At 46.3% G+C, this 138,652-nt stretch overlaps 1 protein-coding gene across 2 annotated transcripts; it reads right to left on the reverse strand.

Annotated features, from left to right (window-relative positions):
* Positions 1-6,110: 6,110 nt before the first annotated feature.
* LOC119450244 (cytoskeleton-associated protein 5-like) lies at positions 6,111-107,424 on the reverse strand. Of its 2 annotated transcripts, none has more exons than XM_049665730.1 (32): positions 107,199-107,424; positions 103,717-103,792; positions 101,099-102,514; positions 99,295-99,585; positions 95,727-95,954; positions 94,581-94,766; positions 93,408-93,499; positions 91,987-92,044; positions 90,103-90,228; positions 88,377-88,522; positions 84,423-84,597; positions 83,223-83,336; positions 80,856-80,984; positions 73,133-73,375; positions 71,143-71,352; positions 69,364-69,486; positions 64,504-64,656; positions 62,826-63,035; positions 56,114-56,249; positions 52,836-53,029; positions 49,210-49,400; positions 44,550-44,729; positions 43,925-44,054; positions 41,786-41,962; positions 40,922-41,109; positions 36,685-36,766; positions 31,344-31,532; positions 20,320-20,460; positions 19,551-19,637; positions 10,479-10,674; positions 8,340-8,497; positions 6,111-6,451 (listed from the first exon to the last, which is right to left on the reverse strand). In XM_049665730.1, the coding sequence occupies exons 2-32, from the start codon at positions 103,771-103,773 to the stop codon at positions 6,311-6,313; spliced, it is 6,147 nt and encodes a 2,048-aa protein (XP_049521687.1). In that variant the 5' UTR covers positions 103,774-103,792; positions 107,199-107,424; the 3' UTR covers positions 6,111-6,310. The 2 variants fall into 2 exon arrangements, with proteins under 2 accessions (XP_049521687.1, XP_037569559.1); XM_037713631.2 differs by having other exon boundaries at positions 107,158-107,424.
* Positions 107,425-138,652: the final 31,228 nt, after the last annotated feature.

Here is a 138,652-nt window from a genome sequence, read left to right on the forward strand (position 1 = left end):
AAGGCAATACAGTTAATACAGTCAAACCGCCTTAATAACAAAATGCTCGGGACCTCCAATGATATATCCTTCGTACGTTATTCGGGTCACTTCGTTGTGAAGGTCGCGCAACAAAAGAAAACGTTTATTTAACATGAATTCAAAAGAGACTTTGTGAAATACGCGGTGCTAGTATTTTTGTGCACACTTTCACTGTCCGACAGAATGTGCGAACATTGCATGCACCGATCCATGCTCCGCGGCGAAACGCAGAAACTACGCAACGTAAAGCTCAGGTGAATGGCGCTGCCACCTCCCTAGCCGCCAAAATTCTTTGTTCGTTTACAGCAGTAGCGCACCCAGAATCTCTGAGGGGGAGGGGGGGCAAGCACTTTGCATAATATGCAATTCCTTGCTTTAGCCAGAGGAATATATCCAAGAGCAAATAAAATGCCTAATTATTATATCAATATTATGACACCAAGGATTATGACGATATTGACTGAATAAATACAAGACAGTGATAGAGTGTGTTTGTTAATCAGGAACATTCGACCTCCCTCAAGCCACCTCCTCGATTGGAATGACAATGTGAACAGAGCACTGAAGGTACACGTTGGACTGGTGGGGCTGGACGCGTGGGGGGGGGGGGGGGGGGGTTACAGCACCCCCCCCCCCCCCCGTCGGTGCGCCACTTGTTTACAGGATCTTCATCACTGCTGCCTTCGTTGACATTTGCGTTCATTCCGCCCTAGATGGCTTTGAAGACGTCGTCGGTCGTCATCGATGTATATTCGTCAGCCATCGCACCCGCTGATGTGTTCCGTACGAGTTGAGCGATTCTTGGAGCAGCTATAGTGCCAGTGGCGCAACGGCGGGGGGAGGGGGGGGGGGTTCTGACCCCTCCTCCCCTGAGGCCGAGTTAACTCCTCACACCCAGGCAGAGATCCTGGGTGCGCTATTGAGCAGTGCAGCTGCAACTTCCGACATCGGCATCCTCGTCGAGTGCGTCGCTATAGCGCTGCCGTTAGCATAGTTTCTCACTATAACACGACACTGTAAACACGAGGGCAGAGCGCACTTCGGTGACGCTTGCGGAGGGCAGTGGCGGCACCGCTACGCGGCGTTAATTCTTGGTAATGCAACAATTAAATCAGCCGTCGGGGCGCCTAGATTCCTTCGTTGTACCGGCAAATTAATTGTAAAGGCGCTCGCAATACGTACTATGAACGAGGAATTCTGTCGGGACGTAACCAACATTTTAAGCAAAGCTTTACAGGCTCACAAGTGTCGACGAGGTAGTGGTGGTGTCACGCTAAAAAGTGGGCCGATCCTGGTGATAGTGCAGAAAGGGTCCAAACTCAATGGCACATACGGTGACATACCCCTGCGGGCTCAGGGACCTGTAATTCAGCTGCGTTCAATTGGACAGAGAGGTTCAGCTTGTCCGGTAATCGAGCGTTGGGGTAGCCACGTCGTAGTTGGGGTACAGCTTGGCTGTAGTTGGGGCATTGGGGACGGAGGCGTAAACGTGAGGGGCCTGTATGATGCTGCCACCCCGTGGCGCAGACATCAAACAGACAAAAACAGCTAATATTGCAGTAACCAAGTGTATTCTTCGCTGCTGGTATAAATAAATATTCGGCAGCAACACGATAACGCCACTGCCGGAAATTTACACGAGCGCATGCGCATAGATACACTACAGAAAGTCATGCTGTAGCCACGCGCTCCCGTGTTCACGCTCAAAAAGGTCGCGACTGTACATGGTCGGCATCCGCTCCACTTGCTAGTGAGCCTTAACCCTTTAAGGACGCACGCCCACATGGGCGTGCGTATGAATTTTCTTTAGCAGCTGCAGGAGCATAGTGCTTCGGATACTGGACATTGTCCATGTACGGTGTACTCCAGGTACACCATCCACCATTCTATGCTGGGCTTAATGTCTTGATATACAAGCACAACAAAAACAGGAGTGAACTGAGCGCTGAACTACCAAAAACTTACAACAATTTAGAGCTTCCAACTTTAAGCCATGTTCTACCAACAAGCTTGAAACGAGGACTTGCGATTGTGTCGCAAGTTTCTGTGGCAATGAAGGAAAAGCTACGGGCGCGTGGCTGCTGCACATGTGTTACCACGCCAAGTAGTCCGGCAGCGTTTGACAGTGCTTTTGGTTGCTCGGAGCAGACGCTGAATCGACGCAGCTTTCACGTGCGACGGTTTCGCGTTTGCCCAGAAGCGGAAGGGAAAAGCTGCAAAATAAGTAAACTTTTACACTCGGTGGTGCATTCTGTCATATTTAATTGTTGCTAATAAGGTGTTTATGCTTTCTCTTCCCCAGCCTAAACTAACGTAGATTAAAATGCGGGACTCTCTTCAGAAGCGCTCTCACTTGGGCGCGATTTGGTTTTGGCTCCGTAGCTTTCCCTTCATTGCCACAGAAAGTTGTCCGCGAGTATAGTCCTCGTTTAAGTGATGCGCAAATAACATTTATCATAAATATTTTGATTTTGCGCACAATTGTGATTCAGTATGATCCATGGTAGTGCGCTGGTAAATGCACCTACGTTTAAAAAAGAAAGAGAAAAAAAAAGAATAAAAATAATCAGAGCCCATCCTAATTGTCGAGAAAATAGGGGTAAGCGATAGCTTGTGGCAAGACAACGCTGTCGCAGGCGTACCGCTTCGTTTGCCCTAAACTCAGGGTCGGCGGCTCTTCGCTGACGTTTGGCCTGAACATCGTGCTCCCGCAACTCGGAGTCAGCGACTCTTCGCTGACGTTTCGCCTGGGCTTCAAGTTTCGCTTACCCCCATTTTCTCGACAGGAGAAAGGCTGGTGATTTTATCTTTTAACAGCAGAGCTGTCTAAGCCGGCCGTAATGTGTGCCGCCTGCCATTGCGTTGCCTAGCAACCACCTCGTGGAGCGCCGCGCGCTATGCTCGAGAGAGAGAAAGAGAAAATGAGCGAGAGAAACAAATTGTAGCAGCACCAACGAGGCTACGCGCAGAGGTGCTGCCGACGCCATCCGCGCTTCTCCGTTTCCCCGCATTAGCGCCGAATGCTCGCGGTGTCCGTGACTAGGGTTCGGCGGCGCTGGGCATCGAGGCACCCTAGCCGTGACTGCAGCAGGAGCGCCTCTGGCGGCGGCTCGGCCGAGCTCCCGCCAGCTGCGCGCTATTGCGCATGCGCCGTGACTCCATCCCGAAGTGTCGTCTGCTGCGCGCCGCCCGTACACTGTGCATAGCTTTCGCCCCACTTCTCCTACGTGTGCTCGGATTGCAAGAGGTTCGCGAGGCGTTCCCCGATGCCACGGACCATGAGGAAATGCTTATACACTTCATATAACTTAACATCACATGGCATTACTTCGTGTAAGTTAGCATCACTTCGTATAGCCAGGACCAGCTAGGAACTGATCAGCTCCACTGTGTCTTTAGCCCTGCGCCACTAGTGCAAGCTACCCTGATTTTTAGATGCGAAGCAGCTTATGGTCGGGGGCACGGAGTTATTCTTTCTCCGTGGTCGGGGGCTATGTCACTCCCTCCCTCCGCCGTGCGGCGTCTACACCCCTACTGCACATGCGCATCTTCCTCCCCCTCCTCTCCTTGTCTCATCTCCTCTCCTCTCCGGATTGCGCAACGAATGGCAACACCTGCGGCTCCGCGTTCGATAATGCGAAGCAGCTTAGGTTAGAGGCGCGACGGTAGGCGCTGCATACTCCGCTGGGGGGCGCCACAACGCGCAGAACTGTTGTCGACGCCGTCGGCGTTTTATCCGCGTTCGCACCGAACGCGCGTGGCGTTGGTGACTGTTGCCGGTGCCTCTAGGGGCGGCTCGGAGGTTTTCGACGAGATCAGCCATTACTCGTCGAGCAGCGTCAGAAATCTTACCTACGCAACGCCGCGATGAGTGCCACGGACAGCGCCAGCGTCAGCGCCGTGGTCGACCCCATGGCTGCTTCGCATACTACTCAGGTTTCTCCTACGGGAAGATGGTAATTTTTTTTATTCAATTATATGGACACTCCAAAGCAGATTTCTGCTGTCGGCGTCGCCGTGAGGTTCCGTATGACGTCAACGGCGATGAAATCGTCGCCGCGCTCCGGACGCTGTATGTGCGAGTGAAAGGGCGCGAGGGACGCGCGCTTTCACGGGGAGCGAATGCACATCGGAGAGAAAACGCGCGTTCTGCGCCGTGGTCCCTGAAGGGCTGCCGAATTAAGCGTCTCGTTCTTCATTTCCATATATAGAGAGCAAACGCAACTTTTTCCGTCGCGCGAAGGGCTGTGGGAGGACGGGAGGGAGGGAGGGGAGGCGACGTTTGGCTGCGGCACCAAATATGTATTTATATAAAAACGCCGCTCGCGTTCGGTGCGAACGCGGGCGAAACGCCGAGGGCGTCGACAACAGTTCTGCGCGTTGCTGGTGCTGCTGCATGTCCAAGTTTATATGTATACAGCTGATAAAACTACTATCCTTACTCCGTATAGCTCTCTACTAATTTGCTATCGCAATTGGTGCTTCGCCGTTCGGGTGAAACTGCGACAATTTTTTTTGTTTATTAGTCGATTATGCATTTCAATTCGCGCTGCCGTGTTCACGCTCAAAAAGATCGCGACGGTACTTTGGGCATGCCCTAGTACAAAGCCGGTCTGTGAAAGTGAGCTGCGTGAGGAAGTGATCAACCTGAAGACAAGCGATGCAGAAAACATTTCATAACACTTAGCTGCTGCAGCAGCTGCATGCATGAAATGGGCCTCCATGCTTGCATATAATTTCATTTCCGTGTTATGCCACATGGCAACCAGTGCAAGCAACCGTCGTGCATATGGAAGCTGCACTACGCTGCACACGCTAGCACAACGCGAAAGACGAAGCACGTAACTGACACACTAATACAACGCGCAAGACAAAGCACGTAACTGAATCGTCACCGAGTCAAATCAGCCCGTACAGCGCGTCGTAATTGCAGCCTCCGCGATCAACTTCAGAAACATTTTCAGAGCTAATTGCGGAGGCCACGCTCCGCTGTGCTGAGTACGGTGAACGCCACCTGGCGTTGGTAGTGCTTCTTGATGCCAGCGTCCCTTCGAATGCTGGCATCGAGGCGTCGTAGTGCTCAGACCACCGAAGCGTTCACTGTCGGTGCGCGTTAGTGTCATAATGCAGTACTTCTCTTTTCTGCTCGTAGGCGGCGGCACCGCCAAGAGCAAGAGCGCGGGTACACGGAGGAGTGTTAGATATATAAGGCGCGTCTGTGTAGCTCTCTGCAAATGTGTTTGTGGCGCAATGGGTTAAACGCTCGGCGATCTATCGTCGAAAAAAAAAGGGAGGGGGGGGGGGGACTGGAATATGCACATGGTGTGGCCACTTCTGTGGGGATGACTGCGGAATTAAATGTCTCCATTTCCACAAGTACATGTGCAGTGTGCACTTCTGAAGCATATACCATGTGGACAACTGGCAGATCCAGAGCTCTGGTGGCCTTGTAGGCGCAGCCGGCCACCAATCTACGGATGTGCGCTGTGCACAAGTGTTTACATAAGCTGGCGTCTGAAAAGCTCAACGCAAACACTGCATGCATTTAACCGCAAAGGCACGCATGCCATATTCATCGGTGACGTAGCGAGATATTTTTTTCAGGGGGACTCGCACTTGATCGTGGGAGGGGGGCAGGTGGGTGTTGTCCCAAGTCGTTTCATGGCAGGTATCATGTGGTACAAATAAAGTTTGGAGAGGGGCACATGCCTGCTGTGTCCCTCTGCACTCTCCTCCCGACTACGCCCCTGATATAACAGTGCTTTGTTCTTTACTTGACAGGTGACACCCTGCGTGAATGCATGGCTTCTCTACAACTAGAGGCCTTGTGGGGTGAAGACTCCTGTGCCCCACAAATCCTAGCTTTTTCAGCATCAGTGGGAACTTGCTCTCACATCAGCACAAAGCTCGATGTGCACCAGACACTCAAGCTGCAGGAGAGCGAAGCTCCTGCTAATGTCCCCTGTGCCATGAAAAGGTTTCAAGATGGCGGACTGAAAAAAAAAAAAAAAGGGTGGGGGGTGGGCACGCCAATAGCCACATCCTATTTAATACTCTTAAAAGAAAAAAAAACAAACAAGAAAGAGCCCTTTCTTGGTGGAATAATTTATTCGCATCAATAAAAGCACATTTAAAAGCAGATAAACTAAAAGCACATTCATGAAGCCTAAGGGGTGCTACTAATCACATTAATTTCCACATTTATTTACACGGGATGCAATTCGTCAAATGCATGGTGCAAGCCAATGGCTCGCCGTTTGCTAAACAAACATCCAAACTGCCCTGCTGCTCAGCAGTGAGAGTCCTCCCGACTTCTACCACGATTCCTGAAGTCGGCGATGATCTGCTGTGCCGTTTTTGCCAGGTCTTCCGACCGCTGCACCATTTGCTGATATCTTGCCTCGTGAACATGCAGGGGTTCACTGAATATCTGCAAGAGGACCAAATAACTTTTATGTTTCAGCAACAAAGGATAAAGAACAGGGCAGGTGCAGACTGCTAAAGGAGTACTGACATGCTGTCGAAGTTGAAGAGACGCTAGCACACATTCCTTGCACATAAAAAGATGCCACTTTGCAAGTATACTAAAGTTGGTCTCAAAATGCTGCACATGGCATCATTAACGTAATCGTGAGATCATGACACAAAAATTTGGTTGACATTGCATAGCATTAAGGCTAAGTATGATGACATGACCAATAAAAAAAATAAATAAAAATAAATAAACAGGAGTGCTGTGCAAATTTCTTCTGGCTGATCTCAGACTGTGGCAGTCAGAGCAATTGCAGAAATGGAGCGACCCATTGTGTGATGAAGTCTTAAATGATGATGCATCCACCTCGTGGACACGGAGGCTGCTTAGCAAGAAAAGTATAAAAAATTATTTAGGGTGCTTTGGCGATTGTATTTTTTCTAGGGTTTAGAGGGTTCAACCTTTATTTAATGAAAAGACAGAAAATGTCATGTGATGATGATTTATTGGCATCTCCTTTGAAATGGAGCACTGACAAATAGTCACATAGCCTGCTTCAGTTAATCAGGTATGCTGCACATGTTTTTCATTTTGTATACATCTTGTGGGAATTATGGAAACCGACAATTCCGCATGTCCAGAGGCGTGCCACGAGACGCCCGTAGAGCAGACGCTCTGTGCACGGTTCTCCCGCGCGGGAAGGCCAGGCGGCTTCCCAGTGGCGACCCCAACCCCTCCCTTCGAACCGGTCACATACATAGACCGTCACATGGCCGCGGAGCCCCGCGCCCATTGGACCGAGCCAAGAACAAGGCGGGGCGGTCGAGATCGGCGTGGCTGGCGAACGCTGGTAACGAGAGAAGACTGCGAGCCACGACAAAGGACGCTACAGGTAAACATCTCGTTCCCATCCTTTGTCGTGCCCTGCTATTGTTCGACCACTATCGACCCCGGCAAACGTCGCGGTCGAACCTAGCCTGCTTCCACGCGAATCCCCTGGAGCAATAAACATTGTTGTGCTTGTTATTCTATCGTGTGTTGTTGTGTTTCTGCTTGTCCTGGTACTGCCGAAGCCCGGCCGTACAAGGCAAGCAAAAGGGAGTTGGCCGTCAAGCCTAAGCCTTACACATAAAGGCGGCTTGAGAGAACCCGGAGACTACAATCTCCTTAATCTTTCTTCTCCTCCTCAAAAGTTCTCCCTCCATCTAGTATCTTGTACCGCGCTACCTATGCCTGTAATAGATCCGGTCGTATCAATCTCTTCCCTTCTTTTTTTTTCCCCCAATACCCTAAATGTCTTTCTTATCTCAACTGCTGACCGGTTTATGTTTCCGTCCACTTTAAATCCAAGTGATTCTGGTAGGTGTACGTTACGCATGGGTTTCACTGGGAGAATCCCTTTGCATTCCATTAGGATGTGCCAAGTAGTATCCGGAGTTTTGCTGCCGCATACATACATTCGGACCTAGCTGTTACAGTAATGGTTATTGTCTTTATAGTTAGGCAAACATAAAATAACAAGTGTTTATTTAATGACTGTCCAATTAGTGAAATTCACACATTCCTAATTTTTATTAAGTTTTCTTTAACAGCAGCTCTGGCACAAATATTGCAACTGCAGAATTGAAGCTGTCAGTGATTGAGGCATGCCCACTTAGCAGGAAACAAGAGACCAACACAGAGAGAATGCTCTTATTTTCTAAACAATGGCAGAGAGCACTTGCTGAAACATTCGGTATGCCAAAATACTATTGACATGACCATGGCCTCTAAATACTGTTGTAAAAGAACATTTGCAACACGCGTACGCGCAGTGTTATTACTAGTAGAGGAAGAAGTGACTAACGTCGGGGATGTCTTCTGCTGACGGATAGTCATCGTTACTGAAGTGTCCCTTGACATTCAGCTGATCCAAGACTGCATTAAGACGAGTTGCCCACTGTTTTCGATTCCAGTGGATGTAGTCTTTGGGCAGCTTCGACAAGTCTCCTTTCCGAGGACTACCTGGGAAAAAAAGTGCAGAAAACATTGCATGATTAACGAAAACTGCAGCATGACAACTTGTCTACTCACAAACAGCAAACGACATAGTATAAGAAATTAAAAACTGCACACAAAACTGTTTGCCAGCCATGTGCACATTGAAATCAAAATCAAGACGGACACTATCTTGAATACGAGTCCAAGCTGATTGAATTCGCAAGAGCTTTTCATAGCTACCAGTACATTTTAACATGTAGCATTGTGAGAGAGAGAGGAATAATGAAATACAAAGAGGACAGTGGCAGGAATGCCTTTCAGCATCTTGGAGCAGCCAATGAAGCAGGCAAAATCTACTTTTGGAGCACCTACTCCTGTGTTTGTGTGGTCTTTCATGGAAACCTTGCACCTGCTCACGAGAAACAAAATTTAGTGTTCTTAGTTTACATAATTATTTCCTAACACGAACTAGGAAAAAAATAAGTGATTCACTATTGCAGGCGACTATGGCAGTGGTGAGCTTACACTAAACTACATGTTCCCGGCTATGCTGCTAAAAAACGCGCAATTTAACGAACAATAAAGGGAGGCTAATGAAAGCCATTACATCATTTTCATGTGATAAAGTCTTTCAAAAGATATTATTGCTTTCTAGCAAGAGCTAAGGGTGTGCGTGTCCCAATAGAGGCGCTTGCTCCTGTTGATGTTAGACATACAGGTACATTTACATTGCGCACCCATTTTGTAACACTTTTTTATGCACGTTGCATGCATAGATCATTCACATGAAATTATAGCTCTGACAAACTTGAAATGCAAAAAACAAAACAAAAAACACTTACGTCACCTAATTTAGTTATTTCTATCAGGGTTATAAGTTCAGGGAGCATATTTAATTACAGGAAATGTCATAATTTAGCAGAAAAGCTTTTACATAATGCTTTAATTGAGGTGCATAAAAAATGAATTTCCTCCTCAAGAATATTTAATAACTGGGGTATTTATCTTCTGATATCTAATCAGTTTTGGTCTTGACGTCCATAATTTATTCAGGTGAATGGTGTTTTAGGTAGTTTGGTCTCAAGGCATGAACGAATGCAGTCAATAAATACAGTGGCGCTACACTTTGTATAGTATAGCGTGGTAGCTCCCCAACTTTCGCACCATTGAAAGTATGTCATGGAGCAGCAATGGTGCGATTTAGATAGAAAAGGCTTTTTTTTGGAGCAGTATGGGGCAACCAATTTCAGTTGGTGTTGATTGGCGCAGAATTCCCACCACTAAGACAGCACACACCTTCAGACCTAGCCAGCACTAAATTATTTAAGCACTGCTACTGTGCTACACAAAAATGTGCTGCAATATCATTACGCATGATGGCTTTGCCAGTGCAAAGCTTATGTAGGGCTTCGTTGAAGTGCAACTTAATATAGATATGTTGCATCACTTCAACACTGTCTCACAATGCCATGTGCTTGGAGCTACAATGTCACACATGTAGGCCAACAGCCCGTGCAACTGAAGAGACAACATACAATGAAGTGGCAATCACATAAAGTGCATTTCAGCTGATTCTGGCTTGGACTTAATGCATTTATTATGGTACCTTAAGCAACAATGAGGAATGGATTTCAAAGGCAATTTCAGCAAGGACATTTTTGCATCTTAAAGGTGATTATGATTCTTGAACGCCATGCACAATTTACAAATGTGTGGTGTCAGTTCACACTGCTGCAGCTCAATGCTCATGGCAGTCATGGTCTCGCTCCCATGTACAGTTTGCCATGGCCTACTACTAGCTACTACTAGCCTACTAGGGTAGTGCTGTGGCTTAAATGCAAGCACATGAATGAGATGTACCATCTGCTTTCAGATCACAACAAACAAAGGTGCTTGCAACATTGGCTGCATGGAAAGGAAGGTCTTTAAAGCTGCTACAGTATGCATTAGCAGCAGCTGCACATTGGCTGCAAGCAGGTACAAAAGAACTGAACATTTTGCTTACTAGAGTAGCTGTGGCGATTGGTATCGTTCATGCGAAGAGGAAGAACATGAGCTACATTGGAGCCTGGAGGTTGCTTTTCAAGTTCGTTTAGCCGTGTTCGCACTAGCTCGCGGAGGTGGGGTGGTAAGCCGCGGAAAAGCTGGTCCACATTGAAGCCTGGATTCTTCTTACACAGCCGGTGCAGTACCTGAATGTGCTGGAAAAGGAGAGCAAATAAAACTCTGGCAGAGAAGTCATGAAACATTCCAACAGTGCTGCCAATGCAAAGTGAGACATATCTTCAAGTTCTCGTTTTTATGAATGTTGCTCACCATAATTAGTGTCACATGTACTCACATTTTGCCGGCAACCACTTTTCATCAGATTAATCACTGTTAGAAAGTTATTGCTCGACACATGATGCGCCCTGCTGTATCCCAAATTTCATGTTGCCTATTCTATGGCATAGAGTCTTTTCTAATCAGATTGTGTGCTCAACACAAATAGTTTTGTACATTCTTGAATGTATGCGAGCACCAGAGATCACTCTGAAATGCACAGCGATCTGTGAATAAATAGTGGATCAATTTAAGCATCAGTTCAGATTTGACAACCGATGATTGTGCTTGCTGTAGCCACAATTTTTAACATTTGCTCGCTTTTCTGGGCACAAGCTCGCCAAATAAGGAGTTAGATTTCTAACTTTCACTCTAGGCAGTGTGTCGTTCTTCACTGTCACCATAACGTGACAGTATGCCTTGTTGGCCAGGTCATTGCCTGGTGAATGCAGAGCAAGATACGAGAAAGCCAAGACAGCTAGCAGGGATCAATTGACACATTCGGATGCAACAGCTATTAAAAGAATTGAGGTAAACCCCCAAATTATAGGGTCTACCATCCCAAAGCAACGCATGAGGTACTAGAGATGCCATAGCGGAGAACTCCGAATTTAACTCCATGAGGTTCTTAAAACGTGCTCCTAAACTGAGCATTCCTGCATCTTGCTCCCACCAGAAAGTGGACTTACGCATTGGAATCGATACCGTGACTTCGTGCTCGGCAGCAGAATGCTGCAGCCACCTAGTGGCCACATTGGGTCCCTGCTCTCGCAAGTACTTTTGCATTTCCGATGACAGTAGCATACAGGACAAACATTCTCCTGGGCTCTGCTAGGTTATGCATTGAATATCGCACTTGGAGAGTGGCTGACAGCATAAGAATTGCTTGAAGCCATTTAAGCAGCCTTGATGAGGATATGTGTTTGCCAAGACCATTTAAAATAATGCAAACTGAAATGGACATCTAGGGAGATCTTTACCGTGAAGACTTACTAGAGGAACAACATCTGGCAGTACAGGTGTCCATACTATCCATACTATCAGAGAGCTACAGTAGAAATCAAATTTGGGAACACTAGCTGACATTTATAGCCCATTGCTTCAGCGATTATAACCTAGCTACCATAAGCTACGTATGCTCAGAAGGGTCACTGAAAAGGCACTGACAAGCCTGCAGCATTTATCCAGTGGATAAACGCCACAGCAGACAATGGACCTGATAACTATTCAAGGTTGTATGTCTACTATGGCTACTGCCCTTGTATCGCACAACTGTGTGTCCATTTTACATGCCAAGCAAATGTGCCTGAAAAGAAAAAAAAGAAAGGAAGCATTCCACCCCAATGTACTCAAATTATGCCACATTATAACCCCAGACCACTGCAATCCTCTTTTCAACAACCAAACTTCAGCAGTTGAGAAGATCAGGCATCACTAGCGTGCAGGTTAATTTCACCAGTGTTTCAATGCTAATGAAAACAAACGTGAAACAAGTTTTTCAAACTGCAACTGAAGTCGACACATAACCGATACAAGTAATCGCCATGCAAAATGAATTTCGCTGGTCTCTGAACAGGTCACATGTATTGCAGGAACCAATGTAAATGGAGACGCTTGATCTGATTTTAAGAACATGAATTGTCCTTTATGCACCAAAACAAAAAAAAAAGGTTGCACAGATGCAGCATCTTTGACAGGAGAGCAAGTAGCACTTCACAAATATTTTCAAACGAGGTGCAAGGTCATACTTTTGCAGTAATCTTATCTCGAGCACCAACTGGGTGTTCCCTTTTATAATGGTGCATCCTGTAGAACAGCGAATGTAAAACCACCTAGATAAGCACTAGTTGTACCGTGGAGGACCACAACTTGTCAGATAGACTTCTCTATACTTGTACTTAGGCCTCCACAATAAATATGTGTAGAGAAACGCTGCCTTGTCAAACCAAGGAAATGACTGCAATGATATTGGACAAAGCAGGCTACATGAATCGCTGGATCCATATGGCTGCACGAATGCATATTGGCAAATGTAGCTGGACTGCCACATTGGCAACATGAGCTATGCACCCGGTCATAGTGAAGAAAGCAAGCACTCCGGAGCAAGCACCTCGCAAAGGTTCACGGCTGGTGATGGTGCAAGTGTTTGACAAATCGTCGGCGGTTTACCACGGGCAAGTTGGTTGGCATATCATAGCATAGCCTGGGAAATAGCTAGCAATAGAATCATAATGACTGCATGACATGTTGCGTGTCAAGACAAACATTCTGGTCCAGTGCTGTAAACAAGGCACTCTTTAAGAGGAATCTTCTCTACTTTAACTCATGAAGTGCTCTCCTAAGGAAACCACTGAATGACGTTTGTTTAAATTTAAAAGTCATATTATTGTTATTGTTGGAAGCAAGTTTCTTGTTTAGGTGTCCAAATTTGTTACAAAAATTGAGAGAGAGAGGCCTAGAGTAAAGCCCATAACCTTACAACAAAAGCAGATATGGCAATTCTACAAGCAGCCCCGGTTGGATCACCTGAAGCAGACGAATATACACTTTAAGTGACCCTGAAGCTGCCACTAGTGTTTCAGTGAAACTTGCTAAAACTTCTGTATCTGTAGCATTTCATGCAAAATGCAAATCAATTAGCCACCAAGCCAGAGAATCTGTGTACAAGTTTATTATTCACAAGCACAGAATGTACACACGAGTTGTTACCGCTACAGCGAATGCGAATTAGGGTGAACACCTTGCAAAGGCTCATGCATGCATGGCAACATTCAGCAGCAAATGCAAGGCAGACAAACAAAACAGTCTGGCTACTAATGACGTTGAAAGTCGCAACCTCAAGAGGCATGCAATAAATAATAAAAAAATATATATAGCTGCATTATTGCACACTTGTATGTCAGCAAATCTAGCTTGCCTGCCACCTTAGCAAGATGTGTCACTCACAAGACAGGAGTCCTACAGTCAAGTCTCTTACAATAATAGCTTTAGGCAGCAGAAAAACAAGAACTGACAATCATAGAGACAAGTGTCTACTGATGCAGTGTACAAATTCACAGTAAGGCCACAAACCTACATTTTTTGCTTGAGAATGTCTACAAAAGAAAAGAAAAAAAAAAGAAATCAGTTTGCGAGGAGAATAAGTTACTCGTAATTAAATTGAACGACAAAAGACAACATGACAGGTTAAAAAGGCTTAAAATGATAAAAGCAATAAAAACTAACAGAAAGAAAGCTGACATGTCCGTGCCCTCCTCTATGGCATTTTGCATGCGCCCGAGCGATGTCAATATTTTGCAGAAAGCAGCAACGAAAGAGGCAATGATGGGAAGAGTAAAACTGTATCTTAAGTTGTGCTTTGTGCCATCAGTTTCTCCAGATTGTCTATATAATAAATTTGTTGCATTTTGTTATAAGCTGTTATTTTCACTGATCATATGCTCATTTTATTGCCCCCATTTTTCCTGAGGGGTGTAATCAGAAGCGTGAATCATATGCAGGGGTGAAATCCAATAAAGATTTTCCATTCAGCCGACAAATTAACTCGCAAGTAATATTAGTCAAAGCACATGCTTCTGTAAATCAAAGTGTGGGTCTCTTCTTACTCAACAAAATACATCCACATGCTATATTTGAGAAACACAAAATGGGGCAGCATTCACACAGGTTTACCTTGGCTTAATCATATACAAAACACTTCAGACATGCACCAGACGATTCCATGGCAGAAACACAACCTTTTACAGAGGAATTAACTGTCCTAGAACTGCACAGTGGGCTATGAGGGATGCTGTACTGGAGAGCTCAGGATTATTTTTAACACCTGTGGTTGGCTTGGATGACCGTTTTGTGTACAATACGTTGTTAGAGGCCCGACAACCCACCTCACAAATAGAAAAGAGAAAGCACAAGCAAACAGATGAAGGAGGTATTCTGTACTCGTACGTGTGTATATTTGAAATGTGTAAAAAATGTCAGGGGTTCTTGGGGGCTCTTTAAGTAGAAAGCCAGGAGAGGTGTCAACAGCAGCACAGATAGCATCATCAGATATTACCAGATGCTGCTCGATTCAAACTAAAATGCAAAGGAACGTTTTAGTTTTCTATTGTGCGACACTGCTTGATGGAGGAACACATAGAAACTTCGCATCGTGGTGCTACAACCTTCCTGCCAGCGGAAAAGAGGACACAGCCACAGAATGAAATAACGAGGTTTGTTGGTTTAGTTGAGCACAGAGTCACAAGAATATTGCCAACAGCTCAGCTGTTTGTGGCGCCATCCCGTACTCTGCTAAAATGTTTAAGCTAAAAATGTATGTATTGGCTATGAAAGAGCTGACCATAAAAACCAGACAGCAAGTTTGTAAATGCAACCTTTAAATACAAAAAAGAGTAATGCGCGCAACTTTCTACAACAAGAGCTTTCAGGATCTAGAACATGAACACACAATTGCGGGGAAGAAGGTTAACTATTCCGAAACCCTAGCCTAGGTGCAGTATGTGATGCATTAAAGTTCAGAGCTAGGGGGAAAGAAAAAAGGAAGAAAAAAGGTCTATCTTAACTATTCTGAACCTTCAAAGATGCACTGAAGATAAGATTTAAAGGGGCCCCAAAACAGCTTTTGGCAGTGTATCAAAATGAAGCAAAGCAAAGTATAGAACACTTCACGAGTTTGCTCCCATGATAATATTTCTGCATTAAACACGTTCTTACTATGCATAAGATCCACTACATTATTCCTGTTACTGGAAGCTACAAGCCTTTACAGGCCTAAGGTAATGCTCCAAACAGCGAGACATGCGAACAGTTTCGGCCCGGACATTTAACACATCGCATGTTTGATATGTCTACATGTTTGATATGTCTACGCCTGATTTAAAGTGTGTGAGCTACTGTGCTTACTGTGTTGGCTTTCCACTGGATGCAGTTACAGTAATAAATCGGTCCATGAGGTTGCTTTAATAACAGAAACAATGTTCATTGGCTATTAACAAAACGAACATTTAAAATTCACCAAAATCAAAAACGATAATGCAGGCTTGCTCAGAAAATTTTTCCCCATGACCAATTTAAAATGAGCGAAGTGACAGTAAGTGCGATCGATGAATTTTGCATGTGCTTTCAGTTGGCCTACCTCAAGCTGCAGCAAATGAATGCAGTTGCAGAACTGGCAAAACAAGCTTTTGAAGCTTGTAGGTCTCGCAAACCAAAGCAACAGTGTGGCAAAAGAATGCTATGCTTAGAGATAGGAATACTAATTCAAAAAGTAATTCCTTTGAATACATAAAGAAACTTCCAGCATAGTGAACTCAAATAGATAATTTGAGTGTGTTGGGAGACAGGGAACATTCATATCGATTTTTTAAATGGAGAATTCTTTACATACATTAAAAACCTATCCGCTGCACTTTTTTTTTTTTTTTCAATTTTGTTCTATACGATGAGGACGCACAGCATGCCAGAGGCATAATGATGGGCAACACGGTTTATTGCCGCTGGCACATCGCCTCCACTTCCTACTTTGTTCATTTCATTGTGACCACTGTCGCCTACATTCTAGTGTGTGTGTGCGCTGGTGCGTTTGAAGCATGTGTGTGCATGTATGTTTTTGTCTTTTATTCTCGTCTATTACACCTGGAGCAACATGCCAAGTCTTGGAGACTAACCTCTCCAGTTACCATTAAGGTTTCTCTCTTGCAGACTGGCTCACATATACCATTTCCTTGTGATCCAATACTGGAATATACAAGACAAAGGGTAGGTTACTTGTAGCGAGCAACGTAGCAGTGATGTTCACGAGACTTGTCTAAAGTTAGAGGTCTAATGGCACTAGTGGCTTTCCTAGCAGTTAAGCTTAACAAAAAAAAAAAAAAAGAAATGTAATATTTCCCTGCAATCACCATGTCCTGCACTCTCCGAGTGCTTCAATCTTCTTAGTGCTCTACCTTTCTACCACGGTTGCAGAATTTCTTCAAGAAGTTAGACTAACTATGGCCAAGCCAGTGTTTCTCTTTAACTAAGGCGTACAATGGCATTTCAGACTATGTGGATTCTGTTAAAATGAAGCTTGCTCATTTTGTACTACTACAGCCCTTAGAGAGAGCCTGCATTTCCACAAGAGTTGGATAAAATTGTGCTTGTATACCACTGAACTTGCAATATTCCCCCAAATATTGTGTGTAAGTATACTGAGTACCTAATCAAACTTCCGTGCGCTCGTGCATTCGCTGCTACAGTGGTGAACATATCAAAAGAAGTGATGTCCCTTTGCCCCACACAATGAATGTTCGCTGTTGCGTAGTTGTAGCATTGCTCCTACCCAGCGAAAGCATGTCTCACGGTTAAGATTAGGGCTGGGTGATCGATAGATTAACTTTCCGATTAATCAATAACCATATAGGCTCGTATAAGGGCCACACTCGCGTAAGGGCAACACCCCCAACTTGGCAACCGAAAATTTTGGAAAAAAAAAAAAAAGCATTCCAATCGAGACGAAAACGCATTCCATGCCCTGATGCCGCAAGCGTGCATCAGTGAATTTTTGCACGCTGTGTATGTTCCGTGTGTTGCTACTAGATGGTGAGAGCTCAGCGTTGACCTCTTATGCAATGGTACATCCGGGGTGTGCATAAGTCAAGGCTGCGCTGGCACTATTTTGACCAAAAGATTTGGTCCCATGCAAGGGCTGCACTTCATCGAAATTGTGAAAAAGGCGTGGCCCTTACACGAGTCTATACGGTAACGCTCTAGTCACTACATTTTTTTTTTAATATTGTGATTAATCGTTTAAGCTCACATGACCAAAACCAGGCAAGCGCCGGCATTGACGCCACCGCTTCTCTTGCTGAACAATAAGGAAGAGAACGAGTTCCAACTGTGGCCAAATATGCGTGCGGCACATGTGACAAAATCTTGAAATGTTCAGTGTTTCTATTCCTCTTTGTCTGCTCTAACATACGTGCACACAACATTTTTTTTTTAGCGAGAAAAAAGGGGAGAACTAGAGGCATCTTACTTTCCTTTGGTGCTTGAGTGCGAGGAGGTGTGGCACAGAATGAAAACAGACACTGCCTCCTTTGACTTTTTGACAAAAGGAGTTGACGAATTGACGCATTAAAGGGGCCCTGTAACGCTTTTCCGACTTATCACAGAATGACGTTACTATTAAATTATGTCACCTCATGAATCCCCTGCCGCAATGTTTCAAATCCTTCAAGCACAAGCGAAGTTAGAGGTAGTTAGACCGATCAGTGGCTTTCTGTCGCTTTTCATTTCCATCTGCGCGCTGTAAGCTACACAGGGGAGACGGCAAGGGGGCGCAAGGGAGCAATGCTGTGCTGGCCACGCCCAAAGGTTGAACGCGAGATGGCTCGTGGCGCTATGCTTTTCTACTTTGAGGCCATGTGCAGCAGGCGCAGCAATGTGCAGCTGACGTGTTTAGACAGGCACAGTGCAGATATGCAATGGTTTTTCTGTCTTTTTGAGATTGCAGGTGTATGTGTTTTTCCTTTGTCTAACGCAAATGAGCAATAACTATTATTGAGAATGCCCTCGCGATCACGATACCAGCCAATAGCTGTTGTGGGTCCAGCTGCTTGTGATGACGCAGCATGATGACACCGAGGAAGCAAGAGCAAGCAATCTTTCACTGCTTTTGACACGACATTGTAAATTCCCTGCTGCATGCAGTGCAGTAACATTTGGCTCACATATTTACTGGAGCCTCGTAAGCAGAGTGGTTCAAAAAGTGTTTCCAGGCCCCGTTATAGGCGCCAGCAAAAGCCTGAACTCTGTGCGGTACTTGCAAAATTGAAGAGTCTTTATTATTACCTGAGAGACACTCAACATAAATTTACTTTAGTATGTATTGTAACAAATCACTGGGTTTCCTTTCCCTGCTTACGAACATAAATGCACAAATCCGGTTAATCCATTCATTAATCGATTAAAAGCTATTGATGAATCAGGTTAAAACTTTCCGTTGATGCCCAGTCGTAGTTTAGACATGACGTATGGGCCGAAAATTACGACCATACCTATATTTCAACTTGCACCTTATTTTCTAGAAATAGAAGAGAAAAAGACTGAAGCGCGCATTCCAATGAAAATGAGGCCCCAGATGCCACAATGAATTTGATATAATGTCATTTACTAAAAACATAAAAGTTAAAATAGGACCTTAACCCACGTTCATGTGGAGCTACAATAATGAGGTTCTAATACATATTTATACTTCGTGGGGCACTGCAGCAATTACAGGTGCCTCAAAGGATGTGACTGAGGGTGAATGAACATTCAAGCGTGGTGCAAACACAAGTGAGCGGGGAGAAATATTTGGCTCATATAAGAAACTGCAAGATCTGTTGATCGGCAGCTTATCTGCCATTTTGAAAAGTTGTTCTTGGGCCCCCTTAAAAAGAAATACTGAGCAGGTGTGGTACGACTACACCATGTGGCACATCAACTCTGCCCTTGCATACCCTTCACAACAAACAATGGGTCGAGCGTTATTGTCACATGCTTTCTGTTCCACACGGGAGACAGGTTGCGCAGCAATCCACAAGTAAAAAAAAAAAAATGCAGGCATGCTATCTTACAACACTTACTATCACAGTAGGCACCATTTGGCAAGGCACAGTCTTTCATCAAGTGTCCGTAGTACAGAAAGAAAAAAACAAATGGAATGCCAAAGAGTTCTTGGGAGTTTGGCCACAGTCAATGTTTTCTAAGACGGCGATAAGGCGGTGAAGCCTACCTCGTCAAAGTCGTCTTCACTGCTCAACTTGTGCATCACATTCTTGAACTGCTGGTGAACACTCTTCTGCTCGGATTCATCGTTGCTCTGGTAGAACAAATTGGCGAGTGGGAGAAAAAAAAAAAAAAGTTCATGCGAGCCTCTAGCTGCACCAAGTAAGACAACTATTAAACAAAAACTAAAATCAGGCTAGATTTACTGATGGAGTCCGATGGCCCAAATCAACCACACAGAGATCAAAGCAAACCCATGGAGGTTAGGAGGAACACTACAGTGGTAAGCTCCAGGTTAGTTTTGACTACTTGGGGTCCTTTAACATGCAGCTGAAGCTCAGTGTAAAATCAGTGGTCGCATTCCAACCCTCCCACAACCCCGTGTTCTAAAGGAAGTTTCTAGGTTCCCTGAAGCGCAGAGTACTGCTTGGATAAAATAAGCACAATCCCATGGTTCACACAGCATAGATCTCAAGACGTATTCTCGAAAGATTACTTTCGGCGATATCACTTTCAGTTTGCTTATTGGTTGGTTCAAAATCGGATGAGCTGATTGGTTAATTGAGCACTATGTCACATGAAAGCAATAGTATCGCCTAAAGTGATTGTCTGAGATTACGTCCCCTGTTAACAATATCCAAGTTTGTGTACCCTCAGAGCTAAGCAAAAACTCTCTGCTGGACCAACCACACAGTCAGAAGCAAAAGCGGAGAGGAGCATGCTGCATTAGAAGTGTACATAAACAAACATCAGCAGTTTGCCCTTAGCAACTATACCTTGTTCTGAGAGTCGTCGGAAAAACCCCTGTTGGCAGAGATCTCCGCACTTTTTCGAGCGTGCATCTTCAGCATCTTGGTGATCGTATTCACAAGGGAAGACTCCTCTTGGCCTGGCACCATTTCTGCGTATGTCAGCAGCTGCATAGTGAAACGAATGGTTGCCATTATTTTGAACTGCCCACTTCAGTTGCTTTAAATCGGAGATTCACTAGATGGATTCCACAGACAGCTTTTACGGTTTCCGAGACAACACTAACTGATGCATGCACACTTTTTCCTGTTCATCACTATCAGATTTTGGCCACTGCAGGATGAAGGCCTTGGCCTCACCCAGCAATCTCCAATTATCCCTATCTTTTTCTTATTACCTTCTCTTTATTACTGCAATGATGCTTACTAGCCTGCCTGTGCTTAACACAAACTTGGGCACAGTTTTAGTCTTTACAGTAATGCTGTACAACAAACACTTTGAGGGGGTTACTACAATGCAATGCTGGGAGGCAGTGATGCAGATGTTAAGTCCAAGCACAGTTTAGGAACTTCAAAATTGTGGTGTAAAAGAAGTTTTTTTCACACCATGTTAATAAAACACTGGTGACAGCAAGTTGAAAATGTGATGCATGGCTTGAATTACAGTAATCCTTAATGTAACCAACCTCAATTTAACGAAATGCAGAATATAATTTTTCTCATTTCCTAATCTTAGTTTTATCGAACACTACGCATATTCCCCAGCAATTTAGTGAACCACAATTGTTCTGCAGTTTCCAATGAACAAACTCCATGCGCATCGCACTAACGTATCTGGGGCCTTCGTGACAAGCAAATGTTGCCGAACAATGGATTTATCATTTTCACATGCTCTTTTGGATGCAAAATATGCCGGCTCGCGGGAAAACACCGACAGTCAAGCAGAGCACGCAATGCACTGCTTCACCATCTGTCATGCCAGTACAGTAAAACCTCGTTAATTTGGATTTCACGGGACCGAACAATAAAATGTCCGAATTAATCGAATGTCGAATTATCGAGGGTATCAAGTAGGGATGGGCAAATAGTGAATTTGAGGTTCGAAGCGAATAGTGATTTGGTCGAATAATTTCGAATCGGTCGAATACAGTTAAACCTGGATATAACGAAATTGACAAATTCCCCAAAAACTTCGTTATAAAGAGGATTTTGTTATACGCAGGTCTTGCACGAAAATTCGAAAAAGAAACGCTTACCATATTTACTCGATTCTAACGCGCCCTCAATTGTAACGCGCACCTGTTTTCCGTTTTCGTCGAAGCACTCATCCTTGGAATGTCACACCAGGTACCGGATGCGTGGACGCATGCCGTTTTGTACAAGCGCGAGGCATCGGAAACGAAGAGCGAGCGTCACGATGGCGTCGTAGCGTCGTATAGTGTTACAGTAGAACCCCGCTGTTACGTTCCCAGGGGCTGCGTTTTCCCGGCTGTTACGTTGTTTTCGGCCGGTCCCGGCACAACTCCCATAGAACCCAATGCATTGGTAACCCCGCTGTTGCGTCGCAACTGTGGGACCGTTTCCGCATCATACGTTGCGAACTGCCACCCCTCGCCGGCCCTAGCGGCCATTTTGACTTCATGTCGCTTGGCTTGGTGGCTTGACGATGGCATTGGCCGCCCAAAGTGCCGGGGGCGACAACTATGACGTATTTTCGGTTTCCGCCAGCAAAAGTATGACCCTTGAGATCTGTATTTGCTATATAAAGATGGTGTCTATGATCCGTTGTGGCCCTAAAATTGGTTTTGGCTCATAGATATTCCGTATAAAGTCCAAGGGCAATAACGCAGTCGCCGCGCGCCGTACGTGCGAGTAAAAACATGCGAAGGGAGCCAACGACCGCATCTAAATCTCTCGCGCGCAAGAAAAGCAGGGAGGAAGCACGCCTTCCGTTGTGCTCGAGGCACCGGCGAGGAAGCGAGGGGAGAGGGATAGCGGGGCGGCGTTGTACTGTACTCTGGCATCAACTGCGTGCTGCGTGGTGGCGCGGGCCGTATCTTGAAAGCGATCTGCGTTGGCAGCTCGTAGCTTTGTGCGTGCTGTGTGTTCTCGACGCTGAGTTTGCGTTGAAGTGATAGAGACGAGCAAGAAGGTCACTTCGCTCGCTTCTCCAGCGGCGCTTCCACATGCCGCCAGCGTTTGACAGCGCGTGTCCGCGCTCGAGTGTGATCTGTCACAACTTGTACCAGCGCGTCCGTCGGCAACATCAACTGGAAAAGGAGAGAGTGCCAGCTAGGCCAACTGCAGCAAGCGGCAGGATCAGGTTTGAATGAAGCGAGGGGGAAGGTCACGCCCGCGGCGACAAGATCGCCGGGTCGAGGGATGCAGGCCGCCTCTCGCACACGCATGCAGGCACACGTGCGCTCGCTTCGCATTCCGTCGCGGCGGAGAAGGTGCTTCCGGTTGCTGCTCGCGCAAAAATGACAAAATTTGGGGCGAAATCTCTAGGTTGTCGGAGGGGAAAGTTCGTTATATCAAGGGGGTCTCCCGCTGCCACCTCGTTACGTAGAGGTCTCAAATACATGTGCTTCTATGGAGTAACGGTGGGGAATAGAAAAACTTCGTTATATCCAGGAATTCGTTATATGGAGGTTCGTTATAAGCAGGTTTAACTGTAGTATATATCACATATTACAGTAAAACCTAGTTAATTTGAATTTCACGGGACCGAAAAAAAAAAAAATGTCCGAATTAACCGAATGCCGAATTATCAGGGTATCCAGAAAACAATAAGCAAATGCTTACTACGTCAGCATGATTGTATTAGTGTGATGGTTGAGCAAATCCTTTTGCTATTTTGCACAAAAGTAGTGCGGAAGCTGCAATTCTCGTCATCTCGTAACCGATTGGCTCTGGCAGCGGCGATCAAAGCCGCACGACTTCCTTCATAGCACGGCCGCGGTGCGCGCCATCATTTGTGACACGCTTAGCACTACCACGCACACATCCCGATAATTTTTTCGCCAGTAAACTGACCCCCAACAGATCGCACGTCCATCGCGATGTAGCTGGTGCTCTTCATCCTCGACAGCTTTGCACCGAGTCAAACCGAAACAACCGTTTGTCGCAACCGCGGCCACTATCGATGCGATTATGAACGGCGACATTGCGGTGCTTAAGGCACGCGGCCGACGCACGCACCAAGTCAGAACGAAACTACCGGTCGCTGCAACAACTGCAGACAAAATCGCGGTCGCTATCTATGCGATCATGGATGGCCACTACGCAGCATTTTAGGCACGCGACTGACGTGTGTATTGAGTCAAAATGGAACTACTTTTTGCCGCAACCGCTGCGGAAGAAACTGTGGCAGCTATTGACGCAATCATGGATGGTGACTATGAAATCCCGTGGCCAACGCGTTGTTATGCGCGGCGGTAAACGCAATAAAGGCACAAATAGGCACGATGCGTTCCGTCGTTGCTGTCATTCACGTACGATTTCCACTGATGACTATGGCGATGCGGACTCCGCCGCTTCGTTTCGGTTGTGCGCTAGCGTCGTTTCTGCTCTTTTGCGTCGCATAATTCTGGCTCTTTAATGCAAAAACGTATAGCCTTCGAGATTTATGGTTGATGTATGGCAGCCATGATGTGAAGCATAGCCTCCTAGATGTGTTCCGGCCGTCCGTGGCTTCTGGCTGCCTATGCGGGAGCGCCGAATCATTTCAAAATATCGAATACCTGAATTCGAATCGAAGCGAATAACGAATATAGAATTATTCGATCGAATATTCGACAATACCAAATATTTGCCCATCCCTAGTAGGCTTGTGCAAATACAGTAAAAGCTCGATGATACGATCACGGCTAATACGAATTTCCGGATGATACGAATTTTTCTGTGGTCCCGGCCGAGCCCGATTACTTTGCAACGTGCTAGAGAACGGTTGTTACGAATCGATTTTCAGCCTGCGTCGGTTGATACGAATAAACGCCGCCCCGCCAACGGCCGCGAAAGAGAACAGCGTGCAGTCACGCGCTTTCTCTCCTTCTCTTTTGGTGCGGAGGCGCAGCGCCGGACAGCGCGGACTCCGCGACTGGGGGCGAAGAGTTTGAAGCGGTGGCGCTTTTGTACTTCTCCTTTTCTGCGAGCCGTCAGATGGAGTGGCTGCTGCGCTTCGGGCCGCGTTCTTCGTGTTTGCGCCATTTTGCCTAGTCGCAGCGAGCTATGTCTCGCAAGCGGAAAGCACTCTCCTTTAAAGAGAAATTAGACATTCTTCGAAAGGTCGATGAGGATCCCAAGAGGAAGCGGACGGAGTTGGCTAAGGAGCTAGGCCTCGCAACGTCAACACTGAGCACAATTGTTGCACAGCGAGACTATCATGAAAAACGTGCTTTCGTTCAACGTCAACGCGAAGCAAGCGAATTCGAACGTGATTATTTCGAACATACCGCGCACCGACAATGCTCTTAGCAGCGCGCCAAATCACGCGGCGGCGCCTCCGACCGGCATTGCTCCGACACCGCAGGAGAGACCCCTCAATGCCGCGCGCGAAGGAACGGAAAAAAAAAACCCGCGGCGGAAATTTCACTCTCTCTCAAATTGCAAGGTCGCCGTTTCTGCATCGCGCCGGAACAAGCGTGTACGTGCCGACTAGAGTGTTCTAGACAACCGTATTCTAGCACACAATAGTGCCGACGTCTCAGCCACGTGGATGAAATGGCAGTGAACCCTTCTCTATTTTCTAGTCACATGTTGACCTTGCACGCTGCGGCAGCAGCGCAGAGAAAAGCAGCGGCGGAGGCACAGTCGGGCCAACGAAACTGCCACGCCCGCAAACGCTCGCTTCTCGATAACGGCAGAAAACGAAACTTCAGGGGGCGGCTAAAATAAGCTGGCGCCAGCACGGCGGCGGGCGCGCACGGAGTCGAAGATGAGAGAGCTACGAGGGAGTTGAATAGGGAGGGCAAGGGGAGCCACCGAAGAGGCGGAGTTGACGCGGCCAAATCGGCTTCCCTGCCGCCCTCCTCCCTCACCTTCGACGGTCTCCGCGCGCACCCGTGTGCAGGCGCCGCCCGCTCGCTCCCTGAAGCTTTGTTTTCTTCATTATCGGGAAGCGACCGTTAGCCGGCCTGGGCAGTTTCATGGCCTGCGCTTGCTATGCGCTTGCGCGCCGCGATATTTCACGACTCGCACCGTTCGTGCATCGTGCTATGGTGCACGAATACTTCAAAATTACGTCCTTTTAATTCGAACAAATTTTCGGGCCCCTTCGAGTTCGAATTATCGAGATTCGACAGTAGTTTTAATTGTGTTTCGATGATACGAATTTCGGCTAATACGAATATTTTTCGTGACCCCGTGAGATTCGTATCATCGAGCTTTTACTGTAGTGCTTTTTTTGGTTCAAAGCGAATAGTAGCAAGAAAAAACGGTGGAGGGCTAAGGTCTGGGATTTATTCAAGGAAAGTAAACAACTTGATTATTTACGAAAATCTACAAATTTTCGTGCAAAAACACTAGCTGTTCCACATGCTCGGGTTTGAGGTGCTCCCTTGTGCAGCTTACAATGGCTTCTGCAGTGGAAAAAAGCCTTTCACTTCTTGTCTGGGTGGCTGGTATCGAAAGATACCTACGGGCAGCAGCAACCAGGGTTGGGTAAAGGTGGCTGCCCTTGCTTTTCCACCACACAAGGGGGTCTTCGGACCGGGAAAGAAGGGGGGCCTTCAAGTACCCAGCAACCTCATCCGAGATTGTACGGCTCGACTGATGATGTGCACGCGAACTGAAGTGTGTAAAAGCACTTCACACATAGTCCCCCGATGGGTCTGTAGAGCAGGTGCTGTTCTCACTTGTTGCTGTACCATGTTGATTGACTGGCAGTCTCTTCTGCTGTCGTTGTGAGTAGAGTGAACGGCCATTGCTTTGCGGGTCGTTCAGCATAACAGACATCTTTGTATCTAGGATCGACAAACATTGCCAATGTAGGAAGGCATGACATCTTGATATCAGGGAAATTCGTCTCAATGCTACGCAAAAGGTTTGAGGCAAGCAATGCTGCCTCACCACCTTCGGAAACATGTTCAGCTAGAACCACCTCGGTACACTGCAACAGTGGAATGACTTGTGACAGCATGGGATATCTGTCCCCAGACAGTTCAGTTGTGGCATGGTCAAGTGCCTTCAAGACTTGCACTGCTGCATTCATAAGCTTCCACTCACTTGTGTTAAAGTTTGGAACTGCGTCAGATTCTGAAAGCTTACAGTGGTGACTGTACGGAGCTTCACGAGCCTGGCCATCATGGCATGCTCACTGTTCCATCGCATCGGGACGTCTTGTATAACCTCGATGAGGGTCCAGCTGCATGTTTCTCCGAATTTCCTGAAACCGTCCTCGGGCCTTGGCACTCTGTATCTAGCCACAATCGCTCTGGCTTTAGCAAAGAGCTGCAAAAACCCTGACACTTCTCTTGTGGCATCAGTGACACAACTGAAGGGTGTGTCCTAAACACTGCACACCATTCCAGTATGACCGTGCAACTGCAGAAGTAAAGTTCCTTCCATTATCTGTAATGACGAAGATCGGCACAGTATTGTGGGCTGGAAGTTCCCACTCATTGATGACACCTGCGATAAATAGCTCCAGGTTTGCTGCAGTGCGAGAGCGTCATCTCCGTGCAAGCCAATGCATGCACGTGTTGCAGGAAGTCACTGTCCAGAATGTGACAAGTTACACAAACGTAGCTGTCATTTGCCCGCGATGTCCAACTGATGGTTGGACATCGCGACTCCAAAGGGACTCCACTCCGCTTGCAAAAATGTCCCCAAGCTTCTTTTTCACCTTCTCTTTGCTTGATGCGTAGAGGTCTGGAATAATGGCTCTCGAGAACGTTGTCAGAGACGGCACAGCATAATCCGGCATAGCAAACTTCATGTTGAGGAAACCCGTTTCTTCGACAATGTTGTAGGGGTGCATACCACGAGCTATGAAGCGAGCTATCATTTTTGTCATCTGTTGGGCTTTTGGGGCCGATGCTTTCATTTTCGGCTTGAAACTCTTGGCTATGGATGGTTTTTGACCACTTGCCTTGCTTGCCCCCTTGAGCTTGGATGGCCTTTCGCGTGTGTCCCGCTTCTCTTGGTAGTCCTTGTGCAAGTCCGGGTGTCTCCTTAAATGCGCTGCTAGGGTTGCTGTCGTACTTGTCGGGGTGTTCAGGACGGCCTTGCATTTAAAACATCGAGCTTCGGTTCCCGGTGGAATCTTAACAAAAAAAGTTCCAAATCGGATTGCTGGCCGCATGCAAGTCCCCCATGGTGCTCTCTAGAGTGGTCCAAGGCAGCTGAGATTGATCAAATGCCGCCGTGGCAGAGACAGAGTCGCCCACTAAACGCAATCGACCACACCGCCACGCCGACAAGATGTGTTTTTGTACGCCTTTGTTCCGAGTATAGTTCTGTTTTCCTGGCTTGGCTTGGATTGGGAAAGGTATTACTGAATCCAAAACCGAAACTTCCGAGAACGCCTTCTCCCTGCTGTGTGTGGCTATGCGTTCGAGCCGAATACAGTGCAGTCCACTTATAACGATATCGAGAAAAACGAGAAATCCGATCGTTATAACCGATCATCGCTATATCTGGACTGCCGAAAAAAAAAAAAATCCCGAATATACCTTTGCAGTCCCGAAACCGAAACTGCCACTTGCGATAAAAAAGTCGACGTCGTAGAAAGTAGGCCGTGAAAAATAAAACTTTTATTTATACCTCTAAATAGCGTCTCAATCGTTAGGCACGCTGAAATAGAAATCTGCACTTGCTTTCGCGGAAGTTTCGGATTCACAACCGCCGTGTGCATCGCGTCCATCTGCTGCGCGAACACTGGCGGCTATAATTTGGCGTGCATGAATTCAATGAGCTACTCGATCGACGACGTTGCACTTTCGTTGAACCTCGGGGTCGGTGTCAAACACTGGCCATTGTCAATCTCGTCGTCACTGCTGCTGTTGTCGCCTCCGTCGCCCAACGCCGCCGTCCGTCGCGACAACGATCGCCCCGTCGGAGTTCTCTTCGCAGAACGAGACAGCACTATTTGCACTCAGAAGCTCCTCCGTCGAAGCAACACCTATTTCGTCGTCAGTAGCGATGTGCTCGCAGAGTTCGGACACCACCGTGTTGGTTTCGCCCATGGGGGTTTCGTCGTGGCGCACGAAGCCCGCCTTTTCCGTTGATCGGCATGGACACTGCTTCTAGCCTTCATGATCGTGGCGCTCCCGGTTTTCATAATCGTCGATATCATCCACTGCGCGAGCTCGTACTTCGAGTCTTGCAAAATTTGCAGCTTCGTCTCGAGAGACGCAGCTTTGCGCTTTGTCGGCGCACCTCCCGCTTCTGCCGCGGTGCATTGCCTCGCTCGCTGAGAGGGAGATTGTAAAGGAAGCGTAGGTCGCGCGGGCGCCGCTTGCTTATCGCTTTCTCCCCCCCCTTGCCCCTTGCAAAATCAGTTCCGTCTCAAGGGGCGCACCTGCCGCTGCTTCCGTTGAGAGAGCGCGCGGCAGGGAGCGCAGGCGCCCCTCGCCAGAGGAAGCGTTGCCTTCGCTTATCGCCTTTCTTCCGCCCTCTCCTCGCGCGACCGCCGGTGACGCAGGGGCGAAGCAGCTGGCGCCATCTTGTGCACGCTGCACCAATTTGCGATGCTCTCCGTGGCTTTCGCAGTCGGCGCGCGGGCGGGATGCGCTGTGCGGTAATGGCGGCAGATACGAACTCGCGTAGGCAAACTTTTCGCCCCGTCTCGGTTAAGGGCAACGTAGGAACGCAATTTTCACGATTATTCTGCATGAAAAACACCGCCCAGAAGCAAAATTTCAATCGTTATATCTGATAAGCGGTGAATAATATATCGTTATATATGGTTTTTTTTCTCATAGCCCCAATGCATAAGTTGATACTCTTAGCTCTACTCATCGTTATAACCGATATATCGTTATATGTGGTATCGTTATATGTGGACTGCACTGTACTTCCAAATTTCCGAATAACAAAATTCGAATCGAAGCAAATATCGAATAGCGCATTATTTGTTCAACTATTCGAAAATATCAAATATTCGCACAAGCCTAGGCCAACGCGGTGCTATACGCACCGGCAAACGCAAGAATAAAAGCTTTAAAGGCTCAAATAGGCACGAAGCGTTCTGGCGTTCCTGTCATTCCCGTACGATTTCCACTGATGGCTATGGCGATGCGAACTCCGTCGCTTCGTTTCGATGGACGCTAACATCACTATGGCTCGTTTGCGTCGCACATTTGCGGCGCTCCGCGCTCGCCGAGCTACGAGAGTTGTCCGAATTAACTGATGTGTGGCCAAATACGTCTGAACTAACGAGAGTTTCAATGCATTAAATAACGCATATGCCTGCCGAGACCAAAGGACGTGCCAGAATGAACCGATTTTCCGAATTAACGAGGTTTTACTATACAGAAATAAATCTCTGGCAGCAAATGGGCCAGTCAAAATCGACAGGTTTCTGCAGTACCATTGCCACAAGCATGACATCTGGCCACAGTGGTTACTGCCACTTGCAAAGTTTTTCATTGATAGATTTGTGCAGTTTAATGAACCAATACAAAACACCAGCTAGCTACGAGAGATGCCCTAGTGAGGGGCTCCGGATTAATTTTGACCAGCTGGGAGTGTTGAAAGTGCACCTAAATTTAAGTACACAAGCATTTTAGTGTTCTACTGACATTGAAATGTGGCTACTGCAGCCTGGAATAGAACCTGTGACTTCGTTCTTAGCATCACCACACCATAAAGAACTACAAAAAAATGACAAATTTTGGTAAAGTTGAATACAGTCGCTATTTGTTTAAGTATCATAATCCAACAATAAATAAACAGGACAATGAATTGTGACTACAGCCAAATGAATGCATTCTCAGCATTCAACAGCAGCAAAATAGCCCAATTTTGCAGTTACAACGTATTGAAAATTGCAAGATAGGTTTTTTGTACTTGGAACAAAACAAATGATTGAGTTTCTGGGACTACTATAAATGCTTACAGCAATGCGCGAATGCAGTGGGAGAGTGCCTATATGATCTATCGCTGTAAAAATGAAATACCCTGTCAGCTCAACTGTGAAGTCCAAATTGACAGCTGCTGCATAATACCAGCATGAAGTGCAGACTACTTTTAATTAAGGGCCATTGGTTACAAGAAGATTATTATACAGCAAAGCTTGAATGACAAAGCAGTTTTCATGCAGCAGTGTGGTTGGCAGTAAATGTTGGCGAGAGAACATCCCGCAATACAGCCCCCAAAGCCGCGTTGGATACCAGCACTGAATACAGCTGCATCTGTTGGTTTTTCAGGACGATTTTTCGGATGACACGCTTTATTTTCCGGTTCCTGTGAAGTTCGCATCAACGAGATTCCACTGTATAGAAGTACTAAGCTCGAATATAGTGAAGCAATTGAAAAGACTTAGTTAATAGCGAAAGAATTGCACCGGATATAGTAAAAAAAATTCTGGCATTTTGAGGTGCACACAGGGGCAACACTAAATTCATTTTAGCCACCTGGGATTTATAATGTGCATCTAATTTCAAGTACACGAAAGTTTTGCATTTTGCTCTCATCGAAATGCGACTGTCATAGCCAGGGTCAAACCTGCGACCTCGACCTCAGCAGCATAGCACCATAGCCACTAAGCTACTGTGGCAGGTACCAAATACAGTGAACCATCTGCAATGTCTTGGGTAGATGTCGGGCAGTGGTTAACCTGACTCCTAGGACTTCCGAAAGGCGTGAGAACTTGTTTACACAGCTTAACTGTACGAGTTGCTCGGATTGGCATACATCTGTAAAGATTTCAGAACTCCCATACGTTAGCAGTTAGCATTAGAAAAAAGCAAGCTACCTTTAAATAAGAAAATGCAAACATAAACATGCATTTTGGGGCATTTTAGCCGAGACAGACTTGTGATGTGCTAGTGTGCACCAATGCAGTCACAAGTTTGTTCCAACCCTGGGGTTCAATAAATGTTGCCCACCTTGTGACCTTTGAGCCCGACCAGCTTGTAGATGATAGTGCGCACTGTGCGCAACGGTGTGTCTGAAGGCCGACCCTCCCAGAAGGAACCCCGGTACGCCTTCAGAAACAGATGCAGGTCCAACAGGACCATATCCAGGCTCAGCTCGTCCACAATGTTCTCGAGCGAGGACATCATCTTCCACAAGCACTGCAAACATAAGGGGAGGGAACACATGGCAATCAAACACCAAACATAGAAGATGAATCTGGGCAAGTTACTGATAGTTCATTCTTGGGGATGTCAGCTGAGATGGATGAAAGACAGAAGAATTGCAAATTTCACTGACCTATACCCTGTGTCATACTTAGCAGGTAATGCTATAAAGTCTAGAGGGGCCTGCTCTCATGCTCGTATTTGACATCGAGTTTCCACGGTCATCGAGAGAGATGTGTTCATGCTTACCTGTGCACACTTTACACAGTGCTTGTTAACACTTTCGTGACTGCGCCTATTCCTGTCGACAGTATCTTCGATGATACAAGTTCGCTCGAATTTTGGCGCTTCTCCGAGCGCTTCAGACAGCTAGTAGCCATCAAGCGGGTTAAAGAGACTATTTTATCAGTTTCGGATTTGTTTCTCTTTTCCACCGCACGGGGATTTTTAAAGCGCCTGCATAGCCAGAGTGACGAGCGCTCGTCGTTTGGCATCTACGTCGTGCGCGTCCGCTCCACGGAAACGGCGAGTTTCGACGGATTCCGACGCATCTGGGCTCGAATTTGCAGATGATCATAGCAGAACAGACTCGGAAGACGACTCCGATTCATCGGACTTCAGTACGAACGATGAAAGTGCGGCAAACCGCCCTAGAACATCGACAGGTATCCGCCGTTGAGTTTTGCTTTTTTCACGGACCGTGTTATCGCTGCCGCGCATCGACGCAAGGATTTCCGGCGTGTTCCAAAGGTCACAGTTCTTATCTGCAGGGTGTAAACGTCGTTCGGACGTGATCATTTGCCGGCGGCCGCGCAGAGAGTAGAGTTTTGTCCACGAAGACTGCCGGGAGTGCACCTTGGAATTGCGCTCCGGAGTGCTGCGTGTACCCGTGTGCCTCAAGAACTTTTGTAGATACACAGCTTATATTTCCAGGCCGATTTCATATATCCCTTTTGTTAAAAATGTATATTTCGACTAAAAAAAAAATTTTTTTTTTGTGCAAAGTAGCATTGATGTTTTATCGATCTTACTCGTTCTTGTTGCAATTTTTTTGTTTTGATAATTTTTTTCGTACTATTTTTAATAAATATGTTGTTTGAAATTAATACCGTTGGAAAGATAGTTTTTTTTCTTCTACAATTTGATACCATACACTTCAACATGAATCATTGCCTGTGGCAGGAAAAAAATAATTGCCAGACTAGCTGAAAACTACCGATTTTCCCGCGGTCATGAAAGTGTTAATTTAGTTAGGAAGCGAATGTTTACCACATTATCCTACCGATAAAACTATTATCCTTTGTTTGTATAGTTGTCTACAATTTGCAAGCGCTATCAATGCTTCGCCGATAGGATGAAACTGCAACATTTTTTTTTCGTCATTCCACCAGTGTGCTTGTGGTTGTGGTGTTGTCGTAGTGTTCTGTTCGAAGGTGCTGTCATCGCGGCAAGCGAAAATTTAAAAATTTTCTGCTGCCTACCCGCAAATAAAGCCTGTCTGAGAGAGTGTGTGAGAGGATTGTGATGTAGTTCTTTTCTGCCCGGTAAGTAGCCGCTAAACTGGCATTGGTGGGTAATCTGTACATCGTTTAGTGCGTACCTAAATGTCATTCCCGGCTGACTACGTATTAACGAGTTTTGACTGTATGCGCCACCAATGTTCACCGGCAAATAAAATGGCACCCGACAGCCGGCGCTGTTGCTTTTTGCATAAAATGCAAGAGCACGGCTAAAAGCAGAGCGAAGATACAACCGACAGGATTTTAGGACATCACATGGAAGCAGCATTTTCTGCTTGCAGAAATTTTGCTTCTTGCCTGGTGGCCTGCCTGTTACCATGCGATTGCGTAACATGAAAGCAACCAGTGTGCCCACTTAAATCCGAATTAGCTTTTGCTGCTTGCTCTCCTTCATGACAGCAAGAAATAAATGGTAAAATGAGCCTTTGCTTTGTCTCATCTAGCGGAAGACGTTTCAGAACTAAACTTATTTACGAGCGAGTGAGTCGAGTGACACATTTCTGGTAGTGCGAGCGCACTTGCAGCAACTGCAGCGTCAAAGTGGATTGCGCGTCGCACGTAACAAAAAAAAAAAAAAAAAAGAACAAAGAAAAAAAAAAGCCCGAGTTTGTTTATTGTGGTTAATACGCTCTTAGTTATCGTAGTAAAGTGCAGAGAATACGCAAGGCGTTCTTACAGCCATATCTTGTCAAAAACTGCTTGCGACGCTGCTCTATAGTGAGCCGTCCTTCCTTCGCTCTTCAAGTGAGCCGTCCTTCGGGCCTCGGCGCACGTTAGTAGCATACTATTTATACGACTTTCAGACAAGTTTTCCCCAAGTTCTTTTGCACCAGATGAGCGTTGTGGCCGACGTGAATATTTATACCCAGAAACCTTTGCACTTTCTACCACGTCCGTGTGCCTTGGCGACCAGGAAAAATAGAAACAAATATTTGAGGACCTATAGAAAAAGCGCCGCATGCCTTGAATAAGCAATATGCGAGCAAATATTTTATTGCAAACGCTTTGTTGAACGATGCATGCAGCTCAGACATACAAAATCCCGAGATGCAAACAGTTCAGACATACAAAATCCCGAGGGCGCTTCTGTCACTATATATGCGTTGCTCGAAGTTACATATGTATCCACGTGAATAAGTTCACGGTGCTTTACCCGCACATGATGTCTGTGAAAGAGCGTGGCCTCTTCGAAGGTTTTTCTTTTTTTTTCTTTTTTTTTTAAATAACGTGATCGCACGTCAAAAGCATCTAGCAATCCCGGTCGCTCAGCGTTAAGCTCAGGTCCACGATCACCCAAGAAGGTTTAAAATGCGTGGACCGCACCAACGTTGCGAGGTTTGACCATACTGCACTAAAAAACCGACAAAAACAATGCACCCGACTTGCGATCCCAGCGGAGGTAACGGAGAGACGGAGACGCGGGCACACGGCAGGAGCCATGAGCTAGTCAACGTCAGTGGCGGCATCTCTCGGTGGAAACGACCAATAGAGAGAGGGGAGAGCGACGGCCGATCGAGCGCCGTTTGACAGGCACAGAGTTATCGAGGAGGCTATGCTTTGTCTCATCTAGCGGAAGACGTTTCAGAACTAAACTTATTTACGAGCGAGTGAGTCGAGTGACACATTTCTGGTACCAGCAGCCACAGCGCACTGTTTGAGATTGTGACCAAATTGTAGGACGTCCGATACTGGAAGCACAAACGTGCACAAATAACGGGTAATCTGATATAACCTTACGTCCACAGCTGAGGTTTATGATGTGGTTATTCAGTAGAAACCATCGCAGACGAATAACAACCGCACCGCAAACCGCGCAGAGTGAAACTTCTAGATCACACTGCTTGTGTAGCTGAAGCATTGCCTGCCAAGTATGAAACAGCACGAAAGCGTCCGCGTGTTTTCTGTGTCTGTAGTTTAAACTCTACCTTCATGATAAACCAAAGCAAGAAAGTATTAATAGGTGCCTGCTTGAATAGATGCCTGTTGACTCTTTATAGAACAAACTTCAATCACCTGAGTGAGCTGCAGGTAATCTACTGTTAATTGCATTTTGATTACGAGTCCCATCAGTGCCAAGTTTTACACAATGATGATGAAGCAACAGCACTGATCACAGTTGGCGGTCATGTGTGCTTGCAAACCGATGAGAAGAGTTTGCATCATAAGCGTTCTAGCCTACAATTTCAGAAGCCCTTGCAGAATGCAACTTATTTTTGTGCTTATGTTGCATCAATGTCTATATCACAAAGCCCTGCAGTTGAACACTTCAACAAATCAAACCATTTTTTTTTAAAGTAGGAGTGTCCGAATATTTGAAAATTTCGAATGAATTGAATACTGTATTTTCTACAGTCATATTTGATTAGAAAACCAAGCATCCAAAATTTTTCGAATATTCAATATGATACACATGTTCGACACAATCAAATATAGTGCTGGCCATGTGAGAGCGCACAAGATTCCTTGCGTTTGTTCTTGTCTAAATTGTAAATGTGCATCTGATTTTGTGCTTCTGGCCCACTTCGGCAATTGCAAAATTTAGCCCATAAGGTAAGCTCAGCTGCTGGACAACTAAGTTTCGTGGAAAAGCCAACCTCTCAGTGGCAAGCGGCACAGGCACGAAAACAGCGAGGGCGCAATTACTCAAATGAAAGTAAATGTGGGCGATTACGCAAATGGTTCAACAACAATAAGAATGCCTTTCCAAGGAGTATAGGTCTAATCGATCGATCCACTACAGCTGTGCCCGTCCACAGAGCCTCACCATGCAAACATGCCCGACGTTGAACCACCTTGGACCTCAATGCAGTGCATTGTGCTCCAGTTATACCATTTTGGCATAGTGATGGGCAATTACCATGACAGGTGCCCAAGTGAGAACCATATGTGCAGATTCTGCAGGAAATCGCCGACTCATTATGTGCATTACCACGATGCACGGAGCAATAATTTTTCAGGAGGTGAAACAGCACTCACTCCAGCATCCCAATAAATGAGTTTTAACATGTCTAGTATTCTGGTGGCAGGCGGACTGGGCGTTTTACCCGAGAGGCGGAGGCGTAAACGTGAGCGGCCTGCATGGTGAAGCCACCTGGTGGCACAGAGCTGAGTCAGACAAACACAGCTAATATTGCAGTAACCAAGTGTATTTCACTTCACTCCTGGTAGGCAGCAACACGATTACGTCGCTGCCAAAAATTTACACCAGCAGCGAAGTAGAATACACTTGGTTACTGAAATATTAGCTCTGTATCCGACTGAGCTCTGCACCACCAGGAGGCGGCACCAATGCAGGCTACTCACTTTTATGCCTCCGTACCTCCAGTAAAACGCTCAGTCCGCCTGTGCTTACCAGAATACTGGACAAGCTTAAACTCTCTGAAGTCACGGCGGAGGGCACGGCGCCGCATAGGCTTGGCCGATTCAAGGCCATTTGAGATCATCCATTGCTAGCCGCTTCTACCCCGTGAATGGTTGCGCTCGTTTTCGATACCGGCCTTTACTTCCCTAAATTTCGAAGCAGTGGCATAAACAACTGTCTGTAGATTTGTGGCAAACGTGGCGCCCAAACAAAGCAAACAAACTAACTAGGCATATTAAATGAGAAGAGAAGGAACTAAACTTGCCTTCACAACCAGGTCAATGTACTTCTCGGATGCCTGCGTGCTCATGTTGCCCAAGCAGTCATGTAGGTGCGTTATCAGTGCACTGTAAAACAAGTGAGGCAACAGCCACGTGAACCAATTGGGTCTACAGTGACGAAAGTACAAGTGACATGAAGTCGCTGCAGATTCTAAGAATACATCTAATGCCAAAGTCACTAAAAAGAAAATATTTAGCAACACTTTGAGTGCACCTAGTCATAGCAAGTGCCATTTTGGTGGCATGCTGCTACAACCAGGACATTAAATATTTATTTTAGGCAGTATTTGCAAATTAGCAGCATGACCACTTGTCAGAAGCCAAGACAAGACGGCATTGCAGCCAACATCTAAGCCATGCACTGAATTTGGAAGGGAAGTGCCGAGAGTGGCAAAGCGTCGGCATGCCTAAAAAGCAACATGGCTTTTGTTAGCAGAGGAATGGCAGTTCTCAATTCAAATGGCACGTTTATAGCATTTACAATAACAAAAAAGTGGTTTTAGAATTTGTGCGGACCCAGCAGCGACTAATATGTAATGCAGTTTTCGAAGCACTGCTATCGAGGCCACACGTCGATGGAACAAAGAAACGCTTTTGCAGGTTAGAACGTTCTAAGCGAGTGTAACTAAACCTTTCAGTGCAGCAACCTGTGAACACTAATGGTGAAGGGCACTCGCTCAAAGTGACACTGAATTTGCCGGTCTGACAGGGGTATAAGACTAAACTGTGCAAATTTATAAGCACTGCTTTCAGACAGCACTAATCAAGAAGCTTATAAATAAACCACACAAACTTAGGCCCTTATACATGGCACGATAAAGATCAAATGAGCTAAGATTTTCTTTGTCGAATCAAATGCTATGCTTGAAAAGTTTCACTTATAAACCAGAAAATGCACCTTGCGCGCAAGGATAACATAAAAATGCACAGCATGACCATAATACAACATGTACAACTGATGCTGGGTCATTAATTCTCAAGTCAAAATCCGAAGGGAAATCTGGCTGAAAGTTTCCATGCTATAATAATACTTCATTTAAAAAAAAAAAAAAAATTCAGATCCATCACACATCTTGTAACCTATGCAAAGTGAAGCTTTCAAGAAGTGGTTAATCAAATGCTATAACTTTGTCCATTGCATTCTTGCATCCTCGGCGTAAATGATACTGGCGCGCATGCATGTGTGTGTATGTGCATGCACTCTCATGCAGCCATGCTACGCAATGTGACACGCGATGATCATCCCAAAGCGCTAGTTGGCATTGGCACAATAGAAGCATACGTGCGATTGTGACCTAACGGTTAAAGGGGTCCTGAACCACCCCTTGGGCTTGGGGAAAAAACAAAGTCCACAGATAGCATACGCTGCTGTGAACATCTCGGCCAAGTTTTGCGGTCATGTGCGGCGTGCGGAGCTTGCAAGCGGAGCGCGAAGTCTCCTTTCTCTCAAGCGCTTTTTTTCAACAGAAGCCTGCTGCTCACTCTTTCCTGGACGCTTCATTTCGTAATATAGCAGATTCCTATACGCGGCTACTATTGGCCAATAGCTGACATCAAGAAGGGTGTTTGGATCAGTGCAGTTCGTCCTACTGTTACTGTATGTATTTATTGATACAGTTTAGTAAACAGACTAGAGTAAGTGAAGACCTGCTTTCAAATTTCAATAATAATTATGCACTTCTGGCAGAAGTCGACTATCGCCTGCTCATGTTCGGCCGCGGCCACCTGTGTAGGAATTCAAATTTGGCCATCCTGCTTATTGGTGTCATAGCCGTTGGGTCTCGCTAATTTCGACTAGTTATGTACAGTAAAAGCTCGATGATACGATCACGGCTAATACGAATTTCCGGATGATACGAATTTTTCTGTGGTCCCGGTCGAGCCCCATTACTTTGCAATGTGCTAGCGAACGGTTGTTACGAATCGATTTTCAGCCTGCGTCGGTTGATACGAATAAACGCCGCCCCACCGACGGCTGCGAAAGAGAACAGCGCGCATTCACGCGCTTTCTCTCCTTCTCTTTTGGTGCGGAGGCGCGGCGCCGGACAGCGCGGACTCCGCGACTGGGCGCGAAGAGTTTCAAGCGGTGGCGCTTCAAGAAATAAATGCTTTTTACGTACATGTGCCTGAGTGAGTTCACCTCTGACTCTTTAATTTAGCTACAGTCGATTCTCGTTAATTCGAACACGCTTATTTCGAACATACCGCGCACCGACAATGCTCCATAGAGCAAAAGCTCAGGACAGACCCCTCAATGCCGCGCGCGAAGGAACGGGGGAAAAAAAAAAAAAAGAACCCGCGGCGGAAATTTCCCCCTCTCTCAAATTGCAAGGTCACCGTTTCTGCATCGCGCCGGAACAAGCGTGTACGTGCCGACTAGAGTGTTCTAGACAACCGTATTCTAGCCCACACTAGTGCCGACGTCTCAGCCACGCGGATAAAATGGCAGTGAACCCTTCTCCTCTATTTTCTAGTCACATGTTGACCTTGCACGCTGCGGCAGCAGCGCAGAGGGAAGCAGCGGCGGAGGCACAGTCGGGCCAACGAAACTGCCACGCCCGCAAACGCTCGCTTCCCGATAACGGCAGAAAACGAAACTTCAGGGGGCGGCTAAAATAAGCTGGCGCCAGCACGGCGGCGGGCGCGCACGGAGATGTGCGCACGGAGTCGAAGGTGAGAGAGCTACGAGGGAGTTGACGCGGCCAAATCCGTTTCCCTGCCGCCCTCCTCCCTCACCTTCGACGGTCTCCGCGCGCACCCGTGTGCCGGCGCCGCCCGCTCGCTCCCTGAAGCTTCGTTTTCTGTCGTTATCGGGAAGCAACCATTAGCCGGTGTGGGCAGTTCGTGGCCCGCGCTTGCTATGCGCTTGCGCGCCGCGATATTTCACGGCTCGCACCGTTCGTGCATCGTGCTATGGTGCACGAATACTTCAAAAATACGTCCTTTTAATTCGAACAAATTTTCGGGCCCCTTCGAGTTCGAATTATCGAGATTCGACAGTAGTTTTAATTGTTTCGATGATACGAATTTCGGCTAATACGAATATTTTTCGTGACCCCGTGAGGTTCGTATCGAGCTTTTACTGTACACTCATCTAGCCTATAATCACACTAAACTTAAGGTCAGACTACACGCAGGCTGGCTAGTGCGCGCTCACTCCTGGCCGCTCCTGGTTAGACCCCTTGGCAGACTTCCCTTCATATTGAGCTATTGATAGCACTTCAATATGTGCAAGTTTGATGTGGCTACTATCTGTTGGTCAAGCTGGTGCAGGACAAAGCCAGTCCGCACCACGTAGCACGGCCAAACTGGAGCATATGAGCGCGAGCGGCCGTTCAAGCCCTGTCGTGCACAAAGCAAACACAACGCATATTCACTGCAGTTGCATGTAGCAGCAATCTGCTATGTAGCATAGATACAGTGGCCACCGCAGAGTCTTCTGGGTAGCGTCACATCGCGGCAACTCACTGAACTAAGGCGGACCAACGGCTCTCATTGCGGAGCGGGCGATTGCACTGGCATTGAAAAAAAAAAAAAAAAAGAAAGAGAAGGCGCTGGCTGAGCGCACTGTGGCTCACCGAACACAAACGCGTTCGGCGCATCGTAGGCACCGAAAATCATAAATAGTGGCGTCTACGTGAACATCCAAAAATCAAATTTGAACTGCGTGCCACGGTACTGTCAGTAGGCAGTGTTGTGGGCACGCCCCGCTCAACCGTAGCCTTCGCAGTGCAAGTCACTGAAGAAGGAACGGAAGCACTGCTAACTCGATATTTGATTGCCAATATCTCAGCTTCTGCTGAATGCATTGAAGTTCTTTTAGCGGCAAAGTGTTTCTGAAATAGTTCGATTAAACATCAAATGCACTTCTCGACTTCGATAAGAAGTAGTTTAGGGCCCCTTTAATGTATCAGGTTGCCGAAGTGGGGGACTAAGTACGATCTCACCATCAAACACAAGCTATTCGGCAAAGCAGCAGCAGCAGCACTCAGTAGCCACGGTCAGGAAAGTTCAGAAGGATTTGCAAAGAAAGCTTTGCTTTTAGTAGGCCAATGCTTAAAATACAGAAAAGTCTTCAAGAGAATGATCTATCAATATAGATTGATGTAGTGTTTCTATAATGCTCCTTGTAAACATAAATGTGTCATCCCTTAAAAGAATATGAAAACGAAGAAACAAATAAGGAGAGAAGATCAAGGGGCCTGCAACAAAGATGCCCACCTAAGAACACAGGTGGGGTTCCCATTGCGGATGATGTGGAGAGCAAGGATGTTGACTGTTCGCTGCAAGTGAGGTCCATGGCGGAGCTCGGTGATGCGCTTGTCCAGTAGAACCATCAGCAGCTGAGGCAGCAGTTCCTTGAGAACGCCGGTGCTCACACGTCGCCCCAACGTGCGGCCATCAAACACCTGAAGGGGGGGGGGGGGGGATCAAGCAAATGCATCCTTCCATCTAGGCAATGGCTGCCTAGATCATACACTATGGTCCACTTTTGAAGGAAATGCCAAATTTGCAATGACTTGGATATAACTGCAACAGTTCAACTTTGCTGAGAAAGTGAGATATAGAGTGTCCAATAAGTACCTATATGTACAAATATAGCTAAAGGAGTGGAGGAACTAAAAGGTGTCATGGATTGAGTGGGAAGTTCACAAAGGGAGGTTAGAGTTGTTTTCCCACAGTAAAATTTTAATAAACATAAAATTACATCAGTCCGTTTGTAGCAAGCCGTCTTAATCTTCTGCAGATTTACTTTACACTGGTCAATAGAGAAAGGTTTTGCATGCTCCACTTGTTCCGATTCAATTCACTCCGAGGCAAATCAATCTCTCTCTTGAACTACCATTGAGGCACAAACATGAAGATGTTAAAGAGAAATATTAGGTCAAGTTAGATTAGAAGGCTTTTGAGAGTTTTGAAAGAGTTCCGCAAACCCTGTCGACTTTCACAGAGTACTGATTTAACAGTCTTTGAAATGCTGAATGTAGCAACGCCTACTTTGCTGATGAGTTTAACAAACTATAGATTTTCGAAATGACTATGTGACACCTGCATAAGTAGGCCAATGCAAACAACGCAAACAACCTTGAGGAGCACAGCTGCCATCCGGCTGTACAGCTCCATGACGTCTGCCTTGGCGATGCAGTCATCAGTTATGTGCTTGGTGTGCAGCAGCCGGTACTGCACGGACAACATGTTCACCAGTTGGTCGGGACTGCCCAGCAGTGCAGAACCGCCATCGGTGCCAAGCGCCGTGTCCAGCTGGAAACAGAAGAGGTTGACATGAGGTTCAGTGTAGTGCCTAAAACAATCAATATCTCGGATCCGTGTCACCTAGGCAAGGATTATGGCAGGCCAAAGTCCAACTGCATCAAAATTTCCACAGTGCATCTGCCGCCTCTCTGCGGAACCAAGATAACATAAGCTATATCTCAAAGTAAAAAAAAAAGTTATGCTTACTTGTCACGTGATCAAAGTTTTAGCATACTGTCATTGCTTATCGCGATTTAGCAGATAAGCAAGTTATACAATCATGAGGGGCTACTGAGGGTAGCTGCTGCTACCGCTAGCATCACTGAATGTAGTCTACAAATGGACGCGTGCTTATCCTTCTCTTTTCGTTTGCAGCGTGAATTCCCCACACTCCATCAGCGATCAGTAATTTTTTTTAAGACAGCGCTTCCAAAAATACATGGCAAGACCTACACTAGCGGTCAGTATTGCGAGCTGTATTGAGCACATAACAGTTAAAATCTTATTACACACACCACACAGATTAACGAAAATCTGAAAAATCACCAGTCAGAAGCCCATTGTTTTAATGTAAAAATATTTCAGTACAACAAATTTCAAAACCACCGAATATCTCAAAGTAAAAAAAAAAAAAAGTTATGCTTACTCTGTACACCACAAAATAATCTGTAACCCAAAATATTGCGCACATTTGAGACTTGCAAAACTGAAAAATTCGGCGCGGCATCATCATCAGCAGATATTTTCAGACAGTTGCGATTACTAATCTGCGCCAGCCCTATTGCCATTGGCCACAGTAATGACGGCCTACAGAAGTAAAAACTACACAAACCCGCACCGCCGTGCTTTTGCACGCCGGCATTGTGAACTACGGTGTTCTCAATAAGCACGAAATCACGAGTACACTCATTGCATCATTCACAATCGCAACGCTCTTGAAGGGTTGAGGAGAAAAATTGCCAGCTTAAAGGTTTGCTTAAATGCCATTTGACCCCCCAAGATCTCTTGGAAAATAACAAAAAAAAAAAGTGATCACTTCAGGGTTTTGGTAATGTTTGGTGACGATGTGTTGCGCATCAGGTGCAGATCTCAAATATGCAAATGCTGTAATTGCTTGCTGCCCACTTTACTCATAGCCACGAACATTATCAGATTAGGCTTGAGGAGTTATCTACGCTCTAGAGAAATGCATGCTGTGGGGTCTCGCATGTGCTCTTGGGAAAAAGGAACGACAACACAGTAGTGTAAACAATCAAAAGGGCATTTATTGCACCTTTCATACACTATTTCCAGCTAGCCGAATTACTACGGTGATGGGCGTAGTAATGAGGGGATTAAATGTATTGTACTTTTGCTCCAATTCAATTTTATGTTTGATTGAACACAAGCCGCGTTTTGAATATTCAAAAACTACTTTCAAAATGTTCACAATTACAAATAGCTACAATTTGGTTACAAGACTGAATCGAACAGGAAACTATGCGATTTGTTATTATAAAGTTTCAAATTTCGCACACCCTTATACACAATCTGAAAGTAGGCTTTTTACACAGTCGAAAATATAGTTGCAGTTAGCCTTTCTTAGTGCTATTATTTTCAGAGTCAGTGCCTATTTTCGTTGTGATATGTAATGAAATTGTACAATACATGCAATTGATGCAGCAAGTTTGGAATCATGATTAATAACTAAGAAATATTAATCAACAACAAGGGCAAGCAATGTCACTAAAAAGCATTAGCAGGCATACTTAAAGCAAAGTACTTTCAAAAAAAAATTTTTTTTAATGCATCTATAAGCGTACTTAGAAATGCAACATCCAAATCCAATTGGTTAACGCAAGATTGTTGAAGCAAATTCTCTGGTGTTTTTATATTTCTCACTTATAAGTTCTCTTCTGTTACGAGGTTGCAAAGCTGTAGCCATACTGGCAAAAGTGGGAGCAAAGCGCAAAGTGAAACTACAAGCTGTACCTGGGCCAGGCCTTCAAGCACAACAGGAATTTCCTGCGATGTCAACCGCGACATGAGGGTGCCGAGGGAATCCGTGTCGAGGGGCAGCCTGCGAGCATGGCTTGGAGGGCTGGCACTTTTCTCAAGACATCTGTAGAGCAAAAAAGAATGAACAGAATAGAGAATTGCAGGCACTTGAAGGAAAGCAATATCTATAAAGATGGACCACACTGTATTCTGAAGGAGCCAAAGACTGAACTTGGAGAGCTTTGGGAACATTTACTGCGCCACGAAGGCCCGAGCATGAGAAAACGCTTTTGAAAGTTACTTAACATCTGTTCTCCGTAGCTTGTATGGCATTCACTTATGTGTATTGTTCCGGGTGTCGTGTAGCATACACTGGAACGTTCGTAATTCTGCTGTACTGTTTATTGTTCTATCATTTTTACTTATTCCAACATTATATTGGTAGCAGAGTTCATAATAAAACATCGCTGCTGAACTTATCATCAAAAGGTGAAACTAAATGTTGATGGCAGACAAAAAAAAAAAAAAAAGACAACACGCTATAGCAATACCAGTGCAGTGGAAAATGAAAAGGATCAGAAGTATAAAAGCTACAAGTGACTGTAGTAAATGGACTTGCCTGCGGGGCGGCAGCCGGATGGATGGCTCAGCCAAGATGGCATCAGCATCCACCTCCTGAAGGCCCGCAACTTTGGGTGGTGCCAAGGCTGCTTGCTCCAGCATGCGTTCCAAGTCTGAGCTGAGAGTTACGCCAAGCGATCGCGGACGTGCCCCCGACGGGGTACCACTCTTCGGACGCCTGCGGTGCAGTAACAAAAAGAAAAACACTCTTGGATACTGCAGTAGTTGGCAGCCACACAACTGTACAGTATGGCCCACTGTTAAAGGCCAACTACAACATTTATTTTGGCTAAAGTGGTTATAAACAGGAATAGTTTTTTTTTTTTTTTTACCGAGAAATGCCACAAACTACCTGCGGACTCAAATTTTAGGAATTCGGTTAAAACTGAAAAGTACAAACTATAGGAATTTGTTATGGCTCATGACACTGGGTCTGCATGACGTGACTGAACCCTCACAAGTGGGTTGGGTGCTCGTGCTTAACCGTTTCAGACGCTGTGTACACAATTGTGTACAGCAAGATAGTGCATCAACAGCAAAAGCACCGAAAAAAGTAATGATATTTAAAATGTGTCGCATACATCTTGAAACACTAATGATTGGAATGGTGCTGCAATTCTGAACAACCCGTGCAGAATGTTTTAGCAAGTAGGAATGTAGACTGTTGGGCGTTTTTACTCTGCGTCACTATGTTGTATGTAGCGGGTTCACTCTTTTCATCGCTTTTCACAATATCATGCACCAGGCATAATTTTCAAGTGGCTGGATAAGTGCTTTTCAAGCTTCTCAAAACACAAAATCGTTTATGTTCTCATATTTGATGTTCCTGTAGTAGTAAGTTTTCGCATGTTGGGGGGGGAGATGTTTCTGGCCGAGCAGGTTTCTTTTGCCACATGGCCCGAACCTCGCCCAAATATTGGGGTACCCGTAAACCGCAAACAAGGGGACTGAATAAAGGAGCTTTGTGTACACGCGAGCCCATTTCAAGCGTCGCAAGATTAGATAGAGTAAGATTCCAGGAATTTGCAGGGGCCCCCCACCCATCTTTCTTCACGGGCCAGTGTTGAGGCGTTCTGGAAATAGACGTGCCATTTGCCCACTTCAAGTATGTACGGCAAGTATAAACCTATGTGCCCCTTCCATACCCTCGTGCTTCCTTGTGGTGCTACTGCAAGAGGTGAAGAACAGCAGGATTCAAATAGCAGTTGCACGTGATTGGTGGCACACGAGAATGAGGTGCACGTGACGTCAGGCACTATCCATAACTGCATGACCAGTCTGCAGATTGGAACCAGCCTGTGCAGCTGCACACATTTTATTCTCGTTTGACCCTGCTATTGATGTGCTGGGGAAGAAGTGAAAGTGTCCTCACGATTATGTGACTGATTACCCAACTATGAGGCTGAACTCGGCAACAGTGACCTTCTGCAAGTACTGTCGGGCATTGATCTGAACATTAATTGGAAAGGTGTTATCGGCTGGCAGAACATGTCAACTCTAGTTGAAACCTGAAACTGAAGGCATTGAATCGTGGAACTTTTTTACCAGTCCAATGTCTCTATTTTTAATGCTTAACATTTTTTTTTTACATCATAACAGCAGTACTTAATTTGTGGAATGCTGAAACGAATGTCTGCATTGTCTTTTGTGCCTCTCTGCAGTTCAACCCAACTTGGTCAATGCGTTTACTCGTGCGCATGAGAAGTGACAAACAAGCGAGGACGTAGCGCAAGATTTTTGCTGAGCCCTTTGCCATGCCAGCATACGGCTAGTTCAAGCAGATGGCCCAATCCGTGACCTGTAGGGATGTGAAAATATTTGAAATTTCCAATACGAATCGAATTGTTCTCGATATTGCATTTGATTAAAGAATTCACCATTCAAGTTGTACAATACTCATTTCGTTCAAGTATCAAGGGAAAGAAACAATTTTTTGAAATCTACAGGAGGAAAGACTGATGTAAGTGGAGAGTCTTTCGAATGATTTTGCTGCAGGAAAATCGTGGTTCTTGAGTGAATGCATGGACCATAACATTAATGCAGAGTAGTTTCCAGTTCTAAATACGCACATGTCGCCTCAGGCAGCCTGTGAATTCTCTCCAAGTTCAGTTAAATATAATTACCATATTTATTCGAATCTAGGCCAATGGTTTTTTGCAAATAATCATATACGAAACTCTAGGGTCGGCTTAGATTCGAGGATTTTGAAAAACGCGACAGGTGTTTAACTGAAACTGATAAATATGGTGCATAGTCAGCGCCATCTAGAAAAGTTAGTATCACAGCTGCTACTAGCCGCACCAGTAGCCAACTGAAGTACACGAGCGACGTCGCCATTTTGACCTGTGTCGTATCTGTAGTATCGGTATGGTGTAGCATCGGCGCGCGGCGTGGCATTATCGTAATGGCACCAAACAGGTGCTGCCACTTTCTAACGAACAGCTGTGCTAGCCGCAGAGGCATCATCAAACGTTCAAGCCGGGCACGACTTCGGCATCAATGAGAAAAACGTCCGTCAGAGGGGGCAACGGGAGATGCTTTTTGCGTGCGCCGCAAGGAGGATGACATCTACCCAGGAACTTTGATCGTGCGCTCCTTCAAAAGTGCAGCATTTCTAATGCACTTAATGGTACTGAATATAGTGCACTGTTCGAAAATGGCAGCGATAAGGCTAGCAGCGATAACGTAGAATGAGCTCGGCATGTTCATATACAATAAACGCTGTTTTCATTTCGTGAACCCGGTCCCTCGCCTTTTTTTTTTTTTTTTCGGCCTACATTCAAGGCAAGTTTTCTTTTAATCTGGCTTCGGACTTTGGGGGGTCAGCTTAGAATCGGATTCGGCCTAGATTAGAGTAAATACAGTATTTGGGCAATGCCACCGTGCTTGGATCCCTTTTAAATGACGTGCGGTACTGTATGGTAATGCACTTCACTCCTTCGGCGCATGTTGTAGCTTTCTTAATGCGCAGTGTTTTAAGAGCTATGGGAAACCGAAATTGATGAGGTGGCAACCCTGGAATACAATGCGTACCATGCCGCCAAAGCGAAACATTACGCTCACTTTGTGCCATCTGCAGCAGGGAATGGCGGCACATTTGGGTTATCGCCTAGTAAAGGCGTGCAGTACGTTTCCAACAGCACTATGCCATATGCGCTTTGAAACAGATGGGTGAAGATGTTTATCGCAATAGGGTTGGCGGCAATAGCAGTGAATGTGGTGTGCGACGACCCAGGAGATTTTGCTGGTACAGGAATAGAAATCCGAGTGCATGCTGGCGTTCATGCGAGATGGCCTGGAGAGTATTGCGGGGAAGCTGCTGCAGCAGGCCGCTATCGTTCTCGATTGCTCAAGCCTTTCCTTGTTTCCACGGTATCTAGCAGCTGGAAAACGTACCAAACGATCGCAGTTTGGCGATGTACTGAACGTTGGTGCCGATTATTGTACGAACGAATGTACGAACCGGTTAAAAAATTGTAAACTGTATTGGGGCATTTTAAGGCGAAGCCTTAGGTATCTATGTTAGCGGTGCCCTTGGCGGTGACCTTGGCGAAACTATAGCTAAACTCAGGGAGGTGTCTAAACAAAGTGAATTAGTGGCTTTGAAAAGAAAATTTGGTACATTTCGGTCTGGGTGGGAATCGAACCTGGGCCTCCGGGGTGCGAGATGAGCACACTTCCCTAAAGCCACGACTGCTCCACGGTTCTGGCTTACTAAAGGTGTGCCTAGTGCGTGCGTGATTGCACACGTCATGTCGCAGCCATTTCACTGACTATAGGTGTGGCCTAGAGCGTGCACTAACATGCTGCACTTTAGGCACCACGTTAAGTGTTCATCTGTGGCGTTCAGGAGGTCGCCTTAGTGCCACACGTGTACTTCCCATTGCTGCTCGTTATGTCTTACAAAGACGTCTAACCCTGATTGTATAACTTCATGTATTATCAAATGTGCAGCAGGATTTCGCCTTGTGTTACAAGAGTGTAACACCTGCCGAACTTTTTTTTGTATTCCTGTTACTTACGATTTCCCGGTGCCAATGTTCACAATCGAGATCGTACCAATGAGGTTCTACTGTCTGCTCTACACAGTGCAGGATAAAGTTGAACAAATCCAGCCTCATGGATCTTAGGTTCATGGAGAGGTCATGGTCCCGAAGCTCAGGCCAGCAGGCCTCAGCCAGTACTATATTGGCATTCCAATTCCATCGTGTACAATGGCACTGGAACTACTCGTTCCTGAAACATATTGCACTGAATTCTCACAGCCCAAAAGGATAAGGATGATGAATGTAGTGTTTTGTGGCGCAAGGGCCAAGTATGGACAAAGAGGAAAGCTTAAAAGTAAAGAAAAATTGTTCGTACTAGAATTTCTTTGTTGTTATGGTTAGTGCTTTTGTAGGATTTACTAATTTTGAAGAAATATCTCAAACTTCCACAAAGCCATTCGAATCAACTATGGTTGTTGCACAGGATAGCTAATTTTGTGGCATAGTTTAAAGATGGATGGATGGATGAATGCACCGACACCTCGAGAGCTAAGGACTGCGTAACAGCAGTAAGCTGTGCAAATGATGACTTTGTGATGTGATAGATATCCAATTCACCAGACATCCCCTCACAATCTTTTTCAGAACATTGCCACACCAAATGCTTCTCACCTGTGCACCACTTCCTCTGGCTCAGGTTCTGGCTCCATCATGGTGGCAGATGCAAACACAGCCGACTGCGGACGTGGCGGTGTCGAGTTCTTGATGGGTGGGGATTCCTCGGGTGGCAACACAGTCATGCGACGTGTGCGTGATGCCCGCTTGATGCGTTCTTCAAGTAGAGACTTGTCCTTGTCTGAAAGCTGCACACAATTGGTTGCGCCACAGTCTTAACATAGCGTACTAATAGTTAAAGGCTGCTGTACAACATATTACAGACATTAACAATATTTGGGATGTGAAAAAAAAAAAAAAATGCTGGCTTGTAAAACTTCTTTTACTACAATTTTTGCAAGTGCAATCACAAAGAACCAATATCTGCCTGTCATGATCTCGAGCACGCAACAAGCGACTCTTTCCGCACCGAGCGAGCAACGTTTACGGCAGCGCAGACAGCGTGGGTGTCTCCCCGGCGCGGAATGCTCCGTGTGCAGCATGCGGGCACACCAGCAAAGCGCCTTTCTCCTCTTTTCCTCTGTCGAGAACAAAAACAATCCGTCGCATGCGCGATGTGTGTGATCCCCCCCTTCTCCTTTCCTCGGCGACCGTCTTGCACATTATCAGAGATGAGCAGCGCTTTGGAATAGTGCGCAACAGACATGTTAATCCACGCAGCCTTTCATGCGCTCAGCGTGCACCTTGTTCAATGTCAGAACCAAGAGTCACTACTTTTTTTTCTTTATTGTTTTGTGGCACTCCTTGTTGTGCACGTGTGTCGTTCGCTGAAGTTTGTGTGAACGCACGACTTTCTGTGTGTTCATCGCGTGTGCTTTTTTGAAAATGGCACCGCCGGTGCCCGCACGAAAGTGTCCGACATTAGAGCAGAAAGTTCAATTGATACGCGAGGTGGAAAAAGGAGACCGGCAGAAGTCCGAAATCGCAAGGCAATTCGGAATACCACCGTCAACATTATCAACTATTCTGAAGAATAAGGAAGCCGTAATCGACGGCTTCGGAAGAGCTGCTCAGCCAAATGAAAGCGCAACCGTGATTCTATGCATCCTGACGTGGAAGCTTCTCGAATGGCTAAAGAAAGCTAGAAGCGCAAACCTCCCTGTAAATGGACCGGCTGTGACCGCGAAAGCCGAATCCCCTAGCCTTCCAAATGGGCAAGCAAGATTTCAAGTGCAGCAACGGCTGCTTGAACGCTTCAAGAGGCGGCACGGCGTGTCTTCAAAATAGATTTTTGGAGAAGGCGCAGCCGTGGACCGCGATACTGTGGACGGATGGCTTAAGCATCGGCTGAGCTTCCTACTTCAGCAGTAGGAAGATAAGGACATCTACAACTTAGACGAGGCAGCATTCTTTTACAAAATGTTGCTGAAATGCAAATACACTGCACTGGGCGGATCCTCATCAGCATGTAGACAAAGCAAAGAGTGCGTTACCATGCTGTTCAGTGCTAACGCGATAGGGGAAGACAAGAGAGGGGAAGGCGGCAAAGCCACGATGCTTTCACAACGCAACGATGCCCAAAAACTGCATATATAAAAGCAACAAATGAGCTTGGATGACCGCAGCTCTTTTTGAAGAGTATGTGCGCCTGCTCAATCGAAAGTTTAGGGCAAAGCAAAAGCATGCTCTTTTTGTTAGCGACAACTGCCATGGCAAGATTGAAAATCTCCAAGCTATCACTTTGAAATTTCTACCAGCAAACACAACACCGATATTGCAGCCCATGGACCAAGGCATTATTGAGACAATGCTGGAAGTTATACTGCAAAAGTCTTTTGCAGCGTATGCTTGTTGCATATGTTGCCAACAAGGGATACAATATAGACTTGCTTGATGCAATACATTTATTAAGCCATTCATGTAAAGAGTTGGCACCTGCAAAGATTGCCAACTGCTTTGCACATGCTGGATTTTCCCAGTCGCACACAGGACAGGCTGATGATGTTTGCGACTATCTCTACGAAGTTGTGCACAGAATCGTTGGCAAAGAGGTGAAAGGCAACTTCGAATCATTTGCAATGGCTGACGCAGATGCTCCCGTCATTGCCCCACCTATGGATGCCAAAATTGTAGACTTGGTTCTTGGTGACCCCGATGAGGAAGAAAAGCCTATAGACGAACAGCCTCACGAAATACCAACAGTGGCACAGATGCAGGAGAGCCTCTGTCTGTTGCAAAACAAAGTGGAGTGCACGGCGGCGACTACGACCTCGTGCTGTGCCTGAATAAACTGGAGCAGGAACCCCTCGCGCCCAGCAGAAACACCCAACATACCCAGCTTACCGACGTTTTTGTAGCTCAATAAAGGTTTGTTTCACTGAACATCTTGCACTTACCACTTCAGCGGAGTTGTCACGGCTAATTCGGCTGCACTTCAGAGCTATTATGGAGCAGTCGCGTATATCAAATTACCCCTTACATCGAATTTTTTCGCTGTCCTGTTCACTTCGTTATAACGAGGGTTTACTGTACCTTCTCTCGGTACTTGCGCTTGTCGAAAATGCAACGAGCGATTGCCAAGAGTAATGACACGGGAGTGTGCTGCTTGCTCCGGCAGAACACTCAAAAACCTGGAACTTTAATTCGAAAATTCTGTCTTCCGAACGAATAAAAACAGGCTTTGCACCCACGCATTTGTTTTGAGTGCAAGGAGAAGGCATTCTGCGAGCGTCTAGCATGGTCTGGCTGGGAGCCACTGTTGTGGCCATCTCTGTGTGCGTAGCGTACTATTGTGCGGGCTGAGGTCAAGTTGTTTTGGAAACGCACATTCGCCAGTGTATTTGTACTGTTAAAATGCGAGAAGTAATGACCTGGAATGGGGGAATGCTTGGAAATCAGACGTTTTCTTCATATTTTATGGTATTGTTTGGGATGAGTTGGGTATTTTCTACGCAATGTATGTAAAAGCGAATTGCTTTTGTTTGTAATGTTGCCCACTGACCACTTTTGCACGTTTCGCCTCTACACGCAGTATTCCAATAATGTCTAAATACCAAAATGACATGCTTCTGATTTATATCTTTCAGCTGATGCAGTTCCAGTGGAGCTTCGTATGGGAACTAATGCTGCTTACCTGGTGCCACAACGTAGGATGAATGCACAAAAACCCCGGAACAAGCGTTTACATGGAGCAAAATAAACATTTCCTAATTTCACAAGGAGCCTTGCGCCTACTTTGTAAAACTGCACATGGCACAGATTCAATGAAGGCTTGTAAAGATCGTTCGCAATCATTTTTATGAAATAATAAAACAATTCTACACCAAGACCACAAGCGGTTGCACAATAGAAGAAGAAGAGAAAAAAAAATACCCATTCCGCGCCGGTCGGCGCAGCCGGTGTAACGCGTGCCAGCTAGCGTTCAAAATGCGCACACCCAGAACCGAAACCCGAAGTGTGGTTCAGGACTTAATGCCGACGGCTTGGTGCACAGCAGTCAATTCGCCTCGTGGGCTCTATGGGAGTGTCCGCTCTTGTTACATTTCTTTCTCTATGGCCACACACTTTCGCATTGTAGTTCATACTGAGTGCGATAGTACATGTCTCACTTTCTTGACATCCTGTTCACCACACTGTTTCCTTGCACGAGTGAGAAAGCTTGGCACAGACAGACACAAACTCACCTGGCCAATGTACTTGAAGACCCTCTCCTCTTCGCGGAAGTAGGCCTGTACAACGCAATTGAGCGCTGCATTCCTCACAGCATTGTCCCTGTCCGAAATGTGCCTAGCCACTTCCTTGAGAAGAACTGGGGGTGTGGGTTCAGAGATGGGAAGGCCAAGAACTTCGAAAAGGAAGCCCAGTTCCTCTAAGCACTCTAGAATAAAGAGAGACAATCATCAGAAAATACCCCGCACAACTGCGAAGGCAGACACCAAATTTGTTTTTTCTCCCAGTGTATTTTGTACTCGGTTAAAGGGACACTAAAGAGAAACAACAAATCAGTTTATAGACTTTCTACTGCGCTCGCGCGGCGACGCGTCCATTGCTTGCCTCAGCCGGCCTCCACTGCCTCCGTTTACAATGGCAGTGCAAAATGCCGACGCAGCACAGAAAGCACCTGTTTCGGCATTTGTCGCCCACACTAATATGCTGTTTACATCCTTCCAAGCTCACAACGCCTTGTGCAAATGGTGCGAGCATAGTCATACGGAGCGCATACTCGAAGGCAGGGCTAAAAAATGTTTTTTCCAGGGCACAGTGGTACATTAATTTCAGCCGCTACATTAAATCAAGATTACGGTCATTCGCTTATCTTTTTATTGCCAATAGCTTGTAAGCCACAGGCTGTCATGTTTTTGGTGCGATGTCATTACATTATTTTCTATGTAATCATTCATGACTGTTTCTTTTAACACTACATTTCTTTACGCCATGCTCTGGGCTTAAAACATCCATGTTTAGAAGATTTGCTGTAGCTTACAGAAAAAGTTGTTGCAGTTTCACCTGAAAGACGAAGCATCAATTGCGATAGCAAATTTGTAGAGAGCTATACGGAGTAATGATAGTAGCTTTATCAGCTGTATAAACTTGGACATGCAGCAGCACCGGCAACACGCAGAACTGTTGTCGACGCCGTCGGCGTTGTGCCCGCGTTCGCACAAAATGCGTGCGGCGTTGGTGACTGTTGGCAGAGCCTCCGATATAAATAGGCACTTGGTGCAGCAGCTAAACGTCGTTTGCAGCATTGTGGAAGCTGCAGGACTCCTTAGCCAACAGAAAGGCTGAATGCCCCTCAAAATTTGTTTATCCACACCGCATCATCTGCTCACTGCCACAGTACACGACTAGCACGTGCAAAGGTCCAACATGGCACCTATCACCGTAATATATCATGTACCAAGCAAAAATAACTCCAATCCCACCAACAATCAGACAGTTAAGTACGGAACTTCATAATGCTGTGCAAGGATATTTTCTGTGTATGCTTAATACCTTTGGCAGTACTGCAAATTTATTTATTTATTTATTTGTACATACTGCAGCCCTATCGGGCTATGGCAGGAGTGGGTGTGAAAAGCAGAGGAATGACAAATAATAAACAATAAAGGCAATACGAACACTACAAATCAAAACTATTCAATGGCTGCTACGAATAAGTTTAAAGGAAGTGAACGAGTAGGACCAGGCAAACAATTCCAGTATTCAATTACATGGGGAAATAAACTGTATTTAAAAGTGTCCGTACGGGCAAAATAAGGCGCAATGTTTAGGTGATGGTAATTTTAGTACGAGATGGTTTTGCAGGAGGTAGATAATTATCTGAAGAAATACGGCAAGAGGAGTGAATAATGCAATGCAAAAACTTCAGCGATTCCGTGCGTCGGCGGTCAGAGCGGTTGTAAGCCTAGGGATAAAAGCGCTGTAGAGGGTGAAAAATCCTCGTCGTACCTACGGCATATGAAGCGGATCGCTTTCTTTGGGATGGCCTCAATCTGATTAATGTGGCATTGTTTGTGTGGATTCCAGACAGGAGAAGCATACTCTAGTATAGTCATACGGAGTGCATACGGAGCGTACACACAAATGACTTGCGAGATGGAATATGGTGTTCTTTAACGTGCACCAAAGTCTAAGTACAAAAGTGTTTTTGGACTTCACCTCTTGAAAAGCCCCTGCAGCAACTAGGAATCAAATTGCCACTGAAGGGATGTGTACGGTCTTGAGGCAACAAATGGCTAAGTGCAGCATAAGTGCATTCTGTTATAACGGGCGAACTAGTTGGTGAAAAGGGTCTTACTGATCAGATATTCTTTGAAATATTTGTTAATTTCACGATACTAGGTTAGAACACAAATGAAGGTCAAAGTTCCATTTTTTAAATTTTGCACCAGAACAGCAGCGCCAGCACATATTTTCTGAACTCTCAGTCCACTCTGTGATGTCAGGCCTCGCAGTGCCACTAATCACTGTTAGTCAGAACCATGGTGTAAGATATATATACTCTTTAGGTGGGGACACTTCTCGGCTTGCTTGAGAGACGTGATCGACCAGATAAAGTAACGGCGTACACAAATTGGCCCAACGATGGCAGCGGATACCCATCAGCGGTACGACGCAACTTCAAGACAAAATGTTTTAATGGTTTTATCTTCTGTTGGCATAGCAACTGGCGCTTCGTGGAAAATCTGAAATAATTGAGCGACGTGCAAAAGTATGTCACCGTGGTGAGAGGAGAGCATGGGGGAGAGGGCATCGCCTCGACGAAGCAGATACGGCGCCATGACACCGCATGCAGGTGCGGTTCTCTGGTTGCTTGCGCTATTCGCGTGTTCCTTGTACACACAAACTCTCGACTGCGTTTTTACTGAGGTTTTGTCGTCCCGCCGATAGGTATCCACTGCTGTCACTGGGCCGATGGACGCACGCCACTGCTACATTACCTGGTCGACCGCGCCTCACTAGTGTCCTCACCTAAAGAGTATATATCTTGCACTGTGTTCAGAGCTCAACATCATGACAATGATTTCTTTACTGCAGAGCATTTATATAGGCACCAAAACCCCCCATAAAGTGTCACATGCTCCATTTTCAGTGGTATGATGAGTAACTGCAAAGTTTCTTAGCAAAAAGCTTCTGCTGAAGGCATTGCTGAGCTGGCAAGGACATCCCTATTTACAATAAAAAACTGCATTACCATTAGCGTGGATGTCTTGGGGTTTGATTAAATTTTTAGGTACTACACTTCAGACTAAGTTAGTGACTAAGTGTTCTACGATGCCTTGTTCAGAAATCACTGGGGCTTTTTCACATACCGCCCCCACCAGAATGCACCCGAAATAACCGGGTTTGATCTCACAACCTTGTGTTCAGCGTCAGAATTGCGTGGGTGCCGAGCCACTGACACAAATGATGAACTCCATGCAATCAAGCTGTTGAAAAGGACAAGTGCAATACGTACCTGCCCGCTGTCGTGCGTTCTTGGACGACAGACCCTGCATGAGGTAGTTGAACACCTTGATGCCTGGGAAGACCTTGTAGATGCGCCGGAAGATATCATGCACCCCTTTGCGCACCGTGTCCTTAGGATCCCCAGCCTGCACAAAAGGAAGGCAAGCAAAAGCTTTACGAACGGGTGCCAATGCTATTCAATTCACAATTGAAATTTTGAATACTCGCACAACTGTATTTGTATAGGATTCTCAAAGTTTGTTTTGGGATCTAAGATATGGCAGCACTCATTGAAGTGTACAGGAAGACAGTAAAATGAAAAGTGGCAACTGTTCAGTTGTAGAAAAGCCAAAGTCGCTGCGGAGATGCACGAATCAATAAGCAAAAGCACGGGGTACAGAAAAAAAAAAATGCTCATACCCATTGGAGCCATATCTTGTCCCCAAACAATAACTCATTTGTCCTGCTTGTGCTTTCTTTCTGTAAAACTCTGCACTCGCTACTTTCCCCATCAACAATAATATTCCACGCTGATAATGTGCATGCCATTTGTGACTTGGAAGTAGTACCAGGTGTGCAGTGTTAAAGAAAAGAAAGGCATGCAAGACATCACAATTATTGCTTGGGGACAAGCTAAGCCTTAAAGATTGCAAACGTTTCTTGGAGTAGCTGATTTCTACATATTTTCCAGTCGTTCAATAAGGATGCATCACTTTTTGGCTATCCTGTGGCTATTTTCTCCATTTAGGCAAGACAGTTTATTAATTGGACAATCTCATTACCATTGTTTCTTACGTTTTGAAACAATCTGGTGATGTGCTGTTCTTATGTTTCCTTACTGTCACGATATGCCAGATATGATAACCTTTAATATGTTTAGAGTTTACAAGCTCCTCAGTTGACAAGAAAGTCCAGTAGTGAACTGAATTATATAAAAGAATGTAAATAAGCCTTCTTTCTATTCCAAACTGACTTGAAATGCAACCTATGCAACTTTCAGAAATGCAACTTTCAGAAATGAGAAAAAAAATTCGGTACGTATTGTCAAATTCAAATTTTATTCACAAAACAAGGTCATGTTAAGGATCCCCTTTATTCAAAGCTTATTTTCCTCCAATGTTGGATTAGATTAATAAATTTCACAATTTGAACACCTTTACAGGAAAGTTTGAATTTAGTGAGGTTTGCACAGACCAAAAGTCTTCATGAAGTGGTGAAATGAGATTAGAATGAAAAGTAGCAGATGGAAGAGCTCCTGTTCCGTCATGAAACAAATCATTAGCCATTGCTTGCTTCCTTGATCTCAAAAACCGATAGCCATAATACTGTGATGCGGTTTCCAACTCAAAACAAAGAGGCAAAAAAAAAGAAAAAAGGCTTTCTGCATTTTCCCACTTAATTAAAAAAAGGGTCCCTGAAACGGTTCGGACAAATTTTTTAAGACGCGTAGGGCACAGCTACAGTAAAACATTCGCGGCACAATTTAAGTGAAGCATCTCATATTAAAGAGCTACGGACAATTACAAGTTACCCTCCTCCTTAGCCATGCATTTTCTCCTCGACTCATTCGCCAAGTGATCGGGGCTAAGCTCCGCCTTCGCTGGCTCTACGTCATGATGCGACGTGATGACGTCTACTTCCGGTTGTCTTGGAGCCAGCGCACGAAGGCTCTTCAACCTCTCTGCCAGCTGCCTGGCCAGGGAGAGCGTTCTGTCGCAGCGCTGAGCATGTCCGGTATTCTGGTAACCACAGGCGAGCTGGGTGTTTTGACGGATAGGCAGAGGCGTAAACTAAAGCCCCTCCATACTGCTGCGATGAAGGAGCTTTGTATATGTACGTGAGCGACCTGATCGGTACAGTAAAAGCTCGATGATACGAATCTCACGGGGTCACGAAAAATATTCGTATTAGCCGAAATTCGTATCATCGAAACACAATTAAAACTACTGTCAAATCTCGATAATTCGAACTCGAAGGGGCCCGAAAATTTGTTCGAATTAAAAGGACGTATTTTTGAAGTATTCGTGCACCATAGCACGATGCACGAACGGTGCGAGTCGTGAAATATCGCGGCGCGCAAGCGCATAGCAAGCGCGGGCCACGAAACTGCCCACGCCGGCTAACGGTCGCTTCCCGATAACGACAGAAAACGAAGCTTCAGGGAGCGAGCGAGCGGCGCCGGCACACGGGTGCGCGCGGAGACCGTCTAAGGTGAGGGAGGAGGGCGGCAGGGAAGCGGATATGGCCGCGTCAACTCCGCCGCTTCGGTGGCTCCCCTCGCCCTCCCTCTCAACTCCCTCGTAGCTCTCTCACCTTCCACTCCGTGCGCGCCCGCCGCCGTGCTGGCGCCAGCTTATTTTAGCCGCACCCTGAAGTTTCGTTTTCTGCCGTTATCGGGAAGCGAGCGTTTGCGGGCGTGGCAGTTTTGTTGGCCCGACTGTGCCTCCGCCGCTGCTTCCCTCTGCACTGCTGCCGCAGCGTGCAAGGTCAACATGTGACTAGAAAATAGAGGAGAAGGGTTCACTGCCATTTTATCCGCGTGGCTGAGACGTCGGCACTAGTGTGTGCTAAAATACTAGAGTGTTCTAGACTGAGTGTCTAGAACACTCTAGTCGGCACGTACACGCTTGTTCCGGCACGATGCAGAAACGGCGACCTTGCAATTTGAGAGAGAAGGAAATTTCCGCCGCGGGTTCTTTTTTTTTCCCGTTCCTTCACGCGCGGCATTGAGGGGTCTCTCCTGAGCTTTTGCTCTATGGCGGTGTCGGAGCAATGCCGGTCGGAGGCGCCGCCGCGTGATTTGGCGCGCTGCTAAGAGCATTGTCGGTGCGCGGTATGTTCGAAATAAGCGTGTTCGAATTCGCTTGCTTCGCGTTGAACGAAAGCACGTTTTTCATGATAGTCTCGCTGTACAACAATTGTGCTCAGTGTTGACGTTGCGAGGCCTAGCTCCTTAGTCAACTCCGTCCGCTTCCTCTTGGGATCCTCATCGACCTTTCGAAGAATGTCTAATTTCTCTTTAAAGGAGAGTGCTTTCCGCTTGCGAGACATAGCTCGCTGCGACTAGGCAAAATGGTGCAAACACGAAGAACGCGGCCCGAAGCGCAGCAGCCACTCCATCTGACGGCTCGCAGAAAAGGAGGAAAAGTACAAAAGCACCAAAAGCGCCACCGCTTCAAACTCTTCGCGCCCAGTCGCGGAGTCCGCGCTGTCCGGCGCCGCGCCTCCGCACCAAAAGAGAGGGAGAGAAAGCGCGTGACTGCGCGCTGTTCTCTTTCGCGGCCGTCGGTGGGGCGGCGTTTATTCGTATCAACCGACGCAGGCTGAAAATCGATTCGTAACAACCGTTCTCTAGCACGTTGCAAAGTAATGGGGCTCGGCCGGGACCACAGAAAAATTCGTATCATCCGGAAATTCGTATTAGCCGTGATCGTATCATCGAGCTTTTACTGTATACATGGTCCAGCCATCTGGTGGTGCCGAGCTTTACCAGCCAAATACAGAGCTGTTCTGCTGCCTTGCAGCAGCGCATGGTGTCGCAGCTTGACATGCCGCTGATCGCTACGTTTGCAGCCCACAAGGCAACAAGGGCGAACCATGGTGCTCGCGAAAAGAAAGAACAAGACCAACACTGACTGTGCAGCTCTCGTCAACACGGAGCGCGTTTTAACACAAGCAGACGACACTTGCTGTAGGCCGGAAGTGCTTTTAGTGTAGTGATACATGTCCTTATGCATTCTCTTACTGTTACTTTCTTTTTATTACAAATTAACTAACATCTAAACTATTACCAACAACATTTGTTCACTATAATGTCGATGACGCGTCCTGGGCAGCCAATCGGATAGCTCGCCCCAGTGACACGATATGGTCAAATCGTGTCACTTGGTCAGGGGCAGCTGACAACTCAGCCGATTGGCATGCTGCGATAGGTAGCGATGTGCCTTTTTAAGGGGGGACGTGGCTTTGAAAATCAACTTCCTGATTTCTTCATCGATTTTGATGAAAATTGGCACAAATGTTTAGAATGTCTCCCTGATACTTCATAAAAGTTTCAGAGTGATACCTTGAGAACATTTTACTGAGCAGAATTTTTCTCTCTTGAACTTTCTGGAGGGCCTGGGGAGCTTAAAAAACATGATGGAAGGCTCGTTGAGTATTGAATGCATAGCTCAATGCGTGCTGGAGGTCGTGACAGTCTTACTTTTTTTTTTTTCAACGCAAATTTTTTAGATAGTCATTTTTCAAGTTACCTTCGCACCAAGCACACTTTCGGAGTGAACGAATAGCCACACCATAAATTTATAAACAGTCAAGATAAAAATGCGAGACTGTCTCGACCTGCACTGTAGTCCAAGGAACGTGACAAAAGAAAACAGAATCAAAATAGGCTCAATGGTAACGAAGAAATCAGCTCCAGAAACTGAGCAGAAAGGCGAAAAGACAGTTTTGAGAAAACGGCCCTCAAAGTTTCACCTTCTCTTCAGTTCTCTAAAATGCACCAAATTTGTAATCTTTGATGTGTTTTATGATGTGGGGCTTCTTGGACATGTGGCCTCTGGTCTGCTGTGCCTTTGTTCTGCGTTTTTCATGTTTGTATGGCATTCTTTAGTGTTGCTCTACAAAGAGCATGCTGCCTGGGTTTCAAACCAAGTGAGGTGCAGAACTATGTGGGCATAAATATACAGTAGTTCTAGTGTTGTACCTGTAGACTGCCTCATTGATAGCAGTCTCTAGTACAGTCAGTGAGGCATTGTTTTCTTTTGGTAGAATCGACCATGTTACTGAATTTTTGGATCATCTTCCATTGACAATGGCTATGGATGTTAGGAGAGCCACTGATAGATAGGCAGCAATGCAGCTGCTAGGTGCTTTCCAGCCTGTACTTTTGTATGATGCCTCACTTTTGCAGCCAGGTGTCTGTGCCATCCCAAGTGGCCTAGTGAACAGAGCTCATGATGAGGTTCTTTTTTATGAAGGGGTGGTATGATAGGTATTGGTACGAGATATCGTGGCAATACGATAATAGAGTCGGCGCGCGATGCGCTAAGTCGCGGGTCTGAGGTGCCGATGTGCGAAATGCCTGGTCGCGGGTCCAAAGAATAGACGCTCGGTGAGCTCAATCGCGCAGTTCGAGGTGCCGATGCGCGAAATGTCTAGCCGCGGGCTCGAGGAGTCGACGCTCGAGGTGCCGATGCGCGAAGTGCCTAGCCACGGGTCCGAGGAGTCGACACTCGATGAGCGATGTGCCGACGCGCGAAATGCATAGCCGCGGGCTCGAGGAGTCGACGCTCGATTAGCTTAGCCGCGCAGTCCGAGGTGCCGACGCGCGAAATGTCTAGCCGCGGGCTCGGGGAGTCGACGCTCGCGATGCCGACACTCGATGATCGATGTGCCGACGCGCGAAATGCGTAGCCGCGGGCTCGAGGAGACGACGCTCGATGTGCTTAGTGGCGCAGTCAGAGGCGCCGATGCACGAAATGCTTAGGCAAGGATCCGAGAAGTCCGCGCGCGATGTGCTTGATCGCCGAGTCGGAGGCGCCTACGCGCGAAAGGCTTAGCCTCGCGTCCGAGGATTCCGGGCCCGAAGCTTGGTCAATGGTCGCGAAGTCCGCGTCGCCGATGCTCGGAATGCCTAGCCGCGAGTCTGAGACGTCCACAAAAAGCGGGATCGGCCACGCTACTGCGATGTCCGCATAGCGCCCGTTTTAACACCCGTCGAGATTATGGAACGCGAGGAGACCGCAACAAGCGGTGCAGACGACGCGATCACGGAGCGAGCACCGGACCAATGGCGAACCGCGCTGGAGTCACGTGGCGGGCGCGGCCAATCGGCGGCTCCGGCACGACCTTCAATCATTTGCTTTTTGTGTGCTCGTTTCTGTATGGTGGAGATAGCTGAAGCGGCAAATTTGAAGACGGAGAAATGCGCTTTCCAACGAGACCAAGATGGCGGCGCTCGGCTGCGCCGTTCCGGAGATATCGTTGCTTGAAAAACGCCGTTCTTTAGAGATTTCCGCGAAATTTTTCGGCACCTTGGCTGATACAACAATTTTTTTAGAGCACTTCTACTTGGTTTTCAGTGATGATATTTCGGAATCAGATAGAATAAGAGTTATAGAAACTGAAAATTTGATTTTCAGAAAATCGATTTTTTAGCCATTTTTCGCGATGCGAAAGCCGCGTCCCCCCTTAAAACCTTATAATACATTACACGCTTTATGTGGAGCGCTTAGATGCGTCAATGATCAGAAGGACCTAGATCGTTTCAGGGTCCCTTCAAGTCACTGCTTCTGTGACAAACCTGCAGCAAGTGGTATGAAAGTATTTCTGAACGTTCCCACAACACAAATACTTCACAGAGCTATTAAACCTTGTTCTCTTGAGACAAAATTCAAACAGAAATTAGCACATTGAAGATTTACAGTCCCGATCAGCATGGCAGCCATATAACATGTGCAGCTGTACAAATCTGCAGGGCGTCTAATTGTGAAAAACTGAAAAGTGGCCCAACTAATTCAGCTAGTTTGGCCCGAAGATGTACCAAAAAAGCCTGATATGGCAATTCCACAAGCTACTACACCACAGGACAAGAAGTGCAATTTTGCAAGCAATTTGAACTCTTATTCAACAGCACCAGAACCGAGATGTCAACGAGTGCTGCAATGTCGAAGAGAGCTTCCCTAATATCGCGCTTGTGAATAAGAGATCATTTACAGCACCTTGAGGATCAGGTACGGCAGGAAGGAAGACGCCTCGAGGTCGTGCATCTTATAGCCCGCCTCGTACAGTGCTGGAAACAGAGCCTGCAGGTACTCCAGAGCTCGCAGCAGAACACTCGGGTTGGTGTCAAAGAAGCGAAGAGTAAGCCACTTGAGCACAAGGTCCACATTAGCACTGGTGGCTTCCACACCCCCGGGGCTGCTCAGAAACTGCATAAACACACCCAAGAAAGACTTGTGCATAAACAAAAAAGCCACTTAATTATCACACAAAGAAATCAAATTATTCAGCTGATGTGACAATATGATCATTCAAGAATGCCTACTCATTTCAGGGTTGTATGAAGATTTGATTTTTTAGTGTCGCAGCTGAACCATACAGTCTGGCATGGCTAAGTGGCGACTGACATAATTTGGCACTCCCTGAAGCAGCACTAAGGATTGCCTCCTTTTCGCAGCTTGTGCTATGAAGTCAAACGCGATCAAGAAATTCGATCCCGATTGGGCTCAACCGCAATAGAAAATGCACCGCGAGACACCCATATACCAATAAAGATGCGCCTGCCCTTTATTGTAGGTGCTGACGTGGTCGACCCATGCGATACACGGGTCGTGCTTTCGTCTGTTGCGCAGGTGGGCCTTACGGTAACCTACCTACCGTAAAGATGGGACAGCCCTTCTGTATTTTGGAAGAAAACAGGAAAGCAAAACTTCAATAAAACTTTCACGGCAATAAAAGATTGCCATGAAACACTGATCCACTATTAAACAGAGAACCTCACTGGTATTCAGTACAACATAACATCACCAATTCTTTAGCCTCAGGTGGGAAAAGACGCATTTGATTATGTTCAATAGACAGTCTATTAAAAAAATACTCTCCAGACCTTCATATACTAGAACTGAGCTGTAATCAGTGCTGGCATACTAAGTTGGAGTTGCCTTTATTAAAATAAGGGTAGACCATACGGTATATCCCGATTTATATGTACCCAAATTACCGATAGCTTGCGAAATTCTTGTTATGCAATGCTAGGAGACTCAGGCATGTGCAGCACAGTCTTGTCTTGCACAAAATTTGTAAGCATTAAATTTTATGATAAATTTTCATGTATTGGATTCATGATCTATTTGCACACCCCCAGTCTTTACTTTCTAAGAAAGCACATGCATGTACAACAGAATAAAGGTCCTAGAAAAGGTACAGTAATGCCAGTGAATTGCAGCTGTCACATAACTGACCTGGTTGCAAACACTCATTTTGAACGAACAGCAACTGCCTCAATCAGTTGCTCGCTGCTCAATTTTTCAGCGCACATCAGAATAACAATGACAACCTCTAACAAGCCCCACTGCATTAAAAACTTTACTGCAAGAGAGAAAGCTATCAGTGTATTTTCAGTCTGTTCATCTCAAGTACAGAAATGGCAAAATGACAAAGTCTAATACCATAAAGGTAGGTTCTGTGACCACCCAGTGTTCAGATTTGTGCAAAATTCAGATGCAAGAACTTTTGCATGTTGGCTCCATTGAATAGCGGCCAAGAATCAATCCTCCTCCCTGTAGTCCTGTGCTGTGCCGAGCTGCATAACTCAATGATGACCAAGCCGCTGCAGTACACAACTAGCCGCAACGACAGAGTCGATGAACCAGAAAACAGAGCTGTGAAAAGCCTGACCTCGAGGAGCATGTCAATGGCCTTGATGTGCATCTTGAAATCAGCACTGAAGCAATTGGCCACCAGTGAAGGGGCCCAGTTGGCCACCACCATCTGCTCCTTCAGCTGCTGGTAGAACTCCTCTCGTGGAGTGCTGAAGTTCCACTTGAGCAGCTGCGAGGAAAATAAAAAAAAACAATGACACCTTACTGAAAACATTTCCTGAACGAGAGTTCTCCATCCCATATTTCACAACAGGCGGCAAACAAGCACACTTATGACAGTGGCAGATCCCAACAGGCACCTGGACACATTCACGTGGAATCAAAAAGAAGAACCATGCCTCCCTGTTATGGCGTGGTTTTGCTGTTAAGAGTTTTGGTATGAGAAATCTTTCCACACAAGGAAACTACACTTTATTGCCAAAACAACCTCCAACTTTGCCTCTACGAGGGCGATACCATTTCATCACCTTGTTGTTTACATAAGCTTGCACTTTGGAATATAGTTCACGTGTCCGCTTCAAGCAAGCCAGTTGCAATGCCCACGGCAAGAATGTGAAAAACAAACAAAAAAACATTACGCCTCATAGGTGATATGAAGCTTCTTCACTGTCTGTGATTTTCTCTGCGTCGGCATCTCTTATGCACGCCACTCTACGTACGGGGATGCGTGGTGGCGTAATTTATGAAAAGTGCAACAGCGATGTTTTTGTGGATAACTCGTACGGTGCCAACTGATGAACTGATATGTGAAACAGCTAATTTTGGAGCTTTCACTATAACAACCTTTCAGAATAATGAACTATTTGCTGCAGTCCTCTGAAGTTTGTTATATGGAGATTTCACTTATTGCTGAAACCAAGTATTAAACCTTGTAAACATTTAAAAAGAAAACTTAATCATGATTACGCTCCTCAAAACATTTTTTTTTTGTTATCTGTACTAGAGGCTTCAAAATTCAGCCAATTATAGAGTTTTATATGTAGCTGTTATAGTTTGAGTTATGTGATGCACAATGGCAAAATATAGTCATCTTTGTGGGCACTTCTACATATAGTAAATTTTCACAAAAGTCATCACGCTGTAGCTTATTTAGCTCTTTGTAGATTGCAAAGTGTTAATATTTAGTCAAACAGCGTGTACAATTACTGGAGCTATGCAAAAGTCAGGAAAAAAAAAATTGAAATGTCCCAATTTCCTGGAATCTAACCTTGTACTTTCGCACTGCTGGGAGGTATTGCAATTTAAAGTAGATATCACAGGGGTGGGACTACCCAAAGTCACTTCGGAGCAATTTTTGGAGCCGACAAAATTGCATTTTGGAGCAACTTGGAGCAGGGTAAATTTCATTTTGGAGCAGGCCGATCTGAATTTTAGTGGAATAATGGAATATGGCAGCACATTTCAAAACCACGATAGAACAGAGAATAAACCAACGCAAAGCGCATAGTAGAAGCACGCTTTGCTGCTATAGCGTACTGGAATATGGAAGAGTGGGCCGAGCGGCGGCACGGCGTTTGTTTTCCTGTGAAGCCGAAAACATTGGTGGAACGACAATCGAACTATATATTCCCGTGCCGACGCTCATGATGATAGCAGAAGACGTTCTCAAATTATGCGGTCCAATCGACATGCTAACATAATTTCTGGGTCACCATGTCACCGCAGACCCAGAGAGCCACAATCAACCCTGGGTTGGTATAACGCAAAACTATTCCAATCTGTATTTATTGGGATACAATTATATGGACACTGCAAGCGCATTTCTGCCGACGTCGTCGCTGTGATGTTCCGTATAAAGTCCAGGGGCGATAACATCGTCGCCGCGCGCCGTATGCTGTATGTGCGAGTGAAAGCGTGCGAGGGTGAGCCAACCATGGCAGCTCAATCTCGCGCGCGCAAGGGAGGAAAGCAGGGAGGAAGCGTGCCGTCTTAGGTCGCGTGCAAGGCACCGGCATAAGGGAGGTGGGGGCGTTCTTTGGCGGCTGCAGCGCGGGACCTATCTTCGAAGTGATCTGCGATGGGGACGGATCTAGTGCGAGTGCTCATAGCTTTGTGTGCACTGTGTTTTCGCCCCTTAGCTCGCATTGAAGCGAGAGGCAGCACGAAGGTCCATTCGCTTGCAGCAGCAGCCACGCTTGCTCACTCCAGCATTTAGACAGCTAGTTTCCGCAGTCATCGAGTGAGACATGTTCATGTTTGCTTGTGCACGCGTGACACCTGTTAATTTAGTTAATAAGCGAAAGTTTTCAAGTTTATATGACCGATAAAGCTACTATACTTACTTCGTATAGCTGTCTACTAATTAGCTATCGCAATCGATGCTTTGCCTTTCCGGTGAAACTGCGACTTTCTATTCCAAATCCGCCATTGGCCCTTCGCAATATGTGAAAATGTCTAAGGCCTCAGCGATATGGGCATAAAAACATACTGGAATATTTTTATGGTATACTGGCCCTGGAGAAAGAGACGGCCGCCCGCTGAACCCGCGGCGGCGTGCACCTCCCTAATATCTAGTTCGCTCGCAGTGCCCTGAGCCTGCTTTTCGCAATTTTGCGCCTCAGCGAACGCCGCGCCGCTCGGCGCACTCAACCGTATTCTAGTACACTCTGAATACAGACGTCGTGGCCATTCTGACAGCAGTGACAACAGCCGAGAGTGGCTGCGCGCGCGCGCTGGCCACTTGCCGGAAGCGCCGAAAAGTCCAGAGTTAAAATCCCGAGAAACTGTGTGGGAAGCGCCATCGCGCGTTCTGCGGAATGTAAACGGCTGCACTCTTTTTCGGAGAACGAATCCGGTCCCTGCTCGCGGCCACTGCCGGAGCACACATGCCGAAGCCGTTCAGGCGCAGCGTGGCGCAATTTCGGTCAATTTTCTGTGTTTGGCGCAGGCATCTGCGTGTGGATCAAAATGGTGCAATTGGCACAGGGGTCCCACCCCTGATATCAGTATTGTTCCCATCTTCCGAGGTTATTTTCATGGGATTGTGAAAAAAGTTGTCTCAATTTTATTTTTTCATAGTTCAATAATTGTACGACATTAATCAAGCACTATAGCAGCTGCACAAAAACTAGTGAAATATTTGGAATCTGATTGCAGTACAATCTGATTGTAGTAAAAAAAAAAAATTAGATGTGTCACCCCTTAAAGGGACACTAAAGGCAAATATTTCAACGTGGACTGTTAAAATATCATACCAGAAACCTCAAAACGCTTGTTTCGTGCCAAGAAAAGACTTATTTTAAGAGAAAATTGCGTTAGAGGTACGTGGACGCTTCAGACGCAATTCAAATCGCCCGCCCTAGCGAGGAGTGGCGACGTCATGGCCATAAAGTGACGTGCCGCCGGTGAGTAAAACGGCGCCCGTAGACGGCGCTACGGCTTTTTTTGCGGAAAGCGCAAACGCGCAGCCACAAGCAGAGCGAAGACAGAGCCGACGTCAGTGCGAAAGGTTTCCTATAGTGCCTAGCCACCATAGCGAAAGGTAAAGTGCGCGCCGAATTGTGAACAGGGCGATTGTCGACGCTCGTTGCAATAGACCAACTAGTTGATGACCTTGACAACGACACATTGGCTCGCGATGCTGGGCTCGATTTTAGCGATTTAAGCTTCGATGAGCGTGACACGCTGCCGAGAGCTTGCGCTGTCGGCGTCGTTGCTTACTACGATGGCAGCCTCAACACCGGCTCTTACGAACGCGAAAGCAGCGAGGACTCCAGCAATGCGACGGCGGGCAACGAAGCTGGCCGCCGTATCGACGTGCCGTCGCGACTCTCAAGCTGCTAGCAAATGCAAATGCGAGTTTAGCGAGCCAGCAACACCAGTGCAGCACTACGCAATAACGTAACTTCTGAAACTCGAAAGCGCGCGCGCGGCACAGAGTCGAGCGAAAATGAAACCTTTTGATCGCCCGCGTCATTATCAAGTGTAACGCCAAAAATGTATTTTTTTCTAAGAATCTAATAGAAGTAGACAAGTAGCATTTTCTTCCGTCTTATAATCCAACGAAACAATCTTTTTAACATGAGTGGTTGAGTACTAGTGACAATTTTTTGAGGAGTGCCTTCGTCATCGCGCAAGTACCGGAATGTCCCTGGGGAGTCTCTTATGTCCTGCATTTACCTCAATTTCTCGATTACTAAAGCTCTGTTCGCGATTATATTGCCACCTTAGACGTTCTAGAGCATTGCTCTATCACTTTAGCTTGACTTTATTTGACTTTAGTGTCCCTTTAAAGAAAAAGTTATACCCGTGGAACTGACGCAATAAGTAACTAAAGGATGCCACATTTTTTTTTACTCTTACGCTGTAGCACACTAACAGTGCACACATGCTAGTTGTACAAAAAGCACCACTTGGTTATCATCATCATTTACCCACATGAGAAGTCTCTGTGCTTCCTGCTTCCGGACGACATTTAGTTTTTTTGTACGCGTGTGTTCAAGCTGGTTCAGGCATGTTGCAATTGAGTGTTTGTCCTGAGCACGCCGTGCCACAGGCAATGCCAGCAACAATGCTACAACGTCGCATAAAGGTTACTCAGAAGCCGACGACGGTTACCCAGCAATGCTGCTGATCGAAGTGGCTGAAGATTTTGACAGTGCATCGCAGGAAGAGGTCTTCGATGGCTTCGAATGAAGTGCAATAAATATTGGTTTACTGCGCCCAAGAGAAAGTGCCCCGAAATGGGCAAGTTCGGCATTTCATAATGAGTGTACATGCATGCACTGTTCCATTATGCCGACAGAGTTAACATAAGACGAGTCGTATATACTGGCGTGACTTGTATAGAAATTTTTTTTCTTTGAACTTTGCAAAAAGTGGGGGTGCGACTAATACAAAACACAGTATGTCCACATGGCATGGCTGTAACACTAACCTTGAGGGCCCTCTCGAACGCTATTCGCTGTTCTTTCAAGTTGTTCACAGACAGCAGGGGACTCATGTCCACCTCCTCCTCCTTCCGAGATGACTTGCCAGAACTCCCGGGCTTCACAGGCATCTATATTCCAGGCAATAAGGCAAAATACGAGGACACATGTAGTGCAAGTGTGGCTAGCATTTCATTTTGTTTGTGCAAAAGAAAAATATTTCTAAAACTCTTCTTGTTTGCTTACCGCTGATCCAAGGCACGAGTGCTGCTATGCGCAATGAAAGAAATACGAGTGCACAGTATGTCAAGCAGAGGCCTTGTTTTATGCGGTATTTGTCCACATACACACAAGAGAAAACCAAGATTATTCAAACCTTTGCAGGTGTTGATCCAGGATACGAGTACCTCTGTGACGTGCAATGAGAATATATAAGCATACAGCGAAATCCCAGTACTTGGCGAAGTTATTTTACTCAGAACTGCAGATCAATCGAGCTAGATGTCTCAGATGCCATCATGCATGTAATCAAATGGCCGGATGCCCTTCACTCTGAAGAGCAAACCAGAACCAGGTTAGGTAATGATTTAAGTATTACTCTCTTATCTACCGCACATGACTAGCCTACCCTGGCTACAGGGTACTGCTCGAACTACAGACAAAGTGCGAAAAGGAAAAAGTGTAATAGAGTCGCTACCTTATCCCAACCCAGGATTGCCCACAAGAAACTCCTCGCATTATCGCTGCAGCAAAAGTGACCCCTTACTAGCCACATAAAATTGCATGTGCTCAAAAAAGAATACTATGGAGTTAACCAATTAGCTCCTTATATTCTTTTTGGAGAATTCTTTCATTTATTGACAATATGAAGAAGTGATGCACTAAGACATGTTTTCTTAATTAGCTAACACATGAGCAGACTTGCTTGTCTAAAGTGTAGCAGGCAATATTACTTACAAGCCTGTCGGACACGTCCCAGCGACTCTGAAGAAGAAGACCTCATGCATTTTACCGAGAGATTTTTGCTGAGCAAGTTTTATGGTCAGCAACTAGCTCTGGTGAAACTCAATATGATGCCTTTAGATGGCATCATATTGAGCTACACCAGAGAAAATTCTGAGCAACAATATCACACTAGTCAATACAATTTCAACATGACAAACACATATCACGATTGTTTTTCCACATGTCCACAACAGCATAGAATGAGATCTTAGGTGGAGATGTCAAAACATAGCTTGCGTTACAGGTGCAGAATCAGCTAATGCTCACTTTAAAGAGCAAGAGCATTCTTTAAAACAATACCTTTTCCTCATAGTGGTAAACTTGCGAACAATAATCTGGCATACTTGTGCTGCTGTAAACACAAAGGGCAGAATATGGCAACCATGGTGTAAAAACTTCCTCTAATATTTAACACATGGCATGCGCAGGAAACGAAAATGTGCCCACTCCAGCATAAACATACAGCAAAATGCCCAATTTATCAGCTAAAAGAACACACACACCCACACGCATGCACTGCAATCTGCAAATATAACAGCAGTAGCCGCAACCTTGACCCATTACATGCAAAACGTTTTTCTAAACTTAACCACGTTAACTTGCCTTTTACACAAGGAAAGCCCCTCGATATCGTCGTTATCTATGTTTACTTGACATGCGAACGGTGCCCTATGAGGGTTGCACAATAGCGGTGATGGATGCCAACAGCTTCAAGACTCCTGCTTGCTCACTTAGTACAGCCACGTTTTCAAATCAACATAACACGTTTTCGTGCAATGTACCTTGCTCCTTGAGCTGCTCTTATGCAGGCGGCCGCCGGCACTTCCACCAACAGCACCCTGTTCCTCTTCAGGCGTGACTGACTCAGCATGATTGGTCGGCTGTGCTTGGGCAGCCATCGGTGGTGGCGCAGCCGCGGCATGGGAGCTCCCACCCCTCAGAATGGTGGCCTTGCCCTGGGGCGGAACCTTGGCCGGAAGCTGCGGCCGAACCTGCACAATTTTTTTTTACGCAGCACTGCCAGTGAGCAATATTGCAATTAAATTTCTACCACATGCTTTTCACACATGATAGGAGCATATTTATCAAATATGAAAGTTGGGAAACAAGATGTAACTTCGTCTTGAAGTTTTGAAATACCAGACATGGTGTCATCAAACATTATTGAGACGTCATGGCACAGCCTTATTTCTACACAATGTCAGCACAGTGCAGCGAGTGTTCTTTCTGGCTTTGCTTATGTGTAGCGGCCACAGCAATCACAGAAATGATATGAGCCAGTGTATCACAACTTGTCCACCTCTTGGGTACTGGAACCAAAGCTAGTTCATAGAAACCTGCAATACGTATAGTAAGTTATTTAGGGCACTCCGTTGCTTTCCAGTGTTTTTTCTAGGGTCTTGACCTTCACTTAATGCAAAAAATAACAATTGAAAAATCTCATGTCTGTATTCCTTTAAACCATCAACTGCCGATGACAAGATGTAACTCGGCATCACAATGAGTGTCCTCTGGGGGCAATGACAAGATAACTTGTCATGAAATTTTGGCAATTTTTGCACATGGCAATTTTCGCACAAGTGTATGTGTTCACTTTTATGTAATTTTGACAAGAAAATAATACTCAATGACTTTAGAAAAATATTTTTTTTTGCACTTCTAAAGCATTTTTTTCTGAATTTTGTCACAGCAGTTAACAGGTTAATGGTGGGAGGCGTATAATGTTGCAGACATTGCAAATGTCTCAATCAAGGTGATGGTGTGCAGCCATCAACAGTCATGGTTTCCCCAGGCGGTTATTTCTTAACGCAAAACAAGTCCAATGCTGCTTAGTCCAATACAAGAACTGGCATATTCACGCACACAGCTTGCTTCTAATGCATCTATTGTTACAGTAGAATCTGCCTAGTGACCACAATGAAAGTGGGCGAGAAAAAAAAAAAAAAAACTCAACATTGAACAAGGGTTCGATGAAAGCTAATCTGGTCAGGTAACATGATAAAGAAGTTGCAGTCACTGACCAAGCCAAGGTTAAGAACGTTTCGAAACCCATGTGGGTTCCTTGTTCATACTTTTGTATGTGTGAACACAGAACCCACACGAGTTCCGAAACATCCGTTTTTCACTTAGACTTGGTCAGGGACCATAACTTCAACAAGATATCTTGTGCAGTGCCCAATGTTTCTAGCTATATTTGTTTTGCAATTTACATACATGTCCATTTTTTTTAAAAACTGGCAGCACTATAGTAACATGTTCCATTTTCACATAGGAAAGACACCATGCACGAAGACATCCGCAGAATCAAGCCAATAAAGAGTGAACTTAGCATTTGTAGTTTGTTGTGCTGAAACGGGTGTATGTTTACAATTTGCATGCAGTTGGTTAACAGGAATGCTAGTGCATGTGTGCAAACACTCATGCCAGCAGCAAAAGGCAGGTCGCTGCCTTCACTCCACTGCTCAGGATTTTGAATCGAGTACGATGGTGCATCCACGTGTCATTTTTTGTAGTTTTGCAGACAAGCTGAGTATGCGTTACTTGAGTCTCTGAGAGACATTTATGACAAACGCGGAATCACTGGTCTCTGTAGTGCTCGAGTGCGGAAAAGAGAGTAGAGCAGACCGTAAGCAACGCTCAGCTAAAGCTAATACTTGTCCACCATTCTAATGCTGGGCAAAACGTCCTTGCAAAAATGTGCACAGACAAACCATTTAAATCCAGATAGCGTATTAGAAACAATGAAAAAGGAGGCGGCATGATGACAGTCACCTTGTCCAGCTGCGCCATGACTAGCGTTTTGGAGGAAGCCTTGAGCTTGGAAGTGGCCCGTGCCATGGACTCGTAGCCAAGGTGAAGCATGCACGGAAGGAGCAGGTCTTGAGCCTTCTTGCGGACCTCCCCGTTGCGGTCTTCCAGGCACTGGTAGAGATGAGGCAGGCACGATGCCAGCTCTGCACCAGGCACTCCCTTGGCGTCGCATGCACCCAGCCGCTCTGCTAGCCAGCCAAACAACTGCACGAAACAATAGTAGAGGTGACAGGAAAAGGAAGACCCAGCGTCATACTTTTCGACAGCATACTTCCCCCTTTTGTTTGCACCGAAGAGCGAAGCTCATTCCGAGTATGTGGGAAAAAAAAAAAAAAAAAAGGGGGGCTCTGAGCCATACAGTGCAGACGCAGTGCAGCAAAGAGAAGACAACAAGCCATGCATCCTGCTTGAAAACATTCTTTGCTTGGTTCATGTGCAGGAAAGAAAAAAGTGCAAACAATAACATAGAAAAGAGGGGCTTCCTTCTTTTCTCTCTCTTTTTTTTTTTTTGAACTTGCCAACTGTACAAAATAAGAGTCAGCGAAGGTTATATACAACCCCAAAAATAATAACACAAGGACTTTCACGTCCCAAAGTTCTGGTTTGCTTGTGAAGGATGGAATAGTTAGCGAGTGTGTGCGCCCAAGTGCCAGAAACAATTGCAGGAGCTGCAAACACGTCACAGTGGCCATTTTTTTTGGATACAACTCATTGGACTGCAGCCACAATAGCCAGGAAACAACACCGTGACAATGGTGTGTTACCAGAACAACATCATAGGACTCAAGTCAGTGTAGTGGGTAACAAGGCCCACTAGGTTGCTTTGTGGTGCAAGCAACCTTTAGTTAAGAAAATGCTAGTGTTACTACCGAGTCTGGTATTCCAACTGAAAAACTACTAATCCCCACAGCAACTGCAGTAATCCAAATAGCAATGGCTTTTTCAGTTGTCTGTACCACTCTAGCTATGGTTCCCACACTCCTCCCCAGTGCTCGTCTACTACCCCAACAAGCTGCCCAAGTGAATGTTCAGAGTAAGACTAGCTAAAAATTTAAAGCCTAAGGAAACAACAACAACGTTACTCCTGAGCAACAAAGCAACATGCTACAAGCAAGCTGAATTCATAATAAGGGGAACCGAGGGGCTGCCTTTTTGCTATTTATAACCACACATAGCCAAGAGACAACAGTTGCCTTCATAACCATGAATTTTCTCCATTTTTCCTGGCTTCATTGTCTGTTGGCTTCATGTGGCTCTAAAAGAGCAACATGCTGTTATTCACACAACAAACCCTTGCTGGATAGCAAAATATGACGTAAGCAGTAAAAGAAATGACTATGCCTGTGATTCAACAGCTGCAACACGGTGCTTTTAAATGTGCCCTTGCACTCTGCCATTACGTGTATCACTTTTGTTTTGAAGTGTAAACAAAGCTCCCCGAGCAGGGTTCATGCATGAACGGGCATGTGTTATGCGGTCACAGGATATGAGGAAGGCTGTGTATGGCAGAGAAAGGAATTTGTAGAAACCAATAAAAGGAAAGAAAGGCGATGCCAGGATAGTTCACCAAGGTGAACTATCCAAGTTACAAAAGAAGGAAAAAAAGAAAATGAAAGGCAGGAAGGTTAACCAGGTTACACCTGTTCTGCTACTCAAGTTACAGAAGTTCAGAGTTTATTTACTCCCAGGGCATAAAGCGTTATGGAGACGAGTGGGAAGAACACACACATATATAGGTACACACATACACAATATGGCAGAGTGGGTGGAAATTAAGAAAAAAGTATGCACAGAAGCGGCTCTTTTTTTTTTTATTGAAAGTTACACTGCTGCTCCATAAGTTTTCTATTACCGTCAAACCTTGACAAAATGAACATAAATACAAAGAAATAAATCAAATGTTTGTCGTCAATATCAGCTTGTAATGAATGACTAGGTTCAAGTGTTCTTAAGTTTTCTAGACCTGAGCAAATAGCATCAAAACCTACAATGTGACTGCAAGCTGGTGCAGGTACTTCCAAGGCAGCGTTTGCCACCAATCTTCATTTCTTCGCATCTTTTCGGGCTTGGCTTACCAATGCTCTTTTCATGGTAATAGTGGCTCTCTTTTCAATGTCTTTTTAAAAGGTGCCTAAAGAACTGCATACCAGTACTTCCTGCATACCACCCCCATTAGAATGAGACAGCAGTGGCCAGGAACCTAACCCACAACCTTGTGCTCAGCAACAGAATGTATACCCGCCAACATTACAATTCGCAACATCCCACGAATCAGACACCGAGTGTGGAGGAAATAGAGTAAAATTTTTAATAAGTTTGCCCGGAGCACATGCAGAAATGCACGTGCTTTATTGACTTTATTATTAACCTTTAGACAAAGCACAAGCAAACTTGGAACCACAAGTACTGATAAGCAACACATTGTTTTTTGTTTTGTTTTTATCACAATGACTTTTTCCGACTTTTCTGTTGCCGATATTGCAACTTAAGGAACTAGTCTATAAACTTACTCGAAGCAAGTACTCTTCCATCCTTTCACCATTGGAAGAATCCCAATGGAAGGTTCACAGATCGACGAGTTAACCTTCGACATGAACAGAATTTTGTTCATAAATATTCACGTAACATTCGTAAAATGAGCCCAAATTTATAAACTTTATAAAAAATTCGGGAGTTGGCAGGTATGAGAATGCAGAGCCTTTACGCTGCTACAGCAGGTAGTGAAGGAGAGTTTGGAAAACTGTGAGCAATATCTACACACCTAAAACAAGGCGACATTGTTGCCTTGTTTTAGGTGACACTGATAAATAGGTACCACCGGTGATGAAGATGGAAAAATGCACTGTTTCGAAGCTCGTACAGGTTCCTTGGTCACAGTAAGGCAGACAAGAGCAGTTAGTCATTTTTTATGTCAAGTAATTGAATTTTCTCCTCACCCTTGACTACAAGCGATACCAGTATACATAGCTCGGAAGATTTAACACCCACACACACACACACAATTTAATACGCCATCAAGACTGAGATGATTTAACAGGACATAGTTGCAGGGGCGCCTACATTAGCGTAGTTGAATTGTGGGGCCTGATGTCCCGAGACTACACAGTGGTTTAATAATGACACCGTAGTGAAGGGCTCTGGATTAATTCTGACCACTTCGGGTTCTTTAGTGTGCACCTAAATTTCAGTACCAGAGCGTTTTTGCGATTCATCCCTGTCTAAATGCGGCTGCTGCGACCGGGATTCAAACCCGCGACCTCATGCTTAGTAGCAGAACGCTATAGCCACTAAGCCATCACGTCGAATTAGCTAGTGCAGTGAATGGCTGTCTTTGACTGCCTATTCAGCTTGTGCAGTTTCTTCAAATTACCGAACAGCTTCAGCTTAATAACATTCCATGCATTTAAACGAACACTTCGTACACTTTAGTTTAATTACTATAATGTTTACGATATTAGTGACCATGTGTATGTTCCTTAGCAACTAACTAGAGTTGAATCTCGTTAATTCGAACTGCCGGTTTATTCGAACTGACGCTCTGGTCCCGTCAAAGTTATGTGTACATATTTCAATGGGCGAAAACACTCGGTAATTCGAATGCGAAAGCATTTGCGACGGTTAATTCGAACATACCGCGGACCGACAATGCTCTCAGCAGCGCGCCAAATAACTTGGCGGCGCCTCCGACCGGTATTGCTCCGACACCGCCATAGAGCAAAAGCTTAGGAGAGACCCCTTCATGCAGCGGCGGAGGCCCAGTCCGGCCAACGAACTGCCTACGACGGCAAACGCTCGCTTCCCGATAACAGCAGAAAACGAACTTCAGGGAGCAGCCCAAGCTGGCGCCGGGCCGGCTAAACCGGCGGTGTCGGCACCCACGCCGGCGAACGCTCGCTTCCCGATAACGGGAGAAAACGAAACGTCAAGGAGCGGGCTAATTAATCTGCGCTGAGCCGGCTGTACCGGTGACGCACACGCGCGGAGACAGTCGAAGGTGAGGGAGCTGCGAGGGAGTTGAGAGAGAGGGCGAGGGGGAGCCACCGAAGCCACTGCCACCGAAACGGCGGAGTTGCCGAGGCCAAATCTGCTTTCCTGCTGCCCTCCTCCCTCACCTTCAACGGTCTCCGCACGCGCGCCCGTCGCCATGTCGGCGCCGTCCACTCACTGAAGTTTCGCTTTCTGCCGTTATCGGGAACTGAGCGTTGGCCGGCATGGGCGCAACTCGCTATGCGCTTGTGCGCCGGAAAATTTCAAGACTCGCACCATTCGTTCATCTTACTATGGTGCTCGAATACTTCAAAAATACGTCTTTCTGTTAATTCGAACCTCTTTTTAATTCGAACAAATTTTCGGGCCCCTTCGAGTTTGAACTATTGAGATTCGACTGTACTAATTTAGGTCTTCCCACTGGCTTTGTGTGCCTTGTTTCGAATTTTCTACTGGTTTAAAGCTTTAATTCTTAGGTGTTCTTTATGACACATACCGTAAAAACCCGCATATAATATGAGGTGTTATTTGGGGATAGCAATAACGAAAAAAAAAAAGTTCACCCGCATATAATGCGAGCGAGGAAAACCCACAGAAAGCATTGAGAATCTAATCTCGTTAACTCGGAACACACTTAATTCAAACTGACGCTGTGGTCCCGTCAAAGTTATGTGTATTGCTATGGGCGAAAACGCCCGGTAATTCGAACGCGAAAGCATTTGCGATGGTTAATTCGAACATACGGCGCACCGACAATGCCCTCAGCCGCTGCTCCAAATCACGCGGCGGCGCCTCCGACCGGCATTGCTCCGACACCGCCATACAGCAAAATCTTAGGATAGACCCCTCAAGGCCACGCAGAGAAAAAGAAAACGGAAAAAAAAAAACGCGCGGCGGCAATTTTACTCTCAAATAGCAAGGTCGCCATTTCACCGTCGCGCCGGAGCACGCTTGTAGGAGCCGACGTCTCGGCCAACTTCCCGACAACGGCAGAAAACGAAACTTCAGGGAAAAGGCTAAGTTGGCGCCGCGCCGATGGGAGTGGCGGCAGGCGGGCGCGGAGCCAGTCGAAGGTGGGGGGAGCTACGAGGAAGTTGAGAGGGATGGCGAGGGGAGCCACTGCCACCGAAGCGACGGCGTTGCCAAGGCCAAATGCGCTTATCTGCCGCCGTTGCAACTTTGCAACTGGGATGTCATCCCAGCCGTGAACGCTGCCCCCGGTGACGCCGAAGTGCCGCCCTGCGGCGCAATTTCCAATGGCCTCGGCAGCTAAAATAACTTTCCTTTTAAAAGCAGCTGGGCACTACTTTCGCGGTCCCGACATCGTGCGAGATAGACTAGCGAACGTGCCGATTCTTAGCGTGGTCAAAATGGCGCCCGTTGAAAGCAGCAGCAGCCTACCGACGCCACCGCAAGATGACGCATACTCCGCTACGAGTCTTGATGATAGCAGTGAGCAAAAACGAACCCGAAACTGCAAATTTTACGCTGAAAACTTTGGGATCCGCATATAATATGAGGCAGAAATTTTACATCGTAAAATTTAGAAGAAAACCTCGTATTATACGCGGGTTTTTACGGTATTTCTTATTTAACATACCCTCGGGGCATTAGAGACGGGAGTAATAAAAAAAAAAAAGTACGTTCTGTTTACAACTGCCAGTTTATGTAAACTTTTCTAAATCTGTGGGTGTAAACTTTCTTTTCTAAATCTGTGGGCCTATCACACAACTCCAGTGTGGGGTCCTGCATGTATTAATCATAATTAGTTGCAAGGAAAATTATATAAAGATTTGATTGATTCATTAATTCAAGGAACTAATCTCCAGCAACTAAAGAGTTACCTCGCTGTTGCGAGGTCAGTTGCAAGGCGCAGCTCTCTTATTGAGAGCAACTTCGGTCAGGGGACAGTGTACTGGCAAGGGGAGATGGCACCCTAGGGAAATTCGGACTTGCCGCAGTGGTTATGGCATTGTACTGGCGAGCACGAGGTCATGGATTTGATTCCCCACCACTGCAGCCCCACTCCAATAGGGGTGGAATGCAAAAACGTTCTTGCACTGTACATTTGACAGACCCAAGGTAGTCAAAAACATTAATCCAGAGCCCTCCACTACAATATACAGTGGAACCTGGATGATACGAATTTTTCTGCGGTCCCGGCCGAGCCCCATTACTTTGCAACGTGCTAGAAAACGGTTGTTACGAATCGATTTTCGACCCGCGTCGGTTGATACGAATAAATGCCGCCCCACCGACGGCCGCGAAAGAGAACAGCGCGCAGTCACGCGCTTTCTCCCTTTCTCTTTTGGTGCGGAGGCGCGGACGCAACGCCAGACAGTGCGGAGGCCGCGAATGGGCGCGAAGAGTTCGAAGCGGTGGCGCTTTTGTTGCTTTTGTGCTTTTCCTCCTTTTCCGCGTGCCATCGGGCGGAGTGGCTGCCGTGCTTCGGGCCGCGTTATTTTTTGCGCCATTTTGCCTAGTCGCAGCGAGCTATGTCTACCGAGATACGATCTCAGCTGATTCGCGCGGCCGTACGCCAAGGCGCGGGAGCCTCCGTTGGCGCGTCTTCCGTCGGCTGCGTTATCGGTGCCGATGGCACAGGGCGATTGTGGGTTTCGCTGCTGGAGTCACACGGTGCAAGATAGCGCGGCACGTAATCCACGGTGCAAGGTTGCGCTCGTTCAGTCGGGTGCTCCTTCGCTTCTCCCGCTAATCGCCGTATTTTTCTTGCCGTAGGAGCACTTCCATATTCCGAAGGCATGCTTCGTCCAAAGTTTATTCGCCAACGAGCGACGATCCATCACTAACCTGGGAGTTCAGTAATCCGAATTCTGTGTGTCAAGTGAAGACGCCGGCGTGGTTTACGAAGCAGACAACTGCGCTTGCCATCTTGCCCCTGCCACAGCAGCAACCAATGGAGAGATGCCTTTCAGCACGGCAGCCAATCGGAGGCCCGCTTTTATCAGAGGGCCCGTGTGACTACCTATCGCAGACCCGCGCTTCTTTGGTGTTTGTGCGTTTTTTACAAGTTGGCGACGACGGACGAATTGAGAAGCGGAACGGCGAAACTTTGAGCTTTCGAACGATACCAAGATGGCGGCGCTCGGTGGCGGGAAATACGAGATATGGCTCCGTGAACTGCGGTGATTTTGCGCGATTTAAAGCTGTTTTCTCGCCCTGCGCACTGACGAATTAAACTTTTTCGGGCACTTTCAGTGCGTTTTCAGCCAAACCATTTTGATGCAGCGTAGATTAGGCGTTGCAGATAGCCAAACGCGTGGTTTTCAAAAATCGATTTTTCTCGCGATTTTCGCGATCTGATCCCCGCGTCCCCCCTTAATTTAGCTAGTTTTAATTGTGTTTAGATGATACGAATTTGGGCTAATACGAATATTTTTCTTGACACCGCGAGATTCGTATCATCGAGATTCCACTGTACTTCCATGACTTTCTGTGCAGTTTTGGGACGTTAAGACCCACAGTTTACTTTTTTGTAGAAATTTAAAGCCTTTTTATTATTATTTTTCCAGGGATTAATAAACATTTCTGGACTTTCAAGGCATTGAGCAAAATTCCTTGTTTTACTGAAGCGTTTTCAAGGACCATCGTGTTTACCATTATGTTTACGAGAGTGCATCAACAAATGGTGGTCCAAGAGTTCAAGACACTCGACAATGGACACAAAAGGGCTCACCTCGGATCGAAGCAGGGGGTTTTCTGCTTTAAGTGCATCCTTGAGCATCTCGTTTTCAAAGAAGGTCCCCAGGCTGGCATGCGAAGACCACTCATTGAGGCAGGAAAGTGCAGCCGCACGAACCATGTTCTGGTGGAAGGGCAGACCGTCATCAACGTATTTTGTGAGCATGTTACACTTAGTCAGAAGACCAGAGTGTGCGACTTTGCACAAAGCCAAAAACTCTGGTATAACTCTCAGTACAAGTATAAACTCAATATAAAGCCCGAACTAGAAGGAACAAATTTTTAACGCATTTTCTGCGTATGCATCGGCCAGCGTTGGCACTCGCCAAATTTTATTGATGTCGGTCAACCATAAGATACTATTGGCTTAGGTGTATATCAAGCGTGTCCCGACAGCTTGCCACCTTAAACATGCTAAATCTATCAAGAGGCTCTATGCAATAACAAAAACTACCGTTTACTTTGGGCGGTACAGTAGAATGATAAAGATTAACACAGTTCACCACGATCGGTGACAGAAAACAAAGGCATGCAAGTCAGTCTTGATCTCTGCTGTCAACCTTTTTTTTTTTTTTTTTTTCCCATGCTTTGAGTCACTTTTAACGTTAGCACTGGAAACAATATGACCCATTTCGTCATATTGTTCCCAATACCGGGTGATCCCTAATGGCACCAACGTGAAACATTTATCAGAAATACGTTCCTTGTGGTGAAGAGTTTCAGCCCTTGAATGTATGTTGTGCTGATGATGGCAAGTCAATCCACGCTCAAATGACACAATGCACGTGATTAGACTGTCTACTATTGTGGCACATTACAAAAGTAGCATTGACGTTGATGCCCGCCCAATGGCACTTATTTGTTCTGCACAATAAAGGTTTCTAGTAAATGCAACAATGACAAACATTACTTTTCACTTATTTTTCTGATGAAAAGAACACCAGTGCTGTATTCTACGCTACTCTTATCTACTGTTCACGGCCGGCTGTGATCCTAGTAATAATCCGGGTGGAGTGTTCCTCTGAACTCCGACAAAGCACGATGAGCACGAGAAGGTACACGTGAACTCCACAACATGCATGCTCACGTGCGCGCGGAGAGTCGTCAGCTTACTTATTTGCTCTGCGTTTCCATGTGGATCTGCGCACTAGGCCATGGCATGGGCTAAGCCAGCTGCACCGAATGTTGCGGATGTTCTTGGTATTTTCTTAAGCTCAGGGCCGCAATTCTGTAGCAATGCCTTTTCCGATGCCATTATCATGCTTCGTCAGTAGTCATAGCGACACTCTGGCTGGCTTATCCCACTGAAAACGTGGGCAAAAACGAATGAAAGAGTGACACATAATCGAGCGGAAGGGATGGCTACAAAACCTCGTCCCTAGAGCGGTATTGCCGGTGGATTACTTTTTCGGAATACGAGCACTTTTGTGATATTTCGTGTTACTAGGCTTTGGACACATCAGTGCATACGTGCAACAGCGTTTCTTTGGCTCTATGCGAAGATTGCTGTTGCTCATAGATGCCCGACGTGTTGGGTGCCAAGTTGTACAATATCTTGCAAACGTGATCTACCAAAAATACCGCTCCTGGTATATTTAGTGGCTGCTGGCGCCTACTTTGAAAGACTGGCCTTTGCGTGGCCAGGGCCTTATACTTTTGTGAATTTGCTTATCTCAAAACTCCGCTTATCTCGAAATTTCCCCCAGTTTTTACTACTTCGAGTTAACAGGGTTTTGCTGCAATTTAAAACAAATTAAAATTACTAAAAGGCTTTGATTTTTTTTTTTTGCCTCACAATTCTGCCCTTCAAAATGTGATGAGCTCAGACATCAGAAGCTTTGCAAGAAAGCCAACTTCTCAACTGATGGAGGCAGGGGTCCACAATTAGCAACAGCACGATTTGGTGCGACAGACTGAAATAGGGCCGATGGTGCAAAGGAATCCAGCCACAGTAAGCAAGCTTATCTACCCAACTTTGGTTCAGGAGCCTGACCCACTACAGTGATTGCGAGCAGCAAAACGCACGCACAAGCTAGCTTTTGTAAAGGATCTTTTGCTAGCTTTCATACACCGCATATATAGATGCCCTTTTAAATGAGCAATCGGTCTGGGCATGAAGCAAGCAGTTCTAACTACAGCTTGCCCACTGTTAAAGGAAGGGACAATGCCCACTGCCTTGTGTTATCTTACGATTGTCGATCGTGCAGCACATATTTCCTGTGTGTTTGTGTTAATGTTTACTACACGTCTGTTATGCACACAAGTACCCCCGAGTACAAATAACAAAAGTGAGCACTGAATGCCAAGATCAGTGATTGCACATGACAATGCTCCTCTAAAAAGAAAGTTGTCAGAGACCCACCTTGCTGTCACCCAGCGCAACAAACATTCCAGGTGCAAGAGTACGAACATAGGGTCCACAGTGGGGACCTAGGGCTGCACCCAGGCACTGGCATATGTTCAGGGCCTGGATAGCCTGAAAGACAGGAGCACAGACCGAAAGCACATGCTCATCAGAACTATATTCATGACCAGAGGTCAAAATTAGCCTAGTCTACAATTTTTCCTCATGGACATGGCATTGCAAGTAATGCACACGCCCAATTCTGCTCCCAGCTGAAGAGATATTAAGAAAAATACTGAATAAGCTCGCTTTAGTAGATAACTGCATTTGTTGCATGTAAGGAGAGCGAATATAAGTAGCCGCCCCCTGCAATCCCAAAGCCTGAACCCTACCATCTACTGCAGAAATCCTACACCTCGTCTGGTTCGCCATTACTCCCGATGAAAATGCAGCTGTTTGTCAATGCCATGTTCTTTTGCCAGGCATCCGAGGCACCATCGAAATGGAGCATTTCACAAACAATATTGAATGACAGTTGCACTACATATAATTTACTTAACCCTTCAAAATGCTGTGCTTCCCATGTCTGGCCAGCATTTTACAATATTGCAACTATCCGTTTGAGCGACAGGTAGGATTTTCATTCAAAGGAAGCACTTCCCTCGACATTGTGACACGATTGCATGGACAAGAGGGCACTTGTATATCTCTGGCTCAAAAAACATCGAGAAATTGATGCCACACTGAACTGCGAGCAGAAGCCAATGATTAAATTTCAGCTTAATGCAAAGACTGTTCAGCAGACTCCACATCTGCATATAGGTTGACCCTCGAATCGGGAGTAACCAAAATTTCTTTAAAATGGATGAGACAAGGTCAACATAATACTGGCACTACTTGGTATACCTTTAAAACTGCACTACTATAAAGCAGGACTGTCAATTAATAGGAAAGAAAAGAAATCCTATTCCCAAATTGAATTTGGTCAGCCTGATGCAACAGATCAAGGCATTTTCAAGAACCTGGGCCCTTTCTGTGGAGAAACATTGCACAAAAGGTCTCAGGATGAGCCTTTGCTTACTTTTAAACACCCCAATACATTTTTCTTTCTTTTTACACGAACAATTAATTAGCGCCCATGCAGATACTCCAAAAACCTCAACGCACTCGAGTACACAGAGGAACATGGGAACCTCTGTACCAGGCTGTCGCACCCACCAAGTTTTTGTTAGAGTCGAGTAATCGTGCTCGCAACGGGCCCGGCAGGTCACCCAGCTCCGGGCAAATAAACTTGGCCTGGTCCACGATGGCTGCCAGCTTCTGGAGGGCCTCCTGGCGAACCTTCCAATTCTTGTCCGACAGCTCTGATAGCAGAGACTCGGTCAGCTGGCCACTGCTCGGTCAGAGAGAAAAAGAAAGGGGCGAGAGTAAGCCCAGAGCAGTGGTGGAAAAAATACCTCGTGCAATCTGCAACCTACAGTGACACATTAATATTGTGATCCCAGACATAATAAACCCAGACATAGCAAAGTAAATCTAAAATTCAGCTGTGAATGCTTTATTTCATCAAGTATTTTACTGCTAAACGAAATTGAAAAGGCTAGAGCTTAGACAATATTGCTTGTAGTATAACAAATATTTGCTCGGCAGCTCAAGGTATGTATTCTGGTAGCAAAAAATGTCAAATACAGTGGAACCTCCTTGATACGATTCTGCGTAATACGTTTTTCGGGACGATACATTTTTTTTTTTTTTTTCGTTTCCCGGCGCAATGTATTTTCATGCGGTTGACATGATCGCGTTTTCACCTGAAATCGGATGATAAGACTTCAAACTGGTATTTCTGAAACTCTTAGCTTTATATTCAAGTGTACTAAATTAAATTACATTCCAACGACCCAGGAACAACGTGTTAAGGGCCGGCGACACTAGCGAAAAACCGCGCACTGCGCGCCGGCAAACCATGTGCCACAAAAGCTGCTACGACGCAGGTTTTTCGTGCAGTGGAAGGAAGCGGTCCTGGACCGATTTAAATTGACGCACACCCCGGCGGCGAACGATCTGCTAGTGAAGCAGCCCAATGAGAGCTGCCCCCTTCAGTGTTGTACGCACGGGCACGGCCGATCTGGAGGTGCGCTCTCTTTAAAGAAGGAAGGGAGCGCGCGCCTCCTGACCGGCCGCGGCGCAGGAAACTTGTGCGGGCTTGCCCGACCGCTATTTTCGTGCTCGTAGTATCGTCTAGCTGCTTACGTCAGCTTTCGCACGCGCAGCGCTTGTTCTGGTTGGCTTTTCAGGCGAGATCTTCATGCGGTCACGTGGCTGAATGAGGAGCGCCTGCCTTCGTCTGCCAGTAGTATCGCTTGTTGCGTCACGCTGCTCTACGGTGTTCCTTTGTTTCGGAATTCTTGGCCTCGTGGTGCCGTGACCTCCGTAAAAGAACTTGTTTATGGACTATGAAGAAAAGAAAGTTCAGCAAAAACTGACGAGCTGTTTTTACATTGCTCAATAAAAGTGTTGGCAGCAGTTCGGTTCTTGTGGTGTCGTGATGCTGCTCCGCATAACACGTGTTATGCAAAGCAGTATCACTCGACGCCACAGGAAGCTTTGCTAGTGAGTTTGTCACCAAGTAATCCTGTTTTCTTACATTTTGGGGCTTGCTTTGGATGATACGATTTTTGGACGATACGTTTTATTTTCTGGTTCCCGCGAAGATAGTATCAACGAGGTTCCACTCTAACTAAACTAGAGCAACTTGAAGTAGCACATTCTGGATGTGTGTGTGTGTCTTTTGGCCAATGGCTTGGCTTGAGTGGTGTGCAAGCCAGAGAGCTAATGTTCTGATCCAGTTTGATCAGACTGGTTATGTGGTCGCATATTGATTGATGACAGTGCAAATTGCGTTAGCAGTTTAGCACTGTTCATATGCCCCACAGCAGTATGGCAAGCATTTGATAGGCCATCAAAATTAACAGGAGACCCTTTGTCGGGCTGTCGTAGGCATTACATACGCTTGCTTTTTCCGCATAGATTCAATCGCCTGTTTTCTTTAAAAGCATTTTTTTTTTGTTTGCCAGCATGTATGTTTCCAGCAAATATTGGATACAAGAAAATGTTTCCACGTCGGATGCAACATTCATAGAGAGATTCAAGTGTGGTGACAAATTAGTATGTTGCGGAGTCTACTATAGGACTAAAACAACACCTCTGTTGCCAACTCATTGCAAAAATACTCCTGTGCAAAAATGCAAAAGGCATCAAAGATGATTCAATGAGGGTCTGGCAATCAATTATTCTAATAAAATGGTATGCTGTGTGTCATCTTGCAGCACTTTTGTTTCTCATCCAAGACCAGCAGAAACAGTGGAAAAACCCCTTATGCCCCTAATAAAGGCACCAGGTGAACAGAATCAGCGACATGGCAACTGGCACAAAAACAAAAAAGGCACAGCGAGTCGTTCAACCAGCCAAATCTTGAAAAAAAAAAAAAAAAAAAAGTGCTACACAAGAAAGCCTTCCACAGGAACCAAATTCCGAGCTAACTGAATTACAGTTAAAGGGACACTAAACAGAAACCGGAAGTTCAACTGCAATGGTAGATTATCCTATCACGATCACAGACATACCATTCTTACTGCGAACAGAGGTTTAATAAGCGAGAAAATAGCGAAAAACTGAAGGATAGGTGCTGACGCCCCTTCGAATTTCCCGCACTACACGATCGCGACGTCGGAGATCACAAACGTAGCCCGGCCGCGATTGGTCGAAAGCGATTTATTGCTGTTAATAAACACAAAATGAAATATGCCTTAAACGTACATAAACAGCATTTGCCAACTTCTTAAGCCGTTTCAAGCGAGGACGTAGAAGTTTAGCGCAAAATTAAATAAGTAATAAGATAAAATGGGTGGTGTTACATGCGGTCGTGATAGGTTCGTAGTTTCGTTTTTGCTCCATGCATCATCGTGCGCGCCTGTTCCGCTCTACAGTGTTGCAGTGTTTGGTTGCGTGTTGCGTGGCTTAAAAAACGTTTACTTTGCGGGAAACAGCCAGAAAATGCCTCATGTGTGTAGTGTTGAGGGCTGTATCAACGGCGCACGACGCTTGTTCAGGGGCAGCGGCCGTGTTGACCCGACTGTGTCCTTTCATGTGGTGCCGAGCGATGAGCCCCGGCGTTCGCAATGGCTCAGTGCTCAGAGCCATTGCACCAACAAAAACTACATGCATTCCTCAAGGTCCCTCTTTTATCCCAGCTGAACTTTGTTTCTCTTTAGTGTCCCTTTAAGGTAAATGCCAAGCAACATTTGCAGCAGTTATCAGTGGGCAAGCCAAATATCAGCTATTGCAGGTAACTTTGGTGAGAATTTGAGATATATGCACATTAGCTATGCTACACAATCAAAAGGACATAACACAGACAAAGACACGAGAAACAAAATAAGCTACGACTTCTTCATCCAACATGCAATGCAGGGCTTATGTACACAAAACCCACCATGTACGCACCATACATACCCACCTTTGGTGGGTATGTATGGTGTATGTATGGTGTAGGTGGGTATGTATGTAAGTATGTATGTATGTATGTAGGTGGGTATGTACCCACCGAAGTGTGGAGATGGATGGTTGCCAGGGTAGCTTAATTGGTAAAGCACCACAAGCAAAATACAGATGCTGTGGTTTTGGCTTCCAACTGCAGCTTTTCGACAACGTCCACTTTTTTTTTTTTTTTTCTTTAATCAATGAAACATGATTTCCCCTATGATCCCTCTCTAGGCTCACTGTCCGTTTCTTCATATGGTTGCGATCAAAGATCAAGCCTTTCCGATTCTATTCTCTTGCTTGAATGGAATTCTGGAGTTTTACGTGCCAAAACCACGATTTGGTTGTGAGGCACGACGCAGCAGGGGACTCCCGACTAATTTTGACCACCAGGAGATTTTTAACGTGCCCCCATACGTACGGCTTTTTTGCGTTTCGCTCCCATCGAAATGCGGCCATAGCGACCAGGATTTGATCCCACAACCTTGTTCTTAGCAGTGCAACACCACAGCTGCTACGCCAAGACGGTGGGTATTCTTTTTCTTCTCACTAAACATCGACAAAAGTTCAGGAAGAGGAACTTAACAGTCTAGCTTGGTTTGGTTCTTGCAAACAGCATGCATAACAACTTGCCTGATGTCAGTACGAGGAACCAAGTCCTCCATGTCAAGAGCAGCTTCTTGCGCCTCCTGTGCACTCTCCGCGGAATCACCTCCACCATCATTGACCGAGGCAGCTGGCACTCCGCGAATGGGTGCAGGGGGCTTCTGACCTTCCATCTGAGATGTGGAAAACAGAACATTACAACTTTACACATTCAGTGCTTCAATTGCAATCACTAAAATGGCCAAACATGTATTTCATTTATGTCAGTGCTCATATGCATAAGGTTAAGAAAAGTCAAACACAATGTTTCTGACAAAAATTTAGCAGTGTTGCTGTCCTCAGGACTGAACGATGTACAAGCACTTTTGAAGACACTTGCCAACAGTGATGAATGACTGCGGACGTGTTCAACACCGCACCTATTGATATCAGTCACCGGAGATAGATTATTTCAATCGCCGATTTCAGCATGTCGAAACCAATTCTCCTGCCTTATGACAGTGTGGTGAAAGACGACGACGATGGCAGCTACATATGCGACACGACGCGGCAAATAAGAGAGCACGAGGGTTGGTGGCAGAAGAAAAGGAAGAAGAAGACACAAGCGAACGGGCAGCTGCGGCCACGAAGGCCGATCGAACGCGGGCCGAGCGAGGTTCGTGGAAGCAGTCCCGAGAGGGCTACCCGGGTGTATCGCTGGGCCGCCTCGTGACGGGTCGCAAGCCACCGAACCGAGGTCCTGCCCGTGTCCCGTGCCTGGCCGGTTCCCGAGATCTGGCAGTTCCAGTGCTCTCAGGAGCCTGCTGCGTTCACAGTTCCGGCGTCAGAATCCTGAGCCACCAACCAAGCGGCTGTCGCCGCGTCACCGCCACTGCTTACCCAAGCCACCTCCGACGCATTCGGCGTGTCAAGGCCATCACGACCACACGTGAGCGACCACTGGGGGGCCGTATACCGCGACGCTCGGACTTTGCGCGTTAATGGGCTAGGGACTGGAACTTTGTAGTCTGCCGCGTAGGGCTTCATACGCTAGCAAATACTAGGTGTTAGTGAATCTTACTTGTGTCTGTGTAAAATAATAGTGTGAATTATATGTGTGTCTGTGCAACCCGTCCCAATATCGCCTTCGAGTCTTTCCTCACCGCACGTCAACAAACGCGACGGTCCACGTTTATTCCTTTACAGACAGTACACATGCCAACCTGGAAACTTGCAAATTTTTTAGAACGCCCTGTGGGGTTGAGAGTAAAGGAAGGAGGGGGAATAATGCACAGTTTTAAAAAAGATTACTCCAATTACAAACATTCTGCGGGACGCATACGTACATTATTAACTATTTACCTTTAGATGCAGCATACAAGCAGCAGGAAACGTGGACCAGCCCAAATTGACAAGCAACACTTCTTTTGCTTTTTTTGATAACAGTTACTTTGTTGTTGCAGATGTCACCCGCTTTAAGAACTTGTATACAAATGAACCGATTCCAAGCAGGCATGTCTCTGGTGTCCTATCAGAATCTGAAGACTTCCGAGGGTATGGCCCGACAAAAATGAGCAAAACTTTGAACGGAATTGGTTTTTGGTAAAACTAGACAAAACGTTCATAAAATCGTATAACGAGCTTGCATTCATAAGCTTAACAGAAAATTCGGTAGAGTTTGCAGGTATGCAATAGTGTACACACATATAGTGCACTTCAATGAAACCATGACTGAATGCTATCGAAACACGAGAAAAGTATAGAGACTGCCAACCTTTGCAAGTTCTGCATCAAGCTGCTGCACGAGGGTGGCCTTCTCCCCCTCAAACAAGGTCCTCAGTGTCTTGCCCATGTAGAGGTACAGTACACCAGCCAAAGTGATGGATGCCGTCCTCACCGCCTGCTCGTGAAGAGTCAGAACTGCTCACTCAAAATTACTGCAGTGCTCCCACGATAATGTAAGACACAGTTACAACTTTAGCATGAAAGCACAAGAAAAGAAAGGAACCATAAACTTGCATGGTTAAAAGAAACAATCGGTTCACAAAGAAGGCATCACCTTCAGTTTTTGGTTTATACTGTACTGTCAATGGACACGAATATGCAGAAAACCTGCAAGCTCCAATGGCCGTAAGGCAACAGAAGCCACGAGCTTAAGTTAGAACGTTTTAACACAGCTTAATGTGCAACCTCATTCAGTGGCACATACCCATCTGGGAGCAAACTGTAGCAACGAGTTGCCCATTGCACTGTGCTAAAACGTTCTAAGCCGAACTGAACGCACTGGCACGTGCAAACGTGCCTGGAGAGCTGCATTTACGCAGAAGACACAGAAACAGATGATCGGATAGCGCTGTGTCGTCAACCCAGTGTATGTATCCTTATTTACGCTCTCCCATTGCACCCTCCCAAATATGTACTGTATTTACACAATTCTAACGTGCTCTCTATTGTAACGTGCACCCGTTTTCCGTGACCAAAAGAGAGAGAGAGAAAAAAAAAAGTCCTTTACAGTACCGCGCACCTCATGCTTTCATACAGAAATACAACTTTCTCTCATATGTAAAAACAAAGATTTACGCCCAATGCAGTAAAGTTGCGATGAATAAAAAAAGTCGCAGTTTCGTCCGAAAGGCGAAACATCGTTGCAATAGCAAATTAGTAGACAGCTATAGAAGTGAGGATCGCCCGTATGAACTTGTAAACATTCGGTTACAAACTAATTAACAAGCATGGTGCCCCACACACACAAGCAAACATGAACACATCTCACTCGTTGACCGTGGAAACTGTCAGAACGCTGGACTGAGGCAGCGCAGCAGTAGTGGCGAGTGAACCGACCTTCGTACTAGCACGCTTCTCACTTAAACGCAAACTAAGCGGCGAAAACACAGCGCATGGCGGAGTCTCTCCCCGTCGCAGATTACTTTCAATACGCGGCCTCGGCGATACGATCGCCAAAGTCTATTGTTGCAGAATACGTCCTGCTTCGGTCCACTGAAACCCTTCCACGTTGCTGGCAAAAATCCTCTCCTATTTGCACCAGTCCCGCACGCAAGTTTCGGGTTCTCTGAACGCCTGTGATGCGGATAGATTTCCGTCCGTCTCCGCACACATGATCACTTTCCTTACAATGTGGCATCACGATAAATTTGGCACTTCATGCTGATGGAGTAAACACAGAAAACGGAAAGAGACGGTAAACTAATGCCTAAGCACAAGTAGTACAGCACGTGGAGGAAGCTACCGCAGCTAGGCTCGAAGCGCGTACGAGGTGGCCATTTTGAAATGCCGATTGGCAATATGGTAGCGCAGATTTAGAGTCGTACTCAAGTCTACCACGCATGCAAGTTTTGGACCCGTTTTATCGGAAAAAAAAGCGAGTTAGATACAAGTAAATACAGTACTTTGAATTTTTCCTATGACGCCACGACACTGGTTCTTCCATAGACCTTGCTTGCAGTTGAGTTCGCATTTAGAAATATTAAAGCTTATGATCAAAATGTTGCTATACATTCGGAGCTACGGCAACGTCAAGCAGCAATCAGAAATTTTGTGTTGGGCTAAGCAAGGAAGGTACGAGTAAACTGCAACATATATGCTATGAATATGGCAAAGAGGCATTGTAGCATACAAAAATGCTTCAGCTTATACTCACAGGATTCGATGCGGCAAGCCCTTTCTTTATACTTTCTATGACTGGTTTCACTGGAACCCTGCAAAAGGGAACAGTACAGTCAGTATCAGGCAAACAATGTGCGTTTGCCATAGTGTCGAGATACTTCAAACCAACAACACTAGATGGCTGACTGCTCTTGAAAAACCAATGTTAGCTTCAACACAGGCGACTATATTGCCAGGAGGTAATAACTCAACTGAAGCGACATTGCCAATGACGCATGCACAGCTGGCAGCAAGTACAGGATAGGACTAGTCACAAAGCAGAAAGACTCATTTGTTGACTAGCACAGGCATCGTTACACCAATTGCATCCTTTATAGGCCAAGCGCAACGTAATTTCACTTTTAATAAATTGGTTATAGATGAGTAGACTATACTATTGAAGCAATCGTAGCAAAGCTGCAGGGCTCGTACCTATTAGCAGCCTTTTTTTTTTTTTTAGCAGCACCTAAGCAAACAATGCATGCAACTGGTGGTCAGCGGACACTACGATTTTAGCAGTTTGCCTCCTCCAATATTTTTTCAGCAGGCTGTACGCGTCACCTGCGAGGTCTGCTGAGGAGCTGCGCATTCTCGGTCACAAGCCAGTTCTAGCTTGTGCTAATGCCGACATCTTTGTTTCGCACGCTGTACCGCACAATTGAATGGGCGTTTTATTTAAAGGAGCTCTCCTTAGTTCGAAGTACATTTTAGTGTAATTAAATTTCTGGTCCGTTTGGAGTTCAAATTAACGGGATTCTACCGTTTACGTGTTCAGTCTGCATAAGAAATTTTAAATCCCAGAAAATTCTTTCTGTCCAACTTGTCCGACATTCGGAAGTCTACTCCTGAGCTTCTGTGCCAGGACACAGTTAACGTGTACATTGTAGGTGTGCAGAATCGGAGCGAGCACTTTACTGAAGCCGAGAACATAAGGCACTGAAGCCCATTTTCAAGTAGAAAGTCCGCTCGGTTGTGCTGAGCATGACAGCTGCGATAGTACAGAGTCCATAAATGACGAAGGGTATCCACATGCAGCCAGCTCCTGTCAACTTGCTTGGAACAAGTCCGCTGGCCACATCGCACAAGTGCTGACGCAACTGAACATTGTTGGCCAAAATGAATGCACACATTTAACATTCAGAAAGCGGCTGGTATGCATATTTTTTCTATAAACATTGAATGTCAAGTGGTGACCGTCTCATTTCGCAAAAAGTTCAAGAAATGGAAGGCAGCCGACAGATACCTCATGCACTGTAAACTGTATTGTGTCAATAGAATGAAGTTTAATTAAGGCTATTTTTACACAGTCCAAAATTTAATTGGAGTTGTCCTTGAAGTCTACTGTCTGCAACCATTTTTTGTCAAATTGGGTGACCTGCATTTATCAACTGTCCAACATAACACTTGCAAACTTACTTGAGCCCAAACTCTTTGATAGCATTGGCGAGCCACATCAGGCTCTCACTCTGGTTCTTCGGGTTCTTTTGGGCAAAACAAAGCTGAAGAGCCTGGAGAGCAAGAGAAAATCTAAAGTAAGACATCTTACTAAAACATATGAAAGAGTTATGAAACTTTGTCAAACAGAATTGTTAAAAATTATAAGCTGCTACTTGCTCTAAAAACTTTTTCCACACTAACCCAGCTTTCCTAGGACGTTGCAGCACAGCACACTGCATAATCCAGTGGATATGTGGTTAGCGTGCTTCGCAATGTAAAATGAGGTGATGGCCATTAGAGGGCCATCACCTCATCCTCAACACATGGCAAAAAATAACTATGCCTACTCAATGGGGTCATTGAACGCGTGCTCCTCTGGCAATGTGCAGTTGAGAGCAAGGCATGCTAGCCACTGTGCCATCACTCAGCTTTTGAGCTTGGCAATTTGTGTGGGGCTTTGTGCGCATGGGAGGACACACACCAAGCAATAAATACAAGGCAGACATCGTGTGTACTGCAAGTAGTTTTGAGTAGGTGCCAATGTCCACTAAGAGAATCTGCAGTTGTTAAAGTAGACAAGTTCAGAGCTGCTAAAAAAAATTTAATCTAAGTCTGCAGATTGTTTTTGGACAAAAGAAAAAAACCCAAGATATTTATATACTGAGCAGTTTAGAATGCACACACATGCACACAATGCTAAATGAAATGTAGCTTGAAAAATCCTGTTTCAGCACCTTTTTTTTTTTTTTTTTTTTTTTCGCACACTGGCCAGATTATTATACAGTCTATTGCAAGAATGTAAAGGCCAGCTGGCCATTGCAGACTTTTTTTTTCTCCACAAAAGACTGCTTCAGTGAAGTCCAATAGTCCAATGTGCATCATTATGAAACAATGAACTTGTGGAATGAACACATTATGGCTTTGCATTAGAGGGAGAGGACAGCCAAATCTATGCGTTAGTTGGAACTCTGCTGTACTTGAAGGAGTGCTCAGTTCCCTTGAAATTTGAATAATGGGGTTTCACTGTAGTCTCTCTGACAAAGCAATTCACCAAGTGGCAAATGCCATTTCCACTCGTAAACTGTGGCATCCATATAAAATGTGCGTTGCAGAAGTGCGAGAATTTTGAACGACTGCGAGAGTATCCATTACCTCCTGGCCGACATGGTCTAGGGAGGTGGCCTCCGCCAGGGCTGTCAGGGCAGATGCGGCACCCTGGCCGTTCTTGATGTCCCCGACCTTGTCCACCAAGTCTGGCAGCAAGCAGTCGGCCACACACAGGGACACGGGTCCACCACCCAGCACCACTACTAGTGTTTCTAGTTTGAGCTTCAGCACCTGCATGCATGCGACAGTTGGCATGAAAAGTGGTTAAAGCAGGAACAGTATTGTTGCCCATCATCCAGGAGCAGAGTTTCAAGAAAGGCTCTTTTCAAGTAACTCCCGCCCCAGCAATGCGAGTGTAATTTGCTATTTCAGCACCCGAGACACAAATTGTACCCCAATGCATATTCCATCTATATACAGTCGAGCCCACTTACAGTGCTCAACGAATGCTCAATTATTTGAAACGAAGATAAAACAACGGTCATAATTTTTATGTTGTGGCTCAGAGCTCCATTAGAGTGAACGCGGTAATATGGCGGCGGAAATGATCAAAGCGGACTTGAAGAAGGTTACCGCACACTGCACCAAAAATGGTTTTCGCAAGGCTGGATTCCTGTGTGGGGCACGAGAGTCGTGAACTATCAAGCTCTGAAGCAATGACGACTGGCCTGCGGATTGATGGGAGCACATCGTTGAAGCGCAGCGGAGTGCTAACGACGTCTGTTTAGATGACTTAGTCAATGAGGGCAACAAAGCCGACGTTGCAATGTCATACACTGATGACAGCCGACGACAGCATTGTTCGCGAGGTGCAAGGCTTTTGTCAGCAATAAATTGGATGAAGGAAGCGCGGAGATCACAGAACCGACACTACCACCTGTAAGCACTTCAACTGCAGTCGAGTATGTCGCGTCACTGGAACAGATCGTCTGCAGTAAAGCTCTTAGAGATGAAGACTTGGATGCTTTACATGATCTGTAAATTGGGTCGTCAGAACAGAAGCAGAGAAAGCTTACAGACTACTCAAACACAAGAAATGTTTAGCCATTTCGTTAGCTTATTCTTGCTTGTCCACTTATGAACGCTCAACTATAACAACACGTCCTGAGTGACCATGATGTTGGTTATAAGTGGTAGTGACTAATATTCCAAAACGAACTTTCAGACAGCAATTAGAGAACAGTTGCAAACCTGGAAGTTTGTGTCTCGAAGTCCAGGTTTACGGCACAGGGTCTTTGCTATGACTTGAACAGGCAGGTTTCCTTCCATAGCCTCAACAACCTCTTTCATCTTCTCAACAGCAGCCAAGCGGTCCTTCCAGTTTGCGCTCCCCAAGGCCGTCAGGCTTTCCTCTGGAAACAAGGCTGCAGCTCGGCCTTGGACCTCTTCGTCCGCCAGAGCCATTTCGGAGAACACAGGCTGCAAAGACAAAGAGAGAAAAAAAAAGAAAAAAAAAAAGAAATAAAGCTAGGAAATTCAACAAGGCTCCTTGCCATGAATATGAAAACCTGTGGAATGCAACAAATCTAAGCAAAGAAAGCAATATTAGTTAAATGACAATAGCAATATGGCCTGCAAGATCATGCTTAATGTTAAATAAATACTCAGCGTCAGTTTTTGTTAAATGATTATGCTCATTAAGATTATCAACTGCTCCGACAGCAAAAACATCAAAGCTGATGCTAACAGTTGCTGCAATCAGAGGGGGAAAAAAAATTTAAAAATTGGAAGGCATTTGCGAACCAGATTCCCTCCTCATCATAGCTTTTTCTGTGTAAAGAATTGGAAGTTCATTTCACAGTAAGGAGCATTAAAACTAAAAGGCAGTGATATTGATAGAATAGCATTAACTACCTACATTCACCATTGTTTTATTCATTTAAAGAGTTCCTGAACCACCCCTTGAGCTAGGTGAAAAAAAAATGAAAAAAAAAATTTCACGGAGAGCCCACGCTGCTGTGAACATCTCGGCCAAATTTTGCACTTGTGCCCAGCGCGTGGAGCTCACAAGCGAACCACAAAGCCTCTTTCTTTCTTTTTTTTTTTTCAAACAGTTTTCAACAGACACTGTCACACCCTTTTCGATGCTGCCCTATTTCGACACATACCAGATTCTCATGCAAGGCTGCTATTGGCCAATAGCTGACATCAATAAAGAAGCGCGAGCTGACTATCATCTGCTCATGCCCGCCCACATAGGAATGAAACTTTGGGCACACTGCTTATCGAGGCAGTCGAAGCCATCTCCTTTCGCTAATTTCAATTAGTCTGGAACACTCAACTAGTCTAACTATGCGAAACGTAAGCCCAGGCCACACGTACACTATGCCTGTCGCAGCTCGCAATGAATAGAAATTCGCATCTACAGAAGACACACATTGCACACTCACTCCCGTTGTTTGCACCACATAGCGTGGTCAGGCTGGAGCACACGAGTGCGCACTCCAGCCCTGCTGTGCACTTAGTTGCGTTTAGTCACACATAGCTGTGTAGCATATATACGTGGTCACCGCAGAGTATAGCGAAAAGCGCTCGCCATAATAGTGTAGGCAGAGTATCACCACTCTGTCGCCACCGGTGTTCCTCCACTCCGAAGGAGTGGAGAGTAGAGAGCGAATGGGAAAGGTAAATACCGCACTCAAAGTATCTACTCGTACTAGGTCTTGAAAACTTGTTTTGGTAATATATCTCTGGGAGGTAGCATACTAGTTCAATGGCATTTTTGAGGCTTAAAAGAAATGTGGTTTAGGGTTCCTTTAAGCTTTTAGCAAGCTGTTTGTGCGCAACATGAGCTGAAGTCAGTGATTTAAACCTGGGTTATGTGAAAAAGAACCATATATATTACAATTTAACCTTTTTCTACATGCAGTCATTAAAAAATAAAGCAAATCTCGTATTATTTCACACTTAAGCAAAATCCAGTAACATAACTGCAACATTAATTCAGAGCCTTCCTGCCAAGGATAAAACAGGTCAAACAGAGGTACCAAGCATTTCTTGTCGATCCACTGTTTTCCTGAACAGTTCGTCTTAAAAATACAGAAAACAAAGCAAAAGAGGATTAATTGAGGATAACATTGCAACGCAGGTTACGAGAGATGCCATAGTGGAGGGCTCAGAACTTATTTTGACCACCTGGTGTTCTTACGCAAACAAAGTGCAGCGCACAAGCATGTTTGCCCTCCGCCTGCCATTGCATACCTGTCAGCCCGTGAACTTTACAAATTTGTAAAATTCGAGGGACAGAAGTAAGAAGATAGCACGCTTTCTTTTTTTTTTTTAAAGAGCACGCACGCACACTAGCGCAAAGAGGATACAAGTTTAGATGCATCTCACAAAGCAGCAGCAAACTTGGAAGAGAAAATACTGACAAGCAACAAACTGTTCAGGAACTTGTTCGTATAAATTTGATTGCAGCAAGTTTGAAGCCTTCACCATCAAACTACTTGCAACAGAAAGTCACGAACAGAATAAATTTTACAGCGAAGCTGTATATGCCTAGGCAAAACGTCCGTCCGTGCCCAGGAGGGCCCTCCGCAGGAACCAGTGCGCATGCACAAAAAAAACCGAACCTGCTTGTAAAACAGGCTCGAGTTGGAGAAGAGTTGGGAGCAAGAGGATTAGGAATGTCGAGGTCTTTCACCTCGGAGTAACACGTGTTGGCAATGTACATACACACTCGCAGTGTCTGTGTGGAGTGCACACGCGCCAAGTGTGAGGGAACAATAGAAAAGGGAACGACTAGTTCTTTTGCAGCGTGGGTTTGACGTAGTGCAGACTGCGGGGAGTGTGCACGCGCCAAGTGCGAGGGAGCAAGGGGAGAGGGAACGTCCAGCGCGCAATGGGCTGCACGGTTAGCGACGTCGTCCCTCTCTCGCAGCGGTGCGCGTGACAGTCATTCTCTCTCCAACATTGCAATGGTACAGCCACATGTCGTGCGTTCTCCCGAGGAGCAGCTTGCATACAAAGAATGCTGCCATAAACAGCGCCAGGAGTTCGCCCGCCACCGCCGTGTTGCCAACGCCAAACGTGCCCATGCCTTCATTGCTCAGGATAAAGGGGCGCGTAAAGTGACACATAATTGCGTACCACAGTTCAGAAACACTTCAATATACCCGCGTGATAAACCTTAAGGTAAACACCGTGGCTACCCCCTTAATCTCCACAAGGTGTAAGAGCCGAGCATTTTCTTTTTTTTGTGAAGCTTGAGTCAACATTCGTAAATTGTAAAACAGGCTCGAATTCGTAATCTTCAAGAGAGCTGGCAGGTATGCTATCGAAATGCAGAAACCGCAGCTGAGAACTGAACCCACAACCAACCTCGTGCTTAACAGCAGAATGCCATTGCCACTGAGCCACTGCAGCATGTAAAGCGAAAGAAGAACAGATCTTACATTTAATTCAGGGTATTACGTGCCAGATCCATATGATAAGGCACATTGTAGTGGGGTACGCTGATCAGTTTTACCCAACTGGGCGTTCTCCCCCTCCCCCCCCCCCCTTTCTTTTTGGGCATAAGGCATAAGGGAAAAAACAAAGTAAAATAAATAGTTCCAGTTCTGCATTGTGTAGGAACTGCAGCAATGCCCCTGCAAGCTTATTGTCTATCACCCAATGGTTGTGGCTTTCTGGTTATTTTTATTTTTTTTCATTCAGTCCCTACTGGAATGCAGCCGCAGCAGCCAGGATCAATCCCACGGCCTTGAGCTCAGCAGCTTAATGCTATAGCCACTGAGCTACCATGGTAGATGGCACAAACCTTGGAAGAAGCACTGCTGCCCGACTGTGTTTTCGCAGGTCCAGACGCTTTGGCCCTCTGCATGGCTCTCGCAGGCGCTGACGACGGCGCAGCGGAGGAAGCAGCACCTGGTCTCACAACCCGGGCACCACCACGAGGCTTGGCCACTGCAGTTGTGACCTTCCTTTGTATGGGCGCTTCTGGCTTCGACTCTGTGCTACGCTTGGCTGGAGAAGCAGCCGCAGCAGGCTTGCGGGGGGCCTTTTGGGGTGGTGCGGCAACCACCTCTGCTTTCTCGCAGCACTCTTTGACCTGCAATGCCATGTTCCAGCGACAGATCTCAACATCTGCAAAAGGGCATGAATGAAAGCTGGCATGCTGCGTTAATCAAGGAACATGATAAATGACACGAAAAAAAAAAACTGAACATGTTAATGTTGATCTGATGGCTGTAGGTGCTTGCTTTCATGCTGCGTGAGCGCCAGGTATAGTTTTCCCACTAGTTTCACTAGACTGTGGTAGGGGCTACATAGTTGTAGTCAGCAAACAAAACAGCTCGCTATGGCTGAAAGTGCATGGCTCGCTATGTGCTAATTTTCTTAGCACTCACCCCCCCTTCATGTTTCTACATATTAGTAGAAAATAAACATTTATGTGCCACAGCACACATGGCAGCACCACCAGAAAGATCACCAGCCAAATGTGTAAGACGACTGGTGCTGCATTCAAGTAAGGCTTTCCTCATAGCTAGGAAAGCACCAGCAGACGCTAAGAATTTGCACTCTTGGTGTAGTGAAATGCCATACTCAAGCTACTCAGTGGCAGCTTTTAATTCTGAATGCATACAACTACCCGGTTTCCTCTGCAAGCCCGTGCAAGCATGCAGTCAACACAAGCTATGTACCGACGCATGCAGTGCGAGGATAGAGCACTGTGCAACCCCACAAGGTTTTTTTTTTTTTCATTCCTTAGCCGTGGGCAAGGAAAGGAGGACAGACCAAGTTCCATCAGCAACAGCAATTAGCCAGCGCTGCTAGCTAATGAGGACATAAAAGGTAGGGTCAGTTCCGGGCCCCCAATATCAGCTCTCTTCCAAGCCATACCAAGCCGACAGCAAAGACTTCATTTAACTCAAAATTAGCAATTATTTATTACCGAGAATGCTCTTGCTATCACGAAATCAGCCAATAGCGTTGGCGAGTCCAGCTGCTTTCGATGAAGTTGCACGACGACATTGCGGAAGCGATTTTTCGCTCTGTTTAACAAGAGATTGCAACTTCTCTGCTTAATGCAATGCAGCAATATTCTGAGCACATGTTCACAGCAGCCTCTACGTCAGGTCAGCAATGTTTTCTTGCTACGTTCGAAAAGTGTTTCAGGGCCCCTTAAAGGCCCCGTCTAATATTTGCATTTGTGCAGTTTTCGCGGATGTTTTTGTTAAGTCAATAATAAAGCCGAGCTGCCAATTAAAGGGTTCAGTCAGTTTCCTCGCTGCGTTATTAAGCATCCCTTTATAAGCATCCGCAAATAAGCACCAACTCGCCCAGCAACAAATTTTACTGAATTATATGCTTGTTTGTTAGCACCGACTCGTGGGCATGTCATGATCGATACACAGTGCAGGAAAGCAAGACAAACAGGAAGAGGAGGCAAGACTAGCTAGCCTGGAACAATTAAAGCAGCTCGTGGACACAGTGCAGACCATAACACCATTCTGGGCTAGCCATACAAAGAACAGGCCTCATATGTAGCACTCTCAATTCTTAAAAATTAAGCAGTGCAGTTAGGGGTATAAGAAAAAAAAAAGAAAAAAAAAAGCCCTTACCTTCTCCATTTTGAGATTGTCCAGGTCACCAAGGAAAGGCGTCAACACTCGTTCCCCTACCACTTTCATCGCTGTCCCCAAGGCCATGCTTGCGCCTTCCCTCACTGCTGGGTCAGAGTCATTCAGAGTTTTGAGCAAAGATGTCACCAATGCTTTTAGCAGCTTCTTGTTCAACACAGCCGGTGTGCACTTGGAGAAGACACGTGCCAAGAACAGGGTCGTCTCTGCCTTTATCTGAGGATTCTTGTTCTCCAGAGCCCCTGTGACATCCTCCAAGATGGCTTCCAAATTTGTGGCCTGGAATGCATTGTCCAGTGCTTCTCTCAGAGCAGTAACCACATTCTGTTTCTTTTCTTTGAATTTTTCTATGTATGTCGAGATGCAGGCATTCGCATATGGGTGAAACTTTTGCCTCAAACCGGCTGCCAGCCCCGCCAGGCATTTGGCTGCGAGTGCCACCACAATGACGTTGCTGTCCTTGGCCACTATCCTCTTCAGCGCTTTGACGAGATCACCATAGTCGCCAGGTTCAAGCTTAGGATTGCTTGTGAGCTCGAGAAGTTTTTCAAGCGCCTCTTTTCTCTCTTGCCACTTCTTGGCCTCGCACTGTTCGTAAAAGTCCTTGGGGAGCTTAGAGAGTATGTCGACAGCTTCCAACAGGTCATACCCATCAACAACGACTCCACCGTCACCACCACACTCGTCGCCCTCTTCAATACCGTCCACACCATCAGTACCAGCCTCAGGTGCCTGTGCTCTTCGTGCCTGCTCCGACCGGATGTAACGCTCAGGAGATGCAGTGCCCTTCTCCACTTTGGAAAACTCTGCCTCAAGCTCGGACACTTGAACGGGTTTCAGTGACTGCAGCAGTGGCTTCAGGGCATCTCCAATCCATCGGTACAGTTCGATAGTCAGCAGCTTGCTCTCGTCACGCACTGTTTTATCCCTGTCCTCGAGAAGTTTTGGAAGTGCCTTGAAGAGAGGCTTCACAGCTATAACGCGGGCACCGAAGAGACGTAAGCACTCTCGCAACGTTGCCACGCATCCCGACACTATCTTTGGATTCTTGTTGTCCAGTGCCTTAACCAGTTCCTCTACAACCACCTCCTGCTTCTCGATTTCGACGTACATAAAGATGATCTCCTGTGCCAGTTCCCGTGTCTTCTGCTTTGGAGCGGCAATGCATTTGGCGACGAGCCCAGTGAGGACATCGCCGCAGATGCGATTGGCCAGTTGGGCATTTTCAACGAATGACAGCACAGCTGCCAGGCCTTTTTCCTGGGACACTGCATTGCTGTCTGTGACAAAGTTCTTGATGAGAGGCAAAAACTTCTGAAACTCTGGACCCTTGGGGTCTGTGACAGATCCAAAAAGATTGGTGGCATCTTCATACCCACTAAGGCGAGCTTTCCATAACTGAAAAGGGACAAGGGGAAACAGCAGTGAGTGCTGACGCAAACTAAACAACGTCACAAATGCCAGGAAATCTTTCCAAAGGGCCTGGGAGTTTACAATGAGCTGTACAAGGCATTAAATCAATTGTCTTCATATGGCGATAGCCTCCTTCACTTTGAGGAAGTTATGGTGAACAGTTGTTCTAAATGTAGCAAAATAAAACATTGTGATGTGGCAACACCAGTACATACAGCATTGCGCATTCTTGGCAGTAATGCAAAAAAAAAGAAAGGAAACATCGCCAAGTTTAAAACAAAGAGATTCAGCACACTAACAAATTATTCATAAATATGTTGCCAGGTTCAAAGTAAGGCAAACTACATGAACCACACATGTATCAACAATGTTCTGCTCCAAAAGCATGCAAGTATTCAAAAATTTCAATTTAGCACTCAAATCGAATAGGAAATATTCGAAACAGTGAATATATTAAAAAAATCTGTAGCGATGAGCAAGCACTCGAAAAAGGAAAAACTAAAAAAGTGGGGGGGTTCATTTTTTTCGTTTCCATCCTTGGGCGACCCGAATCTGTCCCATAGGCCAAAGCTGTCGTATCACCGTGGGCACAGTATTGATCTCGGGACAATGTTGTTGCGTAATGCCTGTGTGCCACCAATCTGATACATATCTCCCATTTTTAAACATTGTTAAACAAATTTTAATGTCCGACTTTTATTTAATAAATGGTGACATAACAGCACCTTGAATACTATAGTCACTGCTGGATAGGAGCTTATTTCAGTGTATAGTGGTTCAATCTTTTGTTGTTCGTTGAAATTTATAAATGTTTCAGGTAAAATTTTGTGAAATTTAAGCACTGTATTGAAAGAAGTCACCTTTCTATTCTCGGAAGTACTTGGCGCACAGTCGATTTAAAATATTACTATTCGCACACCCTTACTTTAGTGCAATACCCAAATCGTCAGTAAAGAGAAGTCTGCCTATGTTGTCAATTAAGACCTCGCATCTTTATCATGGCTGAAAGTTATATACCACTATAGTCAGCAATGCTTCAACAAGGCGGATTACAAGATCTGTACTATCCGAAAGAAAATTTCATGTCACGGAAGGCCTTCACAAGACATTGATTTTGCAATTTAAGCACAGTACCAGGAAGAATAGCTGAACACAGTAGGAACTACAGCAAGCAATAGCAGCATTACCTTATGCTGACAACGGTCCTCCACAGGCAACTTCAAGTACTCAGTGTCGTCAGTCATGTTATTGGTTTAGAACTGTCTGAAATAAAAACAACACAGCTTGTAAAAAAAATCAAAATGCCAACATCACAATTCCTTAGAAACACACACTACAGGTGTAGTAAACAGCACAGCACAGGATCAGAAGTATATTTATTTTGTTCTGTTCACAAACAGCCTACAATTAGTATTTCCAGAATATAGCAATAAATTGCAGTCTACAAAACAAGGGTGTATGAAAGCTGAGCCTTGCCTTTGATACCAATCAGCATGAACTTTTCTTAATGTGTGTGTCTTTACTCCGCACTCCAATAAAGAAATACTTATCAGACTACATGCTAAATGAACCAATGCATTGTATTAAGGGTTTGATTCGTTCAAACCACTTTAGGTTAACAAAAATCTTGGCTTTATATACTAGGCTCTTGTGACCACTGTTCATAGAGAGCAAGCTGGAACGTATACATACGTAAATGGGTGGATTGCCCCCATATTATACACTTGACTGCAAGCAGAAAATTGCAGAAAACAGGTGCCAGAATATTTTAATTTCCTTGCATATGGAACATGCAGCGTGGGCGTGGCAAGGTGCTTTACTGCTGCCATGCGCAAAAACAATGGCTAAATTTTTAAAACTCCATTATGTACTCTTGAGCCATGAGAAAATTCAGATGTGTACCATATACTTATGAGAAATGAACCAAAGACTTTCCATCAAGTGTTTGGTACACAACGGTAAGATGGCATGTTTACCATGGATCAGGCCTGTATATATCCTCCTAAGACTGCTAATGGTCATAATCACTTTTCAAGTCTTATTGCTGACCGATATATTACGAATGTGAAACAGATTTGAAAAGGTTGGGCACACTGCACAAATAGATGCACCTGCCAGCGATCAACACAATTTTTTTCAAAGCTCGTTCGATGTTCTTGACCCTGTTTTGACCTTGTGTCTGAATAAGCTTCTTTTAACATCATTTTAGTAGTTTCCTGTCACAAATTCACAGCGAGCCAGTGCCACCAGGACTAAAACATTCTAACAAAATCTCTTCTGCGAGTATCAGTCTCGCGGAGGAACAGACAGAAATATGTCAATTTTTCAGTTGTGCAATACACAACTTTCTCATTTGTATTCACTTTCTTTAAAGTCATCTTTTACACCAATCGTTTTATATTAAGTTAAATTTTGTAGTTTTAAGTGCCAAAACCAAGATATGATTACGAGGCACGCCGTAGTGAAGTACTCCGGGTTAATTTTCACCAGCTGGGGTTCTTTAACGTGCACCCATTACACAGGTGTTCAGAATTCATTTCCAACTGTAAAAAGGCCAGAACGCACTGGAAACAGTTTACCAGTCTAGAATGATTTGATATTTGTGTGTTTAGCCTCTGTACAAGTGGTGCAACATTGTTCCTGAAACATGTCACCTTTGGCTTTTCTTTGTCTCGGTTCAAATAGAGACATCGAAGCCCACTATGCTGTCTTTAGAAGTACATAACCAGTATACTGCTCCATGCCATCCTCACCAGCTCAATCAGCAAGGTCAAGTAAGTGCTACTGCACCAACCAGTGCTTCCACAATGAGCAATGGATACAAATCTAGTTCAAACTTTTTTCAGTAACATTGAAGTGAGCAATTCAGAGTGCACGCTCTGGCTCTTAGCAAGGTTACACAGGAATATGGTATTAGGTTCAAAAATGACACCTTGCTTCGAAGATACAAGGAATGTGTAAAGCTGCCTCAATAAAGCCGTCTCATGAGCTTGTACATCACACACCATACGCACACAAAAAAAACTAAACAAAGATAACCGGATTGAATTTTTACGACTTAATTCACAAGTTGTCAACAAACAGTCGTTCCGTCTGAGTTTACAGCAACTTGTAAACTCAAACACCCCCCCCCCCCCCCCCCAACAAAATTTCCACTCGGAGCAAGGCGATCAAGTGTTGGTCAATGTAGCTCATGCCGTTTCAGAGATTTAACAAATATCGTCTTTGTGTGCTTTATGTGCTTTATGCAAACACATGCCCTACGTAATGCAATTACGAGCACTCTGTACAAAGATTTCTTATGGGTAAACAGCCGCAGAGAGAAGGCATTTAAATTAATGAATTAAAGGTGGCAGGAGAAACATACTACAGAGCATGCAACTTCGAGCAAAACGCGACGAGAAAACAGTTGTTCACTCCCACCAGCAAGACCCCACAAACTGGTTCGACGCCCACAAAAAGACAGCGCCACACACGTTGCGAGGCCATCGATTTTTCAACGTAAAACGAACAGACGGTGCCACAGGAACAACGCTCCGTCTGTGGCCTATTTAACAAGCAAGGAACAGGATGCCACATCCGTATCTCGAAAAAAAGATGAAGCAAGGTTTCTGCTCCGCGGTTGTAGTTATGGAAAACGTGACGAGCGTAATTATTTCGTTACATTTAACGACCGAAAATTGACTGTTTATTTTTAAACGCGGTCATTCAGGAAGAGCAGCGACAGGCATCCCCTCTCCGCGTGGCACCATGCAACGGATAAAACGGCGATGCCCGGGATGAAACGAGCGTTAAGTAAAAAAAAGTAACAGAAGCAATCAGCGCGCGATGTAGCGACGGTCATCAAGGTCAACATACGCGCGGCAAAAGTGGCCGAGAGGTTGCCTACCGGACCCGTCAAATGAAAAGATATGAAGCAATGCCTTGACCTGGAAGCGCGTGCACTCGTCTTGCTGACAGCGTTCTAATAGCGCAAGGAACGAATACGAAAAGGAGAAAGAAGTGTCGTTAGTAAACCTTTTCGTCTTCGTCTAGCTAAGCGCTGTTGAAACGGTGTGAAGAAAAAAAAAAATTGCTACTGTGTCAGCAAAAAGAAAAAGAAGAAAAAAAAAAAGGAACCCTGACGCAGTTATCGATCCGGGCAAAATCAGCTTTACCTAAAGAAATCATATGCGACTGCCCCCAGTGTCTTTTATGAAAGATAGCGAAACACCAAAAGTCAAGGCGGGGTAACGTTTATGCAATCGATGAGAGTACCGTACGTCGCGAAGCCGCCTACGAGCTGAGCGTGTCCGAAAATCGCGGCGGCCATCGGTAAAGGACTGTCAAAGGAACGAAAACAAATACAAATAGTTGTGGCAAAGGCGCTCCAACTAACGAAGTCAAAGCCGCGTACACACTAATCACTGCATACGCTACAACGAGCCAGTTGTAACGAACCGAGGATGGACTGTCAAAATTCAAAACTCTGCTAACGAACTGAAAGACACCGTTAGGACGCAGTGCTGCATTAACCAACACGAAAGGCGAATGAAATGAAGGAGACATGTTTTCAGTCATTGTCACAAACGGAAATTTCAGCGAAATATGCTAAGCATAATCAAACTGGCTCGCCAAACGGTACTCACTTTCGGTGACAAGTGGGCAACAAAATGATTTCGGGACGTACCGAAAGAAGTGGCATTGACGAACGGCTCTGTCAGGGTTCACTGATGCACGAATACAGCCATGTAACCAGATAACAAGCTCGGTCAATATTAAAAATTCATTCAATCAATGCAATTTAAACTCCCGTTTGAGCCACACAGGCTTGCATTAACGTTGTTGGCGAACACCTATTTATCCCGTCTTCTATCCGTTACGCTATTACGCACATACAAATTGAACCAATCACAGGTGTGGAGCCCTAAGAGGACTTGCTATGGATCATGGCGCTTCTCACGGTAAGCAAAATACCCAAATAAAACAGATTGTTTTGATTGTATTTCATACTAAATATGCATAAGTGATCTGTTTATACCACCAATCAGATGTTTCAGTTATGTTTGCTATCAGCGCTGGCTTGGTTCCTGTTCTGAACGTAGGCGCTATGGTAGGCGCGGCTCGGCCACGGCCAATTGATGCCAAGGCTATCCACCAAGGTATCCACGCTGAAGTACGACACGCGCTTCGACGCTGTCAACTGTTTCTTTTTCCGCTTGAAGCAGTTTTGAACTTTCTGTAGCAGATGTGCTTGGTTGAGCTCGTCGTGTCCTATTTTAACTGGTAGCAATTTCTGTTGTGTGGTCTAAAGCGCAAGCTTACACTTTTGTCTGCGCTCTCCTACGGCGACGAAGCCTTGCCTTGGACCAACAGCGCTGCGAATTAATAGTTTCGTTTCTTCCACGGGTGCCGTGATGCACCTGAATGCGCTTCAACTGCCGTTTTACCGTGCCTCTGATGAGCCTGTAGAGCTTCCATTGTGCTGTGTGTGTGATAACGCTGGTAAATTTGCGTGCTACCATTGTGTCGTCGCGGCTGCCGTGTTAATGTGTGCTCGGTTTTACGTTGCTGAATGTTTACAGAGTAAATGTCATCGCACTGACAGTAAACAGCTGCAAGCAAAATATTCGCCGTGCCTTCAAAATGTTAGGCGTTTCGCCGTGCCTTCAAAATGTTAGGCGTTTCTTGTATGTGGCTCTTGTGTCGCAGAAGCATTTGCCAGAACACATTGGGGCAATTCGGGTCTCTAAAGTCAGTTTCGCCGCAGTAGACTCGTGTTACGCGGTGAAGCGTTGTAAAAGTGGTAAGGGGCCACTGTCACGGCCAGGAGCGCGCGCGCCCACCTCCTGTCACATTACGCGCACCTTCAGAGCTATTTCGGACGTGGCTGTGGCGATTTGAGCCCTTGTTTCGACCACATTGCGCGCCCCGTATATATATATATATATATATATATATATATATATATATATATATATATATATATAGTGTGTGTGTGTGTGTGTGTGTGTGTGTGTGTGTGTGTGTGTGTGTGTGTGTGTGTGTGTGTGTGTGTGCGCGCGCGCGCGCGCGCGCGTGGCGTTTCAGCATCGGCGGCGATATCTTCAAAAAGAACAGAGCCAGGCTGTGCCTAACGTGTTTCGGAAAGCAGCTCTTTCCGAGGCTGAACAAGAAGTTTATCGGCCCTTTGCATTGTTTAACAAAATATAAAACTGTTTCGTCTCTCTCTCTCTCTCTCTCTCTCTCTCTCTCTCTGTGTCAACAAAATAAATCGCTTCACTGGTGCAGATTCTGGTTTTGTTTGTGCAATGTTTTGTAATTTGAAATTATCTTGCAAGTAACGAAATACGTATTTTCTCAGTATTATATACTCAATCTCAGATACTTTAAAAATGTGGGTGTCTAGTATTCTCTTAGGTAAATTTCTGCATAGGTTTGTGTTTTCACCCGTCCCGTCGTCTGCGCTGTTTTGCCGTAGCGTACGTAAACCAACTACTACCCCAGCTCACAACTATTTCTCGTAGTATGTAGTATCTCATTTTAATCACTTTTTTTGTATTTTGTACATGTCTGGTTACCGGCTCTGTTCTCTACAAATCAAATCAAATCAGTTTATTTCAACACCAGAGGAGACAGTACAACAGTGATGCTGTGGGGTGAAAGCAAAAAGCCATCAAGGCTTGACAAGGGCTAGCTTTCACACCATTTAACACATAGCAAGCAGCAACACGCAAATCATAAGTACTTATAATACAGTGGTAAACATGTCTTTGAGTATTATATCACTTTTGTTCTGAAACGCACATAATAAAAAAAGATGTTGGTAGAAAAAGAATGGTATCATTCATTTTTTGTGGAAAACCTGTTTAGTGTTTGTGGCAGTAAATAAATCATCATTTGGCGACCATAGTTGGTATGTGTGCAAATTAGGGATCTTCCAATCATCAGAGGCTCGCCTGTACGTTATACGGGCAGGTGCATGGTGTTAAATGTGCTAAGTCTATGAGAAAAGAATCATGATTTTTTCTGCAAGTACGATATCTCTTAAGTAAAATCGAATTGTAAATGTCAGACATTGGTAGCAAGTTTAGGGCTTCAAAAATGGGTTTAGAGTGTGCATCGCGTGGAGCGCCTGTATAATTATGCGTACAGATTTTTTCTGTAGTCTATTCTGCCTAAGTTCTTTTCCATTGTGGTGCCCCATACTAGCATAGCAATAAGTTAGTGTAGATAAGAATGGTGAATTATATAGAAGAAGTTTGATCCTTTGCGGCAAGAGAAAGCGCAGACGTGATAGGACATCTAAGACACGAGAAAGTTTAGAGTGAACAAGCTCAGCCTGATTGTTCTATAACATATTTTCGTGAAAAAACACTCCCAGTGTTTTCACTATAGGTTAAATTTTAAGTGTTTCCGGGCCAATCGTTAGGGTCAAATCGCAGTTTACGGGCTTATTTTTGGGATGAAAGAGTACTGATTTTGTTTTAGAAGTGTTTATAATTAACGAATTGCTTATGCTCCATGTGTTCAGTGATTTCAAGACATCGTTTGCTTTGTGCACAAGTTTATGCAAATTGCAGTCCTTAAAAAACCAGCTTGGATCGTCTGCATAAATAATGAACGTTGTACTATTATCTATGTTCACCAAATCATTTACATAAATATTGAAAAGTAGCGGACCCAGAATACTACCTTGGGGAACGCCACTTGATAACTCTTTAAAATTAGACACGTAGCCATTTATTTCAACTTTTTCCTGTCAGTATTCCAAATATAATTTTATGACATTTAAAAAGTTACCCTGGAAACCATAGTGATCCAGTTTTTTTAATTAGTGTAATGTGATTAATTCTATCGAAGGCTTTTGAGAAGTCAACGAAAATTCCAAGTGTAAATGTTTCCTTTTCGAACGCATCTAGTATGATTTCTTTTTGCATTAGTAGAGCAGTTTCGGTTGAACGCTGCTTTGTGAAACCAAACTGAAAAGGCGTCATAATGTGGTGTTTGGTTAAGAATGAAACTATTCGTTTATGTATTAGTTTTTAATTACTTTAGAAAAAACTGGCAGAATAGAAATGGGTCAATAATTTGATATGTTGTTTTTGTCTCCACTCTTGAAAATAATAGAAACTTTGGCTAACTGAAGACGCTTAGAAAAATTGCCTAATGAAAACATTAAATTAATGATATATTCGAAGACAGAGGATACAATATGAATAGCATGTTTAATTGGCTGAATTTCGAGGCCGTCAGCGTCACAACACCTGCCGTTCTTTAGGGACATGAAATGAGCCGTAACCTCCTCTGTAGTTACCGGAACCAGAAATGCACTTTCTCTTATTTGTGGGCCCATGTACCAGGCGAAATTATTGTCATGTGAGCTCTCTCCTATGGAGGTAAAGAATTTATTAAAGGTTTCGGAAAGGTCATAACCAGTGAGGATCTCGTTGTCCACAGTAAGTTTAATCGGGTATGTGTTGCTGTCCGAGCTAGGATTAAGCAATACGTTTAACTTTCTCCAGACGGCTTCAGATGTTTTATTTTTTTCAGGGTCAAAGAGGTTACTGAAATAATCAAGTTTGGTTTTTCTTAAGAGAGAATTTGTAGTATTTCTGGGTTTTCTAAATGACTCAAAGTCTTCTTTGTCCCTAGATTTTAAAAAGCGCTCGTAAAGTGCATTTTTAAAATTTCATAGTTTTAAGGCACTCTGAAGTAATCCAAGGTTTCCTTGCCTTGTGTGGCCGCTTTTTTGTTTTTACTGGAAAGCACTTGTTATAGGCTTCTATGAAAGTTTCAATAAAGACATTATACGCTGTGTCTGCATCGGTTTCACGGAAAACGGCGTCCAATTTTATCCTGGATGTAGTAAACATATCAATAGTGCTTGGGAATGTGTACCGGAATTTTGGAGGTGGTGGCTTTTCATCCTTCAATTTAAATTTCTTTTGGCTCAAAATTACGTATACAGGTCACTAATATGTGTTTTAAAGACACCAGCACAAATAGGTGCATTTATGTTATTTGTTATAATGACGTCAATAAGTGTGCAGGAATGAGCATGGAATCGAGTAGGTTCTTTTATAACATTTGTAAATGCATTAGATTCCAAGATATCGGAAAGTTCAAGACACTGGGGGCTGGAAGTGAGCAATATTTATATCTCCACCGATAGTAAGGCGGTAAACATTTTCATTGGCCCACGACAGGAGAGTGTCCAAAAACATAAGAAAGGTAGACACGTTGCATTTAGGAGGGCGGTATACCACAGAAAAATTTCCGAACTACATTTCACCGTCAACACCTCGTAATCGTCAGTAATCATAGAAAAAGGCTCAACTATTTCACACTGAAACAGATCCTTTACTAAAAGTATAACCCCACCACCCATCTTATCACCCCAGTTCAAGAAATAAGTAGCATAACTAGGTATACGAAGAACTTCAGACTCGTGGCAATACCAGGTTTCGGTAACCGTGATGACGTCAAAAGAGAATTCAAACGATACAAGCAGTATCGTTATTTCATCTTCCTTGTTTCTGGCTGATTGTGCATTGACATGAAGGAACGAAATGTGGCATTCCTTTCCGTACAGCGATAGACACGACTCATATGGCGTTAGAAAATCTGCAGCCATATTGTTTTCTTTTTTGTTAAGATGAAACTCCAGAAACGAGTTTAGATGATCTTTTATAGATCGCTTTCACTTGTTATCTGAAGCACTCGCAACTTCTCATCCTTTCGCGCAAAAATTTTACCACTCTTCGACCAGGCAAATCCCCATTCAACTTCTTTCCTGCGGGCAACAGTTTGTCCAACCAGCTTTTTTAACTGTGGGCATAGGTGCTCATTCACATAGAGAAAAGTCTTTCCTGGGTAACCAATATTAGAAGATAACAATGAACAATTAACAAAAGCTACATAAGTGTTGTTGTTGTTGTTGTCTCAAAACCTCAATATTCTCACTGCAACAAATACACACTATCAAGTTCATCTTTCTCTGCTTCGTTTCGCACATCAGGTGCATCACTGTGGAATATCTACGCAAGAAGTTGTCACCAAAATGTATCACTCCGCACGTTCCTTCTATGCTTCGCTGCACATTCCGTCTAATATTAGCTTCGCTGCTCCCCAGCGGCATTCCATTGTGTTCCGGTTACTTTTGTGCTTCAATCCATAAAACGATTAAGAAAATAACTGGAACGTCATTGAATTTCTCCGCAAGTTGAGGAATTAATATCTCGAAACTGGTGTCATCCTGATAATTCGTTCCAAGTGGATCCGCCTTGTAAATTGCAACATCGGCCGTAAGGTAATTAGCCAAAAACTTCATTAGTGATTTTTTATTTATTCGATTAGGCATTAAAATTTTTTTGCAAGTAATTTTGCCTCTTTGAGTAGACCAGCTCATGAACAAAAATTGTGCTATCTGCCACAGGCCACCTTTAAACATTTTTGAAAGTGTTCGCTGGAACACCCTGCATATTCAGGAGCATGGATGAAAAAAAAAAATGTTGCAGTTTCGCCCGAAAGGCGAAGCATCAATTGCGATAGCAGAGAGAGAGAGACAGAAGAAAGGGGAAAGGCAGGGAGGCTAACCAGATGGGACGATCCGGTTTGCTACCCTACGCTGGGGAGAGAGGGGAGGGGGAGGTAAAGTGACAGGAAAGGAGAACTAAAGAAAGAAAGGAGCACAGATACACAATCACAATCGGTCACAGGTGGCACAGCACAGTAGCAATTGCAGCACTATAAGCATATGTCCGGGTTACAGCCGCTTGTCCAAGTCTGTTGCCCTTAAAAACTGCAGCAGTGCCCTCGTCGCCCTCTGCTGCGATGGCTTGTGATGTCGGCATTCTAAAATAAGTTCCTCTGTTAGAGGTCTGGTCAAAACGCGCTATCACGTGTAAGAGCGATTGTCTCTGCAAATTGAAGCGAGGACAGTCACGGAGAAGGTGCTGAAGATCCTCCTCGCTACCACAGTCATCACACGAGGCGTCGTCAGCCCATCCGATTCGAAATGCGAAAGACTTGGTAAAGGCCACTCCTAGCCATATTCGAAAAAGTAGGGTAGCTTCTCGACGGCAGAGTCCAGCTGGGATGCAACGGTGTAGAGAGGAGTCTAAGTTGTGCAGCCGATTGCTTTGAAAACTTCCTGCGTTCCACAGGGAGAACGTGATATCCCGGGTGAGCATTCACAGTTTTCGAGCGGCATCTGTCCTTGATAACAGTATTGGTTCCTCTTTGTCACCTGAAGAGCTGACCGAGCAGCGTTATCGGCGTGTTCGTTTCCTATGACGCCGCAGTGACTTGGAAGCCACTGATATGTCACGTGGTGTCCTTTCTCAGTCAAGGTATGGATTAGTTCTCTAATCTCGAATACCAGTTGTTTGTGTGGTCCATGTCGCAGGGCTGATAGCAAAGACTGCAGTGTTGCCTTCGAGTCACTAAGTATTGACCATCTTCGAGGTTGTTCTTCGCTGACCAGGCGAAGTGCAGGGCGAAGAGCTGCAAGTTCCGCAGCCGTCGATGTGGTTGGGTAACACGTCTTGAAACTGATGGTGGTGGCTTTCGCTGGGAATACCACGGCTCCAGAGGAACACTGGAGAGTTGCCAAATTAGTAGAGAGCTATTCGGAGTAGGGATAGTAGTTTTATCGGCTGCATAAACTTGGGCACATTCGCTTACTAACTGAATTAACAAGCGTCGTGTCAGCGCACACAAGCAAACATGAAAAGATCACACTGACTGACTGCAGACAACGACTGTCAAAACGCTGGCAGCAAGCGCAGCCGCCGCAGCGGACGGATGTTCGTGCGGTCTATCGCTTCAACGGAAATTGAGCGGTGAATGCACAGCGCATACAAAGGTCAGAGCGGTGTGGATATAAGAGACGGTGCGGGCGACCGCCACAGCCGGGCAAAGTACAAACGCAGTTGTTGGCAGAGTAGAAGCTGCCCCCCCTCCCTCCCGTGCTGCCTTCCCGCTTTCTTGCTTTCGCGTGGGAGATTGAGTGGCCAGTTCCCCTTGCGCCCGGTTGCAAGATACGCATTTCGTGCCGGAGCACAGCGTCGCCCCGCCTCCCTCGATCCCATACCCCAACGGCCTTTCGCGCGACGGTCGCGTTTGCTTTCCGCCGTGCGTTCGCTCTTCGTGATAGCGCGCGGGGGAATACGGCGCGCGGCCGAAACTGGTGTCATCCTAATAATTCGTTCCAAGTGGATCCGCCTTGTAAAGTGCAACATGGGCCGTAAGGTAATTAGCCAAAAACTTAATCAGTGATTTTTTATTTATTCGATATGGCTGCAGATTTTCTAACGCCATACGAGTTGTGTCTATCGCTGTACGGAAAGGCGACGGCGACGGCGATAGCTTGTAGCAAATATGTAGTATTGCTAATAACTCCTGTGATTTTATCGCCCTTGGACTTTATACGGAACCTCACGGTGACGGCGACAGTGACGACGAGGGCAGAAATCCGGTTGAAGTGTCCATATAATTGATATCGCAATAATAAACGGGCGACTAAAGTGCAATATCTGTACCTCAAGAGCGTGGACACGGAATGGAGGAACATATGTCGGGAAAGTTGGCAACCATTTCAAGTACAGCGCGCACACGCGCGCTCGCTCGTATGCACACGCTGCACGCTGCTTCATGCTTGCTTGATTGAAGAAAGGTAGCAACGCATCGTATTGCCACCACAGAGACTTCGTTCGGACTTTGGAGGTTTGTAGCTTTCTCTTCGCATGTGATCGCTGGTAACGTGGCTGCGAATGAACTAAAAAAGGTGTGTGGCAGCCACACAGCTGAGTCAAACCAATATCCCATAGAGCTAGGCTGAGGCCACCAGGCAAAACCCATCTCACGATAAATGTCGACGTTAATGCGATTAGCCATGGAGGGAGAAAAATATATGAGGGAGCGTTACGTCACGCAGTCAACCTTAGCAAGCGAACGGGTGCGACTGTTTTCACAACAAATCCGTGCAGGGGCGGGACCTCGCCTCGATGACGTAGACTTGCCTCGATGACGTATCACTATTTTCTTTTTTCTTTTCCTCTCTGTTTGGCGGCGCGGTCGGTGTGCGGTTCGGATCAGCTCATTCCACGTGAGCGAGAAGTTGGCGCGCGCATCATATTCGCGGCGTGCGTCGTTTTGTTTCGGAATGCAACGATAAGCGAGCCTCCTGACCGACAGAAGGTGCTCTAAATGTGCCTCTCATTCCACGTGAGTGAGAAGTTGGCGCGCGTATCATATTCGCGGCGTGCGTTGTTTTGTTTCGCTTGTGAAAGCGCGTAATGCAACGATGAGCGAGCCTCCTGACCGACAGAAGGTGATCGAAAAGTACCTCCAACGGTTACATCATCATGAAGACGGCTACTCCCATGGCTACCTGAAGTGAGACGATGAGCTTAAGCTTTTTGAGAGATCCTTGGCTGCCGTCAACGAAAGGTATGCTGTGCGTTCACGCTAAGACGTGTATGACCCTTACGTCGCATTTGCTTTTACCTAGTGTAAAACTGAGCGCCGCCACGTTACGTGACTGCAGCTCAGTCCACAAAAACCCCGCCGAGGTGAACGCTAAAACGTCCTTTCTTTTTCTTTTCCAGTTCTGCCAGTTATGGACTCTCTCAGCGGTGGATCTATCCAGTCTCCGTCCAGTGGTATTCGAGCACGTGTCGCAGGTCACAAATTCACTTGTAGCTGAGAACCTCACGTACGTGCTATAACCACTGTTTAAAAGAGGCTGCCATGCACGTTATAAGTTCAATAGAGACGATCGTCGGAAAAGTTGCAAATCTGTGAGAACGCTGAACGTCAACCACTTTGCAGCGAACAGTCAGTCGGCAGTTCGTAATTAAGTTTTGTTGCCAAGAACAGGTTACAGCTAGGCCCCTGATTTCGCCAAGCATTTAGAAGCGACGCAGAACGAAGAGTGTCCGCTTGACGCTGCAGAGCTGTTACTGGCATGGCTCTCTCCAATGCTACTTACTCATCGACCTTATGTGTGTTTAAGTGGACACTAAGACAGTCACATGTCACGCACGTACATTCTGTACCAGCGTAGAGACTCAGTGTCAACGTACAGGAACCGAACCACAGTCCTAAAATTTTGGAGCGGTTCATCTGAGCAATGGGGGCCATTGCAAACTGCTGGCAGATATCACCTTGCACACACAACGAATGTTTGTGCTGAAGGGGAAGTCATCCTCGTAAGCCAATACAACCAGTTTATTTTCTATTAGAAGCTGTGAGTGCTACCACCACGTCGACTGCTTGTGGAGTTCTAGCATATTGGAGCATGAAGTCGACTCGGTTTTGAATGTGTCTGCGCATGTGTAGCGGACGCGTTTAAATCTGACTTCTCCTCTATAACAGGTTTCGAAAGCAGACGCCCACTGCTCAAACCTGCCAACTCTCCCGAATATTTCGTAGTGTTTACGAATTTGGGATTGTTTTACGATTTTACGAATGTTGCGTCAAGTTTTTCTAAAAATTCTTTTCGCGAAAAAGTTGGGCTCGTCGGTCTCCGGATCTCCTGAAGTTTTCCTGCGGTAAAATTGTGCAAAAGGGTGATTGCTTTGATCAAGCTGAAACAGACACGTTCCTGAAGCTGGTGAAATCTACGACAGCAATATCACTGAAAGACATACTGCGATATAAAAAAAATAATGCGTTGCCTGTCAGTAAGTATCGCCTGTTCCAACATCGCCGCCGCCGCCGCCGCCGCCGCCGCCGCTGCTGCTGCTGCTGCTGCCGCTGCCGCTGCTGCTGCTGCTGCTGCTGCTAAACCATCGTTAACGAAGTGCTTACGTATCTCACAAAAGGCGTCTGCTCAAGGCAAGCTTACATGAATATGTGTATACCCTCCTCCCCGGTCTCATGCCCGAAGGTTTTTTACGAATTTTATTGTTCACAAGTTGGCAGGTGTGCCACGGCTGTAGTTTCCTTTGTCTTAAAGACGATATCCGCTGTATTACAGGCTGTAATCTGGATATGCGCTTTCCAATGCATCTGCACTAATGTGGCAGCCGCCTGTAAAGCTGACTTCTCTGTAGTTAGAGTGAATAAAAGGAAAAGCTCGCTTTTGAAATCATTTTGCTTTACAGGTCGTGGGGTGGGCGAATATAAACCTTTTATTGCGATAGCAATTATATGGACACTTCAACCGGATTTCTGCCGTCGGCGTCGCCGTCGCCGTGAGGTTCAGTATAGATTCCAAGGGCGATAAAATCGTCGCCGCGCGCCGTATGCGCGAGCGAAAGAGCGCGGGGGACGCGCGCTATCACGGAGGGCGAACTCCCCCGCGCGCTATCACGGAGAGCGAACGCACGGTGGAAAGCAAACGCGACCGTCGCCCGAAAGGCCGTTAGGGTATGGGAGGGAGGGAGGCGGGGCGGCGCTGTGCTCCGGCACCAAATGCGTATCTTGCCACTCAATCTCCCACGCGAAAGCAAGAAACGGGAAAAGGGGGGGGGGGGGGGGGGGGGGGGGGGGCAGCTTCTCCTCTGCCAAGAACTTCTCCTTTGCCCGACGGTGCCGGTCGCCCGCACCGTCTCTTATCTCCACACGGCTCTGACCTTTTTATGCGCTGTGCATTCGCCGCTCAGTTTCCGTTGAAGCGATAGAGCGCGCGAACCTGCACTTGCTGCCAGCGTTTTGACAGTCGTTGGCTGCGGTCATTCAGTGTGATCTATTCATGTTTGCTTGTGCGCGCTGACACCACGATTGTTAATTCAGTTAGTAAGCCAATGTGTCCAAGTTTATGCAGCCGATAAAACTACTATCCCCACTCCGAATATCTCTCTACTAATTTGCTATCGCAATCGATGCTTCGCCTTTCGGGCGAAACTGCGACATTTTAGAATATCAATCGAATGCGAATAGTAAGTACCAAATATCTAAAGGTTAAACGCAGAAGTATATATTTACAGCAGAAATATTTATTTCGGCTTAATTAAATACCACGCCTGTACTGACTAGCCCGAAAAATGCAGCAATCTATCGGAGACATACGACCAGTTTCAACACAATATCAATGATTGACATTTAAAAAAAAACGGCACGAATAGGCTCTCAATAACTTTAAAGCCTGGTCGCAAACAAACTTTTCAAGAAAGAATGGCTGCTGCATCACTAGAGTTCCAATATCGCCAAATAAGTGGTGGCCGGAAAGCTGCAATTTGTGGAAGAAGAAAAACAAAAGCTGCCGAAGAACTTGCTGTAGACACATGAAAAAGGGCCCGTTGCAAGGAAAACATCATAGTTTCTAGCTTAAAAGATGAAACTGCTACATGACTAAGCTGTCAGAAACACTAAATGACAGACTACAAGCAAAAATCACAGGTTATTTAGGCTTCTGCCGCGAAACCCATATGCAAAGCTTAGATTACCCTTTTTTCTGCATTGGTTCGAAAACATTTGTATTTATTTTCTGATATTTGCGATACTTTGATCAGCAAACGGAGAGCAGTATTCATACTTTAACATTCGGTTGTTGCGAAATATTTGTTTAGTTTGAAATATTTGAAAATACTGAATAGTTCCTTTTCTAATACGAATAGTGGGTAGTATTGGATTCGTATTCAAAACTTCAAATATTCACCCACCGCTGCATTAGAAGTATTCATTATTTATGTCTGCTTGGGAAGCAGACACGAAACACACACTGCGCGCAACTCGAATGGGTCCCCATTGAAATCTTCGGTAAAGTATTTATATGTAGTCGTCGTCAAATGCCGACGTGAAGCACGTTGACGAGAGGCATCACGTCTCCGTCGTAGCCATTCATCCTCTTCCGTAGTACTCACGGTGGCATGATGCGGGCTTTTATTTGTTGCGGTCAGTGCTCTGTTTTGTTCGGCAGCGTAAAGGCGTTGTTTCCTCTTGTACGCTTAAGAAAGCGCACACCTTAGACGGCTCGAAAGAAGGCAGACACAGTACAAGCGCTAACTGGCAACTTGTGTACTGCCCTGTGTCTACCTTCTTTTGTCTCGGATAAGGTGTGCCGTTTTTGGAGTGAAGCTTCCACGATCCGTTTCTGTGCGGCAATGGAGGCAGACGGCGACGTGCGGATGTGTGTTCGTTATCAAGCGTCAATCAAAGAGGATCTAGCAACACAGTCCGCATCAGAGCTCCGAATTTGCAGCGAGACGTAACTATCAGAAGTTATAGAATAAAAGTTACCTTGTGTATACTTCACTTAAATAGATAACAACTTCTATTCGTGTTTAACTTAGCCTGTAAATCACAATGATTGTTTCTCGCTTCACGTTTAACCTGCTCCACTTTGAAGGTCAGCTAGGAGGGGCCTAAACATTTTGCGACGGTCGCGTCTGGGCCTTTTGTCAATCAACTTTAGTTTGGCCGGCACCTGAGCGTATACGTGTATCCGCGTGACCAGCGTCCCGTCAGCATCTCATCAGCGTTGGTTTCGGCGTCCACGGGCCTGCCGCGGATCCCGCCTGCTGCTAATCTATAGGGGGCCTGAGCCCATCATCAGTAGGGGACCTACGAGGAAGACGTCCAGACCTCTGCCCCCGACGACTTCCAAGGAGCACTGTTTTGCATTCAACGTGCCCAAAGACGCAATGTCCATCGATGAAATCATAGGCAGCATTGAAAAAATCATCAGTGATAAAATGGCATTGTCTCTCGTGATTTTAAAGGAAAAACGCAAGTCTGTACAAAGCTCGTAAGTATACTGAAACATATAAAAATGGCGGGCGGATGCTGCTAACCACGACGCCGAGCTAACTCCAGATATCGAACGCATGCGACAACGGCGAGCCGAGGAGGCGGCGTTGCGGGCAGGGCAGCGTCAACGTGGCAATGGCGGGAACGCGTTCGCCGGGGCGTTGTGCGTGCTTGGGTACGACGCGGAGAACGACGTCACTAACGGCGCTGCCAATGGCGCGCGCGTTTGGGTGCCACGTAGAGAACGACGTAACTGACGGCGCAGCCAATGGAGACCTTTATTGAAACATGTGGCGAACGGTTTTTCGTTTCGCCTAGCCATATGCAGTTTTCGCTGTAAAAAAGAATTAAGCCGGATACAGTGAAACGTTTAGAAATTCTCGGGTAGAATTCGAATAGTGACAAAACAGACCCCTGGGACTTCCGAAAAGTGGGAGAACTTTTTTGTACAGCTTCGCTGTCCTTTATGCGTGAGTTTCCCGCCGTGGTTGCTTAGTGGCTATGGTGTTGGGCTGCTAAGCACGAGGTCGCGGGATCGAATCCCGGCCACGGCGGCCGTATTTTGATGGGGGCGAAATGCGAAAACACCCGTGTACTTAGCTTTAGGTGCACGTTAAAGAACCCCAGGCGGTCAAAATTTTCCGGAGTCCCCCGCTACGGCGTGCCTCATAAACAAATCGTGGTTTTGGCACGTAAAACCCCATAATTTAATTCTTTATGCATGAGTTGTGGGCTTGCATACATCTGCAAAGTTTCTTTTTATTTATTTTTTTCGTTTAACTTGCAGGTACGAACCAACTATAATAGCTCATTAACACGTTCTATTAAGTCGTTTCCTCTCTTCGACATGCTGAAGTGTGGGGGTACGCATATGTGACATTTGAATAGCCTGGTGTGACGTACATACCAACCACTTTTCTATATTGTTTGTTCTCCGGTATGCAACTTAAGGGCGTCTGTATTTTGTGTACAAGTGTGTGCGCGTGTGCGTGCGAGCGCGCTTCAGTAGGCAACTGAGCAACAAATTAGGGCAAAGGCAGCTGCCGGAAACGGCGTCGATGACGTCACCAAGTGCTGGGGAAATTTCATTGCAGCCGGGCGGCGCTTGCACCACAGCTGGCGTGACGTCATCGTATTATATGTAGAGGAGCGGCGCACTGGAGGTGAAATTTCAGTGGTGACGTCATCAGCGCGCGCCAACCAATCTTGGCACGGAGTCCTCTTCCACATTTGCGCTACCCTCGCCATTGGATGGATGGATGCAAAACTTTGATGAAAGTCCTGAGGCACGCGACTCCACATTTTTTATTCTCCTACTGCGCTAAGTTTTAACTTATTAATGTAGTGCAAGTGAATCGGGAAAAACAGGGATGGACGGAGGGTACAACACACGCGCTAATTGCAACAAATACCATTGTGAAGCTTTTAGCAATTAACGATCCTTTCCTAGTAAAAAATTCTCAAGGCATCATGAACTTCATCGAAGCTTTCAGTGACACATACATTGAATTCCACCTTTTCCGCAGATATTAAGGACTTGTATTAATCACTTCCACATGACTCACTGTTGACTAGCATCCAAGAATGCAGCGAAACGTTCGGGTAGATTGACTTCAAAGATTCATCCGATATTCTTGCAAGAAGTTTTTAACAGTGAAGCTGTTTAAGCCAGCCGTAAAAAGTGCGCGTTTCACGAAATTATCATCATCAGCATTGGCTCGAGCGTCGTCGTCTTCTTCCGCAGCTGGCTCGTTGGCGCCCCTCGGTTAGCGCTCGTACTCGTGCTCGGCATGCGCTCGTGCCACTGCTCCCGCGTTCGTCGTCGTCGTCTTCTTCCACAGCTGGCTGCGTGGCCGCTAATCATTCCAGCGTGCAATTTCACTTCTCTCCTGTCGTCGTAATGGGGCGGCAAAGCTTGCACTAGGCCGCACAAAGCTCGAGACACAACGAAGCTGGCCGATCGTTTGCGTCTCCTGGTAGCTAGGTTGAACTTGGCTATGTCGAGGTTGAACTCGGTTGCACATAGGTTGAACTTGGTAGCAGCTAGGTTCGGCCTTGGCTATGCCTGAGTTGAGCTTGGTTATGCCAGGCATCTCTTAGGTTATGACGCAATCAATCGGCCAGCTTCGCTGTGTCTCGAGCATTGCGCGGCCTAGTGCAAGCTTTGCCGTTTTTTTTTTTTTTTTTTATAACTTTTAGCTTTTTAACTCAAGTCGACGTACGTCCAATGTGACGGAAATGATCATATTAAGAAGGCGGAAGTATGCATCGGGACCTCTATCGCTCCCATCCTGGGTCACTCATTTCTAATCAAACTTGACAGAGACCTTTCGCCAGTGGCGCAACGACGAAGGGGGGGGGGGGGGGGGGGGGGGTTTCGGGGGTTGTAACCCCCCTCTGAGGCCGACTTAACCCCCCTCTTTTGTTTAACTCCTTTGCTTTCCTTGCGCATTTGAGTACTGCAACTAAGATGTAAGACGCGCAATCGTCTGCACACTCACAAAAAGCGCATTTTTTGACAATTTTCCGTGTAGAAATTGAAAGTAGTGCTATTTAGATGGTATTGGCAAACTGTCAGCCCCCCCCCCCCCCCCCCCCCCCCCCGGCAGAGATCCTGGGTACGCTATTGCCTTTCGCGGCGCCTTGGAGTACTAAGTGTCTTCAGATATATGTTGACGATTACCTGTTTACAACGGCTTATTGGATTTCGACATTTCTAACCTACTAACGGTTATCAAATAGAGCTTGCAGCCACTGGTGGTAACGCACGGACTCCCAGCATGGGTCTCAGGTTTTTTTTTTTTTTTTTTTTTTTTTTTTTCAGATATCGCGTTTCATTTTCTGACCGAATCGCACCTGTGGGCTATGAACTTAGAGGAAACAATCAACAGCTACCCCACAAGTCGACGCACTCGAAACTCGTAAAAAGAAGTCTTGTTAGGTTGTGCTTTCGTAATGCCTCGAAGAAATCCTGCTGCCACTATATTAATGACGGTGTGTCCAATCAGTCTGATCACCTCTTGGATGCAGGTTACCCTATGCACATCCAAGTTTCCATAGCCGAATGCTTGCTAAAACAATCGCGTTCGCATGAACATGCTAATGCTGTGAATACTATACTGGAGTTCGTGAATTAATTCCCGTTGTGCCATACTTGCACAAAATTTCACGTGGCTTGAAGAAGGGAGCAGGACGCGCAAGTTTAAGAGTGGTGTTTTCCGCCCTTTGCAAACTGTCTACGCTCTGCAGTATCAGCAAACCATGTGGTAACAAGAGGCAAGAGTGCAACAAACGGCACAAACCTAGATATGTGACCTGTACAGATAGCGAGAATATCATATCCCCATCTCCTGTGGCAAATACTACGTAGGGCAGACAGGTCGAAAGGCTCAGAGAACATAACAACGTAAAAAAATGGACGCGATGGTTGGCTAGCATTGCAGTGCAGCACGTGTGGGTGTCCTAATTCCGCTTTTTCAGAGTTGCGCCGTCCTGACAAGAAATAAAGAAGCTCTAACTAGACTGATAATGTAATCTTGAAAAATGGATAATCTCGGAACTCTTTGTGTGCACCATCTCTTCCATATCTCTGTCAGAAAAGGGGTTATCTTTTTAAAATGTTCACTAGTCTGCGCATGGCCTCTAAGCCACCTGAGTGTCACTAGTGCGTGTGTGTCCTAATTTCTAATAAATCATATGTTGAAGTTAGCGAATCTGTTGTGCCCTCCGTCCGTCCCTGTCTCTCGCGCCCCACTTACAGTATGTCGTACCAACAATGCCGAATTTCCACCCTTCCTACTGTAGCTCTCCTCTTTCGCACCCTCGCTGGTAGAGCGGTGGTCAGAACGACGACGAAAAGCCGGGGAAGTACCCAAACCAAAGGAAGATATTTCTTTAATAAATAAACGAAACACTTACTGAATGGGGCATGAGCCCGCTATACTCTGGGAAGGGAAGAACTCAAAGGATTGCGTACGACTGTCTTTTGTGTGCGTTGCTGCGGCGCAGCGTGACCTCGCCCTACCTCTTGTTTGCATGTGTAGTTAACTGTATGGTGCAGCGCTCTTTTAACGTTAAGGGCCCCGTGTCGCAGAAAATCCGGCGTCGGCATGGATGTCGGCGTCCGTCGCGGAGAAAATCATCCCCAACCACCCCAACCGCGCAGGCCCTCCACGTGGTGCAAGGTTTTGGTGAACAAAAATTGAATTTCTCACAGTGAAATCCGTCAGAAAAATGGTAAAGTACGACTTTACCATTCGGCGTCGGATTGTAATTTGAATGTACGAGAAAACATAATTCTGTTACGAGGAAACTCAAACACAAACCTATTTTCCAGCATTTCTACCTAAAGCCCCTATATTTATAAATATAGGGGCTTTATTTCTACCAGACCTACAGCGGCGCGCTCGAGCACGGCCGGGCTCGACTGGCGCGCGCGCTCGCTTCTTACGGCCTTCGCATCGGGGCTAGTTCATGCCTATCGCCGTTGCTTGGAGGGGGGCGCTGCGACCCCACCCTCTTGCTCAGCTGCTCCCAGCCGATCTGTGCAGCGCGCGCAACGCTGGAAGATTGGGTCGGGCGCGCTTCTTACCTCACCGTGCGTTCAAGAACAAGTCGCCTAATTGTAAAGGACTCGTAAATGGTTCATCTAGGCTTCTTATAAATGGATGCAGTGTAACTGTATTAATACATCGAGCTTCTTTAAGTTCACTGGGGCTGCATGCGCCGGGAGAACAGCTCTCCGCCATCAAATCCATTTTGAGGATGAAAATAAATATTTATTGCTCGTATGCACTTACAATGGTTGCCATACTTTCAGGCGAAAACTTGCGGGCACAGTAGCTCACAAATGTGTGTTATTCACAATTACAATCTAAAGTGTTTCCTTGGCGACTTGTGTACATAGGCCGAAGGCTTGTCGTTTTCTTCAGTCAGTTGGTTTGACTGATTTACAAGGAGTATTCTCAGAAACCTCTCGGTAATTAGATTTGCGGATCGTATCGCATGACTGTCGTCAACACCTTCAGGGCAGCTCAAGATGGGAGCGCGTTGTAAATAGGGCTGCACTGCTGCAAATAATGCTGCACTTCTAGTACATACATTCTTGCGTGGCAGGTGTTCGGAGGCTTTATCGAAAAAAAAACGCTATTATTTATTTATATTTATTTTATAAATACTGCAATCACCATGCGGTGATTTTAGCAGGGTGGTACAAGCATAACGAATACATTGGTATGTACAGAAAATGGACACGTTAATAAAGAAAACTGTTATTTGAATAAATACAAAGCGTACAGGTTGGTCACACGCAACGTTACTCTAAAGAAGTAAAACACTGTCACTGCAAACATGGCACAAACAAAATAATATCACTGTAAACATGATAAAAAATAAGTTAATGTTGGCGCAGAGACGACGTCATTTTTTTAGCTGGTTCCAGTCCACTACTGTGCGCTGAAAAAAAGAATACTTAAAAGAGTTGCTGCGTGAGGAAAAAGGAGTTATAGTGAAATTATGTATTTGCCGAGTAGCGCATCCGGAGGAGAAGGCTACGATCTTTGTTATGTCCATCTTATAATTCCCCTTCATTAGACGCTATCTTGTCCAAAAGCGCTAGAAACTCGGGCTAGAAACTCATTGCTTGGGAACTGGTGAAAAGAAACACCGGGTGTTTTCCCGGAACGGGACTTGCAATACGGAAGACAGCAATACACCATCACACAGCAGTTATATACCGATGTGCAATGAACGGCGCCATGTCTTGGCTGTGGCCGTGCGTACTAAAGGTTGTACGACCGTCTTCAAAATGGATAGATGAAGAACTTTATTAGTGTCCTTTTGGGCGCGGAGCCCTCAAATTACTTCATACTGAACGACACTAACAGAGCGCCGAATAAAATGCGCGGGAAAACGATCGTGCGAGCGCGAAGGCAAGCGCATGTACGCGGAGCAGGGTCAGGGTCGCAGCGCCCCTACCGCCGATGGGTGGCGAAACGTGCTGAGAAACTCTCCCATTGTTTCCCCGACGGGTGAGAAGGCCGTAAGAAGCGAGCGCGCGCGCCAGTCGAGCCCGGCCGTGGCTCACCCCGGCGTTTCCTCCTTGCCGCCTCCTGTCGCCCCAGCCTGCTCCGCTCCCCCATTGGTTTGGCGCTGAGCCGTGCTCCCTCAAGGGCTGCAGAAGATAGCGCCAACCTTTCCCTTTCCCTCAAGAACCACTTACCTCCCCCATTGGCCAATCCGTGTCACGTGGAAGCACGCGTCGCGCTTTTGTATATTTTTTTTTCTTTCCAGCGTGCTCCGACTGCCATTCTCGGGCCTGTGCGACGAAAGTGCTGTACGCACAAACGAATCAAACGTGTTATGGACAAGAACTTCGTTGTGATGGCATGCTGCTGCACCTTAAGTTGCCGCAACCGACAAGGCGAGGGCAAAAGGCTTTTTTTGTTTACCATCCGGCGTGCGCAAGCGCTTGCTGCACACTTGATATTTGCGCCGTCTCGCATCATTGCGTTGCTACTTCCAAAACGGCATTATTAAGACCAGTTACTGACTGACGAAGCAAAATCGCGCCTAAAAAACTTCTTCGCAGGGCGCGATCGAAGTTTTCCTCGGATTTCCTCTGGTAGCGCGTGAGCTGTCGTCTGCCACGGCAGGCCCGACGCAGGCGGCGCCACTGTCGATATCGCGCCTCGATCGCGCTGGTCGCGCCGAGCGCGATAGTGGAACGGAGGAGGAGGGAAGTAGATGGCGCTACTTTTTATATATAGGGGTTTTAAGACTACGTAGGGAGCACGGTGTAAAAAAGGAAGGCGATCCGACGGCGGCGCGAGGCGCGGCCACTTTATGTGACTCTACGCACGCCGCTACCGCAAGGGGCAGCGCCTGTTCTGGGGGCCACTTTTATTGCGATAGCAATTATATGGACACTCAAAAGCAGATTTCTGCCGTCGGCGTCGCCGTCGGCGTCGCCGTCGCCGTCGCCGTCGCCGTCGCCGTGAGGTTCCGTATGACGTCAATGGAGATGAAATCGTGGCCGCGCGCCGCCGAACGCTGTATGTGCGAGTGAAAGGGCGCGAGGGACGCGCTCTTTCACGGGGAGTGAACGCACGGCGGAGAACAAACGCGCGTTCTGCGCCGTGCTTCCTTAAGGGCTGCAGAAGTAGGCGTCTCTTTCCTCCTTTACAATCGGAGAGCAAACGCGCCTTCTTCCGATGCGCGAGAGGCCGTGGGGGAGGGGGGGAAGGGAGGCGACGTTTAGCTGCGGCACCAAGTGCCTATTTATATCAGAGGCTCCGGCAACAGTCACCAACGCCGCACGCATTTTGAGCGAACGCGGGCAAAATGCCGACGGCGTCGACAACAGTTCGGCGCGTTGCCGGTGCTGCTGCATGTCCAAGTTTATACAGCTGATAAAGCTAATATCATTACTCCGTATATCTCTCTACAAATTTGCTATCGCAATTGATGCTTCACCTTTCAGGTGAAACTGCGACAACTTTTTTCACTCGCTTTGCTGGCGCTTTTATGGGCACGCGCGGCAGAAGTGCTTTATTTCGATGAATATATGTCGTTCGCCTGCTTAAAACGACTCTACTTGGTTGGAGGAACGTCCCTTTATATTTATGCCGACATTCCGATTGACTCTGAGGCGGCGAGCAGTGGTAAGCGCAGCGCGCCGTCTGCTCGAGCAGACGACGCGTCTCTCTCGTGTTCGAAATGACGGTATTTTGACTGTAAGTGGCATGAAACCTTCTACCTGCTCAGGATCTGGCGTCTAAATAACGAAAAATTGCATATCTTTGGCTATGGGTGTTTAAATGCTGACAGAGGTCGTAAATTATCCACTGTTGTGCCGCTTCTCTAAGGCCTCCTGAATGCGTGCTGCCCCTAGCGGCGGCGCTCACTTCCGGTCACATGAAGTGGCCGCTCTCTCGCCCCAGCGCGGGCGCGCCGTCAGAACACCTATCTTCTTACACCGTGGTAGGGAGCCTACATGCAAGCGCTTGTATGTAGGCCCCATAAAACTACGCACCGCTTGCTCCCCAATAGAAAGTCACTGCTCCAGTCCCTCTCCGAAGGTTTGCAGCGCTGAACTATGGAAAAATATTGTGCTTCAAGATTTGCGAAGCTAAACAGAGTGAAATGATGTAGTTTTGAAGACGAAACCAGAAAGTAAATGAAGTAAAATAACAATAGCACAGTTTATATTTACTGCAGCAGAAGTGCAGGCTAAATACTCTTTGCTAACAGGGTATGTGGCTGATCACGTATTGTCAAAGAACGGTAATAATGAGATCATAAATTGATTCAATGTGAAAAAGACAAAAGCAAGAAAGCAAAGCGAGGTGAAATATGGGTTCATGCACATAATGATTAGGAAATTATGAACAAAGAAGAAAAAGTCGCAGTTTCACCCGAAAGGCGAAGCATCAATTGCGATAGGAACTTAGTAGAGAGCTATACGGAGTAAGGATAGTAGTTTTATCAGCTGTATAAACTAGACATGCAGCAGCACCAGCAACGCGCAGAACTGTTGTCGACGCCGTCGCCGTTTTGCCCGCGTTCGCACCAAACGCGCGCGGCGTTGGTGACTGTTGCCAGAGCCTCTGGGGTGGCTCGGAGGTTTTCGACGAGATCAGAACGGGAAACTCGTCGAGCAGAGTCGGAAGTCTTTACCACCTTCTCGCCTCGAAACGTTTTATTGCGATAGCAATTATATGGACATTCCAAAGCAATTTCTGCCGTCGGCGTCGCCGTCGCCGTGAGGTTCCGTATGACGTCAATGGCGATGACATCGTCGCCGCGCTCCGGACGCTATATGTGCGAGTGAAAGGGTGCGAGGGACGCGCCCTTTCACTGGGAACGAAAGCACGTCTGAGAGCAAACGCACGTTCGGCGCCAGGCTCCCTGAAGGGCAGCAGAATTAAGCGTCTCTTTCCTCCTTTCCATAGATAGAGAGCAAACGCAACTTTTTCCGTCGCGCGAAAGGCTGTGGCGAGACAGGAAGGAGGGAGGGGAGGCGACGTTTAGCTGCGGCACCAAATACGTATTTATATAAAAACGCCGCGCGCGTTCCGTGCGAACGCGGGCAAAACGCCGATGGCGTCGACAACAGTTCTGCGCGTTGCTGGTGCTGCTGCATGTCCAAGTTTATACAGCTGATAAAACTGCTATCCTTACTTCATATAGCTCTCTACTAATTTGCTATCGCAATTGGTGCTTCGCCTTTCGGGTGAAACTGCGACAAATTTTTTTATATAAATACGCATTTGGTGCCGCAGCTAAACGTCGGCTCCCCTCCCTCCCTCGCTTCCGTCCCTCCACGGCCTTTCGCGCGACGGAAGAAGTCGCGTTTGCTCGTAAAGGAGGAAAGAGACGCTTAATTCTGCAGCCCTTCAGGGAGCACGGTTCTCCGCCATGCGTTCGCTCCCCGTGAAAGCGCGCGTCCCTCGCGCCTTTTCACTCGCACATACAGCGTCCGGCGATGATTTCATCGCTGTTGACGTCATATTGAACCTCACGGCGATGGCGACGCCGACGGCAGAAATCCTCTTTGAGTGACCATATAATTGCTATTCAATTGAGAGAAATCCTTGACCTCACTAACCTATGGTCACTGCACTTAACCTTACCTAACACTTCTACATCCTGCACTATGCTTGGATCGGCAGAGAGTATGAAGTCTATTTCATTCCTTGTTTCTTCATTAGGGCCTTTCCAGGTCCACTTCCTCTTGCTGCGCTTCCTGAAGAAGGTATTGATTATTCGGAGCCTATTCCTTTCCGCGAATTCTACTAACATCTCTCCTCTTGCATTCCTAGAATCGATGCCGTAGTTGCCAATTGCTTGCTCACCAACCTGCTTTTTCCCCACTTTTGCATTGAAGTCGCCCATGACTAAAGTATACTCAGTTTGCACCTTTCTCATTGCGAGTTCAACATCTTCATAAAACTTATATTTCGTCACCATCGTGACTAGAGGTTGGGGCATAGGCTTGTACTACCTTCATTTTGTACCTCCTATTCAGCTTTATTACGACGACTGCTACCCTCTCATTAATGCTGTAGAATTCATCAATGTTGCCCGCTATGTTGTTATGCACTAGAAATCCTACCCCGGATTCTTTCTTATCTGGAAGACCTCTGTAGCAGAGGACGTGGCCGTTAGTCAGCACTGTGTAAGCCTCACCAGTTCTTCTAACCTCACTAAGGCCAATAATATCCCAGGAAATGCCTGATAATTCTTCAAATAGTCCTGCTAAGCTAGCCTCACTCGAGAGGGTGTGCGTGTTGAACGTTGCCAGGTTCAGTTTTCATTGGCAGAGACTCTTAGCACCCTCTGCCGCGTAGCAGGTCTGACCGCCGCCTTGGTTCAGGTGCTCCGCAGCCACTGGGAACTGAGGGCCATGGGTTAATTTTCGGAGTCATGAGGGAGGTAGTGGCCGAATACTGCACCAGGGAGGCCAATTCCTGTTCTGGTGAGGGAGTGACTTTGATGAAGCTTAGTGGGCCTTCCTAGTTTGGTTGCACCTGAACTAGTATAGCCCCACTAGCTTTCGGCGATATATATATATATATATATATACATTTGCCGGTGTCAGGCACCACTCCATGCCTGAAAATGTGGTGGACTGGAGTAGGATTCGAACTTACGACCTTCAGATTTGAAGCCGGGTAGTCTACCTCTGCTACACACTCCACGATGATCAAGTTAGGAAATTTGCAGGCGCAAGTTGGAATACGCTAGCGCAAGACAGGGGTAATTGGAGATCGCAGGGAGAGGCCTTCGTCCTGCAGTGGACATAAAATATAGGCTGATGATGATGATGATGATGATGATGATAATTGCTATCGCAATAAAAAGAATATGTAAACATTTTATGGCAGGAATAAGTATGACACCGTTATGCAGAAGTCCCAGCTATGAAGAAAATGCAAAACATAGACAGTTAATGGAGATGCAAAACAGGAAATGACTTTGCTATCACAAACAAGGGTAGGGAAATGAGGGGATTCATTATGCCACAGTTATGAAGGAAGCCAACAATTATTGAAAGCAAGGAATAGGGAAGAAAGTTTCTCCAATTTATAACGCTGTTATCATAGTTTTTCATGTCTGCAGTCTAATATAATCAATTCACTAAAGGAATAAAGAGCATCAAAGTCTACAGTTATTAAATGCAGTTTCAATATTGATGGGATTAGATGCAGATGTCGTTTCATGAATTTTTTAACATGAGCTGTACAACAACCTCCCGTGGTAGTCGTTGCAGCATCCACATTTCAACATAGGTAAGACTGCGATTACAGTCACGGTGTGCTACAAACACTGCTCCATAGGTTTCAGGAGAGACTTTTGGTGTTATAGCATTCTATATATTTCTTCAGACCACAAAGAACTAATGAGTTCTACTGTCGGGTAATAGAGGCCACCCCTAATATCTTGGTGGGAAATCAACCCATACATAGCAGAGTTTCCCTTTGGCTTCTTAACTAAAGCCACACAGTTCGCACACGCAATTTTTTCACTAATTACGCGAGATATAAAAGACAGAAGATCCAGGGAGCTCTTTGCACTGATCGACATGCAAAAGAGCACGCAGCAATACCGTGTGGCTGGGCTTCAACTGCAGTTATTAGGCCGAGAAATGAAGCGGCAAGACACGATAAAAAGTAGCACGTCGTAGAAAAAATTAAGACTTAGAACGTTAATCAGCATTCTGAATGGGCTGCCACAGAGACTGCGCGGGCGCTGGTGGTGCCGGTGTAGTGCACGATAGTGTCAGAACACAGCGCCGCTGCGCGGCAGCGGCGCGTGTAACAGTATAGGGTTGATCGGGGGCTTCGGCGCTAACGCGCCAGGCATCCTAGTAAAGGAGGCGTTGACAGAACGGTCCGCCCAGCGTTGATGGTGAGCTGCGGCTTGTGCTTCTCTCTGTACAGTGGTCTGCTGAGCTCTCGACGTTCCCTGGTTGCGGCCACGCACGTAGCTCTACTATTAGCTTCTTCAGCTGCAGTTCGTACCTTGCGAGGAGGCGCCATAACGTTTATACCGAAGAGTAAACCCAGATATCGAGACTACGCGGCGCACATGTCACATCCCTTGACACGTGGCACGATACGATGCAGCTGCTACATGCCGTGGCACATGGCAGAATACAAAGCAACTGCAATGCAAAGTTTGCACATATCGACTTTACGCGGCGCGCATTCCCCATCCCGTGCAACTGCTACAAAGCGTGCCTGGTGTCTGGTGCAATAATATGCAGCTGCAATGCAAAGTGTGCACGTATCGACGCTACGCGGTGTGTATCTCACATCGCGTGAGTGCGCTAGGACGCCTGTATAGGGCATGTTTCCGCAGTAGCTACCAAGCGGTGAAATAGCGCAGTGGTAGAGTGACTGACTCGTACGGTAACTGACTGGTTATTTTTTTATGATTTCTGGCGACGGACACCGGCGGTGGCGGAGGCGGACAACATCGCCAACCGAAACAGCTATTATATTGAGCCTGTAGCGTACTCGCCCCAAGCAGGAGCGAAATCAATATGACTACACTCCTTGAAGTTTGGGACAAGAACTAGTTTATTTTCCAAGAAAAACATGTTTCGAAAACGATAACACAAAGGGGGCGTGTAGGCTGCATATCTCCCGCGGCGCGCCGGAGATAACGTGAGGCATGTTGGCAGCGTATGCGCCTTGCGCTGCCGTCGTATGAATTGATATGCGCACACAAATAAAAATTATCACGATCAGCGGGCATCAACGCCCGCTACAAGGGCTCCCCCACTAGACCGCGGAGCAAGGAAAAAAAACAAGCAAATGTGCGAGTTAGTCCATGAGGTGAGCCGGTTTCACGCGGTCGAGAGAAACGACGTCATCTCTGTCGCGCACACGAATGGTCACAGTTTTGTGCGACCGCGACAGCACACGGTAGGGCCCGTCGTACGCAGGAGTCAACGGCGCTTTCACTGTGTCCCGTCGCACGAACACATGGGTTGCCACAATCATGTCTGGGAAGGAAAACGCTCTTTGGTTGCGGCTGACGCGTGGCGCGTTGGATTTCAGGTGCTCCAACCAGGAATGTAGCCTTTCCATATGTTCTGAAATTGTCGGCGTAGGGCTTGGTTTCTCACCAAAGAATTCTCCCGGTAGTCGGATTGTAGAGCCGTACAGCATTTCTGCTGCACTGAATCCAAGGTCTACTTTTAGCGCGGTACGCAGGCCCAGAAGAACGAGAGGGAGCTTCTCCACCCAGTGCTCTCTATCCAATTTGGCCGTTAAAGATGCCTTCAGTTGGCGGTGTAGACGCTCCACCATTCCATTGCTCGCTGGGTGGTAAGCCGTGGTGTACTGGAGCCGCGTTCCCAGAAGCCTTGCCAGCGCAGAGAATAGGTTGCTCTGGAATTGTCGGCCGCGGTCAGTCGTTATGCGCAGTGGGCAGCCATAGCGTGAAACCCATGTGGCCACAAACGCCTGTGCGATCGGTCCCGGCTGCGATATCCAGAATCGGCGTCGCCTCAGGCCACCGTGAGTAGCGGTCGACACATGTGAGCAGGTATCTGTAACCCTGGGAAGGAGGAAGAAGTCCTACCAAGTCCAAGTGAACGTGGTCGAAACGAGACTCTGGTGGCCGAAATGCTTGGAGTGCTGTGCGCGTGTGACGAGTCACCTAGACTGCTTGACATGTTAGGCACGTCTTCGTCCAGTGTCGAATGTCGGCGTTAATTCCTGGCCACACAAAGCGGTCCGTGACGAGCCTCTGCGTCGCGCGGATTCCTGGGTGGCTGAGGTCGTGAAGGCTGTCAAACACTGCACGCCGAAACTGGACGGGGACGAAGGGTCTTGGAGCTTTCTGCGATGTGTCGCATGTGACCATAGTCGTTGTGTATGGTAGTGGGATCTCTGCGAGCACAAGTGACAGTGGATTCTGCCGCATCTCGGTTAGCTCTGGGTCTTCCCGCTGGGCGGCGGCTAATGCCTCAAAGTCGACGGACGCGGAAACGGTGTCGATATGGGGGAGTGCGTCGGCTGCTTGATTTTCGGTCTCCGCTATGTAGCGGATGTCCGTGGAAAATTCGGAAATGAAAGAAAGTTGGCGCAGTTCTCTTTCCGAATATGAGGAACTGTTGTTCTTGAACGCATATGTCAGTGGCTTGTGGTCCGTTAAAATGTGGAAAGTGCGACCTTCGAGGAAGAAACGGAAATGCTTTACGGAGCAATAAATGGCCAGCATCTCACTTCCAAAGGTGCTGTAGCGCACTTCCGCCTGTTTCAGACGTTTCGAAAAGAAACCTCTCGGTTTCCAGTCCTTGCCGTCGTATTGTTGCAACACTGCTCCCACTGCCGTCGTTGAAGCGTCAACCATGAGCCACGTTGGCGAGTCGGAAAGCGGGTGTATCAGAAGCGTTGCGGAGGCAAGCTGAGTTTTGGCGTCCTGGAACGCTTTTTCATGCTCCGCTGACCAGTGAAACTCGGGCGTTTTCTTGGACTCTCGGCGCAGCAAGTCAGTTAGCGGCTGTAGAATGTGTGCGCAGGATGGGATCACGCGCCTATGGAAGTTGATCAGCCCGAGAAACTCGCGCAACTTGCGGCAAGAGGTAGGCGTGGGAAATTTACTAACAGCTTGTACCCTTGATTCGAGCGGCAAGATGCCTTGCGGGGTGATTTGATGACCTAGGAAATCTAGTGCTTCAACACCAAATATGAACTTTTGGGGCTTCAAAACCAGACCGTGCTCGTCAAGACGCTCGAAGAGGAGGCGCAGGTGATTTTCGTGCTCTTCCGGCGTTTTGCTGGCGACCAAAATGTCGTCTAAATAGACGAAGACAAAGAGCAGCCCGCGAGTGACCTCATTCATGAAACGCTGGAACGTTTGTGCCGCGTTCTTCAGTCCGTACGACATACGAAGAAATTCAAAGAGGCCGAAAGGTGTTGTTAAGGCCGTCTTCGGGATGTCGCTCGGCTGTACAGGAATCTGGTGATAAGCGGCCATCAGATCCAGCATAGTGAAGATGGTCGTTCCCGCGAGGCGAGCGCTGAAATCATGGATGTGAGGGAGGGGACATTGGTCTGCCGTTGTCACCACATTGAGTGCCCGACAATTACCACAAGGCCGCCAGTCACCAGGCTCTTGTTTTGGCACCATATGCAGCGCAGAAGACCAGTTGCTGGAAGAAGGTCGAATAATGCCGAACTGGAGCATGTGGTCGAACTCACGGCGGGCGACTTCGTGTCTTTGTCCAGCGAGACTCCTAGGTCTAGCGGTGACGGGCGGTCCGGTGGTGACAATGTGATGCGTCACCTTGTGCTTGATTGGCAGTTCGGTGTTCCGAGGTTTGGTGATTTCAGGAAATTCAGCCAGAATCTTTTGGAAGTTTGACTCTGGGTTGAAAGTGCAAATGCCGCATGAGGACACGTCAGACTTCAGTCCGAGAAGAGCGAGCGAAGTGACGTTGTCCTTGAGATGACGATCGCAATCGCTAACGTCAAGATTGAAGTGGCTCAGAAAGTCCGTTCCGAGGATGGCAATTCTGACGTCAGCCACAACGAAGAGCCATCGATATGTGCGCCTGAGTCCGATGTCTATCGTCATCGACTGAACTCCATATGATGCAATAGCAGTATTATTGACTGCAATTAGGCTGGAAATGGACTTGCCGCGTCGGCGATGTTGAGCTGTTGCTGGTAGGATAGATAGCTCGGCTCCGGTATCGACAAGGAGGCGTGTGCCGGTGATGCGGTGGACAACGAAGAAAAGGCGGCTTGAGCTATGGCCGGTGTCGCACTCCGCCGTTAGCGACTGGCCGGTGCGTTTCCCGTCCACGAGCATGGTTGTGCGCAGCGAGTGGCTTGCTCTCTGAAACGGCGGTGGTACCAGCAGACGCTCTGCTCTGGCTCGCTTGAGTGGCCGCGGTGCTGCGGGCTTCGAGCACGGGACGACGAACGATGCCGTACAGGACGGTGTTTGTTAGACAGGGTGAGGTTTTCGACTGCTGCAGCAAGTCGGCCAACTCTGTCCTCTAAGCGACCTAACCGGTCTGCATGTTCGGACATTCCTGCTGCAGCAATAGGCATTTTTGATGGCTCGGTGCAGTCGGCGATGCCGTCGGCGAGTTGAGCCAGACGCTCGACAGCCACGTCGTCCTAGGCAGCGAGTATAATCCGTGTTGACTGTGGCAGTCTCTGCAAAAACAACTCGCGAAGCAATGGCTGTTGACGCTCCTCTGACGCTTGTTGACCCAGCAGCTGACGCATTCGGTGGAGTAGTTGCGAGCGACGCTGGTCACCGAGCTCTTCATAAGACAGGAGTTGTTGAAGCCTCCTCTGTTCGGACACCTCAAGACGTTTCAGGACGGTGCTCTTTCGTTTGTCGTAGGCCTTCTCCGATGGAGTGGAGGCGAGCACATCGTCTATGGCATCAGCGATGTCAGGTGGCAGTGCTGCAACGACGTGGAGGTATTTCGACTCCTGCGATTTGATGTGGCGAAGCTGGAAGCGGGCCTCGACTTGGCTGAACCACACCCTAGGGTTTTTGGGCCAGAAATGAGGAAGCTTCAACTCCGAGGCGTTGGTTGTGGATGAGCTTGAACTGCCTTCCTCGTCTGGCATGGCTGCTGTTTTTCCATACGTCGCGGGTCACCACTTTGTAGCGTACTCGCCCCAAGCAGGAGCGAAAAGAAGACGACTACACTCCTTGAAGTTTGGGACAAGAACTAGTTTATTTTCCAAGAAAAACATGCTTCGAAAACGATAACACAAAGAGGGCGTGTTGGCTGCGTATCTCCCGCGGCGCGCCGGAGATAACGTGAGGCATGTTGGCAGCGTATGCGCCGTGCGCCGCCGGCGTACGAATTGGTATGCGCACACAAATAAAAATTATCACGATCAGCGGGCATCAACGCCCACTACAAGCCCATAACAGCTTATGCAGTAAAAATGCAGATTGTAATTTCATTCTTAAACAAAAAAAATCACATCATCTCACCCTACGGGCAACTTTGGTGGGATGCGCATCGAGTTTCCGTTTCGTTTCGCTTGGCAACACAACCCAATGAAAGTTGTAGTGAGAGAATGTATTGAGAAGAGAGGAGACGTTTGGTACGGGGTTGTTGCGTCTTTATTTAGAGATCGTACGCGATTCCTAGCGTCGGTGCGCGCGGTATCTTGAAGACGATGGCTTTGTGGTCGGTGAAGTGTAGCGTCAATTGGTCTTGCTGCAAAGGGTCCAGTTTGAAATTTGCTAAGACGAGGTCTATGCACGTTCCCCTGATGGTGGTTGGTTGCTTGTGATCTTGGGAAATGCGTCGCAAAGAGCACATGTGCTCTTGTGCTCTTTGCGACGCATTCATGTGCCTTCATGTGCTGCACCAGCCAATCGGTTGTCAGTATGTCTACGTTGAAGTCCCCTGCGAGTATGAAGGGCGCGTGTCTGTGTTGCTTCCGTAAGAAGTTTCCTGCCGACGTTGACGTTTACGTTCGGCTTCCCTGACCCGAAGTTCGGGGTCCGCTTTCCGACGCTGACGTTTACGTTCGGCTTCCCGAGCCTTCCTCTGCTCCGCGGCAGTGGCGCTGCCGCTGCAACTAGCGCCGACGTTGACGTTGTTCATGGCGTTTCGCACATCGTTGCACAGAGAGAGAATGACGGAAGCACAGTGAACGCGCGCTTTATACTGCGCCGCGACGCTTGCGCCACCTACCGGCATACCCTTAGAGAGAGAGGGAGAGAGTGAGAGAGTTATATGCAATGATTTGCTGCGCCGCACCTGTGGCGGAGAGGGGGAGAGGAGAGCGCACACCTGCGTAGGGGCGGATAATGAGGGAGAGTTGCGCATGTGCAGTACGGGTGCGGACGCCGCAGAACGGACACTGCCCCGAGCATAAGATGTTCTCGCATCTAAAAAGTCGCAGTTTCACCCTCAAGGCGAAGCATCGATTGTGATAACAAATTAGTGGACAGCCATACGAAGTAAGGAGCTTTATCAGCCGTATAAACATGTAAACATATGCACACTATCTATAATAACAAGCATGGTGTCAGGTGCGCACAAGCAAGCATGCATGAACGCATCGCACTCTACGACCGCGGAAACTCCCTGTCAAAGCGCAGCCGAGAGCGAATTGACCTGCGTGCTGCCGCTCGTATCAACGCGAACTTAAGCCGCGAAAACACATCGCAGGGAAGACTCTGTCACCGCCGCAGATGGCTACACTCCCCTCCTACACTCCCCTCGGAGCCTTTCGGAGCGTTGCGGCCCAGAGGGAGCGCGCGGTCAGTCGGACCGCTTGGATTAGATTGGTTGATTGAATGATTGATTCATTGGTTGGTTGGTTGATTGATTAATCGGATTTAGCATCTCAAAACAAGACAACGCCTATTGGAGATGCCACACTGGAGGGCTCCGGAAAAATATGAGCATAGGGAATTTTATGGCGTGCACCCGAA

Source organism: Dermacentor silvarum, chromosome 4, assembly GCF_013339745.2.
Source record: "Dermacentor silvarum isolate Dsil-2018 chromosome 4, BIME_Dsil_1.4, whole genome shotgun sequence".
NCBI lineage: Eukaryota > Metazoa > Arthropoda > Arachnida > Ixodida > Ixodidae > Dermacentor > Dermacentor silvarum.

What these genes read in the sequence shown, in the direction of transcription:
- LOC119450244 (XM_049665730.1), bottom strand. Translation starts at nt 103,773, where the DNA reads ATGACTGACGACACTGAGTACTTGAAGTTGCCTGTGGAGGACCGTTGT. An exon ending in TTGCGCTGGGTGACAGCAAG is followed by an intron (nt 80,985 to 83,222) that starts GTGGGTCTCTGA and finishes CCCTTCCACCAG; the next exon opens with AACATGGTTCGTGCGGCTGC. An exon ending in ACATTGACCTGGTTGTGAAG is followed by an intron (nt 31,533 to 36,684) that starts GCAAGTTTAGTT and finishes TTATGTTTGCAG; the next exon opens with TGCTTGTGGAAGATGATGTC.